The sequence below is a fragment of the Oreochromis aureus genome, linkage group 15 (assembly GCF_013358895.1).
Source record: "Oreochromis aureus strain Israel breed Guangdong linkage group 15, ZZ_aureus, whole genome shotgun sequence".
NCBI classification, from domain to species: domain Eukaryota; kingdom Metazoa; phylum Chordata; class Actinopteri; order Cichliformes; family Cichlidae; genus Oreochromis; species Oreochromis aureus.
The window spans coordinates 15,179,691-15,283,040 of NC_052956.1; the positions used below are offsets into that span (position 1 = coordinate 15,179,691).

At 40.6% G+C, this 103,350-nt stretch overlaps 6 protein-coding genes and 1 long non-coding RNA gene across 17 annotated transcripts; 4 read left to right on the forward strand and 3 right to left on the reverse strand.

Moving 5' to 3' along the window:
- Positions 1 to 4,975: 4,975 nt before the first annotated feature.
- LOC120433308 lies at positions 4,976 to 14,705 on the forward strand. Its single transcript, XR_005608483.1, has 3 exons — positions 4,976 to 4,999; positions 5,083 to 5,270; positions 14,633 to 14,705. It is a non-coding gene; the product is annotated as an uncharacterized LOC120433308 (long non-coding RNA).
- On the reverse strand, positions 13,309 to 22,543 carry cpsf2 (cleavage and polyadenylation specific factor 2). Its single transcript, XM_031730199.2, has 15 exons — positions 22,394 to 22,543; positions 21,859 to 22,025; positions 19,690 to 19,849; positions 19,485 to 19,590; positions 19,255 to 19,384; positions 19,049 to 19,164; positions 18,725 to 18,912; positions 18,283 to 18,573; positions 18,019 to 18,119; positions 17,479 to 17,682; positions 17,205 to 17,357; positions 16,762 to 16,984; positions 16,246 to 16,560; positions 14,663 to 14,797; positions 13,309 to 13,736 (listed from the first exon to the last, which is right to left on the reverse strand). The coding sequence occupies exons 2-15, from the start codon at positions 22,005 to 22,007 to the stop codon at positions 13,644 to 13,646; spliced, it is 2,364 nt and encodes a 787-aa protein (XP_031586059.1). The 5' UTR covers positions 22,008 to 22,025; positions 22,394 to 22,543; the 3' UTR covers positions 13,309 to 13,643.
- A 131-nt stretch (positions 22,544 to 22,674) lies between these two features.
- On the forward strand, positions 22,675 to 25,036 carry LOC116312768 (NADH dehydrogenase [ubiquinone] 1 beta subcomplex subunit 1). The gene is made up of 3 exons (XM_031730253.2): positions 22,675 to 22,809; positions 24,134 to 24,282; positions 24,863 to 25,036. Exons 2-3 carry the CDS (start codon positions 24,143 to 24,145, stop codon positions 24,897 to 24,899), a joined length of 177 nt encoding a protein of 58 aa, XP_031586113.1. The 5' UTR covers positions 22,675 to 22,809; positions 24,134 to 24,142; the 3' UTR covers positions 24,900 to 25,036.
- A 41-nt stretch (positions 25,037 to 25,077) lies between these two features.
- Positions 25,078 to 30,756, reverse strand: riox1 (ribosomal oxygenase 1). Of its 2 annotated transcripts, none has more exons than XM_031730202.2 (15): positions 30,589 to 30,756; positions 30,311 to 30,454; positions 30,075 to 30,211; positions 29,228 to 29,327; positions 28,437 to 28,550; positions 27,982 to 28,088; positions 27,790 to 27,897; positions 27,271 to 27,305; positions 26,736 to 26,914; positions 26,330 to 26,434; positions 26,097 to 26,238; positions 25,871 to 25,991; positions 25,679 to 25,778; positions 25,507 to 25,593; positions 25,078 to 25,312 (listed from the first exon to the last, which is right to left on the reverse strand). In XM_031730202.2, exons 1-15 carry the CDS (start codon positions 30,673 to 30,675, stop codon positions 25,253 to 25,255), a joined length of 1,626 nt encoding a protein of 541 aa, XP_031586062.1. In that variant the 5' UTR covers positions 30,676 to 30,756; the 3' UTR covers positions 25,078 to 25,252. The 2 variants fall into 2 exon arrangements, with proteins under 2 accessions (XP_031586062.1, XP_031586061.1); XM_031730201.2 differs by having other exon boundaries at positions 30,075 to 30,217.
- A 1,013-nt stretch (positions 30,757 to 31,769) lies between these two features.
- Positions 31,770 to 71,904, forward strand: extl3 (exostosin-like glycosyltransferase 3). Of its 2 annotated transcripts, XM_031730200.2 has the most exons (6): positions 31,770 to 32,013; positions 56,336 to 58,959; positions 60,681 to 60,808; positions 65,423 to 65,567; positions 65,665 to 65,793; positions 68,031 to 68,240. In XM_031730200.2, exons 2-6 carry the CDS (start codon positions 56,821 to 56,823, stop codon positions 68,238 to 68,240), a joined length of 2,751 nt encoding a protein of 916 aa, XP_031586060.1. In that variant the 5' UTR covers positions 31,770 to 32,013; positions 56,336 to 56,820. The 2 variants fall into 2 exon arrangements, with proteins under 2 accessions (XP_031586060.1, XP_039455330.1); XM_039599396.1 differs by lacking the exon at positions 31,770 to 32,013 and having other exon boundaries at positions 56,821 to 58,959; positions 68,031 to 71,904.
- A 1,536-nt stretch (positions 71,905 to 73,440) lies between these two features.
- syt14b (synaptotagmin XIVb) lies at positions 73,441 to 92,564 on the reverse strand. Of its 9 annotated transcripts, none has more exons than XR_005608276.1 (10): positions 88,178 to 88,193; positions 83,454 to 83,600; positions 81,203 to 82,180; positions 80,850 to 80,987; positions 78,964 to 79,223; positions 78,203 to 78,640; positions 77,615 to 77,795; positions 77,177 to 77,233; positions 74,642 to 75,074; positions 73,441 to 74,534 (listed from the first exon to the last, which is right to left on the reverse strand). XR_005608276.1 is itself a non-coding variant. In XM_039598520.1 (10 exons), the coding sequence occupies exons 3-10, from the start codon at positions 87,642 to 87,644 to the stop codon at positions 74,758 to 74,760; spliced, it is 1,551 nt and encodes a 516-aa protein (XP_039454454.1). In that variant the 5' UTR covers positions 87,645 to 87,778; positions 88,178 to 88,225; positions 92,371 to 92,564; the 3' UTR covers positions 73,441 to 74,757. The 9 variants fall into 9 exon arrangements, 8 of the variants coding, with proteins under 8 accessions (XP_039454454.1, XP_039454455.1, XP_031586063.1 ...); XM_039598520.1 differs by lacking the exon at positions 81,203 to 82,180 and adding exons at positions 87,632 to 87,778; positions 92,371 to 92,564 and having other exon boundaries at positions 73,441 to 75,074; positions 88,178 to 88,225; XM_039598521.1 differs by lacking the exon at positions 81,203 to 82,180 and adding exons at positions 87,632 to 87,778; positions 91,728 to 91,747 and having other exon boundaries at positions 73,441 to 75,074; positions 88,178 to 88,225.
- Positions 92,565 to 95,684: 3,120 nt separating this feature from the next.
- Positions 95,685 to 102,525, forward strand: nt5c1bb (5'-nucleotidase, cytosolic IB b). Its single transcript, XM_031730208.2, has 6 exons — positions 95,685 to 95,924; positions 96,062 to 96,229; positions 98,462 to 98,591; positions 98,717 to 98,839; positions 99,215 to 99,399; positions 100,612 to 102,525. Exons 1-6 carry the CDS (start codon positions 95,811 to 95,813, stop codon positions 100,975 to 100,977), a joined length of 1,086 nt encoding a protein of 361 aa, XP_031586068.1. The 5' UTR covers positions 95,685 to 95,810; the 3' UTR covers positions 100,978 to 102,525.
- Positions 102,526 to 103,350: the final 825 nt, after the last annotated feature.

Genomic DNA, 103,350 nt, shown 5'->3' on the forward strand with positions numbered 1-103,350 from the left:
CCCAGCGATTGCCCCCTGATCTGCAGCAGAGATAATAATGTGTGTGAACTGTGGTTTTAGCCGCGGAGAGATAGTGAAAAATTGGCTTTGATATTAATGCTAGGCGTGTGTCATGTCCTTGCTCTGCAGATCACTAATGACTTGATGTCAAGTGTGTTTACAGTGTTGCACAACAATTGCAGTTTGACTCAGCGTTGCTCATTTAGGCTTCCAACTCCGTTACTGCTGCGATGATTCGTGTGGTTTATTCACTGGTTTGATGCAGTGATTAAATCCACCCTTTAAGGGCATTACAGCTGAATCACTTTACATCATGTGAACATATTTAATTAGGCCTTCCAATCAAGCACCATCAGCACATGCCAGTTAACCAGTGCATGTTGCATGTCTTTTCTTAAAACTGTCAGAACTGATTTCAGCTCATACTCTTCGTGGTTAACGGGGGAAATTAGGTTTATTCCTATAAAAAATTAAAGTTTTTCTCCTCATAGTCCCAAAGTGTCACATTGAATTCTTTGGGTTTTTTCTCTCTGACATTGTAGGATTTTTACTTCACAGAGTAAAGGGCTTTGGGATGACTGTTGTAATCTGGCACTATATAAATCAAATTAAACTGAAGAAAATATAACAAATAAACTGAATTGAAGTTACCCTAGTCCCATTATGTCAATTAGGCATGCAGATACACAGGAAGTAGTTTTCAGGTTCAAAGTTAACCTCACCACACGTGAGTTAGAAATGTTCCCACTTATCCTGTTATTAAGCCTTCTTTTATTTTGTTACTTTTTTCTTAGCACTTTAAAGGCAAAAGCAACTTTACTCCTTTGACAAAGAAATACATTTTTTGGCCATTACAATATATTTAAATGCTGTATTGTCGGAGTCTCAGCCAGGTAAGAACAGTATCTTTTACTTGGTAATGTTAGGTATTGTCATCAAACACGACTTGCACGATGGAATCAGTTTAGCTGTCTTTATGACTCTTCTCTACTTGTGTCACAGTATTTCAGAAGTTTTAGCATAAATAAATCAGGACTTTTAAGTTTGCATTCCTATAGGACAGCGAAGTTTAGACTTTTGCTATATTTCTTCTGCACTTTTAATTTACAGTTGCTCTTTGGTTAGGTTTAGTGAACAACACTACTTGGATAGGTTTCAGAAAAGATTATGGCTTAGATCAAAATCTGAAATTTCACATCCTTTTTACATATTAGAAGGCAAAATTCCCTTTTATTTTCTGTGTTATAACGGTGACACCAGCAGAGAACATTTATCTACTGTCTCATACAATTCAGACACTGAGGAACTTTTGTTGAGAATTCACCAGTGTGCTAAAAAATCGCACCAAGTGATCTGTGTAGAGCTTTGAAAAACTAAGTATACCATTAAATAGCTTAGAACCACCTGTAGCAATAATAGCTTGAATTAATCATGGCCACATTGCTGCATCATTTCAGTTCATTGAGGTTTGGAGGCATTCGTTTATGCACAGCGCTACAGGATTTCAGTCAGGTTGTGGTCTGGAGTTTGCGTTTGCTTTCAACAAATATGGTGCAGAATTATGGGTCTGGATGGATATCTCCAAATCAATCTTCCTTTTTATTTTGGTCAAAGACAGTTTTGCAAACCCGGGCTGTGCTGTTCTTTGAAGAGAGCAGATGGTTTCTCCTGGCAACCCTTCTGACCAAGTCATATTTTTTCAGTCTTTTTCCAATTGTATTGTCATGAACTTTATCAAGCTAACTTTGGTGGTTGTCATATTTGGACTGAGAATTCAGACACAGCACACCAGCAGCAGTTTTACAGTGATTTACAGTCTTATAGCTTGAACACAACCAGGAACACTGTCAGAGTGGAGAGATGTGGTGAAGGTGAGTTTAGTGAGATCTTGTAATTTTTGTGAACTGTTTCAGTGGCCATACTTGAGCCCTGGAGGAGTAACCGACAGTCAGGCGGAAATCCAAAGCAGCTGGATGAGAAACAGTGACGAGTGGGCAGGCAGGTGAGTAAATGGTAAGCACAGAAATCGACAGAGACTAGCAGTTGCACCACTAGCCACTAGCATGGTGTTCAGCACCATCCAGCTTTTATATATCAGAAGGTTAGTGAGATAGCTCAGAACAAGTGTGGGAAGAACATGCCGAGCGACTCTGCCCACATGAGGGCCAACATGGAAACAGGAGCCCACAGTTTGTTTTCTTTTTCATTTCATCTTTTTTATTTTATTTATCAGGAGCAGAAAGTTTTATTTTCACATACTTCATAAGTTTTCCAGCTATAGGCTAAATAAAATCACATGTACCCTTCCAATTTTCTTATATATGTATATATATATATATACATGATACAAAAAAAAGACAATGCCAGTTGTACTATAAAATAAAGCGCATAGTGTAAATGGTGGACACCATTTGTAAGCTGATAAGCGAATTCGTGCCTGTGTGATGGATCGTGATAACCAGGTGACACTGAGCCAAAGGAAGAAGCTGGACTCCTTCCATTAATGCACTGCTGGCATTGTAACTAATATTTTACCAATCAACTGAAGCTAGTAGACAGATGGATGGAGAAATATCCCAAGCTTTGAACGTTTTTTTTCTCCCTCTGAACCTGAATTATTGCCGAGCTCACTTTAGCCACCGGCTGGTTGTACAGTACAAGCTTGGTGTGCGTGCACACATACAGAGCCAAATTATCTCTGGAGACCTGCTGATTCTACTTTTTGCGAAAGCTTCTCATCCAGCTGCAGGAAAAATAAAATATTCATCATGAGTGTTGAACATTCGGTGGCTGCACCGCAGGTTTATTTGTATGCCTGTTCAGGTGTGAAGAGTAAACAGGCCAGAGACGAGCAACAGAGAGTCTAATCTGTGTATTCTGGAGGCAGCAGTCATCTTGTGTACTGCTCTCTTCATCTTCGAGGACATGAAAACCCACCCTTAGCACTTTCGACAACAAAAGGCAGCACTGTCAACCCCAGTGACAAACATTACAATACACTGCCTTAAAATGGGTGCAATGGGGGACGATAGGACCTAAAAAAAACAGCGAAATGATCAGTTATGTGTATTTCATCCCTGGCGAGAGAAATTAATTTCATTTTCTTTTGAAAACTATTACATAACAAATAATAGGTGTCAAAGTGGTGTACAGTAGGTGGCTTTTGACTTGAGAGTAAAACCTGCACAGAAACTATTTGTCCTGTTAAATAGCAGTAAAGTGCTAGAAGCCAGATTTGCCATCTCCTAGTTTATAGTTTCTCCAATAACAACAAGAGTTTCTTACTGTAAAAAATATTATAGAATATGAGCATTAAAGTACGACACTATTACCTGTTTGTGTTCCATTATACTGTTGTTTTAATGGTCCTATTGTAATCTCTATAAACAGCAAATTGTAAAATGTATCAAAGTAATGTATAGTAAATGGTATGTTTAGAAAAACGCTATTCCTAATGCTGCACCATGTCCCTATTTATGCTTCATTGTAAAGACAATGTTACTGTATTTATTATTTAGCCACCCTGAAGATGAACACTGGCTGTAGGTCATAAACCTCCATGATCATGTTGCTAGCTGAACCTTTCTATTTGCCACACAGACACCGGAAACCACAACCTACATCTGTACATACAGAACTGAACATAATCCAAACCACAGGTTTTTTTTCTGCACATTACTAAATGACGTGGTTATAATTAATGCAACAGGATTTCATGCAGATGAGCTGCAGCAGACTCAGACTTGTGTGTCTGTCCAGTTGTCAGTGGTGTTCCCCAGGGCTCTGTCTTAGGTCTCCTTATATTTATAATTATTATCTTCTACCTCTAAGTCATATTTTTAGGAAATTCGCATTTTCATTCTTACGCTGATGACACACAGCGTCATCTGTCCACTAAGCTCTACACCTTGTTCTCTCCGCTGTTTGTGTACTTGAACTTGAATTGTGGTTATTTGCTAATTTCCTCAAATTAAACAGTGACAAAAAAGTGTGTTTTTGTGGTAAGAACTAAAATGGTTTAGATAAACTCGGTATGTAATCTATGTAAATGGAAGTTTTCGCACTTCCATTTACGTAATATTAGTTGTCTACGCCCATTTTTTACAGCTAACAATGCTCAGGGTACATTTTAATTCTACCCTCTCTAGCTTACCAAACAAACGTACCCGTATACTTCAAATGTTTCGAAATGAGCTGCTCGTGTCGTTACCAGAATCCCTTCCATAGAACATTTTACTCCTATCCCTCAACACCAGCGTCCTGTAAAACACCACATTAATGCTTCTTGCTTTCAAGTCTCTTCTTAACCTTGCACCTCCATATCTCTCTGATGTCCTGCATATGGCCACTCATTCCCATACTCTGAGATCCTCCTCGTCTATTAATCTCATTATACCGTCTGCTCGTCTGACTACCATGGGCTTTAGAGCTTTCAGCTGAGCTCAGCTTCAGCAAACCCGTACCCAGGTTAGACCCCAGGACCTTCCTGTGGTAAGGCAACAACAGGAAGGCTAACCACCAAGCTGCCCTGCTCCATTAACAAAGAGTGGTATACAAAATCCCTCTTATTTTAAAATGTTTGCTATTTTGCACAGATACAGATGAATAGATGCATATCCTGAGACTTATTATATGTGACTGGTTATGAGCAGAACAGGTTGTAAGGTGCTTCTGAGTTAAAACTCAGGTCAAGGATCAAATGTAATTTGATGCTGAAATTTAAGGTGTTGCACTAGAATACTTTTAATGCAAGATGTTCATGTTGTTTGACTACTACTATACTATTACTGTACTACCTTATATTAATTAAATGTGTCACTTATGGCCTTTATGTTCTTTAATGTTATACATTCTGCAGTTTACATCAAAACAGCTTCATCTTTTCAGTCCCTTCTCAAACTGTTGAAAAAGTTTTATTCTTTTAAGGATCAGGGCTGCATGAAATTGGATCAAGGTATTGCAGTTTTGCAGTTCTGCAGACAGTGGCTAAAGGAAAAAGGTTGGCTAAATCTGAGAGAGACTTAACCTTTTATAATGAGCTGCACATAAATAACGTTATTATTCTTTTCTGTCTGTGGGTAGGCACGCAAAGAGCAACCTTTTCCCCTTGCCAGAAAGAGTGGAGATTACCATTCAGGCTGACCACAGAGGTTACGTCAGACGAAGCAAGCAGCTCATTCATTCTGCGAAGATAGCATCAGAGTTGCAGACACAGGGTATAACATCTATATTAATGCAGGAAGCATTCCTGAAACAGAGGACAAGTGAGGGTGAGTTCATTTACTTCATTCACTTGGAGCTGGAGGTGGAGAGTGCGTGCAATAAAGTCAATGAGCCAGTAGATTTCCCTGCTGTGTAATTTCATCACCCTGCACACCTCCATATTGGACAAAAAAAGTTATAGGCACTTTGTAGGAGGACAATGTGTAGGAGTTGTTAATGTCAACTTTTTATTATTCATAAGCAGGCACGAGGTCCAGAATGTGCTTTTTGATGAAAAAAGCACATTTAAAGGAGCCCTCCATGGCTTTTGGACTTTATGGTATGTTTGCAAACATTTCCAATTTAGTCTATTATACTTTTTTTTTCTTTTTTTTTAAAAAAAAAAAAGCTTGTTTCACAGACTTGGGTATGGAGAGACTCTGGATTTTGGTTGGCTTTAACAAAAGATACGGTTTAATTGTGGGAATTGTAAGATTTGGTTTTTTAAGCTTGAGCTCAAAAAAAGAGGATCAGAGCCAGGATTTGTTGGCCTGCTGCAGCAGTTTGAGTGCTGTAACTTTTCTTGAGTACTACAGTTTCCTTGCACAACCCACTACGTGCCAGTTAAAAGACAGGAAAATTAAATCCATCAGCTCTTTGGTAGCAAGTCTTGAGGCTTAAAGGGAATTTCCTATTTAACCTGCAAGCATTCAACCTTTTCAGAGATGTCTTAATAGCATGTGCATCTCAAATAGAAGCTTTCTTGAGATTAGAATCACATTTTATAATCTTGATATGCTTCAGTAGGTGATTAACATGTCAGAAACAAAGGCTGAATTGCAAATCAAGCCAAAAAGGCATCAGGAAACTGTCCTGAAGAGAGCAGAAGGCTCACCATGTGGTGCTTGTGGGAGTGTGATTGATTGCATATCTGTTCATTATTACTGTATGCAGCACGACAGTACAGTCACAATTAGGTGACACATGAATTATTACATAATCCAGAGGCCAGTTTTATAGACTGGTTAAGTGATTATGGACCTAATCTCTATAAACAGCAATCTGCATGTGAATATGCTGAATCTGCAGGCACTGGACATCATGGTGTTTGGTACTGGAAGCGTTCAGGTTTCCCTCTCCTTGTTGTCTGAGTGCTACTAACAAATCGCTTTGAGATGATCAGATAATCTACATTTTTCACTCGAGTCCCCGTAGATCCGTGGGCAGTCAGGCCTCAGGTCTAGTTTTATTTTTCAAATCACTCAACATTTTCTTTGAGTCATAAAATGCTCAGTTATGCTGCGATACAAGGCAAAGCTAGCAGAATGCTTGGGACTTTACATTTCACCGAGATCTGCAGGTCACCACTCACAGCGCTGGCATCTAAACTGAGCTGCTTAAAGATAAACTGTTGGCAGTGCTGAGTCACTTCTCTGGATTCGCACTCCTTGGTCTGGCCTCTACTAGTTTTCACATCACCATCATTCACTGCAGATGATTCAACCTTATCACACAGCCCTGTGGCATGCTGGAGAGTTAGGAGAGGCGTCTGCAGCGGTAAACACAGGCAGCTAATCTTCATCATGTTTACAGAACTCAAATTAATCATCAGCAGGGTCTCCTCGCAGCTCTAAAGGTGGTGTCAGCCATGTCACATCAGATAAGGCCGCTTCCCTCTGATGTGCTGAGTGGAAAGAGCAGGCCAGCCAGGTTGCATTCTGCTGACTGGCTGGAGCCACATGTCAGGCTGAATGCAGTTTTGCTAAGAGGCTGATACCGCCTTCACCCAAGAGCACATTGCCTGATCCTATTGCCTGTAACGCCTTAAGTTACAGACAAGCAACTGGTCAGGTTTGTTTTTGCTCCGGGAAGAGAAGAATGCACTGTTTATACCCAAACCAAGCAAAACAATCTCATGTGATCTGACCTAAATATCGACTCACATACACATGATCATTAAGTCATCCACATGTCTATGCCAGGGACTCAGCCAGGATCAGTCCCGGCTATGAATGCACCCCACAAAACACATTGTTTTATCAGAAAGGCAACATAGCAGCTGCAGCATTGTGGACTGTGGATAATCTGGCAGCAAGAGCCATCGTGGATTTGTGCTTGTGAGCTTTCCTGCTGTGTGGATGAGTGTGAAGAGCAGGGTGCATTAGAGGATCACCGCTGTAATGGTGTAATTCAGGATTCCTGTTTAACGGGAATATATGTTTATTTTAAAGAGTGGGTGGGCATGAGTGGTTCCTTTACTGGAGTGACCATTAACACAGGAAGATGCACAGGGATTACCCATGAAGGGAGGAATTAGGAAAGAGATGGAGGGAAAAGGCAAGAGCTTGGAGAGGAATTAAGAAGAGAGGAGTTTATAGGGAGAGAGTAAGGGGGGAGGAAATGAAATAAAAGAACTTCTAAGGCAAACACAAACCTTTTACAAGCTAGTTTAAGGTTGTAAATATTGTTTAAAACTTACTCTGTGCATTTTTATTTAAAGGAATGATTCAAAATTTGGAAAAAGTAAAAAAAAAAATACACCTGTTGACACCTCTAAAGCTCAATAATTAACATAACACATAATACCTTGTTTGTTTAATCTATAGATAATCCGAAATGTTAAGATGTTAGGAAGTTGTAGTTCAACAGGAAATTATGCGCTATATTTCATTAATCCGGATAAAGGGTGACCCCGTGATCGACCCCACCTACCCTTTTGCAACATCTGTTTTTGAGAAAAAGACTTTCGGAGGACAGAAAACATTCTCGCATTTGACCTTTCGGGAGCATTTCCCCAAGACATTAAGCCAAGGAGAAGAGAGTGCTCATCTACTGGAGCAATTTCTATTAGATGAAAGATGAGAACAGCTCATCTGTGAGAGCACTAATTTCTTAGTATTTTAAACATTTTCTCCCTGCTACACTTTTACTGATGACTAATTCATCATGAATGTACTTTACAATAACGCCACCCATAAAACATCAAACCTAGATTACAAAAAGCTCATAATGCAGCAGTCTGTAAAAGACCTTGTTTCACTGATAACTGGTATAGGGGAAGAGCAGGCAGGCGCAGCAACTTCTTGTAAGTCAGGAAATTCTTAAGGTGTGTTCAGAAGCAGAAGCTAATTTTAACCTTGTAGCATTCATGCAAATTGGAGCACTCGTAGCTTTAAGCTACCTAGCAATGAACACAGCCACTTCACATGTAGGAGCGTGCCTGATTATGTGTGACAACTCAACCCCAGTTGAGTTTTTCCCTCACGTTTCTCTAGTTGTACTCCTTTCCTATAAGTTCTTTGATTCACTTAATTAAATATATGAATAATGCCGCAGGATTAGCGAAAGGTTTCAAAAGAAAATCCACATTGCATCACACCACCTGCAAAATCTGCCTTGTTTCTGTCCAACTCTAAACTGGGGATGTGATAAGTAGTAACTACCAAACCCAAAGATGACACCCACTCAATACAGTGAAATTGCTCTCCTGGGAAGTGAGCCAAAAAAAAGTTTTCCTTCACACCACTACATATGCACATTTACTTCCCCTCCTGGCCCAGCCGTGGGTTCACGCTCAGCTCAAAGAGTTTTACATTTTACAGAAATACAGCTGATTATTCTAGGCTCTAGGGAGGTTATACAAATGTGATTAAAGCTTCATAATAGAGAAAAAAACAACCTTGTTTAGAAATCTCTTGCTGGTTTTTATCATCCTGGTCTATGGAAAAATAGTTTTTTGGCCATCAGGGAAATTTTGTGGTTGTTGTTGACCACTGTGAAAAACTGGCAGCAAAGACGAGTGGCAGCTGCTTATATTGCCAAATAGATGATAATTTTAACCTCTCCACAATGTTCAAACAGCAGTGCCAAAATTCCCATAATGTTTAAAAACTGATTTTTTTTTACCACTCAGTAGTTGTTGATAGGATATGCTCTGTTTCATTATAGGATAGCAAATCCTTCACCTGTATTTTTTACAGCCCACTATAAAAAAAATTATGAGCCAGCAGCAGTATTGAAACTGACTGCATAATTTCTGATTTCTCAATAAATGTGTTTTCTGCAATTACATATTTTCTCTGGAATGCAACTACCTTGAATCCCCCAGAACAATACTTTAACATTTCACTTTCTTAAATATTGCATTTGGATCACATACATCAATAGTCTCTTGACAGATATATATAGAAAATTAAATTTTTTATAGTAGTTTCATTTTAATGAAGAGAGACAGAATATGAACCAACAATCCAGAAAAAAATCACATAAAAGTTATAAATATGATTTTCATGAGTGAAATAAGTATTTGATTCCCGAGCAAAACAAGACTTAGTATTTGGTGGAGAAACTCTTGTTGGCAACTAGACATTTCTACAAACTCAGAAGGGATTTTGGCCCATTCATCGTTACAGAAACTTTCTAAATCCTTTAGGTTTCTTGGCTGCTGCTTAGTAACTTGAAGTTTCAGCTCCTTCCACAGACTTTCTAGGCCTGAGCTGGATACTGGCTAGGCCACTCCATGAGCTCAATGTGCTTCTTCTTTAGCCTCTCCTTGGTTGCCTTGGTGGTATGTTTTGGGACATTGTCATGTTGTAATACCCATCCATGACCCATCTTCAGTCTTCTGGCTGAGGGAAAGAGGTTCTCAAGATTTTATAGCCTCGTCCATTCTGTCATTCTGTACCCTTAGCAGAAAAACAGCCCCAAAGCATAGTGTTTCCACCTCTGTGCTTGACGGTGTTCTTTGGGTCATATTCGGTGTTTTTGTTCTTCCAAATACAGTGGGTCGAGCTGGTGCCGAAGAGCTCAATTTTGGCTTCATCTGACCACAGCACTTTCTCACAAACCTTCTCTGAATCATATACTGGCAAACTTAAGACTTGTACATGTGCCTTCTTCATGAGGGGGGACCCTGCAGGTGCCACAAAATTTCAATTCATTACTGTGTAGTGTCTTACCAATAGTGTTCTTGGTGACTGTGGCTCCAACAGCCTTCAGATCATTAACAAGCTCCTCCCATGTAGTTCTGGGCTGATCCAACACCTTTCATATTTCTTCCATTACTAAATAATCATACCAACAGTTTTCACCTTCTCACAAAGCTTCTTGCTGATGGTCTGATGTGGGCTAAGACTTGACAGCTCTTTGGTCTTTCCCATTGTGGTGGAAAGTTGGAATGGAAGAAATCAGATCAGAAAGTAAATCAGCAGTTTCTGAAATACCCAGACCAGTTGGTTTGGCACCACCAACCATGCCACACCCAATGTCACTTAAATCACCTTTCTTCCCAATTCTGATGCTCAATTTAAGCTTCATCGGGTTGTCTGGACCATGTCTATGTGCCTAAATGCCCTGAGTTGCCACCATGTGATTGGCTGATTAGAGTTTTTAACAGCTGAGCAGATGTACATGATAATGTTTCCTATGGGTGTATTTATGTCACAAGTTCTTACCAAAAAAACCCCCCAAAAAACTAATTTTTAAATGTTTTTTTTCTAAAAAATCATTTTCCTGAAATGTATTCCTGAATCTTGTAATGTCTTTATCTTAGAGTCTTGGAGTTTAGGTACAAAGGAGCATAAAAATTTTCCAAATCTTTCAAATGTCTAGTTTTAGTCATGACCGCTGGTTATTTAGAACCCATGCTTAATCTCAAAACCAGTAGAATGTCATCACAATGTCCATTTGGGCTGAGTGACAGTTCCATTTTTAGAGCAGGATGTCATGGGATTTTTGTGCCTTATGTTATGTTTGAATATTGTGTGGTTTCATAGAAATTTGTCCCCTTTTCACATTATTACATTGATGTCATTGGCATTAAGTGGTCTGCTTAGTGAGGAGACCAGGAATTCAGAAGGGATTAAATTCATTCATCCTCCGATCCACACAGATGAATGGGTATGCACGACCAAGATGCTCGTTTTTTGAGTGCGGTTTGGTGCCAGTGACTGCAGCATAAAAGGCACAGGGGTGGTCAACCTGGGTATGGGTTCAAGATATGACGTCACCCGGCAGATTGGAGGTGCACGTTGAATGGAAAGCAGCTCTCTTAGTGGCCTCCAGAGGGCAGAGCGGCCTCTCTGCCCCTGGGCGATTCTGCCCTGTGCTCTGGGCTTAGCTGCTCGTTACATTAAAACAGGGGCTTCTGTGACAGAGTCAGCATTATGAAAGCTAAGAGGATTAGCTGATGGACATTTCTGGCGTTGCCGGTCAATTATCAAAATGAAAAGCAGTGACTGGGCAAGGCCTGGCATGCTCTATGGCACAGAAGAGCTCCTCTCTCTCCTTCTCATCTCCACTCTAGCTCTCCATCTCCCACTCAGCTTCTGTCTGTCACAGGTTACTGAGGTTTAGGCAGGGAGGCGGGAGGGGGAGAAATAAATAAAGGCGTCATTGGTGCCTTTCTGAACATGACATGGTTATCTGTGTGAGCCACGGATTAAAAAAGAGCATTTAAAATTTAATGTTTCTAAAGTGCAAAACTGTATGTTATGCAACTGTGTAAAAACAGGCCTGCATGTCAGCCAGCCATCCATGCTCAAGTCTAACTCCTCCAACCATGTGCATGATCATCCATCCCCACACACACTCCCTCACACTGCGTGCTTCGCTGCTGTGTATGTGTGGGCATGTGTGTGACTGTGTAGCCCCCTGTGATTGCTTAGCACGCTATGATAATAGGAGGAGTCTCCACCACTGCGATGTCACGCTGCCAGCACGTGTGATGCTGGAGTGTTGGGGGTGATTTGTGGGGAGGCAGGAGGGGGAGAGGGTTTGTTTTGGTATATCCATAAAAGTGACATTCCACAGCTGCCCGTGTTAAGGATCTACCCCGGGGATTCACACAACACTGCGAATGTAATCAGCCGAGTCAATGTGCCACCACGGCTGCAGCGGACACATCACGCCGGCAGTGACACCGTGCCTCCCCTTCCATCCTCAACACTCCCTCTTATCGCCCAGCTTTAATACAAGCAGTCACACCTCACTGGGGCACGGCAGAGGTGAGGCTGTATATCCACGTGTGCCAGAAAAAGATAAGAAAGCAAACTGATCAAGTGTTTCTCTTATTATTATTTTAAAGCCAGGAAGGCAACATTTATGTTTATTTCTATAACTGTGAGACAGTTACTTAACATATAAAAAGAGCAGTAATCCTGGTTTACTACAAGCAGGCTGAATTATATTCAATCCCAATTATCACTTTCGGAGACAATGCCATGTCAGTGCTGTATTACAGATGGTCCTGCTGCATGGGCAGATTTGATATGGGTATTCAGAGGCTGCTTACATACAGCTGAAAAATGTCTCCATCTGGTGTCACTGCACAACTAGGTGAACTCATAGGCAGCAAAGTATTTGTAGTGATAGACCGATCAGCATATGTGACACATCATATGCTTATTTTTTTCGTGTTATCAGTCTGAAGTTAGTTTTGCTTATTGGCTTATTTTCATTCTTGCACTGGTTAGGATTATCATTGTTTGGATTTCTGTTTTGTTGTGTTTGTCTTCCTCAATATCAGATGATCTGAATTCATCTCAAAGTGTAGATTCTGAGAGAACTAATATGAAGCTCTGGAGCTTTGTCAAGCCCAAACTGCTGGAACCCTGTTCTCTCTCCTTGCCAGTGTGCCTCTGCAATGCGCAGTGAAAACATACAGAGGTGGAAGAGAAGATTTTCGAATTAAATCGGCCACATTTTGGATTCGAATCTCCAGGTAGGCTGGGGCCTTTCTGTGTGGAGTTTGCGTGCTCTCCCTGTGCCTGTGTGGGCTTCCTCCCACAGCCCAAAGAAGTGCAGTGGTGAATCTAAAGTGGCCGTAGGTGTGAATGGAAGGTAGATAAAGAGCTTAAGTGCACAGCATAAAGTCCTGTATGAGTATATGTGAAATACGAATGTGGGCTTGTAGTATAAAGTGCTCTGAGTGGTCAGTAACACTGAAAAACCACAATATATATGCCAGCCCAGTAAGGATTCTGAGAAGCTTTCGATTTTACCTTATATAAGCAGTAATAAATGAGTGAATAGTCAAGTGAAACAATATAACTGTAGGACTGAATAGCCAGCATTTGAAGTCCTGGACATTTAAGACAAACAGAAATAGATCTTGGAAAAAACAAAGATTTTTAATGACAGATCTGGAGGCCCAAAACATTTACTTGTATGGAGGACTTGTACACTACAAGAACCTCAGAATCTGTTCACAAGAAGATGTCAGTCCATGGAAACATCTGCCTTTGCCATTATTGAGGTAAACTACCAATGAAAAAAAAATACCTGGAAAAGAAATTATAAAAGGTACAGGAAAAGGAAAATGTACAACACGGTTTGCAGTGAAACAGTCGGAACTGCTCATAGGGCAGAGGTACACGCATCTTCTCTGTGTAAAGTCCTTGTAAAGGCTTGTCTCTGTATTTCCATGGTGTGCCCTGCTGCAGCTATACAACAGCGTACTGCTGATACAGCAGCTCCCGGATCTTATAATAGTCGTCACACAGGCAGCCTTCCAGGCCAATGCGTCCGGCCTCCGTCTGGACAAAGAGAGCGCAAACATGCAAAGGTCATCCACCAGGTCCTCACACAGCAAGCCTTCACCAGCCTTGTACGTCACACCAGACCTTAAAAACAAGTGTGTTCTCCATTCCTTCCTACAAACTTGGATGAAAGCGTCTAATGAATCTGCATCAAGATTTTACAGTTAAACACCGCACTCCTTTACGAGCCTCGGCTCTCTTTGATTTCCTTTTCTGGGTTGCATCTATTTTAAGTTCTTGTCAATTATGCAGTTTGTTGTTAGTATCCTGGCTCACTCCTACTTTCTCTTTAGTTCTGAAGCTTTGCCTGTGTTTCTTATTTGCATCTTTGTCTGAGGTGAGATGTTTTAATTTGCTGCTGGGGCTTTTGCAGCCTACTTACGCATGCTGTATTTGTTTCTCTTTGTGCTTAAGTAAAGAAAGCTTAAAGTACTCCATTTTCCAAGTGTGTCTTAGAAAAACAGTCAGGTACCTATAGAGTATCAACATTAAACCCAGTTTTCTTCCTCCCGTTCATGCAAATACAATTTAAGACAAAACAGGAAGCAGATTTACAGCCTATTGCTTCCACCTGTTTTTCTCTACACCCCAGACTTTCTCATGACATATAAAATGACGTGCTCAGTGCACCGTAAGGAACTGCTCGGGATCTACAATCTATCATCAAACAAATGGAGAAGCACGGTTTGTTGTAATTTTTTGTTAGTGTGTCTCATGCGATTAATTTTCAACTGTGCATCGCTGCATCCGATGCCTCAGAGTCTCATGTCACTATAGCCAGGAGCGTAAAGAGAAAAGGTCTTTCAAACAGCATTTAAAACACCATTATTTGTCATTATTTGAAACACTGGCAGGTTTAATATGACTAATTGACTGGTTTTCTATCTATCTAGTATTCTTTCATGGGAAGGAAGGACACTTACTCTGCGGACGGCCACCATGTTGTTGCATACCAGCACTCCTCCCACAAACTCGGCCTGGATGCCCTCTCTCAGCAAGACTTGCTTGAAGTCAGACAGACGAGGCTCGTTGATGAACACCGACTGATGCCCTGGAGTCTGAAGAGAGAGTGAAACAGGGTCAAACTTGTCCTACAAAGACTCCTTATTCACTCTTTTGGACGCAGACTATCACAATCACATCACGAGCCTTGGGAAAAGTTTTCTTTCAGGGATCATTTCTGCATCACACGTTGGTCAAACGACATTACAACACCAAAATAACAGTTTTTATGCACTAACTGTAGCAGCTATTTGGGTCTAAAAGTCACGTGCTGCTCATGTTGTTTCATTTGCCAAAACAATTTGCATTACTGCAAGGAAATGAGGCTACCTGTCAAAATGAGCAGCAGCAAAAGCAAGCCTTCCGATCACATATTCCCTCTGAGCTGAATCGAAACAAAGCGCCCTATTTAGCATTCGTTCCACCCTCTTTAGCTTTCTTCGCAGTCAGAGGTGGGACCACTCACTCGTACAACATCACTGACCCATCTAAATGTTTGGGGCACACTGGGAAAAACAGACTGCGTTTGATCTCTCATTCAAAAATATCTAACAACTCTACAGCAGCAAAATAAACTTGAAAGTGAATATTTGAAGGTCCTCCACTCAAACATGTGTTTAGAACATGTGCACAGCCTGACACTGGGAGACGAAGAGAAAAAGTTTAGAGCTGGAAGATATTAGCAGAATTTTGTGAGCTGACAATTAGGAGAATATCTCAGAGCAGCTAAAGATGGTTCATGAGAGTTGGATGCAGCCCCTAGGCTTGAAAAGTAAAGTCAATGAAAACATGCCTTAAATGGCTATTGATCGACAGGGGGTGAGAACTCTGTTCTGAGTGAAAATTTGTCCACTCTTTTCTTTGATTTATGAGCTCATAAATGTTTTTCTACTTGTTTATGATCTCAGCTGCTAATTTCAAGTGCTCTTCAATAGAATGTGACAGTTATTTTGCAGGCCAAAAGGTTCAGCTTATTGGTACGGCCGTGCACAGTCCTGATTTTTATGTGGCCCCTTGGGGGAAACCCTCTCCCAAAAAAAAACGATGAATAGATTAGAGTAGAGCTACTCTATGACTCACATGTAACAATCAGTCTTAATCTAAGTGTAATTTCTGTACAGCAAAACAGCTGTACAGAAATTAGCTGTTTTGCAAAACAATTAACATCTCATTTCACTAGAAAACACCATAGCACATTGCTAACCAAGCTAGCTTGCAATATCTTGTCCAAATATGGGCATGGTTGGAGATGGAAAGAAAGTCAAACTCAAAGTTTTAAAAAGCAAAGTTAGAAATACATGGAAGATTGTCCAACATTTAAATCCAGTCTGTGGATGCACTATGCAACATAAACCTTAACACAGTTTATAGGGCTAAGAAATGGTTATGCATTTTTTGTCTTCTCTGAGGAGTCTCAGAGTCTCTCAGAAACTTAATTACTCATAATCAAATAATCAAAAAGAACAGCAAAATCATTCTACACAGCAAGATTTCTGCTCCCCACCTCGTTTGGTGGCAGTGGTTCCAGCGTGGGAATGACATCACTCTCTTCGGAAAACTCCTTCTCATCCTCTCCGAACAAGTTCTTCATGGCTCGCTGTGCCGCGACTGCTATGTTGACGGGGTCAGTGCCAAGATCGGGGGCGATGTCCATAGCCAGCTCGCTTTCTTCCGCCTCGTCTTTCACACCCTCCTCCAGTATCACACCGGTATCCACCTTCACTACACGCATGTCCAGCACACCATCAATCCACGCTAGCTCCGTGTCTTTGGCCTTGCAGAACTGCAGAGAACTCACCAAGGAGTCTTTTAACCGCACCTTTACCAGGACAGAAAACAAGATAGTATGAAGACACTGATGAGTCTTGGAAGGATTGCAACACAATACTTCAGATTTAAGGTCATAAAACACATTTAAGGTATAAGATCAAATGCACCCATTACTAAATTTTGGGGGGGAAAAGACAAATAAACACACTTTATTAAAAATATAATTACATAGGCCTTAAATGAAGCTAACCTGGTAGATGTGGGTTTCACTAGTGGCATCCACAGTTTCCTGCAGTTTAGGCGTGTAAACTTTGATGTCCTTGCTAAAAGCCTTGCAGGACTCTGCCAGGTCCAGACTGGCTTCTGGTGGCCCACGAACAATCACCAGCTGTCTGGGCTTCATCTGATTGATAATCTTCTTTATGGAGTCCCCGTCAGAGCGACCCTCGTAGTCTATGTACGTGACCCTTGCTCTGTGAAGAAACAGAGATGAGGTCAAGCCTTTGAACACTACACTTGCTAGGACAAGAACTGCGCCAGAGACACCAGAGACTTGTTGACTACACATAACAATTTTCAGCATCATACAGTTTGATATTCAATCACGTGGAGGTGGATTCTACTGTACCGTTTGCCAATGGCCAGTTAAGATGGCTGAGAAAACACAGCCAAATTATCACAATGATCACTGACCTTATTTCAAGACTTTCTGTGCTTGAGATGCATTTTGTGGGGACTACAGACAGATCCTGGTCCATAGGTTCATCTCCATTGGTCAAACCAGATTCTAATTTGCTCTTCTCCTCCTCTGTGGCTTGCAATTCAGGAACCAGAAACTCCTCTAGCCTTTAAAAAGGTAACATTGGTTTTTATTATTATATTATCATTGATAAAAGTCAGAATTTCACATTAGTGGCCTCCTGGATTCATCAGTCATCTGACGTTTTTGTGCATTAGCATCGAGTACCTGATGATTTCTCCATACTCGTCCCATTTGATTCTCTCCTCGTGTGTGGGGAACATTGGATATGACTTTTTGGCCTGTTTGAAGAAACTGCCTTTACGGCTGCCCTCGCCCTTCATCATCAAATCGTGGTGTTTGGTTTTTACTACAGCCGACTGATCCAGATCATCATCCATATCGCTCTCATCGCTGGAGTCCACATCCACCCTGCAAACCCATAAAATAAACATTAATTCTATACTTAAAAGTTTAATTTGTCTAGGAGCAGACAACTTATTTTTGCTCGGTAGCGGAATTTAAATGCTTGTCATAAAAGTGTTATGACTCATCTCGCAGTTACAGATTTCATTTTAAACAGCATGTTTGAGATTTGTAGTCTAGACCACAGTTTGCATTTGTGATGGCATTTTTTCCAAACCTAATTTGCTGCCGTACTCGTGAACTGACTGATGAAACGTTTTGTAACACCAATAGCGTCACAGAGAAAATACATGCAACCCTTAAGCTACAAGTCATCTCATGTCTTTTTCTGCAGAAACTTACTCTTTTGCTTGTTCAAGTTTTTTAGCAGTTTCTTTCTTAAGTTTCTCCTTTTCCAGGTATTCTTCCAGCTCCTTGCCTTCGAGTTTTACTCTCTTCTTGACCTGTGGTAACGAGAAAAAGTGGCAAATGGATACGGTGTAAATGACAAACTGACAAATTTTGTTTCTTCCTAAGCCGGGTCTGCATATTAGCATCAGAAGCTTCCCATGGGGCAGATATCAACACTCTGGTATAGCAAATCAACATTATGACTGCAGGACTCACCTCCAGATCCAGCATCTTTTCTCCAGGGTTGTCGATGAGGTAGCGAGCTAAGGTTCCAGGTGTGGTGCGGTACGTCAGGATGATGGAATTTTTTGCATTTTGACACCACTGGATAAAAAGTTCTCGAGAAAACCCTGACTCAAGGTCCGGTTGGCTGCAGAGCACCACCTTGGGGCTGGGTACACGGGCCAGGTCTGCCAGACTGTGGCACAGGGTCAAATGTCGGAATTGGAACGGGTTGTTCCTCTTGTCCTCAAAACACCTCATGAGCTTGTCACTCATCCACTCCACCTACAAAGGATCAGTAATTAATGAATTCATGAATTATAACAATTATGTATTATTTGCTGTGCTCTCTCTGTAACAAAATTTAAGTTTTGACTGGAAAAATCTGAATATTTCAATAGTTTCTCCGATGTGAAAAACAAACAGTTAATGGTACCTGGGACTTTGAGAACTCCACTACATTGTAGCTAACATTGTTAAGCAGAGCGAGTGGGTAAGCTCCGAGCCCAGCATCCTTCGTCCTCCAAATCTGGTCCAGGAGCTGAGCCAGTTCCAGCACACGCCCAGCTGTATCGACGGCAATAAGGACATTGCCATCACCACGCAGGGTCTCCATCACATTGGCTGTGGAAGAACGGAAAAAGAGAATTACAAATTTACATAATAAAATCTGTAACCGTTAGAATATGGCAGTTTGAACTCACATACTATTGATGTAATAGTGTTAGTGTTAAAGCGCCCAGTGGCTATTAATACGTACTAAGTAGCTGCTCATCTCTTTGCTTGCGACGTGGTTGTACATACGCCGCATTGAAGGAGTCTGTAATAAGTAAGGATGGACGGCTGAGGCTCTCCAATGAGCAGCCATTGAGGTGGCTGGAGTACCCAGAGAAAAAGAATGCATTAACAATGAGCCAAACTAAAAACAATAAAACTTCATTTTACATTAACGTTTTCTTTGCTTACATTTCTCTCTTGTGGTTAAAGTCCACGGCGTAAACAATCTCTTCCTCCCCATCCTTCACAATTTTCCAAATAGTGCCTCCAATCATGTGACCGGCTGGAAGAGGAGTAATGGAAAGACCGTGCCCTTTTCCTGTCAGGTAAAAAAACATACATAAACAATCACATTGTTATATGTGGTGCATAAACAGGGAATAACACCTGACCTCTGATGTTCTGCAAATAAAACACACCTTTCAAATTGACAATCTGAGAGTACTTCAGCTGCTGGATCTTATCAAAAGCAGCATCCACATCATCAAGAGTGAACAGTGTAAAATCTTCACTGTTGTTTCGGGACTACATGGAAAGAAAGAGAGAATTTAATACAGCAATGGTAATCAAGCCAAAAAGACCCTCTGTTAATTAAATCATGCATTACCCACATCCCCTTCTTACCTGATACAGATCGTACATGAACATCTGCCCCATCTTGTAGACAGGAATTGTGGCATAGATAGTACAGTTCAGCCCCAGTTTGCCCACAGCGTATGGCAGGGCTCCCAAGTGTATGGGGTCGGGATGGGAGAGCAGCACAGCGTCGACCTGATGAACATGTCTGGAGAGGGGAAAAAAGAGCATTGCAGCAGGTTCAAGTCCCAGAAAAGTGGAGCAGTTTAATTCATATCTTTATTCAATCGCACAGTCTCGTCTCACAAGATCAAAATTTGTTCTTTAAAGGAGAACAATACGCATTCACATGGAGTCCAGACAGATAATAAAGCTTTACATTTTACAAGGGAAATATAGGCTTCTAGTGGCCTCTACTTTGAGGACAGTTTGCGATTCATTCAAGATTAGAAGGTGCACAGTTCCAGAAACAAAGCCAACTAACATGTGCACATGGGAAATATTTAAAGTTGTGTTTAATGTTTTCCCCCTCAACAAAGATGACATTTCATGAACTGCCCTGTACCCTTAATGATGAGTTTTGACACCTCAATACATATCAATAAAGACGTGACAACCATTGAAATAGTTTTTGGGGTTTTTCCAAGGGTAACTAAATAGGCAGAGACCACCCTCACCAATTTCTGATACAAACCCAGTCATCTTGCTCTATAAGCAAGAAAAGAGCTTCAAGGGTTACTTCTGATACTCTTGGTGTTAAGATAGCTATTCAAATTGTGTAAAAATCACTTTGGAGGTTTCCTGACTTTGCACTAAAATAAGAATTTAAAAAACATTTTTTTCCCTGGAAGTTACAATTCAACCACTGTCTCTGAAATCTCTGTAGCTGTAGTTATTAGATGTGAGAAAAGAAGAGATTTTAGGTAGTTTGGAAGCCTCAAAAGTAGAGCTGTCCCTTTTATTCTCGACTCTATAGATGTTCATCCAACTGATACAGTTAGAAACGATGAGTATGAAATTTCTCATTGGTGATAAAGTACTATAATAGACAGGGTTTTACAACTGGAGTGTTGATAAGGCAGTATGACTGTACATATATATATGTATATGTACATATATATATATATATATATATATATATATGTATAGAGGGAGAGAGAGGGAGAGAGAGAGAAGACTACCAAAGGCAAGGACAGACATGAAGGTGAATGTGCAATAACTGCATAGTTAGAAGACGACAGACATCCTTTAATTCTGCACTCTTGCACTACATAGCTAAGAATGATTCACATTCACAGGCAGAGATGAAGAACACAACTATTATGTGAATAAAAAGCTCTAGGTGGAAAGCATAATAAAAACCAAACTGCATCATTAATAATTCCCACTCTTCTTCTTTCCACTGTCCTCATCGTACATCATCTGCTTCCATCTCACCCTATCTCTAGCATCCTCCTCTGTCACACAAGCCCTCTTTCACTACATCCGTAACTCGTTTCAGTGGTCTTATTCTCCTGCTTGGCTACTCCATATTCAACATTCTTTGTCCAACATATTCACTATCCCACCTCTGAACATCATCTCAGCCTTACTTCTTTAAATTTTGTCTCCAAACCGCTCAACCTGAACTTTCCTTCTGATCTAATTCTTTCTCCCAGTGAAAATCTTAACATCTACAAAATTGACATTAGAGTATTAATTAGGATAATTCATGTTGCATATATGTATAGGAAACAGCAATAGACCAAGAATTAGAAGACATACATTTGTCCATGCTAATGAAAGCATAAAGAAGCAAAGGACTAAGTTTGGAAATCTCTCCATATATGCTGAACCATCTCCTTGCGCCTGATATTCTTCTACTACAAGATGAGACAGAAAAAGTACAAAAAATTTAACATAAGTGAGGTAAGTTGGGTGTCTGATGTTAAGAAATTCTTGGGAGATGACCCTCAGACTACAAGACTACAAAACCTATACCCATCGTCTAATGACGGCCAGTAGTAGTAGTAGTATTATAAACTTTCTTTTATGGCAATAAAAGGTCGGCACAAGCTTTCTTTCCCCTACTTCGGGGTGGGGAGGTCAGTCATCAATAAACCAGACTGCTGTGGGTGTACTGTGTTTAGTGAGTTCATAAAGGCACATTTACTTTTTGCTAAGAGTTTTTTAAATTAGAAACATCAACTCTTTTTGAAAGACTGGCGGTATACCGACCTCTTCATAACATCTATGATTTCCATGGAGAAGTTCTCATCCCAGCCGCAGTCCAAGAGGAAGCGGAATTCATCCACCTGCAGCAGGTAACAAAGGGCAGTCTCCTCCTGAACCCCTGACACGGCTGTCAGCTTGATAATGGACGTCATGGTTCTTCAGTTGTCGCGCTGAAATATAAGAATTGTGCTTGCATGTTATACTCACCACGAAACCTTTCCCACTTAATCTAAGGCGCGTGGCTCTTTATGTGTGTGAGTGCGACTCTGCGAAAAGTCATTCAATTTAATCAACAAAGAAAACAAACACAACCATGGTTGGAGTTTGCCATTAAACTGTGTGTGAGGCTAACAGCGTAATGTTGCACAAGTTTAACCTGTGATGTATGTAGCTTACAGGCTGTAAGTAAATAAAATGTAAACACAGTTTTGTTGCTAGCCACAGCTAGCTCAGAGTTGTTAGCAGATTGCCCAGCAAAGTGTATTTACAGTGCTAGCTAATGAGTGTAAATGAACTAACAAAGGAGCGTGCACCATACCATTAATTGTAAAATAATGGATTAGTCTTCTGGAATAAAAAACAAACAATCTTTTTTCTGTTATTCCCAAATTAAACCATTTTGGCTCGCGTTTTTGATAGCGGCAGACATATTTGCCGCTGCATCATGTGTGAAAGGGCAAAGGAGCATACCACATATGGTGGTGTCGGTACTAAATAATTCTATGTTAAAACACTACATTTAGATTTTTTTTCGAAAGGTATCTGAACACATCACCTTTAACATCATATTTTTAGTGTTGGAACGTATCTAATATTCCACTAGTTGTGCTTTGACATTAAAATTAATTATTTAAAAATATGAAACCACCACATCGTAAGTTTACAGTTGGTAGAATCCGATGTCCTTCGCTTGGTGAATGAGGAGCTGAAGGCCGCGGCTGGTGTAAACAGAAGGTATTATTTTAGATATTAATATTATATATTATATTCATTATTCTTTTTTGGTCGAGTCAGTGAATTTTAATGTGTTTATCGTACTAAAAATACAGTAACTAGTGCAGTTTAGAAATAATCCTTAACTACACCTTGAAACATATTGCTAAGGCTAACTAGCTGACAGGCTAGCTAGCCAAGTGCCTCTCTCTAGGATACCAAAAGTTTGTGATGAACGATCTGCAGACTTACTGGATATTTAGTATTCAGCTTCATACACACACACACACACACATATATATATATATATATATATATATATATATATATATATATATATATATATTAGCTGTAATGTAATGCATGTCCACCATATAATAACTGAAGTGACCGTGGTCTGTTCTTTGACATAGCTTGATGTGCATTTAAGCTTTGCCTGTCAAACCTCATTGAAGTGCATAAAGAAATGTTGTAACACATTGTTAAGGTGTACACATTCTTATAATCTAAAGTAGGCGTTTAAAGACAGTTGTTGTGCTAATTGTGCAAGCAAATGTCTGTCATTTTTAGTCGAGAACATTAGCTGATTTCGTTTTCTAGAAGGTTTTTGCAGGTCCTCTAAATCTGTGAACATGGGCTACCCCCGGAATACTACATGTTGCTAAAGATTACAACGTCTCTTTCAATGGTTGGGACTCGCAGCATGATCAAAATAATGATGGTGGCACGATACAGATATAGTGTTATGAAAAAGCATTCTCCCTTTCCTGATCTCATAGTTTTTTTTGAGTATTTGTTTCACCGAAGTGTTTCAAATCAAACAAATTTTAACATTAGACAAAGATAACCCGAGTAAATGCAAAATCTAAATCTGTGTAACTAAATGGAAAAAAATGGAATTAAAAGATGAAAGGTGTTGTTGCATTCATTATTACTTTTAATAAGTCACTTCAGTAATAAGTGATCTGATTTCCTACACTTTTAACAGTATTTCCCCTAATTTTATTTTAGTTAACTTTTACCCTTATTCATTTGAGAACCTCATTTAAAATCATGAATTAATAACTGATTTGTTTATTTAACAGTGGAATCTATGTGGTGCCAGTGTATCAATGGTGTATCTTAAAAGAAAGCAATAAGATATTGCTATATTAGTATTTAGCCTTTCAGATAGCTTAAACAGAGATCAGGCTTTTCAGCAATAGTGGTAAATGTTCTTGTATCATTTATGCTTGTGCTTTCCTGCATCCATTTTTCTTATTATACAAATATGAATGTCCAACTGCAATCATAAGTTTAATTTGGGAGTATAAAACCCATGCTCTTTTTCCTTTTTTTTTTTTAGGTAGGAACCATGGTGAATTTGGCAGCCTTTGCCCGCCAGTACTGGGCGCACATATTTGTCCCCACAGGCTTTGTCATTGGATGGTACCTTGACAAGCAACAGGACCAGAAGTTGACAGCTTTCAGAAACAAGAGTGCTTTGTACGGAAGGTAAGAACGAGTGACTGTTCACCAAATAAAAACAAAACAAATCCCTCAGGTTATTCTTGAATTTAAAGACTAACTACTATGTTGAATTCATGGTGATGTTTGTCACTGTGTACACAATAGCCCATGGTCTGGAGTTATTAGTTTAGTGCATGGATATTTTCAATTTGGCAAAGTTATAAATACATGAAATCTGCAATTTCATAAAAAATCCACCTGTAAATATTTGAAACACATAAGATGACGCAGAATAATGACAATTAGTTTAATACATCCTGTGTTTGTGTTTTATCTTGTCTATTTTGGTGTATTTAGGCCAAAATATGATGCAATGCTGAATGCAATAAAGACCCCTTACAGATATGCAGGCTCAATTAATAAGCAACTGCCTTCTATATCTATGCAAATCCACTTTAATAGATTTCCATATAACACTTTTTGTTTCTAATGTAGTAATACACTTTTCCACTTTCAGCCAATAACTCCAGTAGTGATCTTCTGGTGTAAAACTGTGCTCATACATCATTCTGCGCTGTGAAAGCCAAACATCTTACAAAACTTCAAATTTTTCTTCTTTTTATAGGGAACTGAAGCCTGGAGAGGAGGTGACCTGGAGGTAGACTGCTCTCTACTTGAAAGCCTGTGTCGTGTGGTGTGAACGAATGGGTGTCCTCAAATCACAATATTTAAGAAGACTCCTGTACCTCTGTTTTTGAGTTGTATCAACCAATAATAAAGATGCCATTAATTAAAATCATTTGGTACTTGTTAATGATTCTGGTTGTACAAGACCAAAAATTATATATAAATTTTTTTTTATTTTTAGTTGAACAGCAAAATCACAAATGCATTATCCATTTCCAGTCGAGCTAATGAAGGCTGCTTGGAGCAGACATGTTCTCCACTGAAGATCTTATTTTGTATAAAGTGATTTGATCTCTTCATGCAGTCACCATGATGGAAGAATCTAGTGCTACACTGGTTCTGCAGTGTGGATAATCCCCTTCTCAAAAAGTAGTTCAGCCAAAGCAATCTGGGGAAAAAGTAAGGGGAAAAACATGAGGATCAACCACTAATGACAAACACATAACCAAATAAGTGATTTCACTGTGCAGAAACCTTGTTTATACAGGTACCTATCTAAAACACTGAAGATAAGCTGCCCCATATGAGACACCTTCCAACAACATAAAACTACACATAAGAGTGTGTGAAGGTAATAATTACCCTGTCCTGCGCAGATTCACATGGGAGGCTTCCTACTGTCACAAAGCCGGGATATGAATGGATCAGAAACTCGACAGCATCTGTGTACTAAGAGGAAAAACAAGTCAACCCCATCATTAGCACAGTTTATGAGACCTGACATTTGATGACAAACACATCTGCCAATCTTTACCTCTGGTTTTATTTCAAAACTCTTGAGCTCCTCTTTGTGGTAAACTCTAGAGTTGTCAGTGGTGTAGTAAAGATGAACGGCATCTCCGTCATTGCATAACCTGGCAGTAAAGATTTACAAGACAAATGACAATGACACTTTTCTGCTTTAATTGGTAGCCTTAACATGTAGTCAATAAAAAATCTGTGTTACCGGGCACACTGAGCACGTAGAATTCTGATTCGAGTCTGTGTAATGATGTGTACACCCACATCCTTTACTTGTCCACCTTCCCACCTCGTAGGTGCTCCTTGTACACTGGTGACCAGTTCATCTGTGGGTGATGGCATGAATTAGAATCAAAAGCAATATCGTGACATTATGCATCTCACTGAAAAAAGAAACTAATGCAACAATTACAGCTCTCTCCATCACATACCTGGAGTGAGAGCGGGAGGAAGGCAGTCATGAATGAAGTCTTTAGCCTTCTGATCAACAGCAGCATCTACTGGTGCGTAATTTGTTAGCCTCTTCATCAGATTATCAATTCGAGAGAAGAACTTTGCCCTGCGCGGGTCTTCCTACATAAGGATAAGTTTTATCTTTAGCTAGTAATTGGGAGTAAACGAAGACAACACCTGAAAAGTTGGTAAAAATCACTTCATTAAATACCTTGTCGGAGTTCTGTACTCCCATGTACGTCAGGTAGTCCAGAGGTAAACCCCGTCTGAACTCCACGTCCTCCTCCATTGCTACTTCCAATGCTGCTGGGACCAGCTGAAAAAAAGAGCAGTAAATTCTGAATACCCTTTTGTAAATTTAACTGTCTTAGGCAATCCTTAGGTTAAGAAAGAAAGGTGATGTATGAACCATCAGCAAAATACTCTCCACCAGAGATCATTAGTATCATCTGTCAGCAGGAAAGACTGCTTTGGTTATTACTCTTCACCTGCAATGCAAAACCACTTCATGCTGGATGCAAGATTTATACCCTTCTGCTAACTACTGGCACATGTTTCAGAGTTCAGCCGTTGTCTTCATCTGCATGCATCACAGGGGGAAACGGAGGTTTTTCTACCTTTTGCAGCAGATCTCCCCAGCTGTTCTTCTGGTAAGAGGAGATGGTGATGTGCAGAGAGTGTGCGTCTGGTAGGCAGTTGCCTTGATGGATAAAACCTCGAGGGAAGTAGATGAGATCTCCGGCTTCTACCACCACATCTAGGATCGGCTTACCAATGTCTGCCTGGTCGAAGTTTGCTGAAGAGAAATCACAAAGCAGACACCTCTGAGAAATCTATGCCAGCATTAATTATATTTATTTATAATTCTGTTTTTCAAGCAAGAGAGACTATTTTATTTCCACAAATCAGTAATTTATCATTTGTAAGTGACACCACAAGACATGAAATATTTCTTTTTCTGCCCTCCTTCATCAAACCCACTCCACCATCATTCTCTTACTTTTAATTACAAGTGCTTTTTACAAAGTACCCATTCCCCTGCTGCCCCAGGATCCCACGAGGTTCAGACCCAGAGGCATCAAATAATTATGCTAACAAAACACAACCGTTAAAAACTACTAAGAGGATTAGTTGTTTTGTTTTTTTACTCACGACTCGAAAGCACAGGCAAGACCTCATCGTCTGATCTAAAAGAAAAGGAAAAAAAAGAGAAAACAAAAGAGTAAAAAAAATATATATATATATAAAAATATCTGATATAGCAAAAATGAAACAAATTAAAACCCGCATATGCAAATTGACTTAATTTATTATTGTTTTAATTCGTCTGAAGGTTCAATAAACACCCCAGTTTCACAAAAATGAGAATTTTCTGGCAATTATTTTATGGTTCGGGCTTCACTGGGTTCAATCAACACTGATTTGGATGCTTAAGTAGTTTTGTATAAAACTTTAGTCCATCATGACCCACATACTATAAATAAGTCTGTTATGCAAGTTTGCTGATTTAAAACATTTGCAGAGGTTTACTAATGCAATGACATCGCATAATGTACACGCAGTGTGTTTGATATATTATTCTGGATTTATTATTATGCACTATTAATTCAGCAACAGCATGACTTTAAAATTGTGGTGCTCTTTTTTGAAAGTTTCCCCGCTGTTTTTCACCTTGGGCTGTACACTCGCCAGCGTTTCTTCCCCTCCAGCTGAACCACAAAGGCTTCAATGTCATCATAATGTGGAGCAAATCCTTGTGTGCCAGGTGGTGTTAGGTATCTGGTTGAAGAAAACACACACACATCAAGACCAAAACAAATGGAGTATTCCCCAATGTGACCGATTTTTGCTCCAAATACTAACATATTGGCTCCCGCCATGCTGCCAAACTGCTCTTGGAGGATGGACAGCACGTTCCACACCGTGGAGGAGAAAGCCTGAGGATTCAGCATGCGGAGGGAGCAGCCACTCTGGGAATTGAGACACCAAGATGACTACTAATCTGCAGCACAGAGCAGATGGCGCACTGATACAGCTAATGGAATGACTTCTATCATGCAGCAATGAAAAATATTCAAATTAAAATATTACTTAGTACATAAATATACATCTGATTTTTCTCTTAATGAAGGTGGTCCCGGAAAATATGAAAATGAGGATAAGCTTTAATGATCCCCACAGAGAAAGTGAATGCAGCCAATTTGCATCAAAGGGCCCAATTATTAGGAAAGTAATCAGGACATTAAAAATGCAGAAATCACTGTAATCTTGCTTTAGACATAATCACAAATCAGCACCCTGCAGCACTGTGTCCCCACCTCATAGAAGTCCCACGCAGTGTATGGGAGCACTCTCCCTGGAGGATTGTGAGTCTCTCTCTTGCCATTAGTGTAACTTGTGACATCCAGGTTCACTCCATACTGAACATCTTCCTTTAATATTAAAAAGTCAACAAATATTCAGGACTTTTATTCCTTATTTATACTAACAAATATGACCAAACTGCTCTGGACGATTATTAGTCTGCACAATTAGACCAGGGTTGTCTCTAATTTTACATGGCGGCCACATACAGTCGACCAGTGAAACGCCCCTTTCTATCAGTGTAAAGAAGTTTAACTAAACACTTAATCCCCGAGATATCTTAATTACTTTGGTAATGTGAATGGCTGTGGCGGAGGTCTTCATCAATAGGAAAAGCTGTAAAACTTCAGAAGAATACAGTTAAAAGTCCAAAATTTATCTCCCACTTCACGTGTTCCAAAACTGTCCAGTGAACCAGATTTGCCTTTGACGGGCCAAATTGACATTCCTGAATTAGAGGTTTAAAAAAGGTGCCAGTTTGGTTAAAACATTTGTGAGACTTCCAGTAACAGATTACAATCCTTAAAAGTGCCAATAAATCCTGCCATCCATCATGTCCCCTGATAAACACAGATGGGGAGATTATGTCTTCTGTTTATCCACCCATTCTCCAAAAATTTCAAATGCTTGGTTCCACTTGCCCCTTCCCCTGACTCACCTGTTGCTAATTCAATGTCTTGAAAAAGAAAAAGAAAAAACATATCCATTTTTAACTAAGTTTAAGACTTAGTTTCAGGTTTCTTACCTCTCTGAAAATGCGATCGAGCTCTGCTGTGGAGAACAGTCCCTTGTAGTAATCAGGATTCTTACGTTGGACAAAGATGGGCTTTTTTTCCCATGTTTCCCTGAGGAAAGAGGGAAATGTATCAATACCCAAGGCCTGTACTAAGAAGCATGATTTAGGTTAGTTGGTTAACCCTGGGTTTTGAATATTACTGCAACAGTTCATTTCTCAGACAGGTCACTTATGCTGCAGACCTAACCTGCTCCAGAGCAGATTATGTTCAAGAATAAAGATCAACATGTATAAAAATCACTGGCTAATGGCCAACCAGGTCTCTGGAAAATGATATCACCACTCCCAGAAGATCCCCCAGACTACTGTGCATGAATAATAAGGCTTTAACAGAGTCTAAAGTCTTTGGGCTTTCCCTGATGAGCATCAGAAAGAAATACAGATTCTTAGACACAGCTTTATCTCCCCCCCTATTAGCTTCAAACAGTTTTATTGTTTTGTGAGCATTAATACATGATCCTAAAACAAGGCCCCTGTTTGTGCTTGTGGACCTTATCGCATGTAAATGACGTAAATGAGAAGTGTGGTAAAGTAACTGAAGGAGCAGAATATTAAAGTGTGTACTAAAAGTTTGACATTACTGTGGAACTACTGTGGTATATGAAGTGAAATGTGCCAGGATGTTTTTTGTTTGCTTTTTTTAAAAGTTATTTGTAGCTATAAATACAAAATCTCCTCTCAGTAAGAGAGGAGATTAGTAAGAGAGGAGATTTACTGTCAGTAAAGGTTGAAAAAATAAATATATATATTACTTTATATAAAAAGAGCTTCGAGAAAGAGTGCCAGCTGTTTGTACCTGAAAAACATCTTGTCAGGAATGGGGGTGATGAGCCACTGGAACAGCTTGCTCGCTCTCTCCCTGCTGTTGTTGACTTTTGCCAGGTCTGCCAGCAGAGTCTCGAGAGGCTCAGCGCTCACACACTCCACCGTCACCTGATTCTGACAAATACACACCCTATTAGGCCTCACACGTTTTTGAAATTCAGAAGACATTAAACCTCCGTCTTTACATTAGCAGGTAAACACACTCACGTGCGAAACTTCCTTCTGATTCTCCTCTTTTTGTGACGGCTTGAGAAGCTTCTTTCGCATCTTCTTCCTCTCAGCTTTCGCTTGAACTTTGACTTTGAGCTTAAAGGCTGCATTGTCCTTTTTCTTCTTCTTCTTAACTTCCACCTATAAAAACACAGAGGTTAAAACAATGCCCAGAAGACAGAAGTGTGCAGATAAAGAGGAGAGGGCTGGAGTCATTGCTGCTCCTCGTGCAGCTGTCAATCAGACACTCAGTCTTTGGTTTTAAGTGTGTGTACCTGCACTGAAGGCTTCTTAGCCGGAGGAGGCTGGTCCGGTTTTAAATTCTGATACAAGGCAAAAGCTGACATGTGTTTGCTCTCCATTTCACACCCGATGTACCACCAACCCACGACTTCTACACATGCTTCTGTGCGCTCCTTCTTCTTCTTCTACGAATGTTGTGTCGATTTGTTTTCTAATGGACTCTTTACCGCCACCTACAGACGTGTGCTTGATTTGACCTCATTCGATTATTTCTCTTCTTCTCCTTGTTCTTTTTCTTCTTAAGTAAGCAAACCAGTGTGAATTTAAAATGATTAAAACAATTTTTTCTAAAAGAATGTTTTGTTGTACAGCAATATGATGGCAGGAAAATAATAATAAAAATTACCAAAAACAAAAAGGTTTTCCCAAAAGATAATGAAGCAACAGAGAAAGGCTAATGGTTTTTCTTTATTTTTTACTACTTTCTTCATTGTTGATAGATACTGACGACATCAAATATATGAAAAATATATGCAAAATATATGGAATTATGCAGCAAAGACAAAATTGATTAGTAACTCAAGTATGTCTTTTATTTTAGATTCCTCAAAGTAGCCAACCTTTGCTTTGTTGCCTTCTCTCATTGAGCTTCATGATGTAGTCACCTGGAATGGTTTTCACTTCATAGTTGGGCCTTTTCACCCGCTTCGGATGTTATCATTCCATTCAGTGGGCGTTATTAGGAAAAATCAATCCCATAGATATGGGCCAGTATGGGCCTTCTACACCTGCTAGTTTGTTCAGAAGCCTTCTCGGGGTTCATTTGTGGAATTTCTTGCCTTTTTAATGGGGTTGGGACCATCAGTTCTGTTGTGCAGAAGTCAGATTGGTACACAGCTGACAGTCCTTATTTGACTTTATGTTACCTTAAATAAATAGACCCACATTAAAGGCTCAATTAGGTAATGGACAAATTCACATACAACAGTGATAAAATATCTTAATAAAAAATTAAACAAGAAAAAGAATGAAGGCAAATAATTGCTAATTAATGAACTCGTCAGTTGAACAATTAATTAACTATAGGCCAACTATAGCCAACTATAAGCCACTTTACAGTTCACCTGTTAGAAGACATCTGTTTTTTATGGTCCATAATGCCGGCACCAGGTGGCGCAGTTTCACTGCATTTCCAGCGTTTGACGGCACCGTAGCATCGACACAGTTTCCCATAATGCTTTGCTGCGTGCGGTCGGTGCTGTTTGTCCAGCCGTCGCTCCAACAGTGCAGCTTTTAATGGTGCTGGAAGCGGTGCGAGATGAAAATGCTGCAACACCGCAGGCTTGTCCCGAGACTGTAGACCTGCAGATTCAGCACACGGAGATTTCTGCGGTGTGTCAGACATTCCGGGCGCCTTTCACTCAGTTTTTTACGACATCTTGGACTCCTCTATCCCGGTGAGTTGTAGCCGCTGAAGCTAACATCAGTCTGCCAGTGTAGTACAGAGCAAATGCGTTTTGTTGTGACCACTGCTGGCTAGCACGCTAGCTAATTGGAGAGATGAGATTTGTAGCCCCTTGTGTGGTTCCCTGCAATCCCCTGGCCATCTTTAATATGTCCTCTCGTCCTCGTTGGTTCCTAGATGTGAATTTTCAAAGTCCCGAAAGGTAGTCGAGTGGATTTCTGCTAGTCGTGAGTGTGTTTTGCTTTGATCTCGGCACACAGCCGGTGTAGTCGAAGCTTTGCTGTAATGTTGTCTGAATATGACCCACCTGGGCTGGACTGAAAATTTATCGATCTTTAATATTTGAACCCCCGTTTTTTTTTTTATTGTCACCTGCAAAACCTGCGCCACTTTTATGGCGTGTAGACTGTCACAAATGTCGCTGCCAGTTCAACGTCGAACTGCTTGTCAGTCGTGATAATTCATATTCATGTTTCATGTTAATACACTGACGACAGTTTCAGCATCTCACCGGTCATCGTTTACACACCAATAATAAATGATAATTTGCTTTTATAATAGGCAGTCAATTGTAATGACATTTTTTAGTTTTAACACAACGATTGGAAAAGTTTAAAAATGGCTTTAAGTCATGGACTGCATCTTAACCACTTAATCAGTTGGCTTTTTTTCTCCTTTTTTGATATTATTTTCAGTGACTTTGTCTCCCGGCTGTTCCACCCCATTATCTAATATTGATTCCCATAATATGAGTAATGTGCTGCCTTGTGTATTTTGACTAAACTCAGCATTCATTACTCAGTTGCCATCTATCATCTCGTTTATTTAAACGAGGGTAGACTGAAAATTACGTAAACTCACCAAATAACCACAAACTGAGCTAAAAAAAAAAATGGATGTTATATATTAAGACTGAGTGCACACAGCTTTCTATAAGCAGTGAGTGAGTTTTCCAGAGTATTGTCTTACACTCTGTGGGATCTTCTTTTGTTACACCTTTCTAGTACCAGGTTGGACCCGCCTTTGCTTTCTGAACTCTTAATTCTTTGTGGCATGGATTGAACAAGGTGATGGAAACATTCATGAGACATTTCGGTCCTTATTGAAGTGATAGCATCACACAGTTACTGCAGATTTGTCGACTGCACATGTGGGGGTCATTTGAGTACAGCAAATTCGTTGTTGCGTTTAAGCACTTTGAGATGATTTGATCTATGTAGCAAGTCTGTTATCCTGCCGGAGGGCAGGGATGGACACTGTGAGCAACAATACTCTGGTATGCTGTGGCATGTAAACGATGATCTGTTGGTACTGAGGCAACCAGAGTGTGACAGTGTTCCATTATACAACCAGCAGCATGAACCATTGATAAAAGGCAGAAAAGATCCAAGCTTTCATGTTGTTTACTCCAAATTTTGACTCTATCACCTGAATATCACAGCAGAAATGGAGACCAGGACCAGGTAATGTTTTCCCAATCAGAGGATTGCAAAAAAGTTATTTAAATAACCCATTTAGATGCTTGGTTTGAACTTCAGCGTGTCTAAATGTCTAAATGCAACGAGGTGCTGTCGTGTAATTAGCCAATTAGATATTTGCATTTATGAGTGGTTGTACCTAATGAAGTGGCCAGTGAGTGTAAGTTCACTCTGAGCTCTTTGCAGATGAGGAATATGAAGCCCTGTAGCTGATATTAAGGCAAGGCTTGGCATGTTTTAGGGAAGCCTTAGGTTTCTGCCTGGAGCAATGCTTTTAAAGCATGTTTCTATAACCAGCGAACCAGTTTTCACTCACATGTCTTTGCCCAAGGTCTCCACTTAATAGCTGCTGTATCAGAGTTGTTGAGCTGTAGCTGTGAGGTTAATTCATTTGTGCCTTTAAGTAATTGCATTATCAGATTATACCTTTTGTTTACTTTTACGTTTACGTCAGTAGATCATATTTAAGAGACAAATGAGTTTGAGTACATGTTATATTTGTACTTGACGCTTGGTGAAAGCTGCTGAATACACTCTGATTCTGAAAGAGGAGTGCAGGGAAATTGGCTTCTGTGAACACTGCACCTGGAGCTTATGTACTTTCCCCTATCTTAAAACCAATATTGATAATCGTGTCTGTATTTGTCATGTGTTATTAGAGTTCTGTCTGAGACTGGGCAGCAGTTTCTTCCTATCCAGTTAGTGCCGGTGTCTGATGTTATCACAGGAAGTGTTTTTATTTGCAGGAATTCTTCCATCTCTTGATGTTTTGCTTGCTGTGCTGAGATATGAACAAGAGCAGGTTGTTAAAGTGTTTGCGTCATGACAATAAACAAAAGAGACTTGTGTTTTTGTGATGATGCAGCACAAAATCTATCATAGAGCATGCCAATAAAGATCTGTCCAACAGCTGAAATATCACCAAACAGCTGTTTGTGTGGTTAGAAATTTCCACACTTTCACCTTTCTTTCACAAGACACACCAGTGTTAAAACTAGCATTTCCCAAAAGGTACAATATGCTTGCTAATATCCTATTCTTGTTAAACACATACTTGAGGTGCACATTATTAAATTTTATCATGTCTAGTGGCCATTCAAGTGAAAAATTAGCTGTGTTACATCAGTATATTATATGCTATAGGATTAATAGTTATATAGGAGCTTCAGGGAAGTACTTGCTGCTTATGAACGGTGGGAGTCACCTTGTAGATGAAAATATGAGGCTCTGGATTTGAAGTCAGTTTTTTTTGGCATGGGATTCTGTTTGGCTTAGAAGTGAATATGCTTGATTTGAAACCAAATGCATTCCAAAACAACCACATCTGGCAGAATCCTACTGTATGAGAACCAGTATAACCAGGTTCCAGACTGGTCAGTACTGAAATATTGATAAGCACCTGGACAACCACAGTCGTTATCGGTGTTTATGCCAATGCTGGTCAGCTAGTCATAATGAAGCTGTTTACATTCTTTTGCACTCTATTGTTTGCACTCTATTCAGGGCTGGCAGGGCAAAATATTCATAAATGTTAAATTACTTCACATTTTAATGAAAGTACACCTCTGTGCAATACACTGTATGCAAATAGGTAGTTGTATGTAGGCAGGGTAACTCCAGCAACCTCAGGAAACGCACATGTGACCTTCCTTAAAGCAGTGCAGTGTCTTTGGTTGCTCTAAAAGCAGCAAAGTGGTTGCACTACCAGAGTGAGGTTTCCTGGCCCTGATGCTGATGGGATTTTCCAAACTAACAAGGTGACACTTGTTATTTTTAAAATAAGTCTGTAGTTACTCACTTGGGACATAGTGTTTGTAATTATTAGTACTTAGACGAGCAGCAGCCTCGGCTTTGTCACTGGAAGAGGTCAGACACCCAAATTGGGCAGCAAGGTGCTGCATTGGTTTGCAGTCATTTCACAGCAAGGAGGCCCATGGCTCAAATTATCTGATCTTGATAGAGTTTGCTTGTTCTCCCTGTGGCTGCATGGGTTTTGTCCAGATACTCATGCTTCCATCCATATCCAAAGACATTGATGTTAAATTAATTTTGTACTGGCCATGGATGTGAGGTAGATGAAGGGCTTAAGTACAAAGAGTAAAGTGCTGTATGACTGTAGACTGATATGTGGTCAGTAAGACTAGAAAGCACTGTATGAATGAGCATCCAACCCATTCTCCCCTGGCCTGTCTCCAAGTTTGTTGTAAAAGCCAAGTTCATTTTGGTACAGAATCCTCTTCCTGGTGTGAGCTGCACTGACAGTGAGGAGTAACTCATTTTGGTTTGCTCATGAATGTTCAGATGTTTATTATTATGATGTCGCCTGTGTAGGCAGCTGGACTTAATTTATAAGTTCAATACTCCCCATCAGCTGTTAGAACTGAAGAAGCTTATTGGATGAGAGGTGAAACATCTTCAGGAATTAAAAAAAAAGGAATCCATTTGCCTTCAGCTCAGCCACTTGAGACCATCCCCATGTTACACAGCTAATTAAATCACATGAATAATTCTTGAATTCTGTTAAGGTGTCTCTGTTTCTCAGCTTCAGACTGCTAGGTATGTCCTTGCCAGCTCACTGAGATTCTCACACCTGTGCTTTTCTGACTGCTATCGCAGGCCAAAATATCTAAATATCTGCTGTGAAATGGCCCAGTTGTTATTTTCTCACTGACTGTGATGAAGAGAAAAGTGGTCAGAATTTGGCTTGATTGCCCGTGATGGTAATTGTACCGTGGAAGGAGATGGAGGTGCTTCTTTATGGCAGTCCTGATTTGTTTTTTACCACACTAGAGTGAGAGAGTTCGGCTGTGGTTTTTGAACACTGAAGACATTAATTGCCTCGTCTTTGTGATGAGGGCCTGGATGAATCATCAAATGGAGCTTCTGCCTCTTGACTTGGATTCTATCAAACTATTCTTCTCTTGTCAGAGAAAGTGCAGAGGTTTAGAGCTATTTGAATAGCTGACTGGTCACACTATGGAGGAGTGAGCTCTGGTATTCTGCATCATCCTCTAAATCTGCTTTAAACGGCAGGAAAAGTTAGGCAACATAAACCATGGACAGCTTGTTCCATTTGTTTATTGAAACACAGAAGAATGGTTTCTTTGCACTAGAAGAGAGAAGTAAATGTTTTGAGTGAAGCTTCTGACAAAAACAGATGCAGCGGCTCAGAAAATGAGAAAAGAGCAGAATGACAGGCCTGCTTTTACTTAGCAAACAGCAGCTCTTCATGCACCGCCTGCAAGCAGTAGGATTTCTCGGCTCACTCATCTCCAATAATACTACAGTCACACTAGGGAAAACAGTAGTTTGGGACTTTGACATGATCAAAATTACTTCAACAAATAAAGCACAATAAACTTGTGATCCTTTTGCCTTTTAAATGGTTGTTTTGAAGACGGGTAGGGCAAGGCTGTGACTACTTGCAGTCAGTTCCCGTCCTTAGAGCGACTATGAGGCTTCAGGATGGAGATTAAACTGAGTCGGTGTGCTGGAGAGGATTTGTATCTGCTTTTGGAAATTGGAAATTGTTTTATAGAAACCAGCTATCATTAAATTTGAACAAATATAAATGTTTAAATTATTTTTTAAATTTGTTTAGATCTGTCTTATACTGATTGTCATTGGCTTTTCATGTTGTCTGTCAAAACATGGATGTAATGAGTTCTGTTGACTTTATATTGACCATGTTTCAAAACACTATGTAGGAAGGTTTTCCATGATAATTGCTTTAAGCATTTTATCGCCCAGCTCCATAAAAAGCTTTACTTCAAACATTTATATAAACTTAAAAAAATCCTAATTAGGATCATTAATGATGTAGGATTTAGAGACCACACGATATTCTGTTTTCAAGTAAAAAACTATGAAGGTCATGGGTTTCAAAAAATGTAAAACTGCACAAGTTTTGTGTAAAGTCAGATATAAAATGCAACTAGGAAATGTACAGAGGAGGGGTTTTTTTGGACAGAGAGGGAGACTATAACCCGAAGGGTAAGCTAAACGTCAAGACACCTAATGCACAAACAATAGTGAAAACCTTTTTTTTTTTCATTTGTGGAGAGAATAGTTTCCCATCTGTTTCTGTCTATCTCTCTGTCTATCTATCTATTGAATATAAATGTTGAGGGGAAGTCAAGGTGAAGATTGTAAGTTGCTAGACTGTGGAGCATGGGGTAAGGATTATGAAGTGATTTATAAGTGTGCATAATTGAATGGGTCAGGTTGGCAATTACATGCAATCTGTTTGTGGTAATACGATGATAAATTGAAATTGGTTGCTGTCTACATACACAGAAATTCACTTGAACTACTTGCCTTTACAGTTCAGGCAGATCCTCATAGATTTGAAACAGAAATGATGAAATTCTGCCACACATGGTTACAAAGTTGCTGCAAGATTGCAAATTACCTGCAAATTCACCTTGCCAGTTGGCAGCTAGTGAGCTGAGTCCTCTATTGTAAAGTGTTGTGGTGTTGATGAGCCAACACTTTGCAATCAATCTGTCTGTTTAGAAATTAAATGGTAGTTATTTGCCAACCTTCACCGATCTGTTTGAGAGTGATTGTCATTGCTCAGAGTTATTCTCTACAAGATACGCAGAGAAGTCACCAAACTGGAGCTCTGGGAGAGATGTCACCACTTTCAGGGATTAAATGAAGCTGCCAGGGAAGACTGTGGATCACAAGTCCCCAAAATTCATAGTTTCAGTGAGCATTTGGTTGCTGCAACTATTGTCAGTTGGTTGGCAAATGTGAAAAATTTCATTGTGAGAAACCATCCGTTGTTCAAGTTGCTTGGAGGTTGCCTTGCTATATTTGACTTTAGCTTGACTGAGCAATAAGCAACGTGTCTTTAAATGGGAAAACAGTTTTGTGCACACCTAGTGGACCTTAGTGCATTTCACTGCTAACCTTAAGGTACTGTAAGAGCCACGTGTGACTGAAGCAGTTGAAAATAACTGCTTTATTGCAAAAGTTGATTGTCAGCCTGAAAGACATTTCCTTCACTTTTTAATACATTTGATTTAAACACGTGGTAAGATTTTTCCTTTTTTCTTTTTGATCAGTGTAGCTTTAGAGTTCAGCCCATTGTGAGGCTGAGTAGTCATTAACAGCATGACTTAAAGTAGTGTGAAAGCTCTACATTGACGCTCAGGTGCAGTCTCTTTTGGGGTGGTACACTGCAATAATTTACCCTTGTCAAGGGGCTAATCACCCTGGCTCCCCTCCCACAATCCATCAGTGTCTGGAGGATGAGGCTTGCGGGCTTCTGGCAGCTGTTGTCAGGCTGAGTCAATCTGTTATGGTCTACGCCAGCCTGCACGGGAAGGGGGAGAGAAAGAGCTCTCGGGAGGACACGGCAAGCGGGGCTGCTGCCACTGCTATGGCAAGATAACAGGAGGAGTTATATGTTGAGAGGGCAGGATTTTACTATTTGTGTGCTAAATTTTGCTGTGTTATCTGCTGACTGTTCTGTCTGGAAAGTATTCATAGGGGAGAGTCAGGTTTGAGCATGTATGACTTTGTGAGGACCTGCCTTGACATTAGGTTTAGTTGTTTTTATGTATAGCCCTTTATTGTTGGGGTTGTGTTTTAACTGTTGACCTTCAGTTCAGACATGTCTTTCATTAAACACTTAATTGATAATTGATGATATAATAATATAAACGGTTGGTAGCTGGTGCCTGTGTTATGTAAGTGCATCTGTCCCTGGTTCATTGCAATGTTAAGCTATTCTGCTGGTGTGAAATTTATCAGTTGAAAAATAATATACTTCTTGTAACTCTAGCATAGTGCATCACAAAAAGACAGCACCAGTCTCTGTTTAAGAACAAAGCACATCCCTAATTTACAGTCTAACAGTGCCAATAATTTCCAGGGTTTAACTCAAAGCTGCAGCTGTTTTGACATAAACAGCTTCCATGTCTTAAAATGAATCGTCAGTGGCGTAATATATTTACGCCAACTCTGTCAAAGAGAAATGTGCCGAAATTGGTTATATTCAGGGAGCAAAGACAGTACTCAGTGGATTTAAATCAGTTTTGAGTTTCAGCCAGACATAGGCTATTTTTCTATGTGATTATTGCGGCTTACAAACTAGTCCTATTTATGGCTTTAGCCCAATTGTTGATATTGGAGGCCTGGCACAGAGTGGTGTTGATGCTGGGAGAGAGAACTGGCAGAGACCTCACAATAAGACTCAGTCGTCAAAGCAAATATTTGGAGGCATACTTCCATTTGTAGTCTGTTCAGAGTGGATGGCTGTCCACAACTTTGCGAGGGCAGACTGAGAGGAAGAAATCTTTCAAATCGTGTTGGTGGATGTAACGCTACACTTACAAAATAGCCAAAGGTCACGATCAAATGATGCAGCAGGGGCTTGCAGGCATCAGTGAAAACTAAATGAGGGTTAAAGAATGGCCTTCTTTAAGGTAGATGTTAAAGAAGCAGAGGTGTGATTACTACTGCAGTAATGATTTTGTTTTATCTATGTTTGCCACACACCAGGACGCCTGCATAGATTTTTGTTAGTGCATGATAAATTTTAATTTTGCAGTGAAAAAGATTAAAAAAATATCTGATTATGGCAGAACTTTAAAAGCATGTAGCGCGTGATAATGTAAGAGCAGCTTTTGGTCAAAGGAATGACAGATGATCTGCAGATCCTCTGCTGACAGCTGCCCATCGCCACATGGAGATCCCTTAGATTAAGTCGATGATATTGATCCCTCTCTGTGACTTAGAGTCATTATGCAGCTTAAAAAATATTGTCACAACATTTTTGTTCATATTGATCAGTATTGATAATTTTTACTGGGAATGCACCCATTGGATATTTGTATGGGATATTGGCCTGATGCTGACAACATGCTGATCTGTTCAATTCAATTCAATTCTTTTTTTTCATTTAATTTATTTGTGCCTGCTTGTCTTCTCAGTTCTCCAGCCTGTAGCTCAGAAATCAATCTCAGAATGCTATGTTCCCTAAAGGGTATAACGAGGCGCGGCACACATGGCAAACCACGGCAGGAGAAGGACTCCTCAAATAACTATTCCAATTATTTAGGATGATACATTTTTTTGCCCTTAACTGTTTCTGTGATCATTATAATTTTTTTAAAACGATGTTTTATCAGATTACGCCATATTGTGTTGTATAATGAAAAGTCTTCCTAAATATAAAACACGACATCAGTACAGTTAAATCTGAGATCATAAAATACAGTTGTAGTTGCAGCTATAACAAAATTATTTACGATGCACTTGGGTCGTATTTAATCAGTGTTGCTCTAAAGTGACTGCTCCAAGAAGAGGATGTGTTATTTAGTTAAGTGCCTGTTGCCTCGACCCCTCTCTCCTTGTGGCTCTTCCTCGCCTCCTCCACTTGCATCTCTGGTGGGAGGTGCTAAGGCGAGAAGAGGAATTGAGGATGGGTGGTTTGGGAAATTGAAGAGGGCGGTATATTGTTCTGTGTTTACTTTGCCGCATGACAGCAGCAGCTAGCAGGACAGCTAATGTAGCATGAAGGAAGCTAATGGCAAAGACGCAGCAATTGGGGAGTTATTCAATAATTGAAGGACTTCAACGAGATGATGCTTTAGGTTCTCTCTCTCTAGCCATTCCCTTTGGTCAAAGACACATAAGGTAGAAGCTAGAAGGACAGAGGTTTGGTGCAACACCTGTTTGGGAAACTTTATTTGCGCTAAGAGTAACATAAAGGTTTATTAGTCAGTGCAATCTCTTACCGTGTTTGTGTGAAAGAGAAGGTGCAGAAAAAGAAGAAACCTGCGTCTGCAAAAAGCATTAGTAAGCAGAAGCCTATGGACTCACCTTGATTTAAGAATTTGAGAGGATTAGTCCAAAAAATTAGGCGTATTAAGTAAATTTGTCAAAAATTTGTCATATTTTATATTGCCTTAAATTTAAAGGATTGATTTCAAGTGTATTAGTTTAATACTGTTATTAGATTCGTGTTCGATATCAGTAGATGCCTGTAATCAAAGCGTCTGTGTTGGTTTGAAATGGAAAAACTTGGATTGGTGCAGCAATTATAATTACTGCTTCCATTTGTTACTATGAATGATGCAGGAACTGCGCTGATAATAATGTAAACATAATGTGTTTGTGTGGTGTCAGCTCACAACGGTACTGTTGACTTCTATAAGCTTATCAGAGAATTGGATGGTATTCTGCTTGGGTTTATAAAGATATCTATCTGTTGTTTGACGTTAGCATTGCAAAGACCTATTATTAAAGAACTGTTCAGTTATTTTTATTGTAAATAGTACAGGTCTTTGCTTCTCTGGAACGATAAAGGTAAATAAAAACAAACAAATGATGTATAAGCTCACTTTATTACATAAACTAGTTTATTTTTATAGTTTCAAGTTTTCAAGTTTTATTGTCATGTTTTCCAGTACAATGAAATTCTTGCTTGTCAGGTGTTTATTGGCAGTGGGGTGGATTACTAACAGACCATACTCCAGGATTTTAAATGTCAATATAACAACTACAAACCCGATACAATTGGCATCAGTTTGGGTTTACGTTTATTGGACAAATTAACTGAAAGGAAGTTCAAACAAAATCATCTCCGCTTCTTCACCTACTTTCTCTACTTGTTAACAGGATAAAAGTAGGTCTGCTGTATCTGTGTTGAGACAAACTAATTAAAAAGTAACAAAGTTGAAGCCAACTGTGAATAATTGCATTCGGTTATATATACATAACCACAAAGTCTTCAAAGATGCAAGGCTAAAGATAGTCAAGCAGGGAGCAGAGATCACACATAGCCAAAGGACTCAAAGCACTCTGGGAATAATAAAGCCAGAACGTAACACAACTCATAGAAATTAATGCACAGAGGAAAGCTGATGGGACGTGTGGAGACTAGATATATTTTGTCAGGTTGCACAGAGAACTTGTCAGGATTGGGTGATGGGAAAGGAATACCAAATGGGATGCTATAATTTAATAAGGAAAGTAATTTTTTAAGCTTGTCAGGCATCTCTTCTTAAGGTTAGCATAAAGACCCCACCCCCTAGACACAATCAGGCATTCACGTCAGCAGCCGAACTTTTCACCAGTCGGTGCCAGACTTGTCTAAATGTAAAAATAAAATAAACTACTTCCCAGCATTAATTAACTCATTCAGCCGTATTTGTTGCTTCATGTTTAATCCACAGACATTAATGGTGTTGGTCTTATAAGTGAGTTTAACTTCAGTAAGAAAGAAAGCATAATCCACAAAATGCTTTTTTTTTTAAAAAGTCCTATAATATATTCAGCATACATAGAGAAAATCGGGATTTGGAACTCCCTGTGCTTTGGTGTATGTTACACAGCTTTACTTTAGATGTTGCTTCTTTGAGGAAAAAGAGGGTTTTTTGACACACCAGAGCCTCTGCGGCAGTGAACTTGACATGTGTTCAATCAGAGAAGCAGTTTCCACTCTGGAATACAGAAAAACTCTTCATTTTCTCTGCCCTCATTCTTCTTCCTGCCTCGGACGAGCTGTTGTAACACAGAGCGACTGAACTTCTTGTAGATGTGACGGCTGGATTCATTTTGCTCCAGATAAAGTGTGATAAGAGCCGAAGCGACTAATTGGGGTCGACCATGCCTTTCAAAATTGTGACATCTGGGCTTGTGAAATGTCCTAAGATGGTGATTAATGAGATGAACACTTATTTTATTATAAATCTGCATAGCTTTAACAGGAAATGGATAATGAAGCACCTGGGCCCCCCAAAAAACCCACAAACTGAGAGATTCTGTACTATTTTGACTGAAGATAAGAGTATAAATGTGAAGCAAACAGTATAGATACAAAGGTGAGAAATATACAGAGGCCCCATATAATGAGTTAAAGTTATTTTTAGCTTAAAAATGGCCGTAGTTTCCATTTAAGGCGAGATTTTACTAGATTCTGCCAGGAGGAAGAGTGCATGAGAAGCTTGTTTGTAGCCTCAGACTCTTCTGTCCTATTTCATCTCTGACTAAAGTAATTATGCAGACTGAAATGTTTAAATGAGTACCATGTGGCAGCCTGTAATTAGATTTTTGGTAATGAATGGGTGAAATACCAGTTGCAGGCATTCAAGCACAGAAGTTCCCTGTAAAGACGAGGTTTGACAGTGTAGCTTGACAAGGGACAGGGATGTGTCATTTAGACGTGTCGTTACTTAGAGGATGAAAAGACGGTTTGAACTTTGGTTTTCCGAAAGTCTTTTCTTAGAACTGACTTTAGTCATCACTAGAGAGACTGACAGGAGTTCTCATTATTCTGGGTCTACCCAAAAAATAATTGATAAATCAGCGCTACTCATTTGTAATATTACAGAAGTGAATTTTAAAAGGAAATACCAGTAAGAGTCCACATTTTTTGTGCGCAAAGAAGCAAATTTAACACACCTAGGGTATCTTCTCGTTATCTAGATTTACGTCCCTTACCAATGTCATCAGCATACGCAGTCACACGAAGCTGGTTATCAACTCATTAAGTTAACCTAGAGTTTCTTGTGTGCATTCACATGCAAGGGATGGCATTGTCATCCTCTGACCAATCACAAACATGGATATATGTAAGGCAGTAAAGCGGCTGGTTTTCCAAAGGAAGTTAAAATTATACAGCAGCTGCTGCAGTCAAAGCAAAAGCAGGAGTGCGTGTATGAGTGGAAGAGCAGTGTGGAGAAATATAGTATTTAAAGTGTGCATTTTAAGTGCTTTGGTCAGTAAGACTGGAAAAGAGCTACTCTATTATTAAGGTATTGATTATGATTAAGGTTTTATTCAATTCATTTTTAAAGGATAGTTTTAGTTTTTATTCTTTCTGCTGCAGCCTCTGTGAGTGTAAAGATAAAAAAAACTAAATTCAGTTCAAATGTAGGCTTAGTCTCTGTCTAGTCTACAGGGAGTGCAGAATTATTAGGCAAGTTGTATTTTTGAGGAATAATTTGATTATTGAACAACAACCATGTTCTCAATGAACCCAAAAAACACATTAATATCAAAGCTGAATGTTTTTGGAAGTAGTTTTAGTTTGTTTTAGTTTTAGCTATTTTAGGGGATATCTGTGTGTGCCAGTGACTATTACTGTGCATAATTATTAGGCAACTTAACAAAAAACAAATATATACCCATTTCAATTATTTATTTTTACCAGTGACACCAATATAACATCTCCACATTCACAAATATACATTTCTGACATTCAAAAACAAAACCAAAACAAATCAGCGACCAATATAGCCACCTTTCTTTGCAAGGACACTCAAAAGCCTGCCATCCATGGATTCTGTCAGTGTTTTGATCTGTTCACCATCAACATTGCGTGCAGCAGCAACCACAGCCTCCCAGACACTGTTCAGAGAGGTGTACTGTTTTCCCTCCTTGTAAATCTCACATTTGATGATGGACCACAGGTTCTCAATGGGGTTCAGATCAGGTGAACAAGGAGGCCATGTCATTAGTTTTTCTTCTTTTATACCCTTTCTTGCCAGCCACGCTGTGGAGTACTTGGACACGTGTGATGGAGCATTGTCCTGCATGAAAATCATGTTTTTCTTGAAGGATGCAGACTTCTTCCTGTACCACTGCTTGAAGAAGGTGTCTTCCAGAAACTGGCAGTAGGACTGGGAGTTGAGCTTGACTCCATCCTCAACCCGAAAAGGCCCCACAAGCTCATCTTTGATGATACCAACCCAAACCAGTACTCCACCTCCACCTTGCTGGCGTCTGAGTCGGACTGGAGCTCTCTGCCCTTTACCAATCCAGCCACGGGCCCATCCATCTGGCCCATCAAGACTCACTCTCATTTCATCAGTCCATAAAACCTTAGAAAAATCAGTCTTGAGATATTTCTTGGCCCAGTCTTGACGTTTCAGCTTGTGTGTCTTGTTCAGTGGTGGTCGTCTTTCAGCCTTTCTTACCTTGGCCATGTCTCTGAGTATTGCACACCTTGTGCTTTTGGGCACTCCAGTGATGTTGCAGCTCTGAAATATGGCCAAACTGGTGGCAAGTGGCATCTTGGCAGCTGCACACTTGACTTTTCTCAGTTCATGGGCAGTTATTTTGCGCCTTGGTTTTTCCACACGCTTCTTGCGACCCTGTTAACTATTTTGAATGAAACGCTTGATTGTTCGATGATCACGCTTCAGAAGCTTTGCAATTTTAAGACTGCTGCATCCCTCTGCAAGATATCTCACTATTTTTGACTTTTCTGAGCCTGTCAAGTCCTTCTTTTGACCCATTTTGCCAAAGGAAAGGAAGTTGCCTAATAATTATGCACACCTGATATAGGGTGTTGATGTCATTAGACCACACCCCTTCTCATTACAGAGATGCACATCACCTAATATGCTTAATTGGTAGTAGGCTTTCGAGCCTATACAGCTTGGAGTAAGACAACATGCATGAAGAGGATGATGTGGACAAAATACTCATTTGCCTAATAATTCTGCACTCCCTGTATGTGCGGTATAGTTGCAGGGACATGCAAAGACATTGGAAAATATTCACAAACATTAAACCCTCGTACTATCTGCGTACAGATTGTTTAAGGTATTCCTAGAATGCTAAGGCTGTTTTCCAGAGCATTGATTGGTCAGTGGGTGGTGATTTCATTCTTTTTGATCTCAAATGTGGAGTCTAGCTGCTCCAGAGCAAATTGTATTTGCAAGATATGTTATCATGGTGATATAACCCGGTAAGAAAGGAATCACCTTCACAGTAAAGAAAACCAAGTCTGCTTTGTTATTCAGACCTCTGGCAGCACTAGAAGCTCAAAAAACATTGATTAATCCATGCAACCAGTAAGCCCCAGTAAGGCTGTACAGTGGCAAAAGTCATAATCACAATTCCTGCTTATTTAAGTCACACACAGCTAGAGACCGGTTCCAGACTACCTGAGAACTACTGGTCTTAAGAAAAAAAAAAAGTGGATTCCTCGACTGGTTGACGAACAGTTGCTAGCATTTGGTCACAAAGACTTATACGATTCCTCTGGTTGTAATCAGATTACACTGGTTACGACTAATTTGCCTGGAAGACCCCAGCTTGTCTGCAAACACTTGCAAACCATTCACCAAGTCATAGTGAACCTATGAAAAGTGCAACACAAACCAGAAACAAGAGAATCTTTGCCTTCAAAGTAAAACTTGTGCCTTTTGAAGCATGTTGGTTGTAGCAGTATGGTACAGTTTTTACGTTAAAGGCAAACATTCCCTGTATCAGGTGTATGTCACAATTTTCATAATTCAAATGCCGCTCAGAGAGTAAATTACAAGTGTTTGAAAACAAATATGTGACTTCCATGCAAACTACAGGCAACCGTGCAACCAATTTCATCCAGCAGCAGCCAACAACCTCCAGCAACCACTCTCCAGACCGTTTCGAAATATATATTTTTCCATAAAGACCGCAGGTTGCCAGGCCTGACATGATTACTCTTTAAAGTCTTTTAAAAAGTTGTATGAATGCAGGGGCTTGGCTTGAGCTTCAGATGCATTTCAAATGGAAAACAAAGAAGTGCAATTAAAGACTTGCAGGTGGTTGCGGACAAAAGTTTGTCGTTTTGGGATTTGAGCCCAGACCGGCCTGTGATTTTTGGACAATGGAGCCTGTCTGGCACAGGCAACAAACTGACACCTCCATCACGCTGCTGAAAGCAGACCGGGTGAGAGACCTTTGGCAATCCGGAGGCAACTGACAGCAAATTATAGTTTATCTTTTATCTCTGCAGATGTAATTTTCTCCCTTAGCTTGTCTCCTCTCTGTCACAGTCAGATATTGTCTGCACTGTGGATAAAGCGATAACTGTGAAAAACCCAGTCAATTCTGTATGTCACAGTCAGTCTAAGCTTTTAGTTTCACAACAGTTCTCGATACGAAACAATGTCTGGGAAACTCTTTCTGCAAAGAGACCGCAGAAGGACGTTGGAGTATGTGAACCAATAGATGCTCTAGATAAGACTCAGCTCATAAGTAAATACAATTTTAACATAAAAAGCATGACCGTGCTGTTGGGGAAGAGGAAATGCCAAAGGAAAATTGTCAAATACTGCTTTTCATACCACTTCAAGAAGAATTAGTTGCGCATCTCGCCTGAATTTCGCTCAGCAGGCGCCTCATCTCATGCATCTGTTTTTCGGTAATGTGGATTGAGTGTAACTTGAGCACATTCACTTCTCCTTCCTGTCCTCTGTAGCAAACTCTAATTCTTTTGTTGTATTTTTAAAATCTTTTTTTCTACATTAAATTGGACGTTATTTTGTCTGAGTTTGTGTACAAAGAGAGTCTGTCCAGCATCATGAATACACGTTTTCAAAAAGCAATAAAACTGGAACCTTAATTAAAGGAAAGCGACAAAAACCAGCTTCATGTTTTCTGCCAACTCTGCCCTTTGTTTTCAGGAAGGAGCAAAGTAACAATGCTAACTAACCAGTTTTGGGAAACCGAAGAATACATGATTATATTTTTGCCTACTGTGCGAATTTCTGGCAGGAAAAAAAAGGCCAAATAAAAATTAAAAATGTCAGAGGATCTCTTTGGAGGCTTTTTGGAAGCTGAAACTCATTAGACAAAAAAATGTGTGAGCTATTGTGTGGTGAAAAATGGAGGAGTCCTGTGTGTCTCTATGTCTGCTCTGACTTTAATTGGCTCTCACATTCGCAATTCTCACCACCACGGCGAGAGACTCTCCGTGCCTCACCCCTGCGGGGCAGCTCGTGCCACAGCAGTTAAACAGCAGAGGCTTCACTGACAGATTAGCACCTCCTGCAAAGGCAGAACGATTCATTTTGTTTATCGCTCTCCGAGCGCTAGGTCATCGAAGATGTTCGCAGATGTTGGTCTACATTACCAGTGTAGGGTCTTTCGATCATGTGGGTGATATTTGCATCTGTGCATGCATTTCATGTGAGATTTACACTGGGTTGTCTCTTAAATGATAAACATGTGCACTCCAGAAAGGACACAGGACTTTTATCTATTTATTTATTTATTTATTTTTAATGCTCGTGTGTAATCGTTGTCATACTGCAGGAGCTTTGGAGGTTGGAAGTTACCCAGGCCCATCTGTCATTATGAACTCATTCCTCCTCTCCCTCCCCTTCCCCGGTCATCACTCTCTGTCTCTTTCTGTTTATCTACATCTCTGTCTGTGTCTGTCTGCGCAAAATGGTATTCAGCAGAGTTATAAATACTCATGATTAGACCTAGTGATATTCGCTTGCAAACAAGAGGGCAGTTTAGTGTGGATTTTCTGTTTGTCTCCGTCTCTTTTAATGCACACACGGATATATAAAGGTCATCGCACCCATACATTATGTACGGAGTAGGAGGTGATCCACATGGAGGACGAAATTAATTGCTCCTTCTCTGGGCGATCATCGCACCGATACCCCTGATAGTGATAATGCCCTCATTGTCATCTCCTCAGCGTTATTTGATAATGAAAGAGGGAAGAAATGAGCATCAACTGAACTGTTTTCAGTGCTGACACAGGGTGTTTTATAGTGGTGTTAAAAGCCTTACATAGAGCAGTGTGGAAAAGTATTTCATTCTTAAGTTGGTGTACAGTCAGAAATGTTTCTGCATGGTTTCTGGTGTGGAAGAGGTATATGTGTGTGTGTGTGTGTGTGTGTGTGTGTGTGTGTGTGTGTGTGTGTGTGTGTGTGTGTGTGTGTGTGTGTTTGTATAGATATATATATATTTATTTATTTTGTATTTATTTTTTTTCAATGCATATTCCAAAAAATAGCTTCTCTGTTTATGATATGTATGTTAAACACACTCAGTCCCTGGTGGGTTTTTCTGTTTTTTGATGAGAAGACCTTGGTAAAATCACTGCAGTCTCTCTGCAACACAAACTGAACATTGTAAAACTCATAAAGTAAGGATTTATTGCAGGAATCTTGCCAGAGAGAGGCAATTTTTTCAACTGTAAGATCATCTTGGAGGGTGTCGCTTGTGGTGGTGTTGAACTGCGTTGCATAATTTAGTAGTGTTTAGCCTACCCCTACAGTGTTTTTCAGCAGATTAAGATTGATTTGTGACAGTTGCGGTTGGCAGGGAATGTGTCCATGAGTGTGGCTTTCTTAAATGAAATATTAAGCAGTAATATTTTTGTTTCTCATCTTCAGATATTTGATTTGTCAAATGATCTATGACAAACAAACAACAATATAATCAGTTCCAGATGAACTTCAGCTCCATTGTCTTGGATGAAGTTGATGGCTATCATTCTTGTCCTTGATCTGCAGCCTCTGGGCTTTCATTGTGCTTAGTGTGATCCTCTGCTAGCAACAGACCTGTCTAAAACTGAGATGGAGTACATCTGACTACTTTATGAAATCAATCAAACACGATGAATTAGGGGAAGCATCAGGGCTCACTTTGGGGTGAAAAGAGAATGTGAGGATTGTTTACTAGATTGTAGATGACAGGATAATAATGATGATAATAATAATAAAATATGTTAGACATTTGGCAAATATACCCGGGAATTTCACCCAAACCACTTGTGGGAAGACACTTTGAATAATATAAAAGAGAAAAATCTGATCATTTTTCATTTGCATGCACAATATACGAGTAATGCATTATGATATGCATTTGGAAAATGAAGAAGTTATTAATAGGCTTTTGTATATATTATATAGTCTGGTATATAAGACTCCTCAGGTTAAGCAGTTTGGAAACAAAGCCAAAGAAAAGAGGCTGAGATGGTTTGGACATGTGCAGAGGAGGGATGGTGGCATTATTAGGAAAGGATGCTGAATGTGAAGCTGCCAGGAAAGAGGAAAAGAGGAAGACCACAGAGACGAGTCATAGATGTAGTAAAGGAGACATGCAGAGGGTTGGTGTGACAGAGGTGAATTCTAGGGATAGGGTGAGATGGAGGCAGATGATCCATTGTGGTGTCCCCTAAAGGGAAAAGCTGAAAGAAGAAGATGGTTAATAGTCAGAGGTAGCTGGAGATTGAACTAGTTTGAAATCAGTGCGATTTTTATAATTGTTAAAGCACATAAAGTTGCACATCATTCACTGTTATGTGCTTATTCTGGAAGCGTATTTACAACCACAAAATAAAACGGCAAACATCACAAATGAAGTAAAATCAAATATTTCAAGCAAGGTTTGATGCTACTCATCAAGTAGCTTCAGCAGTTTAAATAGGACCATTAATTGCTAGCTTTAATCAAGTACTCTTGTCTTGTCATAACTCCTACGAGTGCCTTACAGTTATTTCTGTAACATGCCAGTGATAAAAGTCCTTGAGATGCCTCTGTCAGCTGTCTGCAGATGAGCTGTGATCCATGGCTACAACAGCTGCTCCCCTCACACAGCCCTACCACTGTGCCTTTCCTGCAGCTGCCTCCACCTCCCCACCACCCCATCACCTCCACAGGGAATGCCATGCTTCGAACTCCTCGATGAAATCACAATTAATTATGGGAAGGGTAGTATGCAAGCACAATGAGCCCAAAGCCCCTTAAGGAGAGAGTAATGCATCAGGGTAACCTGGAGTCCCAGCAGGCATTAAGCTTTTCTCAAGTGCAGAAGCGTGTTCTCCAAAGACCTGTTCTTACCGGCGCAGTAAGCTAGAACTGTGTACATTTAAATTAAGGTTTTGGTTTTGCCTAGTATTTAACTACAGCGGTATGTTAGCGATGCATTAAAATGACAAGAAAAACTGTTTGACCTTTTACATATGCTCCCCAGCTAGGAAAATAACAGGTAGTAAAATGAAATGCAAATATGATAAACTCGATATCCCCATCAGAGCTCTACTGTAAGGTAATAGGTGTTTAGATCACTTATTTATTTATTGAATTCACCATTTTTACAATAAGTGGTCCTGGTCCTACAGTCCATATAAGCTTCACACTGCTGCAGTATGTGCTAAGTGGCTGAAACTAGAGAGATACTGTAGCCTACTGTACTGTATTGTGTGATGCATTGCAACTTTGTCCTTGAGCTGTGTTATTTTTGAACATTGTCTTTTAAGTATACTGCAAGCTGTGGAAACAATTGGCTCAGCTATTTCACATCATTGACAGTGATGTAACCGGGTGTTTTTCTATAGGAGTGACCAGGTTTATTACTTATTCCTCCAATATAAGGATTAATAATGGAATAATAAGTAACTCATTTACATTTACACATTTTCACATACATTTACATTTTTTTCATGAATTGGATTTGATTTTTAACATTTAACTGAATAAAAATCCAACATTGGAACATTTACTTGTGCAAAACTTGTGCAACATAACTGTTAAACAACTTATTTTCTTTAGACATTAAAAAAATAATCAAAACTGCTTTTGAAAGAGAATACAGGCAGTTAAATATTTCCTTCTGCCCTAGAATCTATGACTTTTTCTCGCTATCTGTCAGACTCGTCATCTGCTAGCAGGAAAAAAAACCCTCGCTCTCGACTTTGTTGCAGGATATGTCATTCCTCAGAAACTTCAGCTTTCACTCATTCACCAGCTGCTCCAGCAGCAGGCTTCCTCCGTGTCACCCCCCCACTCATGAGATGTGGTCCTTGAGTCGGACCGATTGTAGCCGAGTAAAAACCTGTTATAGCTGAATGTCACTGCTGTCTGTGTTCTGTGTTTCTTAAAGGAATTTCCGGACCGTCACAAAAAGCACTGCCAGGTTGGAGAGACTGTTCAAACATTTATACAAGCTCTTGCCCTCAAATGCCAGCAGCACCCCCGCTTCTTCATTCAGGCTCTGAGCCAAGCACCTGCTGCTGTCATTCTTTTCACCTCACATGAATACGTTGAATACCTCTTCTGTGTTAATTCCACCCGATGAATTGCAGAATGTTTGCAAACATCACAACATAGATTCTGTCCCACTTTTTTTTTTTTAAGGTTTTGTTTTCTGATTTGTCTCAAGCTGTGAAATTGATCTGGATTAATATAAAAACCAGTCCTTTTATTCCTCTAAATCAAATTAATACTCCTGGACTCCCACAGTCTGTGTTATTCATAGGACTGACCAGCAATTTGCTGACTGAGTCGTTGCTTGCTCATTGCACACCATGTGAAGCAAAAGAGTTTTTTTTATCTGGGTCATCAGCTAGGCGGCTGTGCTTGAGCTTCTTCTTTCCCTTGAGAAGACTACAGAGCTCCTGGTTTAACTGCATCAGAGGATTTCATCCTCTGAAAAATGAATGGATTGCATATCAAATGCATATTGATTTTCTACTTGAGTAATGTTATATTCGTACTATAATATTCAGAGATTAGCCATCATAATGGAAAATCTATGTGAATAATTATGACATTTGCTGCCTGCGGCCATTCAGTTAGAGTTGCAAAGTGGCTTTGTGTAACATTGTAAGTGCACACCGTGATGTATCAGGTGAAGGCAAGGACGGGCATGTCGGTATCGCTGCGTTTAGGTGTTTTATGTAGCGCACTGTTACATCTATTCTGCAAAAACCCACAAATGGAAATGGCTACAATAACATCTCTTTAGGTGCTTCACACCAAACCAGCTTGCAGCTCAGCTGTAGGTAATGATGGCATTATGATTGATCCCCCACAAAGTAAGTCCACAGTGATCAATGCTCTCCCATGTGTTTTCCATGCAGACAGCAGTGAGATTAAGTCGCCTCTAGCAGGGGGGCAGACAGTCTGCAGATTAGAAAGTTACAACTAAAGGGACTAAGATTTAGCTTTATCTCTCTCTGTGTGTGTGCGTGTGTTTGCATGTGTGCGTGCGTGCGTGCGTGCGTGTGTTGCTCTGTCTCCCAGAAGCAGCTATAGACAGAGTTTTAGGCCAGCATGTTTTTGGCTTCGGATTAGACCCGGCACTAGTGTTTGCCAACATCTGCCTGCCATTACCCGGGTGACACTGGCAGTCATGCAGTGATTAATCGGACTGTTGTGATAGTTCCCGTTCGGTCACTCTGCACCTCAGGCACATCACTTAGCAGCAGGATGGGGGTCAGCGTTCACAGGGTCATATGTCCTGGGAGCTTTCTGTGTGTACCTTCCTAACTAAAGCAGAATGCAGGCCTGTAGTTAATGTGCAGGACTATCTCATATTAACCTGTGATGCTCTGCATTCATGTGTGCAGTTCCACATTTGTAGCCTGCAATATATCTACTGCACACTGATACCCCGAGACTAGAACGTGTAGAAAATTTAAATCGGCTACAGACGGTAAAGTTATTTTAATAGTGTAAGTGAGGAAGTCAGAGTCAGAGTGGCCTCAGTCTGTGTGTTGCTGCATATTACAGCTCTGTTTTGCACTAGAACAAAGAATCAGCGAGTTGATGAAGGCTTTGGGCAATCTATGTTTGGTTATTAAATTATTGTTTTTAAATAACTATAAATAAACATCTTTGACAAACTAAGCGATTAATGGTTCATAAAAACAAACAAAACATCACAGCTTGCTTTTATGTATTTAGTGTTTATCTGGTCGTTTCAGTGGTTTTTCAAACAGAACTTTTTGAGATTTCACTCCTGGTGATGTGAAGATTTTCACATTTGGGGTGGCTGTAGCTCAGAAGGTAAAGCAGGTCATCCACTAATTGGAAGGTTGGTGGTTTGATCCCTGGCTGCTGCAGTCTGCATGCCAAAGTATCCTTGGGCGAGATACTGAACCCAAGTTTCTCTCCGACACGTCCTTTGGACTGTGAGTAAAGAAAAGAGATGAAAAATCGAAGCGCTGCCATGTTTTTACAAATATTCTAAACAGGTGCTCATCAGTAGGGTGAAATGACTAAAAAAGCTTGCTGAGATTTAAAAATATTTAATAAAAATCTAGAAGCAAGGAAAAGCACGACCTACGCGTATCGACTAAAAAGTCTTCATCAGGGAAAGATAGAGAGCACTTAGAAAATGCATAGAAAAGTGCTTGTATGAATGGTTGAATGAGGCATGTTGTATAGAGGTGGTTTGAGTGCTCAAGTAGAGTAGAAAAGCACTCCATAAGAACCAGTTCACTAAAACGTTGCAGACAAAATGGTTAGTTTATTCCAAATTGTTGGCAAAAAAAACCTTGTTACTTTCCTGTGTTGTAAACCTATTTTTTGAGGGATCAAAAGGAAAAAAACCCCAAAATATTTACACAAAGCTGCACACAAGTTATGAAGAAAAGATGTCTTCTCATCACAAAAACAAATCTTTTACAGATTTCCCTTACTGATATTATGCAACGTTTTCAGACTTGCAGCTTTCACAAACTTGCAGATCTATGGCAGTCATTTTAGGCAAGACGGGATCACATGCCCGTCGTGTGATTGGCCGGCCCTTTTCCTCATTCCTCTCCTTGACAGGCACGCTCACAGACAGATGCACAGCAGCTGTATTGCAGGATGCAGTTTTTCAGGGCGCAGTAATCTCTAAACATCAGAAATGCCAGCCACATGGATGCAGCAAGGCGAAGTGATCACTTGAAGCAGACAGAATGAAAAATGGCTTTTTTCCTCAGTTTGTTTTAAGATCTTATCTGCGTGCGCTGTGATCAAACTAGGCTGCAATGAAAGCGTTACATCCACAGATGTTTGAATCTACCAGTAGCCCAGGGAATAACATCCTTATCGAGAGGAGCTGTTATGTTGGCAAAAGGTAAACATCCCCTGCATTCATCTGGTCTCTGCGACTGTGTCAGTCTGACCCGCTTTATCGAGGCTCGCTCTCAGTGTTGTTGGTTTAGTAACGTATTTGATAAGGGCTGTTTGGAGCTTGGCCTCTTGCTCGACATCCTCAGGGCTTGTGGTATGATGGAGTTGTGGCATGCTGCTTCTAGAAGGAAACAGTCTGTGGTGAAATTTAGATTATGCTTATGATGTAAGAGTCTTTAAGAGACATTCAGGACTGTGGAAGAAGAGCTACTGTGACTTTTAGTATTGCTGGTTTTTGCCCTAGAGCTATCTTTTCCCAACATCTGCACACTGAAAATGCTGCTTTTTTTCCCCCTCTACTTTCTTTTTATTTTTAACCAGTTCTGAGCTGTAAGGTATGCAAGGTTATTCTGGCATATACCTCCACTGGCCTCAGGAACTGAAATAAAACCAGCAACCCTACAGCTGGTTTCCTTTGTGTGTGCCTGAGCCTTTTTCTTTCCTGAGCCAGCGAAGATAATTCAGCATCACTCTCTGGGATAAACTGTTATCAAGGATGCTCAGTAATTTGAGGCAGTGATGAGGCTGGGATGCAGGCGGAGGCCTTTAATGAGATTTGCTCGAGGTACTCTTGGTGTCGGCTCGCTGTACGTTTGTAGTTTCGCAGCGATGGCTCTCCCTGCTTTTCTGCTCTTTCTGTGACTTTAAAGAGAGAAAACAAGAAAAAGATACCTACCCCCTGGTATTTTGCAGCATACGGATGTTTTTTTTTCTCCAGGCAGTCATGCACAGAATGCAGCAAAAAAAAAAAACAACTGGATGAGCTGCAGAGTCTTGCTCTATACAGAAATATTTATTGTAGCTGGATGTGGAAAGCTTAGCTGTAAATATTCCATATACACAGTTATTAACTATATTTATATTTCTGGGCTTTTCACCTCTTGCATATCGAGGTAAACAAACTAGGCCGCCCTTATTAATGGGAAAGTGACAAGTGACCAACCCTGCTGCGGCTAATGAGTTTGCTTTACTAACTGCACCCAGCCTTCATCAAACAGAATTATACATTTCGCTCAGCTTTAAGTTTTGAGGTGCATAAAAAATGTAAATATTTTGCTACATTAAAGCTTAATGCCAAACAGCTTGTCTTGCAGTTAAACAGACACTCCTTTTTTTCTTGCTGCAGATAATTATTGTCATTCATTAGTTCTTTTTTTTCTGCTATTCTCCCTCTCAGGTTTCTGACTCAAGGAGGAGGAGGAAGAGTGGATTTCTGAGGCGCAGTCTCTGGAGAAATTTCTCATGAGGGGTGGATGAAAGATGGATAGAACCGGCCCCTCTCAGCTGTCACACTCTGACCTCTGAGTAGCTATGTATTCCCTGCATCACCCAACGAGGAGGAACCCCTCCCCAGATGTGGGGCTGTCTTCTCACCCAGAGTTGGATTAATAGCCAGAGCTCACAAAAACAGAATGGCTTTAGCTTGTGCAGACTATGACTCATCAGAGTTCATATCAGAGTACAGGTGAGCCAATACCTGCAGGACTCTTAAGGAGAAGTAATCAGCCTTGGATGACCTTCACAGAAGGATAGAGTTATACCCCAGGTTTGATGAATTAGTGTCTATTCCACTGCCTTGTTGACAAGGTCGGCCATGGCTGCTGCTGATCGCCAGAGCAATGGTTCCCTGAAGGGACGAAGAACAGACTGAGAGAGTCAACAATGCAGCGTAACGGTGGCGGCGTGGGCGTTGGAGGCCAGCCGTGGATGTTTCGCCGCGTGCGTCTCACGTGGCTCAGTTTCATGCTCTTCTTCATCCTGGTCTTCTTCCCGCTTATTGCCCACTACTACCTCACTACCATTGATGAAGCTGGGGATCGCGACAAGCACATCTTTGGGCCCCGGCCTGGCGGCGAGCTGTGCGAAGCCAAACATGTGCAGGACCTGTGCCGTATCCGTGAGTCGGTCAGTGAGGAGCTGTTGCAGCTGGAGGCAAAGAGGCAGGAGCTCAATGGGGAGATCGCCCGACTTAACCTGCGCATCGAGGCTTGCAAGCGCAGCATCGACAGCGCCAAGCAAGATCTACTACAGCTGAAAAATGTTATCAGCCAAACGGAGCATTCTTATAAAGAACTGATGGCCCAGAACCAGCCCAAGCTGTCGTTGCCCGTCAGGTTACTTCCCGACAAGGAGGATCCGGGGCTGCCACCACCCAAGTCTCCACGCTCCTGCCGCCTGCGCTCCTGCTTCGACTATGCGCGCTGTCCCCTTACATCTGGGTTCCCTGTATATGTCTATGACACAGACTCCTACCCATGGGGGAGCTATATTGACCCTCTGGTAAAGCAGGCTTTTGTTGCATCAGTTAAGAGCAACATTTATGTAACTAATAACCCCAACATTGCCTGTCTGTATTTGGTACTGGTAGGAGAGCTGCAGGAGTCCCCCTCCTTCCCACTGCCATCTCCTTCAGAGCTGGAGAAGCAACTGAAAACTCTTCCTTACTGGAGGTCTGATGGACACAATCATGTACTGGTGCAACTCTCTAGAAAGTCTATGACACAGAACTTCCTGTATAATGTGAGCACAGGGCGAGCAGCAGTTGCTCAGTCCACTTTCCTGGAGCAGCAGTACCGTGAGGGTTTTGACCTAGTTGTGTCCCCGTTAGTTCATGCCCTCTCTGAACCCAACTTTTTAGAAGTGCCACCTCAAGTTCCCGTGAAGAGGAAATACCTTTTCACATTCCAGGGGGAGAGGGTGGAGTCCCTGAGGAGCAGCTTACAGGAGGCACCGCCCCAGTCTTTCGAGGAGGAAATGGAAGGAGATCCACCAGCCGATTATGACGATCGCATAATCGGCACCTTAAAGGCAGTGCAGGACAGCCACTTGGATCAGGTCCTGGTGGAATTCACCTGCAAGAACCCGAGGCCAAGTTTGCCAACAGAGTGGGCTCTTTGTGGAGAGAGAGAAGACAGACTGGAGGTCCTCAAGGCTTCTACCTTTGCCCTGGTGATTGCTGCAGGGGATGGACAACTTGTAGCATCAGCAGGCTTTGGGATGAGGCTGTTTGAGGCTTTAGAAGTGGGGGCCATCCCTGTTGTCCTGGGGGACCACTCCCGACTGCCTTACCACCAGTTTATTCGCTGGAGTGAAGCTGCCATTTTGGTCCCCAAGCCCCGTGTAACAGAGCTACATTTCCTCTTGAGGAGCCTGTCAGACAATGACATGTTGGCTATGAGGCGACAGGGCCGCTTTCTGTGGGAAACATACTTCTCAACCTCAGAAAATGTTCTCAACACCATTCTGGCCAGTATCAGAACCAGCATCCAAGTTCCTGCTGCACCCATCAAAGAAGAGCCAGTTCATGAGATTCCTCACAAAGCCGGGAAGCTGGCTGGGACCGATGCCAACCTGGCCGACAATGGTGATCTGGATTTGGGTCCCGTCGAGACGGAGCCTCCTTATGCCTCTCCACGCTTTCTCCGCAACTTCACATACACAGCTGCAGACACTTACAGATCATGGAACCGGGCCCCGGGGCCCTTCCACCTGTTTCCTCACACTCCTCTTGACCCGGTGCTGCCCTCTGAAGCCAAATTCCTTGGCTCAGGTACTGGTTTCAGGCCTATTGGAGGAGGCACAGGAGGCTCTGGAAAGGAGTTTCAGGCCGCTCTTGGTGGGAACGTTCCCCGAGAGCAGTTCACTGTAGTCATGCTGACTTATGAGAGGGAGGAGGTCCTGATGAACTCTCTCGAGAGGCTGAATGGACTGCCATACCTTAACAAGGTAGTGGTAGTGTGGAATTCTCCCAAGCCTCCTTCAGATGACCTGCTGTGGCCAGACATTGGCCTGCCCATTGTGGTGAGTCTAGAAAGATTTTTTTTTTTTTTACGTGCAATGATTTATCTAAATAGCGTTGTTATAGTAGTTTTTTTTTTTTAAAGGAAATCATCTCGTGCTCATCCTTTCTCTCTGAAATGCAAAAAGGTAACCTGCGATGTTTGATGTGTCAGATGAAAAGTTTCTTCGAGTACATCAGGATCAGTCTCTTTGAAAATCTGTTGGAGTCCATACAAATTACCAGCAGCTTTACTAAAAGGATTGAAGAAGCTTGACACCCATGAATAATAAAATTTGTGCCTTTGAACTAAGGATGAAAAATCAAATATTCATGTGGTTCACATCCACACCATTAGGTTGTCACACTGACTTTCTTCACATGTGGTGAGCTGATGGGGAGGTACTAAAGAATTTGGTGGTGCCAGACTGAAACTGATATACACAATCTGCATCAGTGAATTATTTATATTATTAATTTGGTTAAATTAATCAGCTACATTAACCGATTAATGTGAGTCTTGATAGCAAAAATCAAGTTACATCCTTGTAACAAATTTTCCTTACAAATTGTAGATGACGATTAAGCATCATGCCCTCATGCTCCCATCGCTCTGTAATAGAGGACTGATTAGACCACAGGACCTTTTTCCATTACTTCAGAGTCCAGTCTTTATACTGCTTGGCAAATTGAAGCTTTTTTTTCCTTAGTCACTTAATCACTTGAGTTGTCTTTGCTTTGTGCATGTGAGAGTCCTTTTACTTTAACTGTTTAACACAGCTGTGACGTCTGCTTTCAATTTAAGATTGGATTTCGCTACATTTTTAAGTGATTTGCAGTCAAGGTTTCAGTTCACCACTATCCCTATTGCAAGTCGAAACACATTAATCACAGCACTAATTATCCAATGATTTGTTCTTACCTACTTACTTGGTTAAATGCAGATGGGAATGTCTCTTTCCTCTCAGTAGGGCAGAGCTTTTATACATGCAGAGTGTTACTGTTAGCTGCCCCCTTATTCACAGGGGGTCACCACAACAGGTAGCTCCACATGTTTGATTCGACAGTGTTTTTGTACCCAATGCCCTTCCTGACGTAACCCCGAATTGCACCAGGGATCTGTTGGTTGGAAGAATGTGTTAATGACTACACTGCAGAGCTGCTGTGTTAGAGCTGTATTAAAAAGGAAGAATGATGACATCGCAGTTTATTAAGTGTTCAGAAATGTTTTTACAAACTACTTTGCAGTTTAACGTGAAGACTCCACACCTCAGCTAAGATGTTACTGTGTTGTATGTGCTACATACAGTTCTGAGATTGTAATGGAGACAGAGCCCCGTGTTGATCAAGCTATTTGATCAACACATTATTTCTAGATTACCTCAAGCATCATATTTCTGCATTACATTCCTGAAAAGGTTTTCATATGATGCACCAAACAATAAACACAGATACCAATACGCATCTGTCATCAGCATCATTACAGGCTGACTGATGTGGACTTGGGCTCTAACTGGACTCTAAAATGCTCATTTTTGGCACCCTATTAGAATAAAGTGCACTTAAAGCACTTCAGCTTAACAGCTTACATCTAACAGCGATTTGCAGTAAGATACAGGAAACAGCGTTTTTAGAAGCAGTCACTACATAAGCAGGTACTACTAGATCTCATCTAGACTACTACTACTTCTCTAAAACGTGCCTTTTATTAAAGCTCTTGCTGCCTCTCCTCTCCTCCCTGCAGGTGGTCCGCACAGAAAAGAACAGCCTCAACAATCGCTTCCTACCCTGGGATGCCGTGGAAACCGAGGCAATCCTGTCTATCGACGACGACGCTCACCTTCGCCACGATGAGATCATGTTTGGTTTCAGGTGAAGAAAAATGTTTTTGCTATCGCCTGGTGCACACTTGTCATTTCATTTGGTGTTTCGGCGTGCTTATTAAAAGCGTATTAACCCACCGTGGAAATGTTGCTGCAACATTGAAGATGAAAAGTTGATTTAATTAGACTTTTGCGACAAAGATCAACAGAAAAAAAGTCCCTCTTAATTCTAATGTGATAGCAGAGCTCTAAAAAGGGAGCTAATTACAAATACTAAGCACAGTACTTGTTTAATTATTTTCATTTTTATTGGTGTTGTTTTGTCTTGCAAGTCATTAACTGGAAAAACAATTCATAGATAAATTAAAGATGATAAGTTGTGCGCGGTGCTTTTCTCAAGAAAAGTGCTTCTGAAGAAAACTGAACGCAAACATTGAGCTAAATGGAAGGAAGGAAGGGAAAATGCTCAAAATAATGTAGAAACATCACGTTCATAAAAAACACTAGATCCGACAGAGAGACTGAACCTCCTGCTAGAGACCAAAGTATAGAAAATAAAAGGGAAATGTGCTGTCAGCGTCTTGCTCATACAGCACTCAGATGAGCTGAATATGAAGGCCGTGCTTAAACCAATTAAACGATCAAGCGCGCCGTTAAGTTATTTTGGTTTACAACCTCTCCCCTCTGTCAGACTTGTCTACGACTCGGTGCTGCAGCAGCTTGTCGAGGCAGGCAAAAACTCACTTGCCGAGCACGAGTACGCCGGGGTCATTTGTCACGAATTATCTCAAACTCCCCCAGAATTACACAGGAATGTTTCCCCATCTCCGCTCTCGCCAAAGAGGAGAAGCCATTCGGCAGCCGAGTGCGTTAGACATTTTAAGTGGTCTCACATGAACTCATTCGAGACTTTAATTTGCTCTTTGAGATTTCTTAGCTCCGCGAGTCCAAAGTAGGAATTTCAAGCATCCAATTTGATGTATTGAAACACTTTTTGTGCACATTCCTGCAGTGAATCATAAGGAAAAAAGGCTATATACTAATGGAAAAGAAAATAATTAATGCTTGACAGGAAAATAGTCACATGCTTACTTGGCTAACAAGTTGAAACAGATGGATTTGAAAGGGCAGCATATGTACAGACTCTTGAAATCCAAACACAGAAATTTGTCGTTAATTCTAAAATAAAAGGGAACCATCACACAGTGTCTACATGTTGCTTAAGAAGTCTTCAAATATGTCAAATGCTCGTTTATGAATAAAAGCCATTAAATTATTTAATAAAAGTCAGTTTGGAGGCTCTTGGTCACAAATTTCAAGCACAGTGCTGCTGTTCTTGCACATTTTGTGCATCTAGGTCACTCACTGCATAGTTGAGGCAAAGCTTTAGAGTTTACTGACTGGGAGTGCAATGACCAAATATTATTATTGGCTGGCGTTTTCCCCGTTGTCTGATTTTAAACAAATCAAATGGCATTTATTGGTGTTTGATAGCTGAATTTTGCAAAATGTTACAAAATTGTATAAGAGCTGAAAAGGTAACAGGTAAAATTATGTCAATAAAGATACATTAGCTGTCTTAACTGTTGTAGCTTATGCCTATAAACCTCCCTAATGCAAAAATCTTCAATCCTCAGGCCCGGTGTTTACGTCTCAAAAAGTGTGTCGCTTTTGATTTGTACACTGCTCAAAGAAATTAAGCGAACACTCAATCATCACAGTGGAACACAAAACCAGTTAAACTTCAGGGATAACAATCTGTCCCGTTACGAAGCATAAACCAGAACTGGCAGGTCAGCCACTGGCACCCGCTCTCTTGACAAACGAGAGCTGGATCACACCGAGCACATGTGACAGGCGTGATGGAGTCTGGAGACACTGACAAATATTATCATGCCTGGAACACGATGTTTGAAGAGATTGGGCACAAGTGGCTGACCCGGCGCTTGTGGTTTTCTCTGGCAGTGGAACTACGTGCTGCTGGTCTGTGAGCACAGGTTCCACAAAATGCCAGGCTGTCATGCTGCCCTCACAGAGTCTGATCAGTCAGTCAGAAAACTGACTCCCTAATGGAGGTCATTTCAGCTTTTCCTCATGCAAGGGATGTTTTCAGTTATGGTCCTGCTGCTGTAGCTGTGTCCAGCTCTCCTCGTGTGGTCACTCATCTTCCTGCAAAACCTACTCGTGCACAAGCACATATGGATGTTCCATCCTGGAGGAGCTGGACCATCTGTGCAGTCTGAATGGACTGCATGATACCAGTAGTGACGATAACAATACCAAAAATCAAAACTAGAGAAATATCACTTAGTAGGAATAGGAGAGAGCATCGGTCTGTGGCCACCAGCTGCAAAAACCACTCCCTTTTCTTGTTTTTGCCACAGTGCCCATTCAATTCAGACTAGGGCTGGGCTATATCATACCGTTCACGGTAATACCAGTGTAATTTTGGGCAACGATAGGAAAATGAAATATCGCGATAGAATATGGGTAAAACGCACATGCACAGTGCCTATGTTTACATACGCACATGGCGGCGACGCAGAATGAGAAGAGCGAAAGTGGATCGTTAAATGAAACGGATGAACCAGAATGTGTTTGTAAAAATGCTGCAACTTCAGTGGTGTGGAACTGGTTTAGCTTTCGTCCGTCAGATACACAACAAAGCACTATTTTTGGTAGAGCATGCAAGCAGGCCGTCGTTATTACCGTGTTGTTTGGAAAATACGGCACACTTAAAATCAATCCTTTGATTTTTCTGAAAATCGACAGTGCCCCTTATAATCCCGTGTGCCTTATGTATGAATTCTGGTTGTGTTTACTGACCTCGAAACGATTTTATGTGGTACACGGCGCTCGAAAATCTGTCAAATGTTTCAGTACGACTTTGCTAAGTTAGGAAGCCGCACCGCTTGATGGATTGTCGGAGCATTACGGCTATCGTAGGCAGGAGCCTCGCGGAGTGATACGTACTGTGCTTCAACATAATATTACTGTATTGTGTGTGTATAACCTCTTTTTAAGTTTTGTGGATATTCTACATGGTTATGCTGAGGATATTTCGGCCAATTTCCACTGGAAATGCCTTTTGGTTAAACTGTCAGCAAGGAATTTGCACTGTTAAATTTTTATATAACTTTAATGCACATAAAAAACAGCTGCTTGTTTACGTGAAAATACATTGATGGGGTTTTTTGCACTAATAAAGTTGTGGAGTTGTAAAGTATTTTGTCTAGTGTCAATTATATCGTCAGTTATATCGTTATCGCAAATTTTCAAATGTATATCGTGATAAATATTTTTGGTCATATCGCCCTGCTCTAATTCAGACAACAGTCACCTCAAGGTGCTTCATATTGAAAGGGAACAACACCACAATAGTGGAGAGAAAATGCAAAAAATCAAAAAACCAGCCAAGCATTTGGCAAGAATGGGAAGGAAGAACTCCCTTTTAACAGGAAGAAACCTGGCAGACATTTGTCATGACTGTTTGGGACTGATTGTTGTCACTTTAATTTACACCACAGGGGCTGAAATGGATTCACAATAATAGATGCTTTCTAACTGGACAGATTTTTAATCCTAAAGTTTAACAGACCTGTTTATTAGACCTGTGTTATACTCTGATGATCAAGTTCTCTAATTTCTTTTTTTCTTTAGGATTGTATTTCCACTGCTCAATAGTTAAGTTTTAAATTGGTTTAAAGTGGTTTATTAGGAGGCTCTCAAAAAGGCTGCTTATACATGTAAGCTATTAATGTATGTAGTTTTTGATTCAGAGTAGCAGTGAGGAGGTAAAAGGATACAGAACAGTAAACTGATTTTGATGTGTTTAGACAGATAGCATTATATTTGGTTCTAAACACTTAATTAGAAAGAATCCAGCTTTAAATGTTTCCATTAATGTTGTGTATGTTGAGAGAGTCTGTGAGACCAAGCTCCTCGACAGAACATATCAATATCATAGTTTCTAACAGGGAAACTGTATTTCTGGTGTTAAAAGATGTGTAAACCTGAATCAGTCCGATGATTTATCCTGGCTTTGATATTGTCTCTTTGTGATTACGATCCAGTAGTATGCTGTAGTGGCACAATGGATCTCATTATAGAAGTGCAAGTGGTAGAAAATAGAGAGGCATGTATCGTCCTTTGTATTTGTATTCATGATAAATATTATTGTTACAAAGACTAAAATTATTTTGTAAGAAAAATTTACCATATCAGTGAAGACGAGATTATTCTATCAGACGGCCTACAGAAGGACATTTTTTATTAGCCATAGCACGACACAGTTCAATTAAAAGAACATGTTTATACAACTGAAGGAACTGAATTCATTGCCAAAACAGATAATACAAAAGAAACAGTAAAAGTGGGTTTAAAAAAAAATCTCTATTTGATTGAATTAGTGCATGCGCTGTAATAATTGGTGATTCATTTAAAATGTTAAGTTCTATTATGTAGTGCTTTCCCTGATATGGGCCACAATTTGTGTAATATGCTGCTGAGTGTTTGTATGTTGTTTGTTTGTTTAGGATGTTATAGTGCACTATCAAAGATTTTTGACTCCAGAAGCTGACGCTACTGTGCACATGTAGACACCCTGCATCTTAATTAACTGATTTAAATTTGAATATTTTGTTGACTTCTCTGGGTGGCTCAGAGTGTGGCGTGAGGCCAGAGATCGCATCGTGGGTTTTCCTGGGAGGTATCACGCGTGGGACGTCAACCATCAGTCCTGGCTCTACAACTCCAACTACTCCTGTGAGCTCTCCATGGTCCTGACAGGAGCTGCCTTCTTCCATAAGGTCAGAAAATGAAAACGGCTACACCCTGGTAGGTTCACATCTGGCTGTGTTGGAGCATATCATTTACATATTTCCCTTTGTCCTTGTGTTCTCGCAGTACTATGCGTACCTATACTCCTATGTGATGCCCCAAGCCATTAGGGATATGGTGGACGAGTACATTAACTGCGAGGACATCGCCATGAACTTCCTTGTCTCTCACATCACCCGCAAACCACCCATCAAGGTCAGTGACAGAGCATGCAGTCTGGCTCTGGGGGCTTTGCACCTCCTTCAGGACGTGGGTATTTATATTTCTGCCTGCTTAGCCTTGCTATTACTCAAACTGGCATATCCAATATTCCGCACAAATTATACTTTTTAAAAACACAAGATCGAATCCGTGTGTTACGGCAGATTTTTTTCTCTCTCTTTTCTCCTGGATTTTTATTGGAAGGACATTTATTACCGCCGAGCACACTTATGGCTAGACAAATAATTATAGCAATCAAGCTAGGGAAGCTGTTAGGAGAGAAATGTCATTGCAGCCCTCACTTTAAGTTCTTTTTGATTTAGTGGGGTGTTAATATTCAGGGGCGTTTCAGAGGGGAATTAAGGACATCTTTGATGGAGTGTGTTGCATGACAGCGTTTTCGCTGCTAGGAATAAGTCTTGTGAATAATGAATTTGGGGCAACTTTGAATGAGTCCTAAGTGGTGAGGGAATCTATTTTTCTTTAAAATAAGACAAATAAAGAAGAAAATAAATGGATTTTGTTGTACCACTGGTGAGGAATTGATATCTTGTGCAGATTTTTCAAGGTTGTTTCTTCTCCTCTTCCTACAATTATAAAAACAGCTGCTAGAGTTTGCTTTGGTTTGCTGTCAGATTCAGTAGCTTGCTGCAATCTAGCTGATTGCGATAAAGTTAACATCAACTGTTTGCTTGTAATGTTTCAAGCTAACATTTTTTTAAACAAACAACTAAAATACGATAAAAAGGTTTGACATTGATGGCTTGAGAAATTATACAATGCTAGAAACAAACGATGGACATGTTTGTCAGGAAAGTCAGCATGGGCATGGTTAAAAACGTGCTGTTTTTGCAGCATATAGAGTCATGTTTCATGTTTCAGTGTTGTTTTAATAGTTTCAAAATAACAGCAGACCACTTCACTGCTGCAATAACCTGATAAAAATGAGAGCAAATTGTAAATTAACTGGTATTTGTAGCACCTTTCTACTCAGGTGAGCACTTTCTACTACAAGACTGAATCAAGTGCTTACGAAGAGTCACACACGCTCACGCTTTGATGGATGCATCCCTGGAGGAGTCAGGGTTCGATCCACCAACGTTGGTTTTATATTAATTTCCCTGTTCACCTTCTGTGCTCCCTCCGACTCTTTTTCTTTTCACGTGCAAAGTTTCCAAAAGTTGCTTCAGTTTTTCCAGCATCAACCATTTCAGCTACTTTGGAAAATCTACCAACCGTTACTGTAGGAAAACAGAAACATTATCCTCTTTCTGCTTTGGCTACGCAATCAAGCCTTTGTTTGCCCATTTGTTTAGAGTAGATGTCCTACCACATTTGGCACAGGGCATCAGTGAGCTACTGGATCTTCCATGGTGCTGTTCACCATTGTCTTCGATACATTAACATCTCAGCGGTTCACAGCTGGATTCAGGTGTGGGGAATGTGGGGTTTAGTCGGTGGCGGTATCCTTGTGATCCAGGTAGTGCTTACACACCCTGACCACATTAACCTGGGCGTTGTCCTGCACCAGTATTAGGTCTGAGGGTTTCATCCCTGTACTGATGGCTAGAATCTCGAAGTCTGTGTGACCCACATGATCACTGATTCACTGCCAAACTGGTCATGCTGGATAATGTTGCAGGCAGCACAAAGTTTGCCACGACATCTCCAGACTTTTTCACATCTGTCACATATGCTCAACATAAACCTGCTCATCTCTGCAAAGAGAACAGGACATAGGTGGGAGACTTTCCAGTTCTGGTGTTCTCTGGCGTTTGCCGATCAAGCTGCGCAGTGCTGGGCTGTAAACACAGGTCGTGGCACCCTCGTAAAGTCTGATTTGGACTGCTCCTCCTCTTCTTCCTAACAAAAAGGAGCAGATACGGTCCCAGCTGCTGCGTTTCTCTCCTTCTACAGCCCTCTGCTCACATCTTCTCCACACTCTTGAGACTGTGCTGGGAAAAACTGCAAACTAACTGGACAAACTAAACTCTCTGAAGTTTAACAGACTTTATGTTATACTGTGGTGACCACTGTATACTATATACGGTTAAAAAAAGGGGGGGGGTTAGCATGTATTAAATCATGGTGCATTTAATGATGACTAATGGCTGTCTATTAATGTTGTGAAGCACCACTTGCTGAAACTACATATAATTACATTTCAGTAATGCATTTGCAAACTCGAGTTTCTTACATTTTAAGCACTAACCCCCTGCTCTCTATTTCAGGTGACGTCTCGTTGGACTTTCCGCTGTCCGGGCTGCCCTCAGGCCCTTTCGCACGACGACTCGCATTTCCACGAGCGACACAAGTGCATCAACTTCTTCGTCAAAGTCTACGGCTACATGCCGCTGCTGTACACGCAGTTTCGTGTGGACTCGGTGCTGTTTAAGACTCGATTGCCCCACGATAAGACCAAGTGCTTCAAGTTCATTTAGCGTCTGGGCGAACGTCAGCAAAGAGCCAAAAGCAGGGTGAACTGAAGGAGTGAAAATAGGAGTGAAAAACAGCACCTTCCACTGCAAGCAGTAATAAAGATGGATGGGTGGGCTGCAGGGCAAATGGAAAGTAAGCCCAGATGAAAGACAAGTTAAAAGCTGTTGGCTGGTGGTCTAATCAGCAACACTACTGAAAATGTGAAGAGTGGAAGCTGGAAGGGACCACTGCCAACAAAAAGAAGCCTTTTCAGTGGATGTCACTCTTTTTCCCCATGTTCTCTAATCATGCTCAGTCATCAAACCACTAGCTGCAGATGTCATTTGCACCTCTTAACCGCCTGCTGAGGAACGAGGGCGGGGTGTACACAGTGTACAGAAATTCTCCCAGGTTAGCAACACCTGATAATGGGGTTGGCGAGTAACTGACAGATGCCAGGCTGCGTTTGACACAGCAGACTGTTAATGGTTTCAGCCGAGAGATCAAACAGCACACGGCCGCCACTACGCTTTTGTTTTACGGTTACAAACTGTACGTCTTGTACATGTATATGAGCAAAGCACTGAAGGTCAGAAGTATTTTATTGATCTTTTTTTTAATGATGTCGTTTAAGTGTAAATCTTTATGTGGAGTGAACCTTTTCCACAACCCCTGCCTGTGGGAGATCAGGCAGGACCTCGACTGAAAGTCAGCCCAATCATGTTTTAAGTATCGTCAAGTGCTCAAGGGGGAAAATTCACTTCAGCGGTCACCATAATGCCTCAAATTTGTCATGAAAACCAGCCACCATTTTGTCATTTCATATTGCTTACATGATCTGCACTCAGTGGAAGTGTTCGAAACAGCTTGATTTTTTTTTATACTATGATGTTTGTAAAATTAGACGTTAAAAAGTAGTATCGGCTAATCAATGTTCCCAGGTAAAGTGCAACAAAGTCAAGAATAACAGCTGCCAAAATCAACAAAATATCGACTTTATTATTGCTGAAAGTTTTCAGTGACGGTCAGAATTATAGGAAAATCTTAAAGCGAACACTGATATTTTGTTTAAAAACACTTATTTGTGGAGCAGGATATCAATCCCTTTCTCCAAACAGGCTCTTAAATATCAAATCAAAGCCAACAGCTGATGACCCTAACGTAGCATAAAATAAAGACTGGAAACTACTGTCGCTCTGCTTAATGGTACCAAATACTGCCTAATAGCACCTGTAAAGCACACTAAATAATCCAATGGTTCTCAAACTGTGGGGCTAGCCCCACTCTTGAGGCATAGAGCCACTGAAGGTGGGGCTTGGAGGACAAGGAAGGAACTCCGAGCTAAAGTGAATGGAAATGGTTTTTGTATTGTAAATAAATTGACGCTATGACGCTGACATTTATTTTACTTTAACATTAAACTGTTTTTATTGTCACAGACAGGTGGGAGTGATTGAGTGTTGTGTTTGATTCGTGTATTGCTTTCCACCTGCTTAGTACTGAGGATTATGGCAGCGGGCTTGTGTATGTTCTCTACAAAGGAAATAAAAAGAGGAGGGTGATGGGGAGCAAATAACGTGTAGTCAGGTCCACGATACTGTACAGCCAATCATATTCAACCTTGTTAACACACAGCGACGAATGAGCTTATCAGCAGAAGGGGTAAAAAGTATTGAGTCATAACATTTGCCTGGCTCTTTAATCCCCCTTTTACAGTTGATAGAAACCGTACACCAACAAGTTGACATTAGCAAACTTGACGGTTGTAAAATCCTGGCCTGATGGGCGGCTGGGTTTGTATACAGTAGTGTAAAACCCTGGGTGTTGGGCATGTTATAGAAGCTTTGAGAACCATTGAATTAACCCTTTTTAATTCATTTTATGGGGAGATTTGCTAAAATATTTATACCGTTTCCAGTCTTTGCATTAAGCTAACAGCTGCTGGCTGTAGTTTGTTCAGTCACAGTAGGGAAAACGGGTGTTGGAAACTATCGCAGACAAGTTGCACTCATCAGCCCTGACTGACTCAGATTGATTGCAGTCAGTTACCACAATCTGTCTTCATTTGTAACTTAGGCAGCACTTCTACGTAAGCCTTTGCCAATCTGTCAGAGAGTGATTGCATTCGGTTGAAGTCACACCACGACTGTTTGGAGACGGGTTGGGTTCCAATAGGCAACCGTTGCAGTCTCCTCGGAATCAAAAGTGTTTGCCCAGAGTTTGAGGGTGCTGCTTACTCAACCTGTAGGCAACCAGTTGTAAAAATGCAACAACATAGTCACAAGCAGGTTGCCATCCTATTTTTACTCCAGTGTGACCGAGCCATAACAAATATGAGCTTGCTTTCCACCGGCAGGCAAGCCTGTTTTCTAAACTGTACAACTATCGTCTTTAAACAGGTCTGACTTTTCAGTACAGGTATTCAATATGTTCCACCGTAATCACGTCATCCCTCTGCAGAGAACTCTCCCACCTCGGACAGAAAAGTCACTTTACAGTGTCGCCATATTGGTTTCACTTCATCTTCGACTGTTGCTTGATGAATGTTTTCTTTGCCAAATAGGTACGTTGTCTGTTGCTTTCCAGCGTAGTTTGCAGGTGCAGATGCTTGGTGAAAGGATGCGGTCTGGTACACCCACTTCCACTCTGCATGGTACTTGACCAGGAGTCAGTCCACTGGAGCCCAATCCATCATGTACGAGTGCTTTATTTGACCTTGTCAAGACTTAATCCCTGCAATCTAAATAAAAGGCAGAAGATTTCTTATAAATGTCATTCAGATTATGTTCTGTGAGGATGTTTTTATCAAACAAAATGTCATAAGGCCAGGGTTCCTGTGTATTTATTGAATATATTACTGAAAAAGATTTTTGTTTTTTAAACCGATACTGAAACATGCAATAAACTGACAAGATATTGTAGTTTAATAGACCTGAAAACAAAGAAATCTCAACCTGACTGTCAAACTTGTGTCATTGCCAAGGAAAACTAGCTGGTGCCACTGACTGAGAGCTAACGGATGACTTGTTTTTAAAAAGATAAACTTGCAAACAGATAGTGAGGGGACAATAGTGGAGTTTATTTAAATCTGAATCTCTGCCTGCTCCATATTGCTACTCTTGCTCGGTAATCCCTCCAAGTGAAACATAAAAATGTTGGATCAGGCCTTTTTACCCAAGAGGGATAAACACGGAGCCAGATTTCTAATTAGTGTGGGCGAAAATGGCTGTGCAGAGTCCAAATTTCCACTTTGTGTTGCTGCACTGAACTAGAAAAACCAGCCTGGCTCCTAACCTCCTCATCACGTCTGAACACTTTTATTGGCGCTCCAGGGGCCTCATAATTACCCGGCTGACTCTAAAACAGTCCTCGGGGCTCTGTTGGGGTCAGCTGGTGTTCCTCCGGTCCCTGTAGTTTCCACCCTCGAGGATCTGTGGCACAGCTGGTTTTCTGTGGCTCGGAGCAGGATGAATTTGCCTGGAAGGCTGCAGTCACTCTGCTAGGTGTAGAGTTGTGAAAAAGGAAAAAAAAAAAAAAAAAAAAAGTGCTCCTGGGTCTGATCCACAGCTGTGGGCGAGGCTCCAGCCACCTGCAGCGTTGTACCAGACTGATGACTGATGACAGCGTCAAACATACCATTGAAGGCCAGATGAATGGAAATAAAAGCTCTCAACGTTGTTAAAAAAATATGACTCTTGTCCTTATTCAGGTGTCTGTTGGAAATCTGTTCCTTAGACTTGGATCGGGACATTTTGAGAAGTAATTATTTGCTCTTTAGTGGAGTTCTGTCAAGGGGGGAGGTGCTGCATATATTGGCAACCTACTACTTCCCAGAAATTTCCCATTTCTGACCACAATACACCAATAGTTGGAGTTCCTACTTGGTAAACTTTGGTGGGGCTTCTCAGCTTTGACGTTAATATTTTCCATCATTCCCCAAAATGTCAGCTTTTTTTCCAGGTAATAAAACTAACCACCTACCTTCAGGTGACCTTTTTAGCTCTTTGGTGTCTTCGGTTAAGTGAACATCACTTACCTGTTTAACTTCTCATCAGCCAATCACAATTGCAGCATTAATAAAGGCTACAGCCTACCTGAGTGTACCCATCTTCTACATCACAAAGCTCAAAATAGTCTCGCTGTTTTTGGGGGTTTTCTTAACAAGTCAGCGAGTGCTCGGTCCTAAAAAGGCCTCCAAAGTCACAACCTAACCTCAACCTAATAGAGCACTTTTGGAATGTGGTGGAACGAGAGATCCACATCATGGATGTGCAGCTGCATGATGCTATCATGTCAATATAGACCAAAAAAATCTGAGGAATGTTTCCCGCACTTTGCTGAATCTACGCTATGAAGAACTGTGTGCCTAATAAAGTGTCCAGTGAGAGCACTATAAGTATTTTTTCCCAGAAATAAAACACTGTTTGTTCCACTTTGTGCGCAGATCAAAAATTAGTAAATGACTTTTTCCCCCTTTGTAGTTTTGTGAAAATTAAGGCAGAGAAACCTTAAAAGATGTGAAACATATATCATGTAGTTACTAGTTGTTCATAACCTGCTGCACAAAAATTTGATTTGTCAGGCAGACCTTCATATCTTTAGTCACAGCCACTTCCAGGGCTGCCTGCTGTGTGTGTGTGTGTGTGTGTGTGTGTGTGTGTGTGTGTGTCACAAAACTAACTCAGTGGCCAGAGTTGGGAATGAGAGGCAGGTGTTTGGAGGAGGAAAGCATTACAGCACCATATGCCGATCTGGAGTCTGGATCTGTCTAAGTAAATATTTTAACAATATTTTTACAATGTGGTACTTTAGTATTATTATTATTATTTTTAAATTTAATTTTTATGCAAAATGCATAATGATCCATCTATCCAGCCAGCCCATGAATATTTCATCCCACACTTCGAAAGCAGCTCATTTAAGCAGGAAAACCACAGACCTGGCAACCCTGGATGTTTTCCTCCATTTCCAGTCTTTAGGCTACATTAAGCTGGCTCGGACTGCGCATTTGCCATTAAAGCTAACTCTCCAAGAATGCGAACAGGCCTGTTCTCCAATATTGTGTCAATGGTTATCAGTGCTGGCTAAACACAACCCGCACTTTAAAACTAAGTGCAAACCAAACTAAAAATTTTCTGTTATTCCTAATTGTGAAAAAAATGATAATCTATTAGAAAATCTAGATAACATCTGTTTTTTATTAAAAACTGGAAAAACCTCTTTTGATAAATTATAAATTGAAATTGTCCCAACAGAAGCTCTAAAGGGACGAGGAGTGGTTGCAGTATTCATAAGTGAGAAGAAGGGTTCAAATCTGACATCATTGGGACAGAGAAAGAAGAATGCGCCTCTCGGTTTCAACCAGCAGAAGCAGGGGAAATGGTTTCATTCACTAATACAAGGGTGTGGCTGTGCAGTCTTCAGTATTCTTATGGGGGATTTTCTGACTCATAGCTGCTCTTTCAGATGAGTTTAAAATGGCCTTTGTTCCAGATGAACCCCTCGCCTGGATAATAAGATTTCTCAGTTCTGAACAACACTTTTTCCCCGTTTTATTTTAGCCTTTATTAAAAATGAAAATGAGAAAATATGATCATCTCCTTCTTGTGATTTGTCTCGCCACTCAAACTCGCGTTACAGCGTACACAGTCGAGGCAGAAACGGCCAGGTTTACTTGGCCTGTGCAGGCTTTTGCATATTCCTCCTCAGCGGGAAGCACCATGTTTCTACATGAATGAACATGGCTGAGTTGTTAGAAGGCTGAATAGTGAAACAGGCTCGATCTGCATTACACAGGAAAGGAAGCTGCTCTTTGATAGCGGTGGCATGCAGAGCTGTGTCCAATTCTGTAAGAGACTCGGCAAGCTCAAGAAAGAATTGCATTCCTCTCATCTAAAGTGGCGTCAGATGCATAGTGCACTGAGTTATGCAAGACCACGAGATAAAAAAGAAAATCTGTCTTTGTTTAACGCACAGCCCACAGAAACGACCATAAAACTGGTAGACTAGGAAGAATAACCCAAGAACCTAAAAGGAAAAACCTATGAATGAATCTTGCATAATGTCATGTGCATGTAAACAAACTGTAGAAAGCACAGCTTGTAAGTATAGCTGCAGCATGTTATAGGCCCTTTGTAACAGTCTTCTTCATTCATTGTCTTTTGTCGGTGGCTACGACTGATTGAGTAATGTCTGGTATGCTGGTGGCAGCTGAAATCCAGAAAAGGAAAGAAGGAAGGAGCCTGCTAGTACTGGACCGAGCTCTTTGGTCCAAGATTCAGAGGCGGAAAAATGTCTGGAAGTGTCTTAACATGGTCCTGTAAACAAGGCGGAAGCAGGAGTCAGCCCATCTGTCTCAGAGAAAGGTGGCAGATTAAAGGGTATTCATGCAGTCTGGCAGTTAAGACTGGGAACCCATGCTCACCTCTCACACCTGTACGCAACACACACACAACACACATCCCACAGGGAGTTTTCTTGCGCTCCAAAAATGTAGAGGGAATGCTCTCTCTGGAAGTTCGGTCTTGGAAAATCGTCCTCCTATGTGTCGGTGAGGGTGTGCCAGTGGCAGACCTGCTGTCCCTCCGCCTCCTTCATCTCTGTCCAGTGGGCCTGTTGCTCCTCGCTGGTGCTGTTGAGGCCCAGGGAGACCCAGCCCAGCCTCTCCCTGGGCCTCATGCTGCTCCGGCGGCAGAACACCGACACCACCAGTGACACCTCGGACAGCTGGAAGAGCGCCACCTGGAACACGAATGTCTCCTTGTAGATCGGATTGGGCTGGCCACGGCAAACGGCCGTCTTACACTTGGACATCTCCTTTCCCTTTGAGTCCAGCATGGTCAGCTTCACATAGGTGTCTGAAAGGAAGCATTGGAGGAGAGAAGTGAGACATTGCCATCAAGTGGTCGGACATATGTACTACAGCAGGAGGTACGGAGTGTCTTTTAATAATACCCCTCAACACCAAGAATGCTATAATTGCCTCACTCCTAAAACTCATGCTGCTGATGGATTTTTTAAGGCAAACTGTGGAACTCTTTGAAAACTGCAAATGAAGTCACATTAATCTATTTCATATTTGCTGGCAGCAAATTTCTGAAAAATTCTGCACATAAATTATAAATGATGCCAAACGGAAGTGACCTTTAGAAAATGCAAGCAACTCGGTGCAGGGTAGAAAACTAAAAACTTTGTGTCTTGAGAGGAACTACTGACTGACATGACTGACATTTCTGGGAAGCTACTTTCTTGCCAAGATACTGATCTCTATCAGCTTAGTAAATATGGAGTTAGAGCCTGGAGAAAGTTGGATTATCTGAGAGTAACGACAGGAGAAAACAGCAAGCCAGCCAAGGGCTGACCTAATTTAACTAAATCTGTAGAGTCAGTCTAATGCTCCTCTGACTGTGCCACTTCTGATGTTAGCAAGCTGTTCCCTCGATGCTTACATTTGGAAGCAGCATACCTGGTTTACTGGGGTTACTACTAAAAAAACAACTGTGTCTGTTAAACTAAAAACACATTAAATGTTAATAAAAAACTAAATGCACTACATGGATCTGCACTATTAGCCAAAAGTTTCCTACCAATCAAATCTTTAATCCATCAAATTTTTTTGTAACTGACATTCGTTCACCACATTAATGCACAACTAGCTAAGCTCCCAGCTCTAGATTTATATAGAACATAAAGAAGTGAGAGCTGAATTCACCCTGTTTGACAAGAAAGCAAAATGCTGAAGTCTGGCCTCAGAGGACCAAACCTAATGCTACAAACTGGTACCTACAGTGCATACTGTAGTGCACAGACATCTTGATCTACCCCACATTTCTTTATATTTTGCAAGAATGAATGAAATGAAATGTGCAAATAAATACATGGAAACATGCAGTAAATAAGGAAAATAAAACAAAGTTTGTGAAATTCTAACAAACTTGGTATGACCACCTTTGTTCTTCAGCACAGTCTGAACTCTTATAGCCAAGCTTTCTTGTAATTTCTCTAAGTAGTCTTCTCCAGGCTTCTTAACATTCATTTAAAGCTCTTCTTTGGATGTTGGCTGCCTTTCGTTCTGTTCTCTGTCAAGATGATCCTACATTGCTTCAATAATGTTGAGGTCTGGACACTGGGGAGGCCATTCCCCATTAAATTAGACCTGCTGGCACTGATTTTCAGTTCGGTTCTTGTGTGATTTGGCATACATCCTTTTCTCCTTGTTTCCCTTCTTTAAGAGTGGTTTCTTGACAGGAACACTTCCGCTGAGACCATTTCTGCTGAGGCTTCAGTGAACAATAGATGGATCAACTCAAGTTTTAGATGCATGTCCTGCAAACGCGGTGCTAGATTTTTTCTTAGTTTGTAAGGATGGGACTTTCTGTTTATCTGCTGCAGATAGTTTTTTTTAGGGTTGTCACTTCTTCCTTTGTCATCCAATTATGTAAAGTTTCCTCAAATTTTAAAGGAGGAGCTATACCAATCTCATAGCTCTTAGGTAATCACCTTGCTGATGAAAACATTATGTTAGTCAAACTTTTCATAGATTAAAAAAATTGTAAAAAGGCTGTTAAAAAATAAAAAAATACTATTTAAAAAAGTGTCTGCAAACAGAACAGCGATTCATCTCTTGAGTTAGTTCATGCGTGAATGATTCATCAGTGTTAAGTGGCTTAACAAACAAAACCGCATTCCTCTGAAAATGGTCAGGTACAAGGACTGGACTGAAAATGAGTGAAAAAGCATCCAATGCCCAAGAAAAAGCTCTGAAGGTCCTTCAGAACGCCTGGAGAACTATTGCTCAACATCACTTTTAAAAATTACAATACAGCCTGGCAATATAAAGAGAAAAATGTAAAGAAATGGGAGATGGGACAATACTTTTACACAGTTCTACACATCTGTACAACCCTCATCAAATCTACAAACGTACAGAGAGCTTACATTTAGTTTACTTTTGTCTTACCTCTCATGATATAAAGCTGTCCCCCTACGAAGTGTTTTACACAACAAAACAGACCATCTGTGGCAGACACACACCAGAGCACACACACCATTGGAAAGAAGAAAGAGGGGAAGCAGTTTAAAGATTGCGATATACAGCAGAAGGTCAGCTTTCATGGGAAGCACGGCGAGCATGATAAGCAGCAGGTCCTTCAGCATTTTGGCTTTAATAGCTTAGGTTATTAAAAAGCTGGTGTTTGTGCCACGTTCAAATGTAATGATCCTCTATTTGCTTCTGTTGCATGCTGTTGGGAGTCCTGCCCATCTGCTCGGCCCAAACAATAGCCTGACATATCAGCACCCATCGGAGGAAGAGAAGTTTAACTGAACAATTTACAGCGTCATTCCACACTTCAACCCACGCTGGCACAAAAGCCCAAAGTTAAATATATGTACTTACTGACGGGTTTATCAGATGCTGTGGTTTTGAAGTGATTTCCCTTGATTACCTCAGCTGAGAGCTGCCCTGTGGCAGAGTTGTAGATGAGACCCAGGAGGATCTCAGGTGTGGATGAGTCTTCAGTGGAGCGATAGGACAGAGCCCCCGCACTGCGAGACACGCTCACCACAGAGCCACAACCCTGGCAAAGCAAAACCCAAAGGCACTTTATTTGTTTCACTTACCACTTAATCATCAATTAAAACAATAAGAAGCCAATAATTCATTAATCAACCTAGGAGTTAGGAGACAGATTTCTGAATCTATAGAGAAAGATGATAGAAATGTAACTTTCAGTGGAAAAAAGCATCTTAAACCTTATTTAGTAAAACTTTTTTAAAATGTTTTTTTAAATGGTGACACTATACATGCAATTTTTATGTCCTAGATGCCCACAGTTGCTTCTTAATAACTGCTCAAATAAAAAATAAAATAACTGCTTCTCCAAGGACTTGTAGATGAAGCAATGCTGAAAATAAGGATAAATAAAGTAGAAATGGTGTACAGCTGATATTTGAGATGTAAAGTATATTTAAAAAGTGTTCTCACTGTAAGTTCAGAGCCAGGCTCCAGCGTGACAGGTAGAGCAATTTTGCCCTGCAGGTTGAGCTTCGTTAGGTAGAACACCTTCTCTCCCAGGACCTTCTCTTTTTTCATCCGTCTGATGCTGTACAGGCGGAAGCGAACAGCATAGTCTCCCAGGGCCTCCTGCTCCACCCTGGAAAACTTGAATGTTTCTGTGAAGACGGGACACGGGCCCTTCTGAACGCCGGTCTTAGCACGTTGCTTCTTGGTGGGCAGCAGGACCAAGTGGACCTGCCACGAGATGTTGCCGGTCTGTTTGAGAGCAGGAATGTCAGTTGCAGCTGTGACAGTGACGGCCAGCCACTGCTCACTGGAATCGTACTCAAAGGCGACATCCAGGGTGCCGTATTTGGCGAGGGGCTCTGGTTCGTAGGCAGTGGGAAGCGGAGGACCAGAACCATCCTGAATGTGCAGAAGAGAAAAAACAATTTCCCCTTCCTTTATGGATTTTACTTTAATTTCCGTGATTTATTAATTTTTCACCATTCTGACATAGTATTAGAACACTCAAATAATCAAGTCAGTTCAGAGTATATTTCCACATTTTTACAGAAAATACACAACAAAAAAATGAAACTGTTGTCAGCGAACATATCACCCAGCCCTTCCTGTAAGTCTTGATGAAGTGTTGCTCCCAACTTTGATCATTCCATCAAACTACAGGGCATCCAAAACAAACTGCTTAGACACAGAAAAGACAACAAACAGTAGGTCTGATCTCCCACCTCTGGCCCTAGAACAGCAGTGCTGTCACTGGGTATGTCCTCATCACAGGCTTTGTTGAGGTAACTCTCAGTGTCCTGGTCCCCGCTTGCCTCACTGGAGCAGTGGGGGCTGTCACAGCGCTGTGGGGTCGGCGCTCTCCTGACCCCTCGCTCTGAGCGGTATCGAGAACCCACGCAGGCCCCCGAGCCCTCGTCTTGGTACGGAGGAGGCTGAGGTTCACCAAGTGAGGAATCTTTCTTTATCCTCTGGATGCTGCTGGCTGCTCTCATGACAGTGACAAAGAGGGATGCAGAAGGAGTGTTACTGGAGTCATACTGTGCTCTGCATGGAAACTCACTAGGTATGCAACATTCAGTCTAGCAACATACAGTGTCTCCTCTGTCTCCGTCTTAAATCTTGGAAAAACAACATTTCATGTACTAATATAGTGGTGTCAACCATAAGGTCAGGGGGCCATAATTGGCCTGGCAAAGACTCCAGTCTGGCCCACTAGATGGAAAATTACAAGACGTGCAAATATATTTAAACTTGTATTATATTTTCATACATTTTACACCTTTTCCTACTAATAAAGCCACCCCCACCCCCCCCCCCAACCACTGTGCTTTATACTACTCCTGTTTTTGTGCTATTTAATGTAAAAATGGGTTTTTGTTTTTTGTTTTTAACAATGAGTCCACTTTTTTTTAAGTGAATAAATGAAAACTATAAGTTTTATAATTTTATAATTCCAGGGTAGAATTATAAACACATGACAACACAGAAGCGCCACCTCGACAGGACAAGACTGAGCTGTACATCTGGATCTAAAGGACAAAGGTCACTCTTTCGAGGATGTCAATGACGACAGATGGTTTGAAAGAGGATGAAAGAAGCCATGTCCACTGTGAACAACCATCTTTGAACAGAAGGGGTGGCTTACAACATCAACTGTCTGCCACCTAAAATGTAGTTTTTAGATCCCTTTCCAGGTGCCTTTAATTCAATCTAATACCTTGCAATGGTTTCACATGAAACCTCTGCTGATAATAACCCACACCCTTTTTCACACTTTGGCTCATGTGATGAGGCACATGATCAATATTGGCTCCTTAGTTATTCATATTCATATTAAATCTATTTATTAAATATGTATCCTGTGATTATTTTCCACATCACAATATTTGACAAAAGCAGCTTTAATTAAAACATTCAAAGATCATATTACAACAATAAAGATGAACACCACATTATGTTTGTGCAGTAAAAATGAAGATACAGCCAGTTAGCTTAGATAGGCCTGGCATCTGAAACAGGTGAACACAACACAATCAAAACATATCAGTGCATAAAGATATAAATGGTGACTTTTAGCAAGAGAATATTTGTTACTTCTGGATCAATCTGGGTGAGTTTTTTTTCCCCATTAGTCCTGAGGGTAGTGTCATTATTGAATTATAACCAGACTCATGTATTTGGGTGTTAGACTGCTATCAATTTTCTATTCCAAGTCTGGGAAAGAAAACAATTAAGTTTTACTTCCTTGCAGTAACAGACATTTAGCACTAACCCAAGATGTTTAGAGAAAAGGACACTCGCCAGAAACTCTCCATATGATCCACCAAAGAGACATTGGGGCTCAAAGAAATGAAACCCAAAATTTGTAGCTATTTCCATCAATTAAAAAAAAGAATAGTTGCTACAATTACAGATAAATAAACACAAAAAGATTTTATGCACTTGATGTTTAGAGTTTAGGTTTATTTCTTGCTGTTATTTATGCAATCTTAGATGATTCTTGTATGCAATGTGTTTTATGATTCTCTTCATATTGTATCTGATTTTGTGGGGTTTTTATGTTCAGCGATGTACCGTGTACATACTCTTCCACTGCATGTGCTCTCACCCTGTTCACTGGAGGCCTCGCTGCTGTATCCTCCGTGCTCAGATGACTGTTTGCGTGTGCTGCTCCATGCAGAGGTTGTCTTCTGCTGGGCCTCGCCCTCTGGAACTCTGTCCTCCTCACTGTCTGATAAAACTCCCTCTGCACGTCACACATGGGCATTAATTCTAGTAAATCACAGATTATAACGTGTGCAATATTTAACGAAGTAACAAACTCAACCAGTTAAACATGCAGCTGCTGAAACTGGCACACAACAGGTCAAAAATGTGAATTTTAGTGCAAGAACTTGAAAACATGAGCAGAAGAGAAGATCCAAAGGGCAGTGAGGAAAGAGAAGCAGCACACTCTCTAACCTTGGTTTCCTTTCTTTTTCCCCTTTTTGCTCTTCTTGCCTTTGTCCCTCTTTTTCTCCACATCTGAAGCCTTTTCAGTTTTTTTCGAACCCTCTTTTGCGGCTTTCCCCTTTTTCTTATCCGACGTTTTCACTCTGGAAGAAGATCTAGAAAGCTCAGATTCTTCCTCATCGTCTCCCTCTCGCTCAGTGCCGTCCTCTACCTTCTCTCCCTCTTTCTCATGATCTTTTTGCTCTTCCGGCTTTGACACCCTGCTTTCACTCTCACAACCAGGTGAGTGAGGAGTTTTATCACCGTTACCACTTTTTTGCTGAACAGCTGATTGGTCATTTGACTTCTTTTCTGTGTTTTCTAAATCATCAGCCTTCTCCTCTTGCCTTCCCTCTTGAGAGTCTTCTTCATTTCTCGGAGACTTGGCTTCTTTCTCCAGTTGCTTCTGTCTCCTTTCTCTTCTCCTCTGTTCTCTCCTCTCCTGTAGCTCCTTCTCCTCTTTCTTCCTCCTCTCTTCCTCTGCTAACTCGGCTTCTGTCTTTTTAACTCGCCAACATCCGTCCCTCCATTCCCACTCCAGCTGGCTCTGAGAGTTCTCTGCCTCGGTTGTATCACTAGTTTGGCTGTTCTTTGAGCCTGTGTTCCCCCCCTCTGAGTCTCTGGGCATTTGCCACATGCTTTTACTGCCGGACTTGCCTTCTTGCAGGGTGGAATTCTGACCCGATTCCTGGCTGCCGTTTTCTCCATCTTCCTTTTCCTGCACCTTGTCGATGATAGTAGTGACCTGTTCGGTCAGCTGGTCGCTGACAGCGTAGGTGACATCGCTGACGGCGTTGGCGAGATCGTCCACACGACTGGTGACTGAGTCCAAGATGGAGGAAATGTTGACAGATGGGAGGTTCTGCTGGAAACTCTTGAAGAAGGCCATCTCTCAGCCGGGGTTCCTCCTGTCACCACGCTGACCACTAGATTAGCTCATCAGAGGCACTGACACAACATGTGTTTGTTAGCATGGTGTGCTGGCAGTGTTACAGTGAGTGCTGACATATACATACACACCAATATGGTGGTAATAAGAATTATACTTGTTTCAGGTCTCATGCTTAGACATTATCAGTCAGTTTCACGGATGTGGAGTAAGCCTAGTCATCGACTAAAAGAAAAATACAATTAAGACCACAATAAAAGCTTTCAGTTCAAGACTTGACAAGACTATGTCTGTCAAAGCAAAAGCAATAAAATGTGTATTATTCTGCCTTCAAAATAAGAAAATACAAAAACTGCAGTGTTACACATGTAATGGTTTCAGCCAACATTTTCTTCAGATTTCACCCTCTTTCTTTCCCACCTGTGCTAACTCTTACCTCCTCTACTCTGACACTGTGCTGGTTTTGTCTTGGTGCTTTTTGCGAACGCACACATTATGACTGGTTTGCGAACCGAACATTCAATAGTCATAACAGACTGAATCCACGGGCTGCATCGGTGACTCATCGGTGGATGAACTGTGGGAATTGTTGGGTCATGCTTTTTGGCATCAGCGCTAACACATGCAACCAATTCTACACTGAACAACACATCACCACAATTCACCATCAGCCTTTTATGGCTGAGGGGTAACAAGAGTTGGATGCACAAGTTTTTTAGTTTGGATTTTCCCTATTCCACCCAGGTTCAAAAAATACACATGCAGGCTCAAATATGCTTACTTTTAATAAGTGGTGCTTAAGGTTCTACTTAACTTGACAAGGCCAAGGCCTTGTTACTTCTCTTTAGTGATCATGATTGACTACAGAAAAATCATTTATTTGACAAAACTCAATGGACTGACCAATACTGAGAACAACGGGAAAGTCCAAGGAACCTTGGTGAAGACCTAAGAAGGACATAAGTAGACTTACACACGTTGAGAGGGTTTTAATTCTTAATCAGAGAGCAAATTCTGTACAAGTGTACAAATTAAGAAACAAAACGGTAAGCTGAGGTAATAGAATGACATCGTTTTGACTTGGAGAAGTGTTGTCTCAGTTCATATGCCGTTGTATTTTTTAACAGAACACCGAGATCGCTAAGAGGATGCAAAGCTGCCATTAACATCATAATGCAGTACGTACAATGTTCAGTTTAAGCATGGCTCATAAAGATGTGGACGCGTTGTCATTACAGTGATGCCTACACAATAAAGCCGAGAGCAATCCAAACGTCTGCATAAATTTCTACAGATTTAATAGCGTAATAAATCTTTGAGTGTGTTGAGTACCTGGCTGGTTGTTCTTATAGTCACTGAGATGTGACAGATTGTCAGGACTCTCCACTGACAATTTGTTGTTGAGGTAAAGAAAAAACAGAGCCATCAATGCCATGAAGGCTGCAATGGAAGACAGGACACCCAGGAGCTCGGGAGACACTGAGGAGAAGAAGAAGAAGAAGAAGAAGAAGAGGAGCCATGAGGAACAAGCAAAGCAAGAACTGACAGAAAAAGAGAAATCCAAATGTTAAAACAGAAGTAATACCAAACCAAGGTATTTGATTATGTGAGAAAAAAAGAGCCTCATGTTTTTCTAATAAAAATACACAAGGTGGTAACAAAAAAAAAAAAAGTATTTTGATCAGGACTCCTGAAAAGCCGCAAACAACCCCAGTCAATTAATTTGTTTTGTGATAAGCGTCTTAAAGTTGCAATAAAACTCCTACCATTTTGGCTTGTCAGAGGAGAGTTAGATATTGTTCATTTTAACAGATCCACTTCAAAAGCACACCAGATAAAATCTACAGCACTGTATGTAGGCCAACCATACTTCATGTAACCATGCAGCCCTGTGCTATTTTTATAAGAGCCTCAAAGGGACTGTATCTAACTGAAACCTAGACTCAGCAAACCCAGGGAAAAAAAAAAACAGACCGGGCCTTGGTTTAATAGGCTACAGCACAGACACAGCACAGTGTAATAGCCAGGGAAACAGGGGAGAGAAGGTGGACAGTGAAGCATGAACGGCATTTCTAAAGATCACTTGAAAGGGCAGATTGTTAAATAAGAGACACTGAAACTGAGCGAGTTATAGGCACATATTACTGCCTTAATAAAATTTAATCCCAATAAAAAACTATGGGCATATTCAGGAATTAATCCCTCTGCATTTCCATTTTTAAGGCTTAGGTTCTTTTATACCCCTAATCCAAATTGTCCAATCACACCTCATTGATTGTAACTAAGCAAAATACCAGAGCAATAGTATAAAAGAGTTTCGAGGGTTATGTTGAGTTGTTGTGTTATAATATAACATAGCAGAATTAGATCGCACGCATCTCACAGGAGCAAACAACCAACTTCACACTGCAGTTACTCATTTAAATACTGTCTAAAAACGGCCACAGGAAGCTTTAAGATGCTGCTTCACGTCCCTTTAAGGTGAAATCTTACACTGCTTACTGAAACCCTCATTCACAATATTGCCGTGTTGTTTCATTTTCATTTGTGACACATTATATTTGGTGGTATGAGTTTGGTGAAATTGAAGATGACTGTTTGTTTCAACATTAAAATAAAACAAAGACATAAACCTGAGGTATATTTGGGCCAACTTGACGGAGCTCGACAGTTGTTACACGTCTGCATTGTAGCAGGTGGTCACATCCTGAGGACCAATCACCCGTCATTGATCAAATTGGTGTAAAAATTCGGTCTCAGATGAGAAAACGAGAGAGAAAAACAGAGGTATACTTTCGCAAACCTTGTTACTGAACTTATTATGGACCGACTTGTCTCACCATGGCAACAGGCAGAGATGACTATAGCCTGACAACTAGCTGCTGCCTGCTGCAGACTGCCAAAATGGTGAATGCTAAATTCCCAAGAACGGCAAAAGAAGTAGGAGGGAGATAAGAGAGCAATGTGACAACAGAGGCTTACCTCCTCTAAATGAATATCCTCTTTAAAGCCAGCTGTTCCCAAAAAGCACTGCTTCTTAAAGCATTGATAGTAAATGATCTAAGAAGAGGGGGGAAAATAACAAAGTTGTCCTGCTCAAAAGTAATCCTACATGTAACAAATCCCTTACACTTAGTCTGGTCCAGCACTCGCCAGGCTTACGTATCAACTCTCACTCCCGACAGCAGTGTTGATTGAGGCAGAATGACCTCTGAGGCTACGAGAGCAGCAGCCATCTGTCGAAAACGAACAGCTTATGGTCTTGAGCTGCGGCAAGCGATGACACTTCATACATGGCCATATTCTGTAAATGTCAACAGTAGCTGAATAATTCAGACACCTGGGGTAACCTGAGCCCCCCCAACAATATACACTGGAAAGTGGAGCGGAGCAGCAAAAAGGCCTTTGAAACAGTTCGCCCTCCTGTTTTTACATAATACCCAGGAAAGTGTGATATCTCTCTTAAGAGCAGAGCAGATTAAGGTAGATTTTTTTTAAAACTCCGCTCTTTCGTCTCATTTTATCCTCCCTGAGTGTGTGTGCATGTGCAATCTGTGTGTGCAAACTGAATAAACAAGATAAAAATAACAGAATAAATCTGTTTCTTACAGCATGTGAACTCAGGCTGAACTCAGGATTCTGAAATGAGCCTCAGGATTCAATCTACCTTTTTTTCCCCAGGTAATGACTCCAACGAGCTAACAAACAAACATGACAGCACAGCCACTGAAGCATTCATCGAGAAAATGAATAACAGCCTGAGAGAAATGTGAGCTAGTTTGAATGAAGTGTCTGTGTCAAATAAAACAAGGGAAGCAAATTACTCTTTCATGTTCCTAAACTGCTAAGACACAGAATGACTAAAATTTCCTCATTGCGAGTGCTTGATTAATTTACTTTGTTTAAAGCTTTAAAACTCAGTGGCGTTTCTGGGACATGCTCGTTATGCAACCTGGAATTGTTGCTTACACATGGACCTCTGATACGAAACAAAACCTCCACTCTGAATAAATCATGAACACACAGCTGCCTTCTTTTGCTGAAGTCAACCTAAACTTGATACGCTGTGCATAATTCACACATGAACCGTGTGCTTACTGAGAAAGCTATAGAAAAGCATTCTATACATCATATTTCAGTAAAAATTCACAAGCAAAAGAGAGTGCCTGGGGGTGGGGGGTGAGCCAGTCTTCTCCAGTCATGCAACAGAAAGGCTTAAAAATGCACGCACAAAGGCCTGCTTAAGAAATGGCATTATATCAAAATTTTATAATCTGCTTACATCAGAAAACTCACAAAATAAAGCTGAAACAAAGATCTGGAAGAGGATTGAAAATCAGCTTGTGCTGTAATGCATAACAGATGGTGAATACACGTGTCAGATTAACTCGTTGTAACTGGTTAATGCGCACATATGTAGCACCTGCCAAGTGGTAAATTGGTAAGATAAAAAATATATGCACTAAATTCACAGCGGCTAAAGAAATACTTATATTCCCTGTATTTGTTTTAATTGCTGTTATGTTTGCCCTTTTCGTTCATTTCTTCTTGATCTTTTTGCCAGGAGGGATAAAGAGTTCACACATCTATGTGCCAAATGATTATTTTATACCTGATGAGGGTAAAGCTTTTACATCTTGAAACAGGAGTGGGTAATTCATTTTTCCCCAAGGGTCCATATTAGAAATTGGGATTGCTGTAGATGGCCTCAACCTATAGCTGAACTCAATTTCGCTCATTTTATAAGCTTATTGGTCCAGCCCTGCACAACAGTCCTAATTTCTCATGTGGCCCCTTGGTAAAAATTAATTACCAATCCCTGGTCTACTGTGCAAACAACAATAAAACTAACAAAAACAAAATAATGTCATAGCTTCCAGGTTGGAAAAATGAAGCCAATGCATAAGTGCCTTAAAGCTGGATCGTGGTATTACCTACTCATTCAATGACTAACAACTTGCCAATAGCAAATCATTAGCAAGTTAGCAAGTGGTTCCCAGTCAGACCACTCCTTTCTAATCACATCCGTTTTCTGCAACCAAGATGGTGACAGTGAAAAGGTTTCAAAATGGGACTTCAAAACCCAATGAAATTTTCACAGCAGCCACAGCCAGCTTTAATAGTGTCTATGGTTACAACATGAAAACCACCACGAATTAAATAAAAGAAAAATATAAAAGACTCCGAGCATCAGATTTCACAGAAGCCTCACACAAAATCTTAGAGACAATCCTACTGCATGCCAACCACATGCCTCATCATCAGAATTTGCTACAGAGGTGAATTCTACAACTTCTTATTTCAGTTTCTGGATTTGCAGTTATTCATCAGGGCTGATGTCTGTGACATTCAGCATTTAGGAACTCTTTTTATGAAGGGAACCCTGTCAGGAGGGCTGATAGAGAGGAACAGCTACACTACTGTGTGGAAAGATCATCCCTGACCTGACTGTTATTCACTCCATCATTCAGAAGTCCATAATCAGTCCAAGATGCTGTAGAACACTTTACCTAGCTGAGTCATTTTCAAATATTTCTTGATATTTAAACTCCAAAGCCTGCTGTTGATCTTAATGTTGATCTAAAAGAACATGATGCCGCCCTTCCTGTCTGGAGATGTGCAGATGTGGGAAAGAGACCAATGCACCGCAGATGACACTACACAAGAAATCAGAATCATCAGTACATCATCCAAGCAGGATGTTTAAACAGGAATTTACTGCAATAGGATATTTATTTCTCTGAACTGATTGCATTTTGTGCTGTTGCATTTTCACATTATTACATATTAAATATTAAGTGGCACAGCTAGCCAAAGTGGAAGAAGTGGAAGGGGGGTTTAATTATGTCATGTTAAACCAATTTGTATTCTTTAGGTTTTATTGTCTAAAATGGAAATCACAAGACTGTTAATATTATGAATATTAAATTAATTAAATAGAAATGCAATATTATTGTAAATACCCTGGTTAATTTCTTTTCTTGTTGTTTAACAAAATATACTCTTGAAAATGCACACATGCACTGTTGGCATGTGTGGTTGCAATGTGGTCTTACCTCGTCTGGCACAGATGAGCTCATGAACACCACAGTTCCTCCCCCCTCCTGTGAGAAAGACGATGTAAAGCTGGGAGTCAGAGTTTTAAATATGACTTTATGCAATGTAGAAACATATGGTCTGTCCTCAGGTTAAATGAGCAAACAGATGAACATGTCAGCAAACATAAAACCAATAGGCTTGAATGACCTTGTTTGCTTTTCGTGGTCTCTGTTTCTCTGTCTTTAATATATTGATGGGTATATTAGCCTATAGAGCAGTGTAGGCTATCATTAATCATCTCTATACCAGTAATAACCACGGGCCACTACAAAGGAACACTTTTAAAAATGTACTCTGCCACAGCTACTCTGAGGCTCAATGATGTCAAGAAGTCATGCATATTAAAGGCAGTAATTATAGCTCCATGCATTTTTTATAAGGCAACTAATAACTCATTACTGTGATGACTGGCATGGATTAAACAAAGTAATTTCCTGTTTTATTTTGTAATTCCACTTAGCTATGATGCCCTGTCAGTTTTACTGTGTGTCTCTGTTAGTTTTCCGGACATTTTTTTTTAATAACGCCTCTTTTTAATTAGCTGTCATTGTCCCTTGTTTATGCATCTCCTGTAGAGCTATTGCCACTGGCCTTCAGTTCCCAGTCGAGCATTTTTTATTATTGTTTCCCCGTATCCTTTCCTGTAAGTTTTGAGCACAGGGTTTGTTTTTATTCTAGATTGATTTTTCTGGAGACATTTACTGTACTGTTTGCTTTGAACTGCCTTCCTGTGTAACCCCTTATTACTCACCTAGTCACCAAAAAACAAAAACAATAAAAAGGTAGGGTTCATTGATAGGCGCATTTTAGCCTTATGCTAAACAAGAAAATAGAATATTTCATCTTTCAAATAAATGCTCTTACATCTATTTTAGCCTTGTAGTTGTGTGGTTGTAAGGCTTCCCTTTGGGTATGTCAAATAGAGGAAAAAGTCCGTGTACAGTGACAGATGTGAACCCAACCCTTCAACAAGTCACTAAAAGTTCCTCTGTCAAATTCCTGTATTTGGGTCGGCTCCTTATTCAGGAGCACTACAACTATAAGCAACAGTGTAGAAATTAGAAAAAATAAAATTACATGAACTATTTCCTCGACGGATGCAAAATCCCTGGCATGAGTTGCTTTGCTGGAAAATTATCAACATGATTTCGTAACTTAAATTTACACTTCAACAAATTCATCAGTAATACGCTGCTCTGTTTGGGTTACAGGGAAATAAGTTTTAGGTTTTAGTATTTTCACTGGAATACAATTTCATAATGTGTCAACTGGTCGTTTTACATAATCCCTATGAGGCTTAAGTTAACAGTGCTTCCTCTCCTTCACATCCCCAAGTTTTTACAGTGACACATAATCTCTCTTGGTTGAACAGTTCAGTATTGAGGCTCCAGTATCACCATTAATTAAGGTGTCTCTACTTAAGAGTTTGGCAAGGTCACGTCTTAGCTCTGAATTTAGGTTTATTATTAGATTAAAAATAGTGGCAATGTGTTTATACATTCTGAAATTTGTTGCTGAGTTGTCTCAAACCAAGAAACAAAATTTTAGTGCATTAAGAATCCCTTCATAACATTAAAAAAAGGTGTATTAGGCTACGTTCACACTGCAGGTCTTAATGCTCAATTCCGATTTTTTGATCAAATCCGATTTTTTTGTCTGGTTGTTCACACTACAAATAAAATGTGACAGCAAATGCGCTCTAGTGTGAACCGTTCATGGCCCTCAAAGCAGCCCGCATGCGCAAAAGACGACGTCACACACAACGTGCTCTGTTTAGACCCAGACCAAACAGTATTGTTTGACTGATGGCCCTTAATATAAAGACTTGTTTCAGACTTTTACGTTTCCCAATTTTGCTTTAATTTATAAAGTTATTTTGTTATTTACATATGGCCTACTAATTATCCTTATTGCTGTTTTAGAAAGGAGCGGTGCTTCAAAGGATAGTTGCAGATTTCTGTCAGAATCTGCAGATTATACAGTACAAATAAAATGTTCACGTTGTCTTCCCAACAGTTTCACTAACATCCACACTGGATGGCCAGGAAGCGTTCACGATGTCTTCTCGGGCACTTCTCCGGCACTGATAATTGGCGTCCGTCTTGGGTCAGTGACGTAAAAGACGGATTTAATGCGACATGACCATTCAAACAGCAGTCGCTTTCTAAAACATCAGATATGTATCGGATTCAGTACCACATACGAAAGTGACCTGGATCGGATTTGAAAATATCGGATTTGTGCTGTTCAAACTGTCATACCATGATCGGATATGGATCGCATAGGGTCAGAAAAGTCGGATTTGATTCGCTTTCGCCTGCAGTGTGAACGTAGCCTTAGTTCCTTCACATCCAGGACTGTACAAGATAGTAGAATTTGTCTAAGGTCTTGACTTTTAGTGCCAGAGCAAAGAGAAAACTGTGACTGAGGTAGCAGACAGACCCTGACCGACTCAATTCATTCTATTAATTCATTAGCAGAAACTCTGTTGGCTATTCTAACCAAACTGTAGTAATTCTTAGTGTACAACAAGCCCTTGCCTTGAAAGCACTAAAAGAGATGGATTTTTACAATAATAGAAGTAAATGTTGTCACTGTCTGTCTGTGTACAGTCATGACTCATATTCTGCTTTCACTGAGCCAGACTTTAGGTTACATTTCTCCAGATTTTCTGAAGGTCCTTCAGAGACTTTCTATGGAAACTAGCTGTTTTTTCACTCATTTTCAGTCCAGTTCTCATATCTGACCATTTCCAGAGAATTGCTTTTTTTGTTAAGCAACTTAACACCGACCTATTAGTTAATATAACAATGCCAACTTCTGTTTGCCAGCCACTGCATAGTAGGTATGGTGAAGCCCTTACATTTCAACACTGGACCTCTCCACACCCTCATCCAATGATGTTCTAACATCAAGGTCTAAGACCAGCTTCTGGACCAGTGATTCCCAAAATGTGCCCCGGGAAGGTACTGCAGGTGGGCCGCGGTAATAACAGAAATTCAGTTTGAAATTACTCACAAGTATGTACAGTTACAAATTTATATAAATGTATTTATTCATATGAAAAGTATTAAAACAAGTAATATTTATAGGCAACAACATTTTGAATAAAATTTTCAAAGAAACATATCACCCTCTCTTATATTTGAATGGAGTAAAGGTTTAAGATTCGTTGAGCCCCACAGATTTTCTGTTTTTTAAGTGGGCCCAGCACTCTTGACTTTAGGAATGGCTGTTCTAGACCAATGGCATTACTAGAAAGGGCAAGTGCCACCCATTGCTACCCTTCTGCACACGCCCCTGCTCAGTGACAACAAGCTGCTGGAATTTTTATTAAAAATTAGCAATAAAACATCTAATTAAAAAAAATTACATTAAAATTCTTCTGGAGCTGTCTATCTTTAATTAAACCACACCACCTCTCTCAAGTGTCACTGCGCAGGAACAAGTGCCCGTGAAACAATAAGACCCGTATCCGTGACAGGACGGGACAAGGCACGAGCCTACTTTTTGTCGCTGCCAGGTGATGTGTCCCGGTCACTCTCACTAAAGCCTGTAGGAGACACTTTTCCCTCAGCATGAAGGCTGTTAGATCCGCTGCACATGTTAGCTCTGAAGGTATCTACAGCACGTGCAGCCATCAAATAAAGTTTGACAGCAGCGGAGTGTTTTTCAAATGTTACAACCGTATTCCTCCGCCAAGTTATATAGTACTTTAACGGAAGAAAAACAAAAAGTCATGTGACGCTAAGCAGCGGTATGCTAAGACTTTATGTTAAAATATTCAAATTAATCGCTACGTGCTCACAGGTGTCCCATAACTGACGCTTTTGCTAAAAACGTCGCTAGTTTAAAATCAAAGCACCGGGACTGCCTGCTTGTCTCGGTTTACTCGCGCATCACTTCACGTGCACATCCCGAGAAGATAATGAGACCTCAGCGGTCCTGCATCAGTGCGGGTGTCCGCACTTCAGCATCAGCCCCGCGCCTCCAGAGCACTGCGGTATACTCGCCGCGTGAGTTACAGAGAAACTGGACCAGAAATTACACATTCGGTGAATACCGCGTGAGATTATGGAAAGACGTCCTCCTTCAGTCCCGTGCAAAGTTTCCCACGAGTCCCGCAGGACACCTGAGAGCGAGTACCTACCGTCAATCGCCATGATGCTCCGTCCCGGACTCTACCAACTGTAGAGGGGTGTGGGGGTGTGATGGAGGCGGCCGGTCATTCATTTGTGTGTGTGTGTGTGTGTGTGTGTGTGTGTCAGAGAGAGAGCGAGAGAGGTTGTGTAACAGTTATATATATATGATACTTAAAATGTAAACATCTAACAATTATATAAAATGGGCTACAAATAAAAATATGTGCAGTATAACTGTATTATTGATGTAGGTTGGCTATTTTTGTTCTCCATGGTAACATTCATTTCCATTTCATTCATTTGTCCAGTTGTAACCTACACTTTAGAAGTCTGCTGTAGTGCTACATTATTCCACTAGTCCACCTCATTTCTGGGGCAAATATTGCGTGTTTAACTGCAGTCCAATTGCACTCTCTTTTCAAAAATTTTAATTGTTGAATAAAAAACCTAAGACCCGATATTGATAAGATAATGATAAATACTGATAAGATAATTTATAATAAATGTTAAGGAAATTATGAAATGTTATTCTTTGTTTGACTGGTTCATAATTAATTAAGTTATGTTTGAGCAAAATCCCACAGTTGCAGTTGAGCTAAGATTAAGCTAAGATATTTGACTGATAGTTTAAGAAAGCAATAATTGTAAAGTTGTTACTTTTATTTAAAAGAAAATACTGAAATACGGAGCAGATGGAGCTGCTTTCCTGAATTGTTTGTCCTTCTTTCTTTTAAAAATAAAAAAATAATCAATGCAAAATACAGTTTTTAAATGACGATTTCATGTATTAGTGGGGGGCTATCCCCACCAACATGGCGCTATGTGACAAAGTAACTGCCACATATCCAAAAAATTTGAGTGTGCCAAATTGCACACTTGGTGTTTTCGTCGTTTTGTTTTGTTTTGTTTTGGTTTGGTTTTTTTTACAGCACTGTGTTTTGTTCTTTACAAATTATTCAAATATTGGCTCCACTCCACCGGAAGAAACTACAATTCTTCCCTGCATGTGTGCATCAGTACACAACTTTTTCTCCAAGACTTAGAAAGGAAAAATCTACAACTGCACACATGTCATAATGAAATGAAGGAGAAAACCATTGAACAAGAAGGAGAAAAGGTGCAAAAACAATGAAATGCAGGTTCAAGAGCAAGAACTGGAGAAAACACATAATGACCTGAAGTGTACGCTTCAAGAAATCCAGAGCAGAAATCACAACTTAGAAGACATGTACAACAAAGTACAACAGAGGAATACAGACATGTACGAGGCAAAGCTACTACAGGAGGCAAAATCTAAAGATCTGAAAGAAAAGCTTGAAGAAAAACAAGCAAAATTAGAAGAACTGGAGAAAAAATGCAAGAAACTTGAGGAGGAAATGGCAGTAACAATGGAAGAACTGAAAACCTTCATCCTACAGAAAAACGAGCTCCAGGAACAGTGCCTGCAAAAGAAGGCAAAAAAGAAGAAAGGCTTCTGGTTTTTCTGGAGGAGGGACCCTCCTGCTTCCTCACTTCATCGTGAGAAGGTGTAGCCTCATCTTCCTCCACCGCTTTTCAATATCCTCACCCCTCTACCTCCCCTCTCTCCTTCCACCTCTCCATCACTCTCCATTTTTTCTTTCTCCCCTCCCTTCTTCATGCTTTTTCTTTCCTTTTCTCACCCTCACCCCCAACTAGTCAAGGCAGATGACCCTGAGCCTGGTTCTGCAATAGGTTTCTTCCTTTAAAGGGAGTTTTTCCTAACCACTGTCGCCTTGTGCTTGCTCAGAGGGGATTGTTGGGAGTTTCTCTCCTCCTTTCTCTTTCTTCCTTTATATCCCTTTCTTTTCACCTCCCCTCTTCTCCCTTTCTCTCCTACCAACTCTCCATCACTCACCATTTTTTCTTTCTCCCCTCCCTTCCTCATCCTTTTTCTTTTCTTTTTTCACCCTCACTTAACTTATTCTTAACTAACAATAAATATAATCAACCATATTTTTTACTTGTGTCAAATCAATGTCTTCATTCAAGAATAATTCATCTTAAGAATAAAAACAACAAATGTGTGATAGCTGTGTGTGTTGATGGAGCGGCACATTTATGTTTTACATTTTAGCAGTATCTGTTGTGATACGTCCGAGAGTGAAGTGAACTAACGTGGGTTACTGGTGGTTCAGAGAATATTTAAAAGTGGAATGGGAGCCAGAGCCTTCTGCCTTCACGATTAGGCTTAAAACTTTCCATGTTGATAAATATGTACCTCTATACACCTGTGCCCACTGCCTGCTACTGCAGTGGAGTTTATTCTGTGCTTACATCTTAAATTGGCGAAGTCGCGATTGCACAGCCAGGTAACTTAAACAATCACTTGTTACAACCAAGGCAGAAACAAGACTGTTAGATGCTCTTACGACCAAGAGCTCTGAATACACTACCACCCGTACCTTGAAGCAGCAGCAGAGGACCACATCGTGTGCCAATCCTGTTAGCTAAGAACAGAAAACTGAGGCTACAAGACTGATCAAAATTAGACAACAAAAATTTGGAAAAACATTGCCTGGTCTGATGAGTCTTGATTTCTGCTGCGACATTCAGCTGGTAGGGTCAGAATTTGGCTTAAAATAACATGAACGCATAGATCTATCATACAGTATCAATGACTCAGGCTGCTGGTAGTCTAATTATGTGGGGGTGTTTTCTTGGAACATTTGGGCACCTTAGTACCAACTGAGCCTTGTTTAAACACCACAGCCTGCCCAAGTATTGTTGCTGACTACGTCCATCCCTTCACGACCACAGTGTACCCATCTTCTCATGGTTGCTTCCAGCAGGACAGCATGCTGTCTCACTGCACTCAAATGTTCTTCACACGCACCACATCTCAATCCAACAGTGCACCTTCGGGGTGTTTTGGACCTGTAGATTCACATCATGAATGTGCAGCTGACAAATTTGCAGCAACTGCATAAGGCTTTCATGCCAGTATGAACATGTCTGAAGAATAGCACTGTGTTGAATCTCTGACATGAAGGATTAAGACAGTTACGAAAGCAATAAAAGAGTCCAGCAAGTGGATCTAATAAGATTGCCTGTGAGCTCAATAAAATAAAATATTGCAGAAGTAACACACAAAAGAAACGAGAACCACAAAATACAACATAAAAATAAAAAAAAAAATAAAAAAAAATAAGGGAGCTCAAAAGCATATTTTAATAATTTTAATGATAAAAGGGTATCTTTGTTCTTAACAGTCCGCATTAAACAACGCCAACAATACCAGGTCAGATTTCTCCTCGTCGTTAATAAACAACCAAGTGTTACCCCACACTGCTGACGTCACTACGGGAAGATACGCCCATTAGGCTTCCCCTTACTTTACATTTCCGCAAAGTTTTGGAGTTGTGGCAGGCTTCCCTCAATCAGGTTTATTAAAGTTTTGTTTATAGACATTTATAAGCTAAAAGAAAAGATGAGTGAAATTAAGCCCAATGATAAAGGGTCGAGTGAAGAGAGCTCCGAGGAACAAGACTGGGCAGCGGCTAAAGCTGCTTTCGACAACCTCAAATCTAACAAACCCAGACCTGTGAGTGTTTTAATGCTATTTTCCTTTTCGTTAGCATGTTTGCTGTGTTATATACTTTCACGAAGAGTTGTTTGGGTAACAAACCCCTGAACATGTCGTGCATTTCTTTTTTCTCCTTCTTGTTTATCCACCCCCAGCCCAAACCCAAGAATGCAGTCACCATCGCCGTCTCCTCTCGCACTCTCTTCAACATGAACGCCGAGAGGAAGATCTTTGAGGAAGAGGGCTTAGAGAAGTATGTCGCTTTCCAGCAGGAACATGAAAACGAGCCCCTAAAACCAGGACCTGCTTTTCCCTTCGTCAAGGTATGCTTAGGCCCTTGGACTGTAAAACCTGCTGCAGGTCTGTGCAGGGCGTGTCCCCTCAGAAGTGTTCATTCACTATTACAACTGTCTGTGATCACATAGTTAAAGCCAGGGAATACTTATTGATAAACAGTAATAGCTAACAAGGGGCTGCATATCTATCCCTACACCCAAGAGGAGGTGGTGTAAACAAGTGTTTGGCTGTTGTCACTGCTAGAGCAAACATGGCTAAAATAAGAGAAATACCCAACACCGCACCAATTACTTAATATTTAACTTCTTTATTGCTTTAAAACCGGTTTCACTACTTGTTACAATGACATGGTACAAGCTAGGAAATCAAATAATTTTTCAACAAAGAAAACTGGGAAGTTGCGCTCTTACTTCCTGTAAAGCCTGATAGGTGCTGAGAGCTGATGTTTGCACAGGTTTATCAGGTTCATTGTCATACAGAGAGTTACAGTTCTGGTTTTCTCGTTTGACAGTCACTGTCCCTGTGGTTTATAATGACTGTTTCAACTTTGGTGGCACAGCTGGTACCACAGCCACTCCTGCCATTCATAACAGCCAAACTGTCCAAACACAGAGCATTACAACTTTAATGAATATGGTACTAAATGCAAGGTTAATGTATTAGGTTGAAGTCATTTAACATAACAAATTATCAGCACAGTGTGTTTTTGTGCAATAATATACAAAGGGCCGTATCATTAATACATATATACTTTCTATTCCAACAGTTGACTGTCGGTTAATAACATATGGATGAAAATATACTGGTAGTGCCCACAGCATGAAATAAAAAATATGACTTTTTTAATAGTAATTTCTCATATGCATGCAGCCCAGAAAGTCTACTCTACCTAGAGGGTATTTTAGATGTAGGTGTCAGATGGGTTCAAGGTGGGGGTGGGACTACATCAGAGATCTGCTGGTGATGGATAAGCTGACAGAAGAGGTCAGCCAGGAGTCTCCATGGACTATGATGTTTGCAGACAGCATTGTGATGTAGTGGGAGTAGAGAGCAGGTCAAAGAGAGTCTGGAGAGGTGGAGTTATGCACCGGAGAGAAGAGGAATGAAAGTATGTAGAAGCAAGACAGAATACATGTGTGTGAATAAGTGTAAGAGTGAAGCTGTAAGGAGGAGAGGTAGTGAAGGCAGACGAGTCTGAACCATCCAAATCAACAGACAGTTCACAAGAGAGGCGCAGAAGAGGGCAGGCAGGGTGGAGTGAGTGGAGACGAGTGTCAGGGGTGATTTGAGACCGAAGGATAGCAGCGAGAGTGAATGGGAGGGTTTACAAGATGGTAGTAATACCTGCTGTGATTTGGAGATGACAGCACTAATAAAATGGTAGGAGGAGGACCTCAGAGAAGGTTTGTGGATGCAGTGTAAAAGAGCTGGTGTAAAAGAGGAGGTGGCTAGGGATAGGGTGAGATGAAGGTGAATGATTCACTGTGCCAACACCTAAAGGGAGCAGCTGAAGGATGAAGATCAAGGGGGAAAAAACTATTCATGGCATCAAGAATTATAATGTTGCAGGAAGTTTTTTTTTCTTTTTTCACTAGGTAGTTAAAAGTAAAGACAGACAAGAATGTGGTGAATGATGTATAGTAAAGGTCAAGCCAGCTAGGAATTAATCTATTAAGTCATTGCTGGCAGCACTGCCGGTGCACCCATTTGCTATGTATCACCAACCAATCATCGCTCTATAAAGTTTATATTTGTTCCCATTTTTGGCAAATTAGCTCCATTAAAAATATACCAAATGATATACAGGCAACTATCATTCAGTTGCTTTGATACTGGAGAAAATGTGAAATCGTGATGACCTGTCTCGCTGTGAGCCCTCAGAGGATTTATGGACATTTTATGGCAGACATCAGAGTAATGTCTCGGGAAAGTGTCCCACAGAATCTAAAAATATGTGCGTAACCTTTCTGTGTGCAGATCTGACCAAGCTGTGACTTTGAGAAGTAGTGCAAATTAAGTGCTAAAGGTTAATTGTCTTTAACCCTTGAACCATTCTGCTTCCTCGTGGATAGGTGCACGAAATCCTCAGCACTGTAATGCGTACCCATAGCAAGCATCCTAGCTGCACTGACTTGGTTCTACATTGCTTTAAAAGTGTGATTTAACCAAAAGAATAGTGGTTACTTCTGTTGAGGACTCACATGCAAGATCCTTGCTTTGGGTGTATAACATGGTTTGTTTTTTTGTGCTTTCTTAAGGCGCTGATGAACGTCAACACTCGACTGAGGGAGCTCTACCCAGACAGCGAGGAGCTGTTTGATATTGTCTTAATGACCAACAACCATGCCCAAGTGGGAGTGCGCCTCATTAACAGCATTAATCGCTATGGTATGCTGCGTCGAGGTCTGAGTGTTGAGTGTGGTGTTGGATCAGTCTAGCAATTACGCATCTAAAATGAGGAAGTCTTTCTTTTTCCGCACAGCTCTTACTATTTTTTTTTCTCCTTGCTTCAGATTTGACCATAGAAAGATTCTGCATGACAGGAGGGAAGAGTCCTATTGGTTACCTGAAGGCCTACCTGACAAATCTTTACCTCTCCAAAAGTGCACACAAAGTCATACAGGCCATAGATGAAGGTAAGTGATGTTGGTCTAATATTTTAATCAGTACTTTGCAGAGTCTTGGACTTCCTTCACCAGCTTCTAGATGTTTAAGTACTTCTTATATTTACACGCCTCAATGTTGACTTTGTGACTCATTCACGCTTCAGAGGGAAATCTCGACTTCATACTAAACTGCAAGAAATATCTGGTTGAAGGCAGCATGAGATTTACAGCCCACCCACCATTCAAATGAACACAGAATAAGCTTGTGTTTTAACCATGACATTTATTTAAAACAAAGTGAATTAAGGGATCTTGATAGGCTCAGTTTATTGTGTACATACTATATACTGTATTTAGACCCGAGTTTTCGAGATTTTAATCCTTGCTTCGCTTACCTTTCATCAGGAATTGCTGCTGCCACAATGTTCACGCCGGACACAGAGCTGGAGCTAAGCAACACTCAGTTGAGAGTGGCGTTTGATGGTGACGCTGTCCTCTTCTCCGACGAGTCAGAGATCATCGTGAAGCAGCATGGCCTGGACACTTTCTTTGAGCACGAGAAACATTTTGAGAACAAACCTCTCGCTCAGGTAACGTATGGTTGTTTCCATTTTCTCCTACATCACTTATTTTGTTCTTCAGGAAACAAGAAGTGAGCATTTTCAAAAGGTTTAAGGACACAGAGAGAGTGCCTAATTATAGCTTACATAAAATAAAAGATGCCCCTCCAAACCTGTCTCAGGCATGGCTTTACACACACCTAACCAGGTGTGATCAATTCAGCCCAGGCGACATCTGAAGACTTTGCACTGCCGCTGCAAAGACAATAGTGGTTGCAGAGGCGTGTAACAACATGCACAGAAATTCATATTAACTGGTTACATTTAAAATCTAGATAGAACCTCACAGAACAAAAATCCCTCCACAAATAGTGACATAGTTGATGCAGGATGAAAATGTATATATATATATGGCAATATAATCAAAATGCATACAGTTGGCATATGGCTATGTCCCCTATTGCAGAGATATATGTTCTGTTCATCGGTGCAGACTGAGTCAGATCCATTGCAACATGTTGGAGACGGGTTGCTTCCCAGCAGGCAACCTGTGCAATTACCTTGCAATCAAAAGTGGTCACCCAGAGGCTGAGGGTGTTCCATACCACTTGTAACTGAACACCATATCCAAAAAAATTCAATGCTATCACCAGGCAACTGCCGATGATCCTTATGTTATTAGGATGTCGTCCTGTATTTACTGTTGCATGACTGAGCCACTAGTCAAATACTATAAGTGTAGCCATTCACACTTTTTAACAAGTGTTTTGCTCTCTGTTTTTGTAGATAGTTTCACTGTGCAGTCATGGTGAACTGCTGTTTCAGAAGCTGACTCAGTATCAGTAGACAGTACTGGCTGTCACCGCATACTAATGGACCCTACTAGATTCCTCATTAATTACAGTGCAAGCTGCTGATATGAGCATATTACGCTCTGAGAATTATCTGTGGGGTTTACGAACCCCCTTGTGAGTTGGTAAATATGTTTCACATCATCTGAAGCATTTATTTTCCTTGTGTGTGCTTGTGCTTGTGTATATACTTTCTGTATTATCAGTCCAGATTACAAGTAGTGCAACCATCCATCAAATGGAAAGATGATTTAAAAGAGAGAGGGCTCTATGTAAATAAAAGCAAACACATTGCACTGGATTTCTTCAAATCTAACCTAGCACACACAGCTTTTTACCTTCACAGTCCTCATTTTAAATTCAATTCACTTTTATTCTTTGACTCTTTCAGGGACCATTAAAGTGTTTCCTGGAGGCCCTGGGAAAGCTCCAGAGAAAATTCTATGCCAAGAACGAGCGTTTGAACTGCCCCATCCGAACCTTCCTGGTCACGGCCCGCAGCGCTGCCAGCTCCGGAGCTCGCGTCTTGAAGACCCTCCGCAGCTGGGGCCTGGAGATTGACGAGGCTCTCTTCCTGGCGGGGGCTCCTAAAGGGCCCCTGCTTCAGAAGATCAGGCCGCACATCTTCTTTGACGACCAGATGTTCCACATTGAAGGGGCCATGGAACTGGGAACCATATCCGCACACGTCCCCTATGGAATCGGACAAAAGTACCACAAGGGCAAACTCATTGAGCAGCCTGAAAAAAAGGAATAACCTAAGAATGGTTAAAAAAATAATATTACATTCGCACTACTTTTGCTCCCAATTAAATATTTATATTCATAAAAAAATGTCCATTAAAGGAATCGTAATTTTTAAAGGATTTTGCTCATGAATTGGCAATAAGTATTTTCCTCATGAGAGGGTATAACTGCTGAACAGGAGAATGTATTTTCACACCAGGGTTACACTAGGTGCTTTACTTTCACTTACTGCTGTCGAGGAAAAGCAACCTTTTGGTTGGTTTTAATGTATGTGCTTACCACTTGAAAGATCTGCAGAATAAGTTTTATGCTGTTTTTTTTTTTTTTATTATGTTCATAAAAAAAAAGTTATCCCTTTTATCTGTGAGGTTTTTGGCAAATATATATATAAATATATACATATATAAGTACTGGTACAGATCACCAATTCCATTATTTTTGGTGTTTGGCAAAATCCTCACCCATTTCATATTTTAAAAGGGATTTTAGGAGGTAGAATAACTTCAGCTTACAAGGAGCACTGATGCTGTTTCTGTGTGTTACTGTACTCATTTATTTTTGTAGTGCCACAAAACTTGATCTTGTTCTTTAGGCTGTTTACGCTGTGTCTGTGTGTCAGCCAACAAGCTCTAATTAGACTTTATAGGTGGACTGACTACATCTACGTATGCATCTGTATATGTTTGCAGATATTTATGAAATTTATATTTTATAAATATGTACCTTAATGGCCTGCATAACTAAATGTCAGGAAGACGTTGCACAGATACACTCACATGTTTTTATATGCTGGCATATTCAATCTTTTTCATTTTTGTACTCACATTGTGGTAACACAATGATAGCTTGTCTACACCATTTGACTTTTCTACCAGCGAGTAGTTGGATAAATAAAGGAATGCGATGAAACCCCATTTGTTGTGTTTTGACAGTGTTGGTTAGTACCTAACTGCAGGTACTGTAATTATTTGGAGGCCCTTTATTCCTGCTTTATTCTTCATGTGAAATAAAAATATACTAAAGATTCTGCCAGATTGTTGTGTTTAGGCAGAGTTTGCCTAGTGAGAGCAACATCTTTCTATAAAAGAGCTACAGAGCTGCTTTGTTCTTTTCTTTCCTTAGGATGCTTCTGATTTATCTCGAGGCATTTTGAGAAGGCCTGACTGACTCACACACAAACAGATTAATGGTTTTTAGTGTAATGCTGCAGTTTATACTAATATTTCATATTTTTGGCACACAGGTTATTTGCTTTAAAAATGACACATTATGTATATAATACCTCGGTATTTATAGTTTAATAGGATTTTGGTTGCAGAGCTTTTACATTTAAAGGTATTTTTGTCCGCCGCTAGGTGGTGCTATTTACCTGTAAGTGCTCCTCTTTGCATTCAGGGCCTCTGGGATAGTCTTGTTTTCCAGGTTGGAAAGTTGTTCCTTCCCCTTTCTTGTGGTTTCAAGTTGGAATATGGAAAAAAAAAAGATGACTTGTATTTTACGTAAATGACTGTTTTGTTTTGCTGTCTTGGTTACTGCTAATAAATCATTTTTAAACCAGTGTAAGTCAATCTATGGCATTTTCTTCCCTGACTTGATCCTTGAGCCATGATTATACCGACAGCACTTGAATGCATATCTTCAGTTACCTGTTTGACTTACAGCCTTAAAATTTTTCATAAGGAGTCACTATCTTTCAAAAATAAATCTTTTAAGGGCCGCTACAGAATATTTCTGCCCTCCATGTTCAATCGTTTTAGATGTGCATGATGGAGGGAGCCACAAGGGGGCGCTCCAGCTTAACTAGATTAGGTCAGCCGTTACATTTCCTGCATATAGACTCAGCTGTATAGAGAAAAAATAAAATATACCAACACACGCATAGTTTAGAGAAGCCCATTAAAAGCCTTAAAAATCATCCTACCAATGCCATCATAAGAATGTTGAACCTTACAAAACTACAATAGCTCCTCTTTTTAGATTACCAAGTTCCCTTTCAGCCCATTTCCAGGTATCAAAACATCACTGCCAAGCGCAGAAAGAACAGCGAAATGCAAATCACTGTGCTCTCACTGAACATTAAATCTAATTAGAAGTTAATGAACTATATCCTGCAGCTTCAGATATATTAGAATATCTGAGGTTTACCATTCTTGGACTGAGACTGCAGAGATAATATGTGGTATATGAAATAAGAACACATTTTATACACACTGACAGTGAACCCTCTCGCTGCCGAAAAGCCAGTCAGGCCATTAAAAAAAGGTCGTCTGTGGTGGGAAGGTGTAATTAATTCTGAAATTGGTTGCAGAGAAAAATGACGACAGGGAAAAGGAAAGATGATTTTCAAGGTTTAAGTCCGCTAGATCATGTGAGTTGATGATGA

Excerpts from the sequence above, each read along its gene's own strand:
- cpsf2 (XM_031730199.2), bottom strand. The coding sequence starts at position 22,007 with ATGACGTCCATTATCAAGCTGACAGCCGTGTCAGGGGTTCAGGAGGAG. Across the intron at positions 19,850-21,858 it reads ATCATAGATGTTATGAAGAG|ACATGTTCATCAGGTCGACG; the intron begins GTCGGTATACCG and ends TCCCCTCTCCAG. Across the intron at positions 17,358-17,478 it reads GAGTATGGAGAAATCATCAG|GCTAGAGGAGTTTCTGGTTC; the intron begins GTACTCGATGCT and ends ACCTTTTTAAAG.
- LOC116312768 (XM_031730253.2), top strand. The coding sequence starts at position 24,143 with ATGGTGAATTTGGCAGCCTTTGCCCGCCAGTACTGGGCGCACATATTT. Across the intron at positions 24,283-24,862 it reads AAGAGTGCTTTGTACGGAAG|GGAACTGAAGCCTGGAGAGG; the intron begins GTAAGAACGAGT and ends TTCTTTTTATAG.
- riox1 (XM_031730201.2), bottom strand. The coding sequence starts at position 30,675 with ATGGAGAGCAAACACATGTCAGCTTTTGCCTTGTATCAGAATTTAAAA. Across the intron at positions 29,328-30,074 it reads CCTGACAAGATGTTTTTCAG|GGAAACATGGGAAAAAAAGC; the intron begins GTACAAACAGCT and ends CTCTTTCCTCAG. Across the intron at positions 27,306-27,789 it reads TGGCGAGTGTACAGCCCAAG|ATCAGACGATGAGGTCTTGC; the intron begins GTGAAAAACAGC and ends CTTTTCTTTTAG.
- extl3 (XM_031730200.2), top strand. The coding sequence starts at position 56,821 with ATGCAGCGTAACGGTGGCGGCGTGGGCGTTGGAGGCCAGCCGTGGATG. Across the intron at positions 58,960-60,680 it reads ACATTGGCCTGCCCATTGTG|GTGGTCCGCACAGAAAAGAA; the intron begins GTGAGTCTAGAA and ends TCCTCCCTGCAG. Across the intron at positions 60,809-65,422 it reads GAGATCATGTTTGGTTTCAG|AGTGTGGCGTGAGGCCAGAG; the intron begins GTGAAGAAAAAT and ends TGGGTGGCTCAG.
- syt14b (XM_039598515.1), bottom strand. The coding sequence starts at position 82,121 with ATGGCCTTCTTCAAGAGTTTCCAGCAGAACCTCCCATCTGTCAACATT. Across the intron at positions 78,641-78,963 it reads CTGCTGTTCTAGGGCCAGAG|GATGGTTCTGGTCCTCCGCT; the intron begins GTGGGAGATCAG and ends CTGCACATTCAG. Across the intron at positions 77,796-78,202 it reads AGCCTGGCTCTGAACTTACA|GGTTGTGGCTCTGTGGTGAG; the intron begins GTGAGAACACTT and ends TTGCTTTGCCAG.
- nt5c1bb (XM_031730208.2), top strand. The coding sequence starts at position 95,811 with ATGAGTGAAATTAAGCCCAATGATAAAGGGTCGAGTGAAGAGAGCTCC. Across the intron at positions 96,230-98,461 it reads CTGCTTTTCCCTTCGTCAAG|GCGCTGATGAACGTCAACAC; the intron begins GTATGCTTAGGC and ends TGCTTTCTTAAG. Across the intron at positions 99,400-100,611 it reads AGAACAAACCTCTCGCTCAG|GGACCATTAAAGTGTTTCCT; the intron begins GTAACGTATGGT and ends TGACTCTTTCAG.